Genomic DNA, 144,179 nt, shown 5'->3' with positions numbered 1-144,179 from the left:
CAGAGCACATGGTGACCTTTTGCAAAACCTCTATAATCACCATCACTGCAGTCCTCACCTGTATGGTTTATATTTATATATATATACTGTATATGGGACAAAAATATCACCCTCTACATAAAGTGAAAATGGAAGGGAAAATAGCGACATGAGATACACAAGGTTATTCCCGTATCAAATTAAACGCAGTCTACAAATATATATTTGTATTATTAGGCTAATGGTATACAGGTCAGTTGTTTTCTGCTAATAAATGCAAGGGTATATCCCTGCTTGCACCTGCCTTGGAGTGCCAGTGAAATTCTTTTTTTCTACTGTATTTTGGGAGGGTGCCGATCCCTCCTTCACCGTGCACCAGGCGTCTAAGATTGAAGGCCAGGGTGTGCGAGCGGTGCCTCGCTTAAAGTAAAACCCTTTCATGGATGATTTCTAAAAAATATTGATAGAATTGCTAGAAGAGTGTTACAAGATGGTAATCTCTACATCAATAGAACTAAAATAGAAAACTGTAAAACAGGTTAAGCTGACTTGGGTGATAACATATGCTTGAAAGATGGAAGTAGCTAGTAAAGAATTGTGGCTATCCCTACCCTAAGCACTTGGGAAATCTTCTTTTTGCTGTAAATGGCAAGTATACATCAGTATGGACCATGACATATGCAGAGATCACAGCACATTTCATGTTTTACATGCTATGCATTGGACTGCCAGGCCTCACCAACAACAGCAAAGCCAGATGAACAACTGGAGATTATGGTTGCTTCGATGGGATCTTAATGGTTGCTAATGAAACATTTTACAAAATGAAATTATCTGGGGTTTTTTTTCTATCTTTTGATGAATAGCATGGAACAACCTAAAAATAATTACTCTATTACATTTACATCATTATAATCATTACGCTTGTGTGTAATTACATTTACATGTGTGTAATAGCAATAATTCATGAGAAGAAAGAAACCTTTTCATAAGCCCAGATGCAACAAAGAACATGACTGAGCCTGCAGAGTGCTGGAAGGAAAGGTGTATGGGATTTGCCCTTAAAATGGCATTTTTTTTTAAGTAATATGAAATGGGGGTAATAGTAAGATAAAATTATGTGCGGTGTTGAATAACACTTCTGTACATTCATATTTCTTTTAAACATTTTAATAATGCAGGTTCCCAAAATCCTTTATTTTGATATTTTAATTTCCTTTATTTAATATATTTTGATACATTTGGGGGCACCATCTAAGTAAAATCCTTTGACTTCGAATATCGAAGTCGAAGGATTTTGCGCTATTCCTACGATCAAAGGAATAATCGTTCGATCGAACGATTCAAAGGATTTTAATCCATCGATCGAAGGATATTCCTTCGATCAGGAAATTGTTAGGAAGCCTATGGGGACCTTCCCCATAGGCTAACATTGGCCTCGGTAGGTTTTAGGTGGCCAACTAGGGGGTCGAAGAAATTTTTAAAGAGACAGTACTTCGACTATCGAATGGTTGAATAGTCGAACGATTTTTAGTTCGAATCGTTCGATTCCAATTTGAAGGTCGTAGTCGAGGGTCGAAGTAGCCCATTCGATGGTCGAAGTAGCCATATTCAACCATTCGAAATTCGAACTATTTTTCCTCTATTCCTTCACTCGAACTAACTCTATTCCTTCACTCGAACTAAAGTAATTTTTTGAATACTTCGACCTTTGAAAAGGATACTACGACTTCGAATTTACTTCGACTTCGATTCAAAGTAAAAATCGTTCGACTATTCGACCATTCGATAATCGAATTACTGACTCTTTAAAAAAGCTTAGACTTCAAAACTTGGCCAACTTAAACCTGCCAAAGTGCTATGTTAGCCTATGGGGACCTTCCAGAGCAATTTTCTAAGTTTTTTATATTCGAAGGAAAATCGTACGATAAAATCGTTTGAATCATACGATTCAAGTATGTTTGGAGTACGATCGTGCGATGAATAAAATCCTTCTATTCTATTAGAGGGTCGAATCTCGAAGTATTTTCCACTTCAAAATTCGACTCTTGATAAATCTGCCCCTAAATATGGTTACGTAGAAACGTACAAGGTTTGGTCATAACCCATAGCACTATACTGTAAATGTTTGTTTTCGTTATTCTGCACAGAAACATTTAACATAGACCTATATTTTTATATTTCATTTCCTTTTTGAAGCACATTGTATAATAATATCCTTTGAACTATATCCTTTAGAACTATAAAGAAATAGTATATATACTTTACGTATCTCAAGGAGAACACAGCACTCCAAAAATAAATAAATAAATAAATAAAAGTGGCAAAGGTTGTTAGAAGTCCATTAATCAAGTTCAACCAGTCAGCTGGTAGATTTTATTGGTCACTTGTTCCAAAGTCTAGTAACCCATAGCAACTAGCAGGTAGCATTTACTAGTTATTGGCATGAATTAACAGATCTGCTGCAAAGTTCATGACTTATATTCCATTATCCCGTTATTTTTAAAATTAAAACTGTGATTGATTACACATCCACAAATTATTTGCATTCCTTTTTAAAGCTGTAATAATTGCCTTTATTGGCTTAAGTTGCCCAGCCCTTGTTGCCTCAGGAAATATTACTATAACACTGTATGTTTGAGCTTTCTGCATATAAACTACATGGTGCGTGCTGTTTCCCTTCACATCACTGGAAGCAATAACAGAGACATTAAACTGCATCTTACTTGCCTCCAATTGCAATGCATTCTTACTCAGTAGTGAGCATTTATACATAGCACTTAATCCACATAATAACAAATGCTTTTAGCCAGAGCCCTTTCCTTCTTCTCTGTATTTTCAGACAATTGAACATAATGTCAAAAGAGCAAAATCAGCAGCAAATGCAGCCTGACATCTTTCTTTGTAAACTATTTTGAGATGTTTATCAACTTTTCGCTGGCATAAAAAGCCTTTTGGCACTGGGAAATCCTTTATTAAGATGTGAGTCTGAATCAGATGACTGCAGTCACTTGACATGTTGGCTATCTGATTAGTCACAAGGCTTTGGGTACACAGGGTAAGGCAGGCCACAAAAAGAATTCTGTCTGAAGATTGTGTGAACAGAGGGTGTGCCATTCATTTTACCAAGGATACATTCTGCATTCTTCTCATATTAAAAGTCTTGCTTCTTAAATATATTGAAATACAGCTATCTTTCACCTTGTAATAGTGGTCACAGGACAGGGGTGCAACTAGAGAGCAATCAAGGAGCTACAGGAATCATATAGGGTCATAGACCCCTTCATCAGTAAAGATATCATTACAGAGAAAGCAAATCCTGCAACTGCTGCCGGCCCAGAAGATAAAGAGGGGGCTAGTTATTGTCACTGATTGATTAATATACAGTATTTGTAGTGGGGCTCTATTTATGCTGCTTTTCGTCACAGGAAAAAAAGCATCTAATGTGAAGGGATCCACCATACAATACTACATTGAGATAGAGGATAGGGGATATTTGTGAAATGAAATAAATAACTGATGGTGGCTGGAGACATATTTGTTCAGTGAAACGAGGTTTTGAGCCCAGACCACATTTTGCATATGTAATTTCGGATCAACAAAAAAATCTTGAATAGTCCATTACATGAAAAAAGTGTAAATGTTGACATATCCATGCAGAGTTGCACAGCTGAGCTCAGGGGCGTCATCTTCATTATCTTTGGATTTCTCCCATAAGGGACCGCCGACACTGAGCTTTTTCGCACAGAAAGCTCCATATATTCCCGAAGGAAAAGAAGAGCATCCTTAAAAACGAATATAGCCATAATTTAAAGTGGGTAACTGTTTTTTATTTTTGTGTTCCTTCCATTTTGGAATGGAATAAATAGTAAGGGTACAGTAATTGCCAGGGAGAAGCTGGAGAGCTTGGCTACATAAATAAAATAGTAATTGGTATCTTCTTTATGTTTACAATAAAATGGGATTATGGTTGATCTGTCTGTGTGAGAGTGAGGAGAACTTTGGGTTTTGAGACGACTGGTGAATGAGGGAATAACAAGTGAAATAAGTTATTGTCATAAAAATTGCTATAAGCTCTGTTCCAGACAGTGAGAAGCCAGGACACAAATGACTATAATCAGGTTAATTAGTACACACACAGTAATGATATTAAAATAAGTAGATTTCTGAACATTCCAATTCATTCTGAAGATTCAGATAAATTCATTTCTATTTTCCATATAGAATTACGCTTCAACTGGTCTTCAAACAGTTTTTACCACTGTGTAACCCCATTAAAACATATACTGAAATTGTATTCATTATACTTTATGAAACTGTAACCTTATGAATGTGCATCCAATAACCCCATTATTCTGTATAAAATTATTCTTGCCTATTCTCACCTGTAATCTCCCAAATGTAATCATTTGTCCTCTCATATGTTCCCCAATGATGCTACAGAAATTAGTAGTAGAAACTATATAAAAAACTATATAAAACATGATTCCTAACATAAAATGTTACATAACCATTGCAGTCTCCAGCAAAAGCTGACGTTCTTGTTTTCTGTCACTGGGAACTTGCTTATCCCTGCATCTTAACCTTGTGGGCTATTGAGTAGCAAGGCAGGAGTTTATACAGGCTATGCTGATGTCATTAATATTGTAACCACCAGGCTCTAAGTAATATTCAAAGGACCTCAAAAGCAATGCACTAGTTATCCTCCCCCTACTTGGTTATCAGTTATTATCCCCGTAACTGATTTATTAGAGTTATATATTCATCACTGTTAGGGATTTTGCACAAATAGCAAAGTAGCTGTGTAAACACATTAGGCGTCCCCATAACTATCCAGTGGTTGGCTATGAAAGCAAGAGTTGCTATAAGAAAATAAGCAATACAATTCTGAGCCTAAAGGTGACCATACTGAAGCCAATAAAAGCCTCTCACAGGCTGAGTTTGTGCGGACCCTCCAACGGGCTTCCCAGACCAATATGTGGCTTATAATTGGCCAGATATCGATCAGACAAGTTTAAAAATCAGAGTGAGGATTGCATTGGCTCATTGATGCAGGCCTCAATTTGACCACCTATATTCCCATCACTGTGATCCAATTGTAGGCCCTAGGGCCCAATGATTGAATTAGTTCAAGGTCGATCAGCCTGAAGTGGGCCTATCGGAGATAAATCTACTCGTTGGACAACCTCACCAAACAAATGGATCTAAAAGAGTATGGCCAGCTTGAAAGAAACAGTGGCATGACAAACTGTACAGGGGGGCCCAGACTGCAGGATCTGCTATGTCATAGCCCCCCCTCTGCAGCCCATCACCTTTTTATATAACACTAGGTGCCACCCAGTAGTTGCGCCATGAACATGCCGGAAGGGGAGATGGGACTGTTCGCAATGGGCCCTCCTGCAAAAAAATCTTCTACTGGTGCCCAAGTTACGCCACTGGAAGAAAGTTTGGAAAATGGCTTGATTTCCTTTCAATTTGTGGAATCAGATATGTCTGTGAAAAAAATACATTTACATTTTTTCTGGAACTTCAGAACTGGAACTCAATGCTGATTGAAGCCGATTCTTGACTTGGCCCAAACTGCACATGCTCCTGTAGGCTTCATAAAAGAATACAAAGCAGTGGAAGATGGTGCCCTGAAGCTCCGCTGCTCTGCCCTGCATTTTAGGGTCAGATTTATTTAAGGGTTTTTTTTTTTCTAATGCACAGTGCAGGGAGGGAGGGGGGCAATGTCAGACAGTTAAAGGGGGCTTTTTTGGTACAGGGGTTTAGTTCTCTTTTAAATTGTTACAGACAATGTAAATAATAATTAAAGCTTTTCTAGATTTTTCCACTGCTTAAGAGTCCCCTTCCATATATAAGAATAGCATATGCAAGCATTCAAATGTATTTTGTCAACAAAAAAAACCCAAAACATGTAAGTGTAAAATTTGTAAAAATAGGCAAAAAATTTCAATGTGGGTTACAGAAATCAAATTTAAAAAAACATTTTGATACATTGAAATGTGAAAAACAAACAGGATAGAATTTTCAACTAAAAAAGATCTACTGTTTCATTTCAGGGCCATTCAAATGCTTTTATTCTTAGAAATGGCTCTCATTACCTTTCATGCTACAGACTGGATTTTTATTTCTTGCACTTTGCCTCCATTTATCCCCGATGGGATTCATATGAAATGAATAGGAAAGTCAAGGTGTCTGGAGCCCTGGCAGAACAAATCTCTGTTCATGGAAGAAACAGTGACATTTCGGCCAATGTATTGAAAATGTTCTCTCCTTGTTCCTGGCACAGCTGAAAGTATTGAAATCACAGTTGTTTTCTAGGGGAGGTAGGGGTGGGGCTCACCCAGTACTGGAACCTCTGTGCATTTTCCTAAATTAGAAAGAGTGCCAATGGGCAGAATCTTAAGAGCGAAAACATCCTGTAAGCAGTCACTTGGTGTTGCGTTTGCATCAGGAAAATCAATTTCTGCATGTTTTCTCTATTATTATATTATGTAGTATTATGACTTGATATATTTTTGTTTAGTATACAGAATGTATGGCCAACTATAATATTCATATTCAATTTAGCACCACTTGTGCTCTAGCACTTGCATCCAGGGTTGTAGTAAATTGCCTCTGTCTTGCTCACGCTCTATTGTTCTAATTTACTATTGCAAAGTTTTTGTTTTTTATTATATTTTAGTAAAGCTACAAGGTGAACCACATAGAAGTAAAATTATATGAAAGGAAATTAATTCTCAGTTTTGGAAGCTACAGTTCTAGTGCCCAGATACCACATCCATGACTTCAGATTCTAAGCATGTATTGTACATTGCATATAAGCAGACACAGCAAAAATTAAAACTGTGCTTCTAACTGCTGTCAGCACTGCATTAAATATTGGCTTCCTTTGCATTCTTTCTCCTATTAAGTAAATAAGTGTTTCATTCTAGTGTGCAATTATGAGCAGCTCCTCCATCCAGAACAATGCTCTGTTTCAGAATGGAATTAAACATGGGCAAGACCAGTATCTGTAAAACAATACCTATGTGCCACTTGCATTGAATCTTAAGGCATAGAGTGTGCTACTCTGGGCATAAGGGCATCTTTTGCTTAACAGGCAGGTTTCTGGATTCACAATGCACTTTGTATCTACTGATGCTCCTTCTTAAGTCTGAGAAATGGTGCACTGGTAAGGTAGGGAGGCAAGCATCTAGCTGCCCATGGTATGTGCCCCACTTGCAACTTCCGGGACTTCTGCCTTGCAATGTCAGGGTCCTGAGTTTGATTCCAGCTTGGAAACTGTCTTTAAAGAAGATGTTCTTCCCGTGTCTGCATGGGTTTTCTCTGGATGCTCTGGTTCCCTCCCACACTCCACACAAGCAGGTTAACTTGCCCAAGATATAACTGACCCTTCTGTGTGTCCTATGGAATGTGATCAGTGTCAGACTGGGACACCAGGGGCCCATCCAAAAACCATAGACCAGGGGCCCATTTTCAGTACTATTATCCTTCTTCTTACTCAACCTCTATTCTCCTAGTCTCTATTCTTTACATATAATACTATAATCTATTATTCCATCTATTTAGCCTCTTTGTTCTCAAAGAAATAGGGAATGACCATGAAATAGGCCAAATGTTTAACAGCACAAGGGCCCCCTGACACCTGGGCCCACCGGGAGTTTTCTTGGTATCCCTGTGGGCCAGTCCGACACTGAGTGTGATTAGGGACCTGTACGCTCCACTGTGGCAGGGGCTGAATGATAAATAATCTATGTTAAGTGTTGGAGAAACAGAAATCAATAATAAAAAATAATAATCACCCACACATGTGTATCATTGCTTTGGAATGGTATCCAGAGAGGTCACAGTTTGCCAGTTCAACAGAGCCCTATACTTGTATCAGATATAGAAAAAGCTACATTTGTTGAATATGCAAATATAGGAGCACAGTAACAGTGGCATAATTATAGAGGACGCAGAACACGCAGTTGCTGTATGTCTTTGGGATAGGCAGTGGCATAACTTGGGAGGGTCAGGCCCCCCCTCCAAAGGGGACCTTGCGAGAACAGTCCCTTCTCCCCTGACCCCCACTCCCGAAGCTCACACCATGCTGCTATTTTAAAGGTTGAAGATGTGTTGGGGAGGGGACTATGATACAACAGACCCCCTGTTACCCCCTGCGGGGACTGCTGTATAGGTAGTTACACCACTGGAACCAGGGGGCCTAGCTTCCTCTATAGCAGGGATCCCCAACCTTTACAACCCGTGAGCAACATTCATTAGTAAAAGGAGTTGGGGAGCAACACTAGCATGAAAAATGTTCCTGGAGTTCCAAATAAGGGCTGTGATTGGTCATTTAGTAGCCCCTATGTGGATTGTCAACCTACATTGAGGCTCTGTTTGGCAGTACACCTGGTTTTAATGCAATAAAACTTGCCTCCAAGCCTGGAATTCAAAAATAATCATCTGCTTTGAGGCCACTGGGAGCAACATCCAAGAGGTTGGAGAGCAACATGTTGCTCGCGAGCTACTGGTTGGGGATCACTGCTCTATAGCCACTCTACTCACTGAAAAATGATACGCCAGGCCCCTCTGAACATTTTTTTTTTTTGCAGGGGGGGGTGCCTCATTGTTACATCGTTATTCTATAACAATACTAGAGGGTTTTGTCATGAACAATAAAATTATCTGTTGCCTGATTCAAAAAAATGTAATGTCACATTTACCCAGCATTCTTTGCCTGTTAGACATCTGACAGTCAGCATTAATGAATGGTGTTGTATGGCACATTTATTCTCTTAATTGTTGTCTCTGAAATACGTATATATTTATTTTATTTTTTTTGCTTTGGATAACATTATCTAATCTTGTTTGCTGATTTTCAAATGCCATGTATAGAGTGATTTGTCTGATTCTAAAAGCTTTTAATGTAGCTGACTAAACCATCTCAGATTCCTTAGGGAAATATTATAGAGTTTTTCTGGCAGTGCTGCTTTGTTTTTCAAAACAGAGTCTTGGCTGCAGTCTTTGGCTCAGAGCCCCTAAAGGGGTGTGGAAGTAGCTTCTCTTTCTGGAAATCATACACTGCAGTGCATGAGCAAATAGGTTCTTTTTTAGCAACAAACAGTCCTTTGTGCTTACAATATAGGTGTCCAGAACGAAAGCTCTCAAGTCATCACTATTCCAAATCTTGCTCCACATTGTACCAGCACAAAGATGTTACAGTTACAGTTAATAATGTCCTTGTAAAATCATGAAAATAACATTAGGGCAGGAAATTGTAAATTATGTAATTTGTGGAGTATGTGGAATAAAGGACAATTTAAAGGGGTTGTTCACCTTTATATACATTTTTTAAGTATGTTATACAATGGCTAATTCTAAGCAGCTTTTCCCTTGGTCTTAATTTTTTCTTTTATCGTTTTTGAATTATTTGCCTTCTTCTGACTCTTTCCAGCTTTCAAACTGAACCCTTCTAAACAAAAAAAAAACAAGTGCTATGTAAGGCTAAACATTTATTGTTTTTGCTACTTTTTATTACTCATCTTTCTATGCTGGTCCTGTCCTATTCATATTCCTGTCTCTTATTCAAATCAGTGCATGGTTGCTAGGGTAATTTGCACCCAAGCAACAAGATAGCTTAAATTGCAAACTGCTGAATAAAAAGCTAGATAACTCAAAAACCACAAATAATAAAACATTAAAACCAATTGCAAATTCTCAGAATATTACTCTCTACATCATGCAAAAAGTTAATCTAAAGGGCAACAGACCTTTTAATAGTTGCCACCCCAAAGATTTGCACTTTTGTAACAGCTCTGATTCCTCTTAGTCCATTAAACGGCTGTCCTGTTATGTTACCAATGTCTGATGTATTGTTTACATTGTGATTTTCTGCAATGCAATAAACATTGCTGCAATTATTGCCTGCTACTGATCTCATGAAGCCATACAGAATCGCTCAGGGTGATCTTTCAATAAAGTATTTTGAAGTCAAAGTATATTCGTTTCCTATTTCTACAATCTGTCTCGGTTGTACAGGAACACAGTGTTCTGTTATAGAAATCCCAGACAGGTTAAATTAATATGATATGCTAAAAATGATATGTGATCTTTATATATTCAAATATAGATCAGAGATTCTTATAATAGAAATCTGTTCTGTGCAATGGAGCATGGTGTGGGAAAGGAAAATATTTTATCTTTGTATTAACTGCAATACATCAATAAAATGGCTCTCCAAACCCATATTATATTATTTTTGTATTTTTAAATAGTAATTTACAAACCAAAGTTTCTAAAATAGTCACAGCTATTTGCAGGTTTGGTTGTAACTAGTGATGTGCGGGCCGACCCGATACTTGCGGGACCCGTGGGTTGGTCGGGGTTGGGCCGACCTCACAACCCCTGTATGGATGGGGCGTGGGTGCCTGCCACCTTCAACTGCCGGCTTCCAACTTCCGACTACCAGCTTTATAGCCACGCGCCTACTTGCTCCACCCCTTTTGTGACATCATCGTGGGGCGGGGCGGCATGGGTCTATAAAGGGAAGTCGAGCTCGGGTGGGGACGGTGGAGGGAGGGTGGGTTTTTGCAGCTGGATTCTAATACCCAACTGAAAATAGTTGAGTTTGACTGTTCGATGAGTGATGAGTGAAATTGTTTCACAAGGTGTGGATTTTTAAAATGATGAATTTCACTATCATTGAAAATAACCACAGGAAAATGTTGCCACAAAGATTTTTGCCGCAAAAAACAAAACAAAAACTTGTTGCAACAAAATGGCCATTGACTCCAATGTATTTTATGTGAAACAGTCTCTACGAAAAAAAATGGCATTGACGTCAATATATTTTGGGTGGAAAAGCCCATTTATTCAAATGTATCTTGTGCTATAAAACTTGGCCACAGAAAAAAACAACTTTTAACTTCAATGGCTTTTGCTCATCACTAGCTCTTAGCAGTCAAATAATTCTGCTGAATGGTTGCATTTAAAAAACCCAGAAGAAATTTGCTAAATGTTCCTGTTTGTACTGAACGTTGGGAATATTTTCCTGACAGTCATAAGTCAAGTCAAGAATTTCCTACCCAATATCCTAAAAAAAATCCATCAAAGCCCAGGCAACATCTTGTGATATGTATTTTTTTTACATCTCTTGGGCCCCCCTCTGCCATGGGGGCCCTGACTGCAGTACCTTCTATACCCCCCTGATGGCAGCCCTGACTACAAGCTGCTACTGTCACATTTCTAATTTTGCTTATGCTTTGTTCTTCCTGTATCTGCCAGTGTGTATGTTTGATTTATACACGCTCCTGATATACAGGGCTGCAGAAATACTTGATGCTTTATAAATACTTATTCCCAAGTTTTCCCACTGCTCTCGGTTTGCACACAAGTCTTTATATTATTATAGTTCTTCTTTTTGTAATTATTCTCTTAACCTGTTTTGTTCTCCAGACCAATTTTGAGGTTCAGACTGGTGGCAAGTGAAATTGGCTGACTAAATTGGCTGAAACAAAATGAAAGTTGTTTGGTTGATGGAGCATGTCTCAATTAGGGATTTGGCTGGTCTAAAGGTGTGAAGAGGTCAGAAAATTAGCGGATATTGCCCTGATATACCCACCATGAGTAGGCTATTTTGGCCTGATCCAATTGTGGGCCCTAGGGCCCAATAATTGGATCACAATGCTGGGAATGCACCGACCACATCAACGAATCAATGTGGTCCTCGATCCAGCTGTATTGTTAAACCTGCCCGATCAGGTATAACAACCTGGATTTTGGCCTAGATATCAGCCAGGGAAGCCCATCGGAGGGCCCCATACACTGGCCAATAAGCTGCGGATTTGGTTTGTTTATCGGCCCGTGTATGGCCACCTTAAAGGAGAAAAAAAGGCACATTTAATTGGGGGTGCCAAAAGTTAGGTGATTATATATTGTATACTTACCTCACACCCCATGTCTCATGTCCTATCATGAGAAAACTTCACTTCTTCCAGCGAGCACCACAGAGCGATTGCTTCCCTTATCTTCTTTCTTCAAATTTCCCGGGGCAGGCGAAGCTGAAGGAAATAAGCAGTTTTTTCACTAAAGTTCCTTTGCGCACCAGCATGAAAAAAGAAGTCGTCGGAAGCCAAGCGCTATGTGGTTCTCGGGGGAAGAACCCCGGGCCGGTGCAGTTTTCTGCTGATAGAAGCACTGGTCCGGAGCGTTATAGTATATACAATGCCCTATGTTTTGGCACCCCCATATAAAGAGTGCCTTTCCTTCTCCTTTGAGAGTCTCAGAAAATATCAAAAATATAAAGCCTTTGTGTGAAAAAAGTTTATTAAACATCCACTACAATTTGGGTGCATTTATGTAGCTTTGGCAATTCAACTTTAAAGCTTATGTTGCAGAGAAGTTACTTCAAATTTTGTATTTTTTTCTAATGTGTTCTGTGTATAAACAGGCCCAGTACAGGAATTTTTTTTTTTCAATAATAAATCATGTGTTTTTTAAAGGGTCCTGAATTGCTGAAGGACAGAGGTAAAATTCTTTTGCTGAGGTGTGTGCCATAACTTGTACAGATCACAATCATCCTACTACAGCAATACACATCATTTAAGCTATGTAATTACTCGAAGTTAAACTGATGCTGTTTATATTAAGGCACCTATTTATTAAAGCTAAAATGTTTCTGGTTGAGCTATTAAAGGGGAAAACTCACATGTTTAGAGGAAAAAAAACTCACATTTTTAAAGATTTATTATACTCCAAAGCTTCTAAAAATGCAAATCTGAAAATACTCCATCTCAAACCTGTAGAGGTCATGTAGAAGTTAATGGCAGATGTCCCTGAAGATATTAACATTGTGATAAAATCTTTGTCAGCTAATGATTGTAATACAGGTTTGGGATCCGTTATCCGGAAACCCATTATCCAGAAAGTTCCAAATAACAGAAAGGCTCCATTTTATGCAAATAATCCAAAATTTAAGAAACTATTTCCTTTAATTATTCTCTGTAATAATAAAACAGTACCTTGTACTTGATACTAAGATATCATTAATCCTTACTGCCTATATTTAATGTTTAAATAATTTTATAGTAGGCTTAAGGTATAAAGATCCAAATTACGATCCATTATCTGGAAAACCCCAGGTCCCAAGCACTCTGGATAACAGGTCCTGCACCTGTAATACAGGTAGTATCACACATCAGACTATTGGGCCAAACAGTTGCCTCACATTTCCCCACAATTCCCAAGTGCCTAGGGAATAAACAATTAAAAAGCCTTACCACAGTACATATTTTCATTCATTTTGGCTAGTGATGGGCAAATTTGTCTCATTTCCCTTCACCGAAAAATTCGCAAATTTCCTGCAAAATGGCAAAAAATAGCAAAACTTTTTAGCGAATAATGACGCCCGCGGGAATTCTGCCGCTTGCGTCAATTTTGACTCTGGCGTTAAAGTCAATGGCCGACTGAATAATGTTGACGCGCAACGGTTTTTATGATAGCAACTTTTCTGACGAGCATCCAACATTTTTTGAGGCTGTGAAAAACACCAGTTTCACGAATTTATTCATCGCGAATTCGTGCCTGCCGAATTTATTTGCCCATCGCTAATTTTGGCAATTTATCATCCTGGTAAACAGCCAGGGACCAGTTTGCATGGAACTGGTTGTATAGTAATAAACATCCTTTTCCAGACAGATACAGAAAGGGGTGCAATGTGGTAATGGATGAGGCCCACCATTCTGCAACCATTTCCAGTTAAAATGTAATGTGTATCTTATCAAAGCAACCCCCTTAAGAATTAACAGTCAATAGATGATGCCACTTGTTGGACCAATGGACCAGGCAATGGACCAGGCAAGTACTAAGGGAAGGGAAAGGATATAAGATGTTGAAGAAGTTGGCAACTCAGAAGTGTTTTTTAGAACAAGAACCCTGCTTGTGTCCTGAATTACTGAAAAAACTGATATGCACACTTTGTTAGAAAATGTTACGAAAGCCTGTATGCTGAAACGTTAAATAATAACCTTGGGCAAAATTCTTTTTCAGTAACTTTTTACCTTTTACAGTTTTTGTGAATATATATTATCTTGCCTTCAGCACATTCTACACCGTGTTCAAAAGTTCATAAATGACGGTAAGGCGTTGGCCCTTCAAGCTGAAACAACAAACTGACCCATTTTTTCTAATAATATGGGGCACATTTATCAAGGGTCGAATTTCGAGGGTTAATAAACCCTCGAATTCGACTCTCGAATTGAAATCCTTCGAATTCGAAGGATTTAGTGCAAATCCTTCGATCGATCGATGAAAGTAAAAATCGTTCGATCAAAAGATTAGATTCTTCGAATCGAATGATTCGAACGATTTTAAGCGATCGATCGAAGGATTTTTCCTCGACCACAAAAAAACTTAGAAAAGTGCTGGGGAAGGTCCCCATAGGCTAACATTGAACCTCGGTAGGTTTAAAGTGGTGAAGTATGTAGTCAAAGTATTTTTTAAAGAGACAGTACTTCGACAGTATCGAATGGTTGAATAGTCGAAGATTTTTACTTTGAATCGTTCGAATCATTCGATTCGATCTAATTTGATCGAATTTGACCAATTCGATGGTCGAAGTACCCAAAAAAATACTTTGAAATTCGAATTTTTTATCATTCGAATCCTTCACTCGAGCTTAGTAAATGTGCCCCTATGTGTCACTGGATAATTCTAATATAATATATGCCAAATATGAGGGGCAGGCATACATGCTAGGCTACTTCAGTACATTTACAGGCAAGGGTGGGCTTTATTCCCACAATTCTTACTGTTACAGTAAGAACCTACATCTTTCCTATCTGGTGTTTAGAGGACACGCAAAACATCACAAAATAGTTGCTCAAGATACAATTATTTGATAACCTTCATTGGTAGATCACTTATCAGTATGCAGTATAAATCATGTGCTGTTAAATGTTCTTTCAGAAAATATAGTTGCCCTTTAAAGGGGTTGTTAACCTTTAACATAAGTATGATGTAGGTGTAGGGAAATAATTTGAGACAATTTGCAATTGGTTTTCCTTTTTAATTATTTGTGGTTTTCGAGTTATTTAGCTTTTTATTCAGCAGCTCTCCAGTTTGCAATTTCAACTCCAGGGACATATTGCCTACTGACAAAAAGCTTTCATTCTACCGTCAACTCTAGTAGCAATTTTTAAGTCCAATTGGAAAACACTTTCCCCATATGTAATATAAGGCACTAAGTTTGCCCAGGAGCAGTAACTCATAGCAACCAATAAGATGTTAACATTTGAACAGGTGACCAGTAAATACTACCTGCTGATTGGTTACTATGTGTTACTTCTCCTGGGAAAACTTAGTGGTTTTATTACATAACGCCATTGATCTCAAATGCCAAGCTGGGCCTATTTGTACTTAGTACTGTTTGCAATGTGATGTTCCTGTGGATAGAATAAGCTTTTAGTAGTAAAAGGAACCTGATGTGGGTGAAATATTGTTTCAGTACATGTCTTCAGTTTCTTCAGTTTTTTTCCTTTTTGGGTCCTTAAAGTATTCAGGATCATAGAAGATTACAAAAGGCAGTTCTTTATTTTAGTTTAACTCAATATAATAAGTAATAAAGAGTTATATTGCATTTGCTAATTAACATCTAAGGGGCAAATATACTTAAGGTCAAATATTGAGGGTTAATTAGATATTCGACTGTCAGAGTTAAATCCTTCGACTCCGAATATTGAAGTCAAAGGATTTAGCGCTATTCGATCAAACTATTAAATCCTTCGAATCGTTCGATTTGAAGGATTTTAATCCATCGATCAAACGATTTTTGTTCAACCAAAAAAACATTGCTAAGCCTATGGGGACCTTCCCCATAGGCTAACATTGACTTTGATAGCTTTTAGGTGGCGAACTAGGGGGTCGAAGTTTTTCTTAAAGAGACAGTACTTCGACTATCGAATGGTCGAATAGTCGAACGATTTTTAGTTCGAATCGGTCGATTCGAAGTCATAGTTGAAGGTCGAAGTAGCCAAAAAAGCCATTCGAAATTCAACGTTTTTTTTCCTCTATTCCTTCACTCGAGCTAAGTAAATGGGCCCCTCAATGTAATAATGGGTTTATTAGGTAACATTCTTAATTGAACTAAGAGGCGGACAAGGAAGAGAATATATTTTTTGTTGGCAAGGACAATCTTTGTCACCTAAAAGAGCTGCATTTTCCTTATTTGGGTCCTTAAAGTATTCCCAATCCCTATAATTAGACTAATATAATCCTTAGAATTAGACAAAATGCAGTTATCCTATTTTAGTTTAACTTAATATAGTAAGTAATAAAGAGTAATGTTGCATTTCCAAATAAAAATCTAAATGCAATTTACGAAGTTACATCCCTAATTCAACTAGAGAATATCAGCACTGAAAAGCAAGGTACTAGCTCTCCAGTTGTAGCCAATTTTCAGAGAATAGCCTCGGCAAAGTGGATATGCTCAGTTGCCCTCATCACAATACACTTTGTTCTGCTGTTTGTCAGTTGTCAGTGTCAGGCTTTCATTAGAAAATAAGCATTACATAGCTTATTTGTACTATTGTTCTACTGGGTGCCTTTGTAGATGCTTATGTCACAGCTCTTCTACTACCAGCTTTAATTTTATAAAAAATCTGTTTAAATGATTATGTTACAAGAAAGTAAAATAAATTACTGAAGTGGAAATAAAGCCTGCAGGAACTTGGGTTATTTTAATTATTTATTTGATAGGGCTTATGTGCGACTTCCCTTGGCTGCAGCCCTGTGTCACTCCAGTACATCTTAATTTCTGGGTTCCACCAGCCTAGCTCTCCTCCCTCTGTCTTTATGGGGCACAGGGTGCAGGTTCTGGAACACATGCTGGAAGTACCCTGCTCCCCAACAGAATTTCAATACGTGCACTTTCAGACCTGGACTTTTGTGTGATTATAGGCATTAAACAAAAAATGTGAGAAATAAAATAAAATCCAAAGGTTCTGCAGTTCACTCCCTTTGCCAGTAAAAGATCTGTTCTCCCTCAGATCAACCACAATGTAAAAACCTTTCCTTCATGCGAAGATATACCAGCGCTGAAAGCTTAGGGATAGACACCAAGAAAACACAAAAATAAAATATAGTGTAGTATTTTCAAATAGGATTTGCACCTCTTTGTGCGACTGCTATATGGTGTAGTTTGACCTCTTCCACCAAGGGATTCAACTACCCTTTACCCGTGACTTTTTAGTGATATACGTGGCCACCTCCTGTGTAAGGTAATGGGTACTTACAAACGTTTAGTTTTGCCACTAGCATATAATATAGTTCTTTGTCCCAATCCTGGTTGTCTTTCGGTCTCTAAAAAGATATGCTAAAATCGTGTAAAAACTTCTTTAATATAGTAAAAAGATAAAAATACAGGTTGCACTCACATATGTGTGCTTAGAATAAGCATAAATACAGTTCGTCTTGGGGTTCCCCAGTCCTGCGTTCCACTCTGGATGTTAATTGCCTGGCGTTGTTGGTAGGACACGCGCTCCTGGTCTCCCCCTGATGATGTCACTGCTCAGCCGACGCGTTAAACAAAAAATACAATATGGGACCATGAAAAAACTATGTTTTCACGAATACCGGCATTCTTAAAATAGGTTATTCAGCATTTATCTGCGTATCTGCATATTTTCTCTCCCGCCAAGCCCATCACCTCCACAATCCCAATAATTGCTCTCCTGCAGTGGCTAGAGAACTGCACAATTACAGGTACAGAGCATATTTGGACGTCATGACTATTTCTCATGTTGCATTGTAGTGATCAGTGACCAGGAGCATGTCAGCTTTGCCAGAACCACAGACCTTTTTCCCCGTGCACTTGCAGATGCAAAACGTTATGTTGGGAGCAGTTTGGGGTGATGCGTTTGGGCAGGAGGGGCTGGAACAAAAAGTTAAAGACTAATGTTTCCATTTAAAGAAGGTATTCGTTTTATTAGTTAACCAAATTCAATACTTTTAAATATAGGCAACATGTTTCCTCAGGAAGTTAAAGGAGCCTAGATCATGTGAAATAAACAAAGGTCCAGGATCTGAGGGTATGTTCTTTGTGAGCGGTAATGAATGTATATACTGTACCTCAGTGGTTTCCAGGCTACTACTCAATCTTCTTTGATTCTTTGAGGCCTGGCATGATACTAAGAGATGAACAAAATCCTTATGTTGTGCCAATATTCATAAAGTGAGGTGGGCATTAAGGATTAAAATATTGGACTATGTTTTGAATCATTATGACCTTGTGCCAATGATGTGCTCCATTAATGCTATATCAATATAAACATACAGGATCTCAATTTTTACTTTCTCATTACTTCAAATGTAAAAACATATATTGCATCTATCAGTGCTGGCACAATCTGTACAAATGACTTTCTGCAGGCAGTGCATATATTTCAACGCTGATCTCAGAGTTTATGATCACTTTACTTTGGCTTAATAGTCCTGAAGCTATTTCGGTAGTTTGCAAACAATCAATATTCTGACAATGATCCCTCAAATGCATTCTTATCTTCCCAGCTCGGAAAAAAAAAAGAAAGCTTGCTGTAGTTTGGTTAGACTAAATGCCCATTGCAGTTTTAGAGAGAACCATTAATGTATTATCTCTGCAGTGACATGTGACTCTTCCTTTGCAAGCTATGGGATCATTCGGATGCAGTATATTTATGGAAGGCCTTGAATCATTTGGGAATCATCCAGTGCGGTACCATTTGCTGTGGTAGAAACCAACAAGGAGGGTTTTAGCATATGCTTTAAGCCTCCCTTCACTTTCCTGCACAGCAGCATCATATTCTCATACTGAGGTCTAGCCAGCACCATGTCTGCTTCTGCTGTGTGTGTGTGTTCTTGATTCTCCAGCAAAGGACAACTCTCATCACTCTGTAGGAGAGCCAAAAGAATCCCTCAAGATGTGTGACTGCTTCCATCTGCTTCTGCCTAACTGGCAGGGATCTCCGGCCAGTGGTGGGAATCTTTTCATATACTACAAGAATGTCAATGTGTTTATTTAAATGTATTCACTGTAGTCAGCTAAGTCTTTTATATTTATCCCCCTGCTGCTTTTAGGGTGTGGCTTGCCTGTGTCAGTGCCAGCAAGCAACTAGTTTAATATTTGTATTCAACATTCAGAAATATTAGCCAAAACTGAGCAAATTCTATATTAAAGTATTAACTCTTCCCTTTCTATAGTATTTATTGGTTAAAAGTACTTTATGTGAGATTGTATATGGAAACTGGGTTTAAGTGTCTGCACAATCAATCTAAACTCTTTGTGTAGGTGCACAATTTTGTTTAGTAGTTTTGCTGCTTCTGAGTTAACCCCAATAAATATTCCAAGCTGAAAAGTGTCAGGCATCATAACTGGGAACATTTCTTGAAAGCATGTGACGGCTTCTCATTGTATTAGTAATGCTGGGAAAGCCCACGACTATTACTCGATAAGCCATGATGCTTGAAGTTTACCACTGGAGGGGCAGGGTGTGTTGTGCAGGTTATCTACATCCAGTTTTGATCAGATAAAACCAACTTTCAAATGTGTCACTGTCAATCTATTTGTCATACATATAATGATTTTTATCCTGCAGGAGCTACTTTTATTTGCAAGTAAGTCATAAACCCTTTGGCGCCTATGGATTTTATTATGAAAAGGATGAAGCCAACTTGTATTTAGCAAGGGACATAAAGTAATGTTTTATTTGGATTTTTGCACAATGATGCAGCTTTTGTACAAAACATGAAATTGTGCACACACATAATGCACTAGTGTCAGTGTTATGGGGGTTTTTGGAAGTGGATTATAACAGAGCCAAACTCATTCAGTATATGAAGGGGCACCTGAACAAAAGGGGTGCAAACTTTATTTATTATGATGTACAGATGTTAATTCACCGTGAAAAAGTATATTTTACAGCTTTATTGGTACAGAATTCATTTTATTTAGGGATGAATTCATTTTAGGCAGAGGGGGCATTTGCCCAAGCCCATAAGAATATTGTATTGTGCACAATGATATTGAAGAATATTCATCAGAAATGGGCAATTTGCAGCACTCCAGCTGTTGCTAAACTGCAGATCTCAGCAAACTTACAAACAGGCATCATAGTTTCGAGATCCCATCTTAAAATGTCAGTTTGAGGACAATCACAAGGGAGGTGTAATGTTTTTATACATATGGGTGATTTTGTTTCTTGGCATTAAATGCATAAAACTGGACACATCTAAAATTGATATTTCCCACTACTAATTCAAATTTAATTCAGATGCATGGTGTCGACTGTACTGGTTTCTGTGCGGGCATGCAGCAGGCATCTAAATTACTTGCTAATGTCATGCCGAAAAAGGGATTTTGAATATATTCTCCATATGTTATTTAAACACTGTGTTTTGCCACATTCAATAACCATAGCGGCCAATAAGAAGTTTTAATGACTAGGAGACCAGTAAATGCTTCATTCTGATTGGTTGCTAAAGATAATTTGAAAGCTGCAAACTTAGTACTTTTTATTACATTTCTTTAAGGGTGAGCTGACCACCCTGTTAGCTGTGCTCTGTTCAAGAGTTCTCAACACAGACAGATTCTCTGGACGAATCAAGGGCACATCTAATAAATGTACATAGCAACACTGCATTGACTGTATAAATAAAATGAAAATGGTACCGCCCTGCTAGCTGCTTTTTGTAGAGGTGCCCCTGATTTTTCAGATGATTTGATAACTTCACTTTGGGAGATAATTGAAAAACCTAATGAAAAGGTAAATGTTTGTGTTCCCAGTTTTTATCTTCCACAAGAGCGGTCACCCATGTGAAATCCCTGATAACAAATATTATAAATACCCATTATCATGTTTAAAAAGCAGCACTTTTTTTTTTTACATATTCCCCTCAGACCAGTATTAGAGGAGCTACTCCCACCAAGCACCATTTGCCAGAGAAGTGATTTTTTAAGTTGTTAAAGGGGTGGTTCACCTTTAAGTTAACTTTTAGTATGTTATAGAATGGCCAATTCTTATCAATTTTTCAATTGGTCTTTATTATTTATTTGTTATAGTTTTTTTTAATTTCTGGATCTTTTCAGCTTTCAAATGGGGGTTACTGACCCCATCTAAAAAAAAAACATGTTCTGTAAGGCTACAAATGTTTTGTTTTGCTACTTTCATTTTCTTTCTATTCAGGCCCTCTGTTATTCATATTCCAGTCTCTTATTCTAATCAAAACATGGCTGTTAGGGTAATTTGGACCCTAGCAACCACAGCTGAAATTGCAAACTGGAGAGCTGCTGAAGAAAAATAACTCAAAAACTAAAAATAATAAAACATGAAAACCAATTGTAAATTGTCTCAGAATATCACCTTTAACTCTCAGTACATCATACTGAATGTTAAAGGTGAAGGAAAGGTACCAAAGCAGTTTATTTCCAATAGCTTAGCCACAACAGTGCAAGCTATAAAACTATATTAATTCTGCAGAATGCTTTACCATACCTGAGTAAACAGCTCTAAAAGCTCTCTGTTTGTTTAGGACAGCAGCTGCCATATTAGCTTGGTGTGACATCACATCCGGCCTGAGTTTCCCTGCTCACTCATAGCTCTGGGCTCAGATTACAGCAGGGAGGGGAGGATGGAGGGGGAAGAAGAGCAAACTGAGCATGCTCAAGCCCTGCCCAGGAAGTCTGATACAGAGGCCCATGTGTACACAATAGAAGGAAAGAAATGCAGTTTCTTTTGACAGAGGACTCAAAGCAGCATTACTTTTACTGGTGTATTTATATAGACCTTTCTGATAAAGTTTACCGTACTTAATTTTAGCCTTTCCTTCTCCTTTAACACAAAGGTGAACAATCTGTTGGCATAGATGATGAATATTGCATCAAGTTCTTTATCAGTTTGTGGCTTCCATTTTATATGTATGTATGTGCTATTCTGCCTGGTTGCTTCCATGTAATGGTGACAGTTGTTAAGGGTCCAAAATAAGTGCTTGTTGGGTATTAGCCAGGCCACTAAAAATCTATTACATATAGATAATGTATATATTAGGGTTGCACCGAATCCAGGATTCGGTTCGGGATTCGACCTTTTTCAGCAAGATTCGGATTCGGCCGAATCCCTGTGCCAGGCCGAACCAAATCCGAATCCTAATTTGCATATGCAAATTGTGTGGAGAACGGGATTTCACGTAACTTTTTGTTACAAAACAAGGAAGTAAACCAATTTTTTTCCACTTTTTCGTTTCCCACCTCTAATTTGCATATGCAAATTAGGATTTGGTTCGGTATTCGGCAGAATCTTCCAAGATGGATTCGAGGATTCGACTGAATCCAAAATAGTGGATTCGGTGCATCCCTAGTATATATATACAGTATATATATATATATATGCAAGATCAATAGTATTCAAGATTCAATGGAGGATCAGCACTCACTGTGGTTTGTGAATAAATTTGTTTATTATTTCAGACAAATGTAAAAAGATGTAAAAATTTGTGTGAAATAATAAGCAAATTTATTCACAAACAACAGTGAGTGCTTATCCTCAATAAGTTATTGATATAAACAATTGCTATTGAAAGCAGCCAGCAAATACAGGTCTGTTAATCAGCTGCCTTGTCTTACATTGTATCAACAGTCTGAGCCACCAGAGCAGAGAATAGAAAGGGACAGACAGGTGCGCTCCACCAATGAGGCGACTTCTGGTAACTAAGAGCCGTATTTCCGGTTGTCGACCCGGAATTTCGGCTCTTCTAGTCCAGAGTGAGCAAATGCGCGCTCTGCACTAGCGATGTGGACCTCCCCCTACCCCGTTCCGGTCTGGAAAAGTGAGTGCCGTGGGGGACAGATTAGGGTAAAAAGCTCAGGAATAACCTTTTGTGTCAGAGGTCAAACAAAGAGGACCCAGTGCAAGTGACTCAGAAGATTCTGTAGAAGAATGGAGCACTTCCACGTGTTTAACCTGTGGTGCAAATTCCTATATAAACAAAAACATAAGCCATTGTAATAAGGGACTGAACCTTTATCAATGATGATACTTGTATTAATTGAAATAAATATATTAATATAAATATACAGGATCAATGATTAAACCTTTGGATATACTGCTTGTGAGCACTAATTTACACACACACACACACACACACACACACACACACACACACGTAAAGGTAGAATTTAAAAACATTTACTTAGCTTCATATGATGGTAATTACAAGAACAGCCGGTTCAGCATCAATCAATCAGCACAGTCGGGGAGCCCCACAACCTTTGGTTCATGACCCTCAGGTTCCCGACAATCAAGCGATGATCCAAAATCCTGGCACTCTTTCAGGAGTCCGAGGTGCAGCTAACCATGTAAAGTGAAGGTGTTCTTTATAATCAACAGCTAAAGAGACCTTTAACCCCGAATGCTGACCCAGGCAATATAGTTAGCTTAAGGAGGTCTTCAGCCCAAAATGCTGTCCAATGCATTTCTAAAAGATCAGCAAGAACTTTGTATCTCTTTCACCAAGACTCGGTTTGTTACTCAATCTGAGTCTTGTCTGTCTGCTGTCATTGCTGGGCAACAATGCCTATGTTTGCTATAGAACGTTTGCCCAGCAATATAACTACATCAGGGACATTGGACTCAAATAACTATCCCAAAATCTGCTGAGTTATACTTACTCAGACTTAAGATTTGATTTACTATAAATCAGATATATATTGTAAATCATTAAATCAAATATTCACGTGCTACAGCCATGAAAGACTAATATGCAAATAAATAAAAAGTGAAAGCTTCCATGGCTGCTGCAGCATACCTCCCAACTGTCCCTTTTTCTCAGGGACAGTCCCTCTTTTGACAGCTCAACCCGCAGTCCCTCATTTGTACTGGAAAGTCCCTCTTTTCTATGCACTGAACAGCCAGAAAAAGAAACAAAGTTTCTCACTTAATTGGCTTTTAGCAGAGAGCCCAGAACAGCTAACAGGTGCAAATAAGATACTTTGTAACAATTTTGAGACACAAAAACACAGTTTAGATGAGGACAAATATTTTCAAACTTTCATAACCTGCCAAATTTTGTAAAACAAACATGGTAATTAGGGGGTGTGGCCACAGAAAGGGGTGTGGTCACAAAAATTGCTGTGCTACATGCGGGAACATTTTTTTTGTCCCTCTTTTTACTTCCAAGATGTTGGGAGGTATGCTGCAGTGACATCCAGTGTCAATTGTGTCAGTAAGCCACAATGAACATTCTTTTGCTAGGGGTGTGCACCTCCCTTCCCTGATGAAGGACAAAGCAGACCCTACAAAACGTTGTTCATTGTGATTTACTGTTACAATAAATAATAAATGTGGCTGCAGCAGCTCTGATTGCTGCTGTTCTATTTTCCATGCATGTTGGTTAGTAAATAGGGCGCAGATAACATTAACAGGTTACTCTTTTCAGTTAGCTCTTCTGACTGCCTGACTATAGAGTAGAAATCAGCTCTCCAGCACTCCAGTTACAATACCTTGCAGGCAGTGTCGGACTGGCCCGGCGGGATACCGGGAAAATACCCGGTGGGCCCCGACCCTAGTGGGCCCCCGCCGGGCCAGTCCCCCTCTCCCAAACAGTTTTAAAAAAAAAAAAAAAAAATTCGGCGCAGCGCAGTTTGCGCATGCGCGCCGAGCGCCGTTTCCGTTTGCGCATGCGCGCCGTGGGCGCCGAGCAGGGATTCGCCTAACAAGTAGGTAGCGGGGGCCAGAGGGGGGCCCTGGACATCAGTCCCGGTGAGCCCCGGACCCCCAGTCCGACCCTGCTTGCAGGCTTGTGCCATTCTTTAGATTTGTTGTACACAGTACATACAAAGCAGTGTGAGAAATTAAATCTTGGCTGCAATACAATGTTTTCATGGCACAAATTTTCGGGATGAAAATATAAAGGAGGATTAGATATATCTGGGATTTAAGCAGAGTGGAGTAATTGGTGAAATAGCCAAGGGTTAGTAGAGTTGGGGGTGTCCTCAATCAAACATGTAAATTGTGAATATGACAGAACTGGGACTTAAACCCAAGACTTCTATTCTTGGACAATACAATATGACAAAAATACCAGCTATAATGCTAAAAAGGCAATATTTATTCACAACCATGCCATGAGTATACAAATTAAAACCATATAAAAAACAAGCAGCACTGCATCTAGAGAGAGGGGTCCCTCTCCTGAGGATAATTGGCCTCGCCACCTGATTCTAACAGAAAATGCTTTGATAAATAGTAGGCATGTAGGACCCCCCCTATCCCTTACCCATCCCCTAACTTGCATGTCATTCAAGTGCTCAAGTTAGTGAGCGCTGGTGGACACTGTTCACAACAGGACCCTGTACATACCACAAGCAGGGAGGACACGGCTGCACTCTGATGTGTGATCTGCAACTTGACTATGCACAAGATGAAGAGTGCAGCTTTTTTGCCCCATAGCGCTCATGCACATAGGGGTCATAGTAAATGACTTCTATACTGCAGTTAAAACGATTAGAGTTAATAAATGCAACTGAAGAAAATACACAGGCATATTCGGTGACACTATTGCAGTGGAGCCAAGGGCTTTTCCACAGAGAGCATGTTGCTTTCGTGGCTAATAGCCCTTGTTAAACAGGACATTTGGATCATAACAATTGTGTAGTGTTTCTACAGAATGGAAAAAGTATTGCCGATGCCCATACTGGCACAGTGGTGACAATTGACAGAGATGCCCCTAAAATACATACCAAGGAGTCTGGCCCTGTCTATGAAGTGCTATTCTGAAAGGTTTCTTTTGCTGGAAGATAGCAAAACGGTGACTAATAGTAATTTAAGCAAGTTAAGTAGCAATTTCTAACCCGGGGGGGGGGGCAGGTGTGACCCCTTTTGTCTGCCACATACAATGCTGTTTTGGCACCTTTCTCTGGAAAGTTTAATTATACCTCGTAGCTCCAATCCTGCTAATACAATCGACACTTACCTTTAGGGCTCTTACACATGAGCGTTTTTACCTGCACTCCCCTGCGTTCCGTTTTTCGGCGTTCAGCCGCAGGGGAGCGCAGGAATAGACGCATTTAATTTTTTCAAATGGGGCTGTACTCACACAGGCGCATGTAGGCGCCGAACGCAGGAAAAATGCAGCATGTTGCGTCTCAACCTGCGTTCGGCGCCTACATGCGCCTGTGTGAGTACAGCCCCATTTGAAATAATTAAATGCGTCTATTCCTGCGCTCCCCTGCGGCTGAAAGCCGAAAAACGGAACGCAGGGGAGCGCAGGTAAAAACGCTCATGTGTAAGAGCCCTTATGAGGTCTCTGACCCCATACTAAACAGATTATGCTGATTGGAGCAAGATTCCAGGGTATTTAAGTCCAGAAAGATTTTTGTCATTCTGAATTGAGTAAGCAAAATGTCTTCAAGAGCAACAACATATTGATGAACAGTATTTTTGTGTTTAATCGAAAATTGTAATCCTTCACTATACCAGTCTTATTGGCACACCCCATACATTTATGTCCGCTATGTGCAGTTGGACTGAAATCTGTTGTGGGAAAACTCCCGTTCATTAAGGGGCAGATTTATCAAAGGTCGAAGTGAAAATTCTAATTTAAAAAATTTGAATTTGCGAGGTAATTTTTGTGTACTTTGACTAGGGAATAGTCCAAATTCGAATTTGGAAAAAAATTGAAAAGATTCAAAAATGTTGTTTTAGCCTATGGAGGACCTCCTAGAACCTATTTGGAGTCAATTAGTGGACTCTGAAAAATCAAAGGTTTTTTGGGGGAAAACTTCAAATTGTACAAAAACGGAAATATTCGGCCAAAAAACAACTTTGTTTTAATTTCAGTTGGTATTTTTGAATTCAAATTTCGAAGTTTTTCAAATTCGAAATTCGAACCTTGATGCCCCTAAATGTACTTAATCTAAAGGCACTTTAACATAGTTGTGATTGGCGCCACTTGTCCCATCAGGCCCCTTTTATGAATCATGCTCAGTGCACCTATTGATGCAAGGGAACCTGGACCTACCACCACCTTTGGAGATGGAGGTAGCTCCAGGATGTCCAGAGCAGCCTGGTCAATAGATGTAAGGAACCTGCAACTATAGGATCATGCACAGAAGTCATTTTGACAGCAATGACATGATCCAAACAAGAGTTGAGCTGGGGGGGGGGTCCAGGGCCCAATGGGGCTGTGCCTCAAGGGCCTGCACCCCCCCATTCCCCAGCTGCAACCCCCCTCTGCTTCTGGGCCCCTGCCCCAACCACAACCCCCGTCTGCCCCAGTTTTATCTTGTTGCAGCCTCGATTGAGAAGGTAAGGGTGCAGCATCCAGGGCGGGGAGCAGATCTGAGTTGGAGGGGTCCACAAGGGCCAGGGCCCACTGGATTTTTCCCAGTATCCCGCCAGCCCAGTATGACCCTTATGCCAACAATGAACATTTTCAGTGCAACTTCAGCCAGTTTGTGCAAACACAAAGTTTTTGAATTTTAATACATCAGCCAGACAGCCACAACAGCATCTAGTGATCACTATTTAATTATAGGTGAAAAATGCTAAATCATGGGTAAAAAACATGGCAACATTTTACTTTGTACACTGAACTCTGCACTTTCCACTTGGGAGAAACAGTACAAATACTGAAGCTGTTCTATTCAATGAGAAGTCCTGGTCAAAGAAACTAAAACATGTAAGAAAATAATGGACCTTATTTATAACATTTATACAGAAGCACCAGTGTTTTCACATGGAGTTCCATGTTTCTTGGACAAACCCCCTGTTTAGTCCAGGTTTTGTTTATAATGGGCAGCTGTAGTTTCTCATTTGGCATACAAAAGGACTGAATAGCGCAGGACCATGAAGTCACTGAAGGGGGGTGACAAAGCCTCATGGAAGTCTTGCTGAAGAAGCTCAGGGCTGATGTCTTCCCTGTCATTAAGATGCTCAATATCTGGGCCAACCCAGCAGCCCTATGAATAAATAGTTTATGGTTTTCTAGCTTTCCATTGAAGGAACACTGCACCGTGTCTATTATTTTGTGTTCATCTTTTATCCAGACAGTGTTTAACAAAACAAACGTTTTTCTTTTTATGAAATAAAAGTATAATCTTTTGATGAAATAACAATTTAGAGTACATTTTTAAGTGCAGAGGAAATCATTTTTATATGCAGAGGAAATAGAACAAAAGATTAGGACTCACAATGTGTTCTGTTCGAGTTGGCAGGGACTAATTAGCTCTATTAATGTGCCAATTTTACCAGCCACCGGGAAAGCAAACTATATATACACTTAATTTAAAAATATGAAGACTGTATTGAACAGGCACATGCAGGCTACATGCAGCTTCTTCCCCTGCTTTTGTAACTGCCACCCCAGGACACACATAAAGGGGTGGCTAACCTTTAAATTAAATTAAAAATTTGTATGATGTAAAGACTATTTGCAATTGGTTTTCATATTTTATTATTTGTATTTTTTTTTATTTATTCAGCACGTGCTGAAAATGTGCGGCCACTGCAAATCTGCACCCAAGCGGGAGGTACAAAGCCTCCTCCTCTGATTTTAAACCTTGAGCTTAAGGTCATTCTTGAGTTTGAAACTTGGAATTACTTGCTCGGCTGCTTGAAGTACATACAAGAGCACCTTTGTGTAATGCACCTTACAGGCATATTAAGTTGCCCACAAATGTGCTAACGGGCCACTGCCTTCGTGAGTAGAATTTGAGATTTCAACTAATGTTTTTCTAATTATGTGCCCAAAGGTAGCAGGTGATTGGTCCTGTCAACTTGGGATCTGGAGGTGGTGGAAGGTTGACTTTCATTGGTTTCTCAAAGCAGGTGTGTGTGGTCCATTTTCAGTCTGCGCTTTTGACAACTTTGACAAACAATCTTTACAGCAATATATAAGCTTATCCAAGGTCACAAGATTGGAATTTGGTTCCAAAGTGGAAATACTGGTGGACCGACCTTGCGACTTCAAACGAATGCAGCTGATTATCATTTACCAAAAAAAGTCTGTGTTGTCCACAAATGTTTCTCAAGAATATCTAATCTGTATATACAACACTTTTCATTTACACAAAGCTTCATCAGCAATATGAATTGAACCGGATCCATTAATTCTGGCCAACAGAGGGTGAGATTTGCGATGCAACGGCTTTCTCTTTCCATATTTAAAAAATAAATACAGCAAAAAATGTTTAACTGATTGGTGGGATTGTTCATATTATGCCCCAGACTTACTAACTGAATGTGGTAATGTACCTGCCTCTATATGAAAAATAAAACCAGATTAGTATCAGAGGAAATAATCACACATGGCGGTTCCCTTAAGTTTTGTTTGTCTTTATTATTTTGCAAGATGTGCAGCTATCAAATAATCTATATTTAAAGCAGTGGGGCTCTGCAATGTTTTTCCAATCACACCCAAGAGCTTTTATGCATATGAGTCATTGAGTAATGTAGGGGTGTTAGACCTGGGTGTCTGTCGCCTGAGGATTTTCATAACAAAAGCTTTCAGTAATACACCTAAGTATGCTGACATTTTCTTGCAATGGCTTTTAAAGGTCTAAAGACACAGTAGGGGCCGGCAACAGTTGTGCTACTCATGGCCTGGATGCTAGAGCTCCTTGTCACAGCTCTGTTTACAATATACTTCTTATTTTAAACTACAAATCTTCTGTGTTTTATAGCGTCTCATGGCATGGGCCATTAATAAGTCTCAATAGAGATGAGCTAACTTATTTGACAAAGTTTGTGATCTGAAAAACTTGCAGTGGTTTGCAGTAAACGGGTGCATTTTGAAGAGCAACTGAAGAATTGTGAACAGTTAAAAGCATTTTTTTTCCGTGTGATGTTTTTCAGCAAATGAAGCTTTAAATGTCTTTTTTTCTATGCCAGCCCCAGCAGCAATCATGTGATTTCAGATTACCTCTCTGATAAGAAGCTTCCAGTGCAGAGAATCCTCCCTTTCACTAGATTCAGTGCACTGAACTGGGAAATAGAGGGATGGAACAACGTCCTTGAGAAAAAAGTGCAGTTTCTTGACAGATGCTCAATTCTCAATCTTCTGCCTGTTCCCTGTCTTCTTAGGGTAAGGGCACACGGGCAGATTCGTGGAGACTAGTCGCCCCGGCGACTAGAGGGGGGCGGGCCCTGGTGCGTGATACGCAGATGGGCCCCGCCCCCTCCGTACAGCGAGTTGCCGGGTTGATTTCAGTGGCATGCGGCGCTGCCGGGGGCCCCTAAGGGGGTGCGGGCCCTGGCCCGCTCGCACCCCCTGCTCCCCTGGTAGTTCCGCCACTGGGTAGAATTCAAAATTGCCGGCGGGATGGCACTTGCTGCGATACATTTACCAAAGTCGCCCGAAGTTTACTCGTGAGGCAACTTCGGGTGACATCAGAAAATGAAGCACCACAAGTGCCATCCTGCTGGAGATTTTTCCATTCTAGCCGGTAGGAAGGTAGGGCAGTTTGGGGTATTGTCGCTCCGAAGAAGAGGAGATTTGACCCTGGGTTGGCTAATCTCCCCGAATTTGCCTGTGTGTCCTTACCCTTAAGGTCCACTTACTCTACAAGAGGTGCAATGCAACACAGCAACTAGGTTTTCTGCATTTAAAAGCTAAAACAAAAAATATAAAAAGTGTAAAAAAGTGCACTGATAACCCCCCAAAAAGAGTAGTGTTCCCCAGTTTCCCTTTTTGACAACACCCCAACTGCTGGCTTTTGAAGATGTGGTATTACATATATTTAGCTTACAGTTGTAGTTCACCTTTAAATATAAACTTTTAAATATATGATGTAGGCAATGATTTTGCAAGGTAATATACAATTGATTTTCACTTTTTTAGGTGCTCCTATCAGCAGACAACTGCACTGGCCCGGGGTTATTCCAGCGAGCACCACGGAACGCTACTCTTCCGGCTTCTTCTTTCTTCTCGCAGCTGCACGTGCGCAATTGGAGTGAAAAGCTGAACTTTAACTAAAAAGTCGTCTTTTTCTTTCTACTGCACATGCGTCTGCCCCAGGAAATTTGAAGAAAGAAGAAGTCGGAAGAGAAGCGTTCCGTGGTGCTCGATTGAATAATCCTGGGCCGGTGCAGTTTTCTGCTGATAGGAGCACCGGCCCGGGGTTTCAGGTAAGTAAATAAACATTCACTTGGAGGTGCCTAACATTTGGCACCCCCAAGTGTGAAACAGCTTTGCTTCTCCTATAAGTGCTGGGGTCTCAAGCATCATTAGCCCCCTCCCTGTACTGGGTGATAGGGAAACTATAAGGAGATACTTGGCACAATTTTCCCCTGCACCTTTCTTACCCTTTCTTGCATTTACAAACAGACACAAGGTCAGTAACATTGTAACAATACATACAATATAATTATCTTCTCTTCGGTGTTCTCTTCTGTGTTTACAATGATACAGTAGATTATGCTTGTGACACATCCAACCCTAGGGCCAGACTGGTACAGAAATATTTGCTTTACACTCCCTCCTTTTCCCTGGGACTTCTCCAGGCTCAGATTCTCCACCCCCAGTTGTGTATTGGTGCTTGTGGAGCAGTACAGACCAGCCTGCATTTGGGAAGGGGATAAAAGAGAAAGTGAAGTGACACATGCGTTTGTTAGAAGTTCTAACTAGGCACCCAGTGCTGGGACGTAACCCGATGTGCAAGAGGGATTTGCATTGTGAGTAGGTGCCAGCTGATGGGATCAGTGTGTGACGCTGGGGATTCTGAAAAGCCCACTGCAAAGGCAAAATGAAGTATCCCATCCAGTTCATCCTTTATTGATCTATTGAACTACTTTGCATGCAGTTAATTTGGTAAGTGTCATTTCTTATTTTCCAGAACTATTATAATAATGTTTTAATTAGTTATTAATGCACATAACTGGCTGTTATTCTAAGAAGCACAAAACATGATACAATAGGTTGGATATTTGCGTGCAGTGAGTCCTGTGCTGAAGGAAAATGTGTCCAACATGAATGCAGCTGAAGGGACCACAGGTTGGTCATTCCCAGGGAAAACTGTCCATAAAATAGTCCCTGGGTTTATACGGCAGCCAGTGGATTTCTTGGTCTAATATACTGTGTGTTTTCATTTTTTTTTTTTTTTTCAAAAAAATGATCATATTGCAGATGTATGCTTACAATGTTTAAAGTAAGAATGCAGTATGTAGTTTGGATTTCTGCCATGAATGAAATGCTGGAAATTTGCTGTAGGTAGTTCAAGATGAGACATGGATTGGTGGCCTCTGGTTACACCCCCCCCCCCACACTAACTTGATTATCCCAAATACATGGATGGTAGTAATTTTGTCCCCTGCTTAATAGGCACTGAAAAATCATGCTTGACGTTTAGATTGCAAGCTTATGTGAGCAAGGCTTTTCATTCTTCTGTATCAGTACATTATTTCTGTGCATTTATATTTATGAAACTGTTTTTCATGATTACTGTACATCTGCGTGGGATATAATACAGCTTTTAAGTAGTACAAAAATTAAATGTTTGGAACTATAACTCTCTGGATTTCACCGACTGATTTCCATGTCTAAAGTCCATAAAATTCTTGTACATAGCATAACATACCTCCCAACATTTTGGAAATAAAAAGAGGGACAAAAAAGTTGCTGAATTTTTTTGACCACTCCCATTGTTGTGGCCACACAACCTAATTACCATGTTCATTTTACAAAATTTGGCGGGTTATGAAAGTTTGAACATTCCAGTGTTTTTTTCAGTTATTACAGTTCTGCTAATGAAGGTGCCATTTAAGCTGTGCATCTAACTTCTCCCAAGGGACCTGTTATCTTATATTTTTCTTACAATTACTTATTTGCTTATCTCAAAATTGTTACAAAAGTATCTTATCTGCTGCTGTGTCTGTTCTGGGCTCTCTGCCAAAAGCCAATTAAGTTAGAAACTTTGTTTCTTTTTCTGGCTGTTCAGTGCAGAGAAAAATGGGACTTTCCAGTACAAACGAGGGACTGCAGGTTGAGTTGTCAAAAGAGGGACAGTCCCTCTAAAACAGTTGGGAGGAATGGCATAAGGTTACCAGATAGTCAAAGCAAAACCCTGGGAAATTCAGTCTGGAATGTGCAAGGTGATATGAACATTTTTATTTGACCACGCCTACTTTTTGACAGAACGTAAATATGTATAAATGTTATATTTATATAGGGTTTCCACCTCACCCCTTTAAAACTGAACACATATGGAATCCACAGCCTGCATGGCTAATTAGAAATTCATTTAGATGCATGCTACAGACTGAACTGATTTATGTGCAGCCATGCATCATGCATCTAAATAAATGGCTAATAAGCCATGCAGGCTGTGGAGTCCATATGTGTTCGGTTTTAAAGGGGTGAGGTGGCAACTGTATATTTATAGCTGTTGGCACACTGCTGTTGTGTTGTGGGACATTCTTGAGCCAATAGCTGAAGGTGTAGACATTTTTCCCTGAGGGCCAACATCCTGAAATGGGCATGTCACCCTGAAACAGTGATGGGCAATCTAGCCTAGTACTTATTCCCCAATTGAACCTATTACTGTGAATGAGACTGAAGGGGCGCAGCGTGTCAAGGGAGTCCTATACTTTATCAGGCATGAACTACCTAAACATCTATGCAGGGCCGCCATTAGAAATCACTGGGCCCCGTACAACAACATTTTTGGGGCCCCCAGATCCCGCCCACTTCACACCACAGTTAAAAGACCACACAGACATCAGTGCTAAAAACAGGAAACTCCCCCCACACACACACACACACACAAGTTATAAATATCTATTGATGGTCAAGGCCCCTTATAAGTTAAGAAAAAAACTGTGGCGCCAGGGCCCCCCATAAAAATGTTTTTTAAAAAAACTGGTAGTCAGGGCCCCCTACAAGTTAAAAAAAAAACATTGGTGCCAGGGCCCCCCTTACAAGTTGAAAAAAATTGGGACCCCAGAATGTATTTTTAAAAAAACATTGGTATGAAATAATACATTGGTGGCCAGGGGTTTAAAAAAACTTAAAAACACACACATTGGTTCGGCTCCTTTTGTGACTTCAGGTCTTTTCGCTGCTTCAGGACTTCAATTTTGGCTGTTTTCGTGACTTTGGGTTTTTCGCAGCTTCGGGACCTTGGCTGTTCGCCACTTCAGCTTTCTGGGACTTCAGACTCTTTCCAGCTTTCAAATGGGGGTCACTGACCCCATATAAAAAAGCAAATGCTCTGCAAGGATACACATTTATTGTTATTGCTACTTTTTATTTCTATACTTTCTATTCAGGCCTCTCCTATTCATTTTCCAGTCTCTTATTCAAATCAATGTATGGTTGCTAGGGTAATTTGGACCATAGCAACCAGATTGCTGAAACTGCAAACTGGAGAGGTGCTGAATAAAAAGCTAAATAGGTCAAAAACCACAGTTAATAGAAAATTAAGACCAATTGCAAATTGTCTCAGACTACCACTCTCTACCTCATACTAAAAGTTAATTTAAAGGTGAACAACCCCTTTAAGTGTACTAAATGGCTCCCCCTTTTCTTTAATTTCATAAATGCTCTGTCTCTCTGTAGGTCACTTTTTCCTACACAGAACAGCAACAATGCACCCCTACAAAAGTGTAGATGCCACTGAGACCCTCTTCCTCTCTGATATACTTTGCAAGTTCATGCTCAGGTTCCATGCTGATTATAGCATCAATACTGCTCCCAGCTAAGTCTAAAGGGCAAATTCACTAAAGGGCGAAATGTCGCCAGTGACCGATTCGCACACCTTGCACCACTTCACCAGGCGCAAATTCGCAACCACTACGATAATTCCCTCATTAGCAAAGTTATGTCCTGGGTGCCGAATGCTGGTGACTTGACGCTAGCGTTACTTCGTCAGTGCGAGCAATTCATAGTGAAGATGTGCTAGCGTTCGCTTGGGCCTAACGAAAACTCGCTAGTGATCTTACGCCTAGGTCAATTTGAATAGGACGGGTACATGAATGTTGAGCCAAAAAAGTTAGGACTTTTGCAGGCAATCCCGCTTGAAAAAACAAAAAGTCTCCAGAGTTTTGTAAACTTCTCTGCACACAGGATATGATGTAAGTGACAGAAGATTGAGGAAGATCTAGCTTCATTTTAGCAGTTCGTCTGGTCTGAGGTGGCAAAGTCAACTCTGGCGAAAGTGAAATCCACACTTTACTGAATTTGCGGATCGACGACCATTCACTTGATCGAAAAGTCACCTGGTGATAGAGTGCGAATGAGCGCTAGCGGCGGTCCCGTTCATTAGCAAATTGTCCTCTGCACCTGTGAGTGAATTGGCAATGTCCCTCTGGATGTGATTTCTGGATATAAGTCGCTAGCATTAGCCACTTCCAGGGGCGATCCTGGCCCCTCCGCCGCCTGAGGCAGCAGCAGTTGGTGCCGCCCCCCTCCCCCATGTGCTTACCTTTATGCACCTGAGGGGGTCCAGAGAGGTCCAGGAGAGCGGCAGAGAGGGCCAGTATGCTAGAACAGAGAGCCTAACTGCGCTGTCTCTTCTGGCTCTTAAAGTACCAGGAGCTGCATTTTTGCCACCCCTGGTACCTAGTGAAGCGCTGCCACCTGAGGCGACAGCCTCAACTCGCCTCACTAGAGAAGCGCCACTGGCCTCTTTGCCTGTTAGTGACTGAATCTGCCCCTAAGTATTGCCTAACTTTCAAACTCCACCCTCCCCAGAGGGAATAGCAATGGCATGTTTAGTATTCCTCTACTCTCTGTGCATCATGTCAAAAACCCACATAGCCACTGACTAGGCCAGCAGAACACAAGGAAAAAACATAACTGGCCTCTGCCAACCCAGACCTGCTCCCCTTCCAAAAATGAATGACGCTCCTCACTCACCTTCCCCGTATTGCAGGCTGTAGTGGAGAAGTACAGTATGCGCAAGGAGAGGGGTGGTGTGTTGTGGAATCAGCTCACTTCTGAGGCAGGGGGCCCATGATGGGGTGTGAGAGTCCCTACAGTGGCAGCTCTAGTATATATGCAAATCCATCTAGTTTTGCGCCAAATGTCTCCTTTACTCCACCACTATCACCATTCATTCAGGAAAACAAAGCATAGCTTAGCTCCTCTTTAACAAATGCACTGCATACTACTCAGTGTTCATATTTGAGACTTTGTCCATTTACAAAATAATTTTTGCCACTTCCTAGACCAGACATTTTCAGAACTTGTTCAAACTGGGGTCACTTAATTAATGGCCAAAATGTTCCAGGACCCATCAGGACTGGAGGCCCATCAGCAGCCCTTTCATCAACCTGAAGCATTATAAAACTTTGTAAGTTCTACAATAAAACCCTTTAATTACTATTTTATTTGTTTGTTTTGTTCTTTTCTTTTTCCACATTTCACATTTTCTTTTGGAACAAATAGTTCTTTTATTATCAAATGTTCTCATCATTAGAAGATGTATTTTTTTTGATTGTCCCAAGTAGGGGATGGGTTGTGGGACTGTCTTGCAGCACTGAGCAGAAGAAGGTTTGTGGGATGCTTTCTCTTCTTACAATTATTTCATTTTATTCAAAATACACACTGTACTTCCCATTCTTGTCAGTCTAAATCACCTTGTGGTAGGTACAGATAGATGTAATCAAACCTCTCCATATGCCATTGCCCCTTGTGGTCAGGAATATATTTTAGGAAGCAAATTTATAATAACCAAAAGTTATTTCCCAAGAAAACACTGTGAATTAAAGGGTAAATCACCAATATATCGGAGGGCTCAGATGTGTTGCCCTGAGCCTACAGCATTGGGAGGTGGATAGACTGTAAGGAATATAGCAGGAACTCCAAATGGAACCATCTAAATGGGCTTTTAAAAATCACAAAGTATTTTTATTGAAACAAAGGCATAAGCTTTGACTACATTTTACAAGACACATATATTCATTTCCATATATTGTTTTTTCACTTCCCCTGCATACGGTTTTAAATTACGATGCTTGTAAATTTTAGGCTAAATCTGTATTTTTTTTACATTCCCCTGTGAGACAACTAGGAGAAGGCCTATTATGTAATTATCCATTGCCATCTCCACAGTCAAGGAAAAGTTTTATGACAAGTAAAGCATATCAGCTATTCCAGTAATTGCAAAAATACAAAATCAGAAGTTGAAATTTTGATTTACTTTGTCATTTATTCGCCACCTACTCACTTTAAGGATTATTTGAAATTATTCCTAAATCCTTATTTCCGATATATATATAAATATATACTGGACTGGGTTTGGAGAAGTTGCTGCCCTTTCCTGTGTCTTCTGATTGGACAAACAGGGAATTAACCTTTGAGCATCTGCCCTGTATGACTCTTAATTGCACAGGGGAAGGGGTATTACATTCTTTTATGTACCAGAAAAACAAGAATTACAAGAGTGCTTAGTAAAGCATTGCAACATCTACTTTACTTTCATTATATCCTGGTTTAGAGCTCTGACTAAATACTGTACCACATAATGGCTCAAAACAATACTGATACTTTACCCATCAAAACGAGCAAAGCTTCATTTTAATTTTATAAATCCTCTTGTAAATATGTGTAGGTTATTGCTTTGTTGTACAGTAGCTTAGAGCAAAACAAGGAGTTTCCTATAATAATATATTTCAATTGTGTCTTTAGTTTTGTTGTCATACAGAGAGAAATGAAATGAGTCACAAAGTTTTGTATTTTTGACCCTAGTTTAATTTGTTATTTACCATAGAGGCAATCAGTACATAACTGCAGCCAAATTTATGGTCCCACATACAGTACATTAAAGATATATTAATTCAAACTTGAATGGAACTTGGTGTAGAATAGCTTGGTCCCTAATTTCAAGGGTGGCTGGGAAGGATTGCTTCGATGATCACTTTTTATTAATGGTTACAGTGAACAATCCTTTAGTGAGCAGAGATTGTGTTACTTTACAGGGAGAAATCCAGTTTCAAGTTCTAAATGGGGTGACTATGACGAATGTTATAACCGCCTCTCAGGTTGGTCAGAGTTGAAGTCGAAGGGTTATAGTCGTCTAACATGGAGATGAGCTTGAGGTTTTAACTTCTTATGAACAGCAGTATGTGTAAATTACCTGTTATACTACACAATTGCACATTGTCACTTTATTGGTTATCTTTTGCGCATAGCTCAATAATTGGCTACAAAGTATAATTTGGATTGTTAATAAAATTTGATACATATAACTGATTTAGATATTTACACTAATTCACTTTAACATTGCGGATACTTTGTTTTTTGGAATTCTTTATGTGGGTTTTGATATTTTATTAGCAAAAAAGGTTGTATTAATTGATAAATATGCACATTGCACTGTATTTATTATGATTAATTAGTGGTATTAAGTATGTGGCACTTGTGGGTGGGATATCTGAGGGTGGGGGAATTTAAACTAATTGCACTGATGATGGTCCCTAGGGGATAGAAATTCGCTAATGTCTAAATTTGTTATAATGCAGTAAAGCATTGTATTTGCTAAAATCATATTTTTGCTGTGAGTGCTTTTGCTTTTTTACTTTTACTTTTAATTTGTGGATTTATGAAATGTTTTATGTGTGCATACGACTGAGCTTTCTTTTCTGTGGTGTGATTGAGTATCTAAGGCCACTAACATTCCAAATGCTTTTTTTTATCATTATGTTTTGGTTGTTAATGCAATAAAACATACAAATTTTGAAACGGTATGGTAGATTAGTTGCATTGTTAGTACTTCCTGTCCAAGTAAAGATGATTAATGCTATGAATAATCTGTGAGCATATGAGTTCCGTACACAGATAATGTAATGGATACAGTGTAGCTGTAACCCTGTATAAAAGTGAGTGTCAGACAAGAGCTGGTTCTCTTGGCTGTGGTGAATATATTGCCCAGAGGTGTTGCAGGGAGCTCAGGTTCTCTCTGGAGCTTGCACTCCTCTTTAGAAAGTGATCGGGCGATCCATTGTACGGCGCTCGGTTTCTCCTCCATGCCTTCCTTATGGAGAAATTGAGCACCACTTAATGGATCGTTGCCATGTCACCTTTTCTGAAGAGGAATGGAAGCGGAGTTTTGGTGAGTTACTATGAGTTTATTTAGTTAATTAAGACTTTGCAATTTTAAAGTTTCATTTGTCTTGGTGGTTTTTTAGATGTATACTAACGAATTTTTTAAAATGTTTTTTTTTGATGTTACTGGTTCTTTAAAGGCAGGGGCACACAAAGCTACTAGGGGAGATTAGTCACCCAGCGACAAATTGCTTCTTCTTCGGCGGGCAACTAATCTCCCCAAACTGCCTCCCTCTGGCTAGAATCTAAATCGCCGGCGGGATGGGACTCGGAGCCCTTCGTTTTCCGAAATCGACCAAGTTGCCTCATGGAAACCAAAGTGCTCCGAGTGCCATCCCGCCGGCGATTTACAGTAGATTCTAGCCGTCGGGGAGATTAGTCCCCTGAAGAAGAAGCGATTTGACGTCGGGCGACTAATCTCACCCAGTACCTTTGTGTGCCCCTGCCCTAAAGAAGCCGTACAATTATAATTTAAACAAGCAGCATCCCCTCTTGTCCTCCTTTTGTTATAACTGTTTTGTTAGCAGTAGATAAATTAATTAACTACATCACAGGGACCAAACATGGAGCAGCTTCAGTTTCAATGTTGATTAAATATGCATTTATATATATATATATATATATATATATATATATATATATATATATATATATATATATATTTGCACCCAAAAATCCCATAGAAATCAACAGGTAGCAGCGGAGTTTCACTCTGGTGAACTCTAATTATAATCTTTGCCCATTTTTCCTCTGGAACAATGTGAACTAAATTGCAACATATGGAAACATTTATTTACAGACAGGCTCAAAGGTGCATCGAATAGATTTCCAGCAAAAGAGCAAATACAGTAAAATATTAAATTCTGCATGAGATGGATATAGTTAGCAGTTACATATAATATGAACACAACAAACTGACTCTGTAAAGTTTTTTTCAAACAGATTTCCTTTTATTTTCCAGATTTCCTTTACTTAGAAATCAGGGTCAGTGCACTGAATGCTGCTTGGAGCTAATACTCTCTGCAACATTTTGTGCTGCTACTTGTCTTGGAGTCTGTAGCATATTTGCTGGTATCTGTCATCATCTGCCTTTTGAAACCATTTCTAAAATTACATTTGGCTTGTTTAGAAAGACAGAGAAGCAGTTTGATATGAGAGGCAATGGTATGATTTTACTTCTGTGTCCCCTTTTTTTTTGAAGTATGGTGTACTTAATTTTCAGTAAAATACATTTTTATACATATACAAACCATGTACCAAATTTCTGAAATAACCCTACTGCTCCTGGGCAAAATTAGTTCCTTTTATTAAATAACCCAATTGGACAAGATAAAGCAAGCCATACAAAAACAAATATTCCCTACACTGTGCAAATAAAAGAAACTAGAGTTTATTATCCCACTGAGCCTTGTGTATCAGACGTACACCATATACTTTTATACAGACAATAGAACTCTAATATTACTTTTTTTAATATTTCAGGTACAGTAAGGGACATGTCACAGTCCATGCAATATTATAAAAATGCATTGAACAGTAACAAGTTGATACATCACATATTTTTGTTAAACACATAAAAGTAGAGGGGTTTCCTTACATAGTACTGTTGTGTATAAAGGAATAGAAGATCCATATTAGGTGTAGATTACAAAAAAGGAGACAGAAAAGCAAATTGCAAAAAGCAATTATGAATTTGTGTTTTAGTTGCATTGGCAAAGTGTCATTGTAAGGTTGGGTAGGTTCCTTTTGTAAAGTTTCCTCTATCTATTCCAGTAGAAATGCATTTAACAGCTTAAATGGAGGCAGTAACGTAACTGGAGGGGGGCGGGTCCTGGTGCGGGTGGGACCCCGGGTGGGACCCCGCACCCCCTATGTACCAGATGTTTTTTACATCCTTTTGCAAACCTTGATTGTCATTGAGTGTATAAGTTAAATATTGTCCACTCAGGAGACAGCAACACATAATTAACTAGGGTAGTTGTGGCCCAATCTCTTACGTATCTAGAAGACTTTTATGCATGGACAATTCCATAGGCAGTGGAACAAGGGGGAGGGGGTCTGTGTTTTCTCTATGAAGAGTAATAGGTTATAAATAAAGGGCAACAATTCAGTTTCTATTTTCCCAACTTTAGTAATGGATCCAGTGCTAGATTAAATAGAATTGGGGGAAAGGGGCAGCCTTGATAAACCCCCCCCCCCTCTGTAGACAAATTGAAGGTTGATTAAGTCCATTTATGGACAAGACATTGTGTAGGGTGGTGTAAATATTCTTGATGAAGTTTGTGAAATGAAAGTCAAAATGAGTTCCTGTAGGTACTGTCAAATAATGCTGTCAAAGGCCGTTACAGCATCTAAATTTAAGTTATGGACTTGGAGAGTCTTGCATTATACAAAGAGGTAATGGCAATGGCTGTTCAAATGCCTTTAGCGAAATGTTGGTTATGGGTGAACCTTAATTGGTGTGGGGTCAAGAGTGACTGAAGAACTGCTTGTAACTGTGCCACTATTATAGATGTTAAGAGTTTGAAATTAAAAAGTGAAATTGGTCAATATACATCTAAGGTTTAAGGGCCTTTGCCGGGTTTCCTCTATATTTAAAATTGAAATTGGATATGCATCTAAGATTTGAGGGCATTTGCCAGTTTTCATTGTGGCATCTGGCACCAAATTTTAGTGTATGGTAAGGATTGGTGTTCTTTGAGCTTTTTATAGTAGGCCCCTGTAAATCCACCCAGACCTAGTGCTTTATTTGGATTTAGTTTTTTTTATTGCTAGATTGAGTTCTTTTGCTGTGGTGGGCTCATTCAGTATGTCCCATTTTGTGTTGTGAGGGTTTGGCCTGGTGTAATATATTATTCATAGCCGTGATACTGAACCATGGGTCTTTGTAAAAGTTTTCAACGTATGGGGAGAATTGTTTGGTTGTCTCTTCTGCAGTAGTTAGTAGAAGGCCAGTTTCAAGGTGTTTTATTTGTGTATAATAGGCTTTGATTTTGGTGTTTCACAGATTCTTTTACATAATCCGGAAAGTGCCCATGGTAAGTAGTACTATATGGGTTAGTCAGTCCCAGCACAATCTAGACTGGGGTGGTATCAGATAGTAGAATTCAGTGAATTTTTGTATTGTCTACTTTGGAGTAAAATGTAAAATCTTGTTTTTCTTGGTTTTGTCACTGAGTCACTTGACACAAATCACTATGCACAGATTGTAGTTGACGACATCAGTGAGCACCGTTTATAAGGAATATTTTACAGGTTATTCATGGCTTTTGTGTATTATGCATGGTAATACATACTAGCAAAGGTGCTGTTTCAATCACACCTGCCAACCAGTCCAGTTTCCTATGAGCATGGCAGAGTTTAATTGTTTCATCAATATTTACTTTAGTCAAATATAGTAAAATATATTGTCTATTAGTAAAGTATAATCCACCAATGAAATTTCCTTCACAGTATATAAGTGATTGATTGAAAGACACCCCATATTTTAGGATTTGTTCATTTTGGCTACATTTAAAGCTATAAAACTTGTATCTTTTAATACTTCCTGTAACACTGTACTATGTCAAAGTAATGTATCTGTAGTCTGATGACTTTATATAAATAGATAACCCTCTGTGCAACTCCTAATTGGGGTTTTGTTGACTCTTTTGTGAATTCTAGATTAAGAATATTATTTTACCATCCATTTTTCTTTAGTTTCTAATAAACCTCTGAAGACAGAAGAGCCAGACGGAGAAGATGAAGAAGACGACACTGTAAGTAATACAATAATATCAATATGTATTATACTTCTTATCAGGAATTTTCATGTTTTAACTCTCCAATCTTTTTTTTCATGAACATATATTATCCTGAATCAACAGCTACTGTATGCCATCTTATTTGGCCAATTACTGACCATTATGCCTGAGTTTGTTCTTGTTTACTCTGCCCTTTCTGTTGAAAGTGAGTTACAAGTATCTAATATCTAATAAGACATGACAGCACCAATCCAAGAAAATTTAAACCAGCTTTTTCATTGCAGAGTTTTGTTCAGGTTTCCATGATCACTCACATGGAACTGACTGATCAACAGGGGCGGATTAACGCATAGGCTACCATAGGCTATAGCCTAGGGGCCCATTAATGGTCAGGGGCCCATGGGTTTTTATTGGAATTTTTTAAAAAAAAAATAAAGTCCCCTCTCCCCCCCCCCCTTGCTGTCTGGGACTGGGGGAGACAATTTAGGCAAGTCAGGTCTATGCGCGTCACAGTGCACATGCGTCATCTAAGTGCAATCTCTCTCTCTAGCCGGGCTGGCTGTCTTTGACTCTTCGTTGGAATTAGCGTTCACCAGTGATGACCAGCGGCTTGAGAGAGTTGAGCGTGCTTTTGCACACATGCGGTACGACACTGCACAGAACAGACACGCAGTGGCCAGTGGCTGTGCTCCACTGGGATCAGCATTGAGGTCTCACTCCCAGCCAGGCGTGGCGCACCAAAAAAAAGTCCTAACCTAGAAGGGGGCTCTGTGGAAAGTGTGGCCTAGGGGCCTCACATGTCCTTAATCCACCACTGCTGATCAACCCATGGGTAGATCAGTAAAACAACTCCCAATAATTAGGTTGTGAGTGAAGTTCTGATTTAACACCAATTTTAATACAGCTTTTATTTTTGGTGTTAAATATACCCTTTAGCACACAACCCATATTTGAGGAAACTGGATAAAAAGCATCAATGCAACAAATTAGCATTAGTAAGAAAGTAATGGTGGAGTGACTGGAGTCAATTTTTTTTCTTCCTAGTTGCCTTGTTATAAGCAGAATATTTTAATAATGTTTGTTGTGATGTAATATTATAGTGTGTAAATCATGCATTTTTAATTGCCCATTAAGAGTTTACTAAAAGGAGTTTAAATTGCTATGTGGATTGTGTGCTTAAGAAGGTGTGCTAGCGACCAGAAGCTTTGCAATATCATATTCCATGTTTTAGTTTTATGTTGTAGATTATAACAATGAAAGGTGCTATATTATCTCATGTTGTCATTTCTCTTTCTTGCAGACCATTGATGTGGAGCTAGAAAATGTTAGGCCAAGACCACAAGGCTCCTCTCCGGTTTATGAATATGCGATAAATGAATACTACATTAATACGGAGGTAAAATATGACCTGTCCATTTTTAAACTAATGAGATGACTATCTGTCATCTATTCATTGTTCTGCCTGTTTATATATATTTTAGAATAAATGGGCAAAAAAAAGTGCAAAGCCTGCACCAACATCAGATATTTATTTATTTTCAAACACCTCATCATTAAATGTTACCTGATTGGTTGCTATGAATGAATAGACCTAGTGCAGACTTTACAATGTTATTACATTATCCATACAGTATCCACGTTGAGCCACAGTGCTCACAGACACAATGGATGCCGGTACTTAGCACCTTCCCTGTACTTCTTTGCTTTTGTGCATCAACAGTGCAAAAATTGTGCAAAATATATATTATATGAATGAAAGTAATATGAAGAATAAAAATAATAATTGAATAATATAATCTAATCTACAATGTAAATTAAGGTTGTTATAACCTGAATTGTTGCCTCCTAACATAGGACAGTTCAATATATGCCAACTCTGAGTTTTCAAGCAGAATAAGGAAAACATCATTTATACGTACCTCCCATCCATTCTCAAAAATGAGTGATTCAGAGGTGAGTTTTGTTCTGCTGTATAATGTTGTTTTGTTTCTAGGAAGAAGAGATGAATTAGGCAATAGTATCACTGTGGTGTCCCACAAGGTTTGTGGGTGGCCTGTCCTTACAATATAACTTTCTTTCTTCTAGCATACCCATGTATTATAAGTAGTATCTTATCTTATTCTTGGATTTTTCTTTACTGGTACTGCAAATGTCTTTTAACAGAAATTCAAAAAAAATTAATTTGCCTGATTATGTATATTACATTAATGGCCTATTAGCCATGCGAACATGGTATGATGTAATGTAATGTATGTATATTTATGTAGACACCCCTTCACTTACCACTGATGTTCAGACCCAGATCACAAACTGCCTTATAGCTATCTCCTTCTGGATGAACCAATGCCATCTGAAGCTCAATCGAGATGGCATTTTTTAGGCCTTCAAAATGTCTAGAGGTTGACTTGTTTTACTAATATGCATAGAATTTGTTTATGAATTAGGTCCTCACAGGGCCCCTATACCTCCTGGGCCCCCCTGCAGTTGGGTTTTGGATTCTTGGATTCTGCCAAATACAGACCAGGTTGTAAATGGTTCGGATTTGGCTGAATGCTGGATTTGGTTCATCTCTACACAAAAATCATCTATGCATCTTTGTCTAACTCTAGAAAATTAATTTTTACAGGAACCAATGGAAGTAACCTTAAGCACTGAAGCTGAAACAGGTGCCAGTGGCTTTACTATAACTGGTGGAAGAGAGCAAGGAATAATTGTGTCCCAAGTACTAAAGGAATCTCCACATTCCGATATATTCTGCATTAAAGAAGGTATGGTTTTTCTGTAGAAACCAAAAACAATCCAGTAGAAATGATAACCATTTAAGTTGTTACCTTTTCCAAGGAAGAATTCAAACTGATGAGGGTGCTAGTGTATTGTTAAAGACAAAGGCACATTTAAGATTGTTTTGCATCAAACAAAAACTATTCTACTTTCCCTGAGTAAATGTGCATGTGTTGCCGTGTACACGACTACTGTACAATGGTACAAACTACATGGTAGCTTTACTGCTTCCAAATTATAATCACAGCATTATTGTGGGTAAAAATATGGTAAGATTGCACTTTGCACACTGCACATTGAAACTTAAAATCACTTGTAAAAAGCCTTATAACTTTTCCTGTTGTATATGGAGTTTTAAGTGGGATCCCCAAATCTGACAATGGTTTAAAATGGTAAACTGGTCTATTGTTAACAAATGAGATGGTGGAAAAGGTTATGACCATTGCTTCCAATTTTCTTAAAATAGTACCTATAATTTCAAACGAAAATCAAAATGATTTAAAATGACTTATTTAATCAATTTAATCCCATCTACTTAATTAGTCTATATTTTAAGTTTTCTGTGAATAAATATATTCTGCTGACTAGGTTATGCTTTAGAAATATTATTAGCTACTTGTTTTGTTGTAGGTGTTAGATGTAATAAATAAATTATTCTACTTAATGTCACCCTTTTGTAGGAGACCAACTTTTAAGTGCGACAATATATTTTGATAATATCACCTATGAGGATGCACTGAAGATTTTACAGCAGTCTGAACCATACAAAGTGCAATTTAACTTGAAACGCAAGCTTGGAAAAGAAGACATAGAGAAAATGCATTCTGTCATACAAATCAAGAAAGAGAAACATATACAGGTAGAGTCTCCTCATAGAGATAAGCCATACAATACATAAACACATATGTACATGATTGTAATGATGCAATTTATTTTACCTTATAATAGCCATGCAGAAAATACAACCAGGTACATATAAACTGGCTGGGTTCTGTTGCCTGATATCATTTGTCTGTCTGTATGCTTACTGTTCTAATCTAATAAATATATCATATGTGTGTCTAGTAGAAGTAAATCTAGAGTAATCATTGAAGATGCTTTACTACTCATCTGAGCACCTTCCTTAGTTCAACTGACTGACCACCTAAAGAAGTTGCTTGGATGAGTAGTGAAAAGAATTCAATGATTACTAAGCAAGTCCAGTTGCTCTAGATTTACTTCTACTAGATATACCATATCATATGCGTTTCTATTTTAATCAAATATATAAAATAGAGTTAGCACATGCTTAGAAACATAGCATATATAAACATACATATACACATAAATATACAGACCTTTCTTATATTTAGTACTGATTTGTCATTGCAGGAGAACGATGATCTCATTTGCAGTTTTAAAACAACAGAGAGTGATAAAACTGTACGAAAGAGGGAGCATAAAAAGAAGCGTTCAAAAAAAGACAGACTGTCTTGGCCAAAATTTCAATCAATTACAACTACTGGGTTTCTTGGGCACATAAGGTCTAGAAGCACATCAGAAACCAATGATGAAGAAACTCAAGATACTTCTAGAGTAAGTGAGATTCATTCTGAGCAAGAAGATATTTCTATCAAACAGGATGAAATAGAGTCATCTGGAATGCAAATTCAGTGCAACAAGACAAGTGGGGAGCAGATAGTGGAACTGGAAAAGAGAAAGCAGGCCAAACCACAGCAAAGACTAAAAGAAAAAAGGAGCTTAGACAGTAGTATCAGTGTGCAAAGAGATCATCGGCCTGTTCCTAAAACTCAGCTTAGAAAAGGTGAGTCATTACATTCTTATATTTTTGCTGATAAATCAAAAGACAAAGAAGACAATACACAGAATGTTATCTGGAGAGAGACCTTTCCTGAAGTTGTTATAGTAAAAGAAAAAACATTGCCATCACCATGCAAGGTATCGCCAATACAAAGAAGGGATCAAACAACATTACAAAGTTCTGCAGAAGCAAGAATTAAAGAGTCACCGCAACAAACTGATTTAGGTCAACAGGTATTTGATCATCTTAAAAGTCCAAAAGATGAAACAAAGATGTCAAAACAAAGAAAGAAAAAATCAAAGAAGACAATATCAGGAACCACCAACATTCAAGTTGATGATATTAGTGAAGCACACTCTTCTAGTTCTCATATGAATGTACACTTTCAGTCTTTCTCGGGTAATAATACAGAAGAAAACAATATTCCTGAAGATGAAAAAATAAGTACAAGCTGTGTAGCTTTAAATGTTGATACATTGAATGAATTTCAAACGGAATCAACAAAACAGTATAGGTCATCTGAAATAAATAACACAGGTGATACTGCAGAGTTACAACAAAACAATGTAGCTGAATTTGAAAAACATGGATTCCAGATGCCGTTACTTGGTATTTCTCAAGAGGAGGAATCCAGTGGTACAGAGCTAACTTCAGAGAAAAAGCTTCCAGACCGACAACAAATTCTATCGGGATGGAAGCTGCAAATGCCAATAATAAAAATGCCTAAGCTACCAAAACTACAAAGAAAGTCTTTTAGATCTGAAATGGTTGAACAATCTGATATAAATACTAATAATATAGGAACAGTGGCCAAAGACTCTATAATCACAGAGAAAGAAATCCATACATTATCTGAGGGTGAAGTAACAGTGGATAAAGGAAATATACAAATGCTTTATAATTCTGTACAATTAAATTTACAAGATGAGGGTCCTGACAAGTTATCCACCAAAAAAATTAAGTTAAATACAGATATGATATCAGAGATTCCAGTTCCAGAGCTGGATACACCAGTTACTGATTTTCTTTCACAGGGACAGATCTTACCTGAGGAAGCTATTATACAAGATAATGAAAATTATGAAAGAGAGACATTATTGAAAATGCCCAAATTAAAAATGCCTTCTTTTGACACATTCACACAAAAAGTAAAAGACAGTGGTGAGAGAGAACATAAAACCTTTGTAGATCTTAACAAAAATGACAAAGAGAGTAGTGCAAAAACAACAAAAGTTAAGTTACCAAAAGTTGAGTTATCACTTCCCAAATTCAAGGGACATAAAGGTCATTACAAAGTACATACAAATACAGACAGTCAAAGCAGTGATAATACAAACGTCGTTGACAATAATTGGATATTTTCAGAAGACCTTAAACATGATAGCCCATTTAGTTCATATTCAAAACATGAAATTAAAATTCATGAAGATGACGTTTTTCATAATGTTGCAGACATCAATATACCAGCATATACTAAATTAAATACACATGAAGTTAGTGAAAATAAAGTGAATGAAATATCAAAAGAAATTGATGCAAATGAAGAAGTAGCTTTTGCAGAAGACATAAACATTGTTTTCCCTCACATGCAAATCCAAAAATATGGTGAATATATTCCTGGCAGTAATGAAGAAGAAACAGAACAAATAAATAGATTGGCCACTAGAACAGAGTTTGAACTGAAAAACGATATTAGCACATATGTAAGTGAAGAAAGTACAATAAGACATAAAATAAATAAGGAAGAACAAGAAAGCACCATCACATTGAAAGGTTCTACAGCAGGCAGTTTAAGTCAAGAACTTGATGAAAGAAATATTGATATCAGTGAACCTCAAGAAAGAAAATACACACCCGCATCAAAGACTTTACAAGACACAAAGGCCGACACAGAAATCAAGAATAACACATCTGAACATAACAACACAGAATTAAATTGTAAGTCTAAATCTAAAAATAAATCAATTCAAAAGAAGATTCCACAAGAAGCTGACATTACCCAATGGGATGGTAAAAGTGCAAATGAAAAAAATAAAAATATGAAAAGTCAGTTTCCAAAATTGAAACTGCCCAAACTAGAGCTCTCTAAACATTTTAAACAGAATAAATATTCGAAAGTCAAAACATCAGACCTCTCCAATGTAGAGCATCAAGAAATGATTTCAAAATCATTAACTGAGGATATCACAAAAGAAATAAATCATGACACATTGGAAGAAAATGAGCCCGTGAATTCAAACATCACATTTCCCCAAACAGTTGCTACCCTAACTTCTCCATTGAGTGGTATTGAAACAATTTCAAATGAAAAGAAAGAAAGTGGAAAAAAGGAGTTATTAATGATTCACTCATTTGAAATTAAGACAGAGGCAGAAGGAAATAAAACTGAAGTATTAAAGAAAAAATTGGTCACTCATGTGGAAACCCCTGACCAAGAACTTTGGGAGATAGAGGAGGGTAAAAGAACGCAACACAGAATAAAAATGACAAAAGTTCCAAAAACAATTAAATCTACAGAAAGTCCAAAGATTTATAAAACTTCTGAAATGCAACAATGTAATATATCCTCAAAAATTAAAAGAGATTTTGGAGTTGAAAATATCAGAGATTCATTCTCATCAACTACAAAACAGATGGCAGAAGAAGGAAGAAGGAAGGATGAGATTGTAGACACTGGGAGAGGGAAAACAGATGTTTTCATGAAGATGTCTGAAGAGACAGCTAAAAAAAACCAAGAAATACAAACTACAGAACCCAAAACACAAATTCTAATGACACTTGCAGAGTCATCTATTTGCAAAACCAAGCTTCCAATGTTTTCAACATTACAATTTGGTCTGTCTGATCAAAGGGCAATAGTGAATAGTTCTGTTGCTGTGCCACAGCAGCTGAAAGAAGACACTGATCTTGAATTCAAAGAAAAAGAGGCAGAAACTAGGAATGAATGTATCAGCACCACAGAAAAAGAAACAAGTTCTTGGGGTAGGGGCATACAGCTACCAACATTCAATATACCACTGTTTGGCAAATCTGACAAACCAGCTAATATAACAGAATCTGAAGATGCCTCGAAACCCAAAGAAGAATTAAATGACAAGACTGAAATTACAGAGAGGGAGACAGGTATACAGTCTGTAAGCCTCTCACTTGAAACTGAGCAAACAACAGTTCCCAAAGAAGAAGTGAAAGTGGAGCTTCAACAAGAGGAAGAAAAGCCTAAACCTGACACTGACACCGTCAAGTCATTTGAAACACAGAAAGAAGTAAAAGAATCTGAAATAGTACAGAAGGAGCTAAGCATTCAAGTGGAACCCTCTGTGCAAGAACACTGGGAGGTGCAGGGTAAAGGGAAAAGACGCAGGAAAAAGGTTACAAAAGTTGAAAAAACTGTCATAACTACCGAAAGCCAAGAACAAGGGGCGACTTCTCCTTTTGAAAAATATGATGTCACCTCAAAAACAAATGTTGAATTTGAAGATATTGATGATACTTTGTCTCCAACTGAAGAACTCCAACCTCAAAAAGAGATTGCAGAGATTGAAACTATAAAGACTGAGAAACCTGAAACAAAAGTTTTCTTGACGATGTCAGAAGGCAGAGTAGATACGACTGTAACAACTCAAGAGACTAAAATTGTACAACCCACAAAACAAATTCTGCAGATGATTACTGAATCATCAATAGGGGAAACACAACTATCAACATCCACAATGCTAACATTTGCTACAACTGAGCAAACACAAATAGCAGTTGCCACAAAGGACATTCCACTGCAGGAAGAAGACATTCAAGTTGACTCAGAGGAGAAAGAGAGAGAAACAACTCAAGAGCCTCGAATTACAGAACCCAAAACACAAATTCTAGAGGTGTCTGAAGAAAGAGTAGATACAGTCATAACAACTCAAGAGAATCAAATTACAGAACCAAAAGTACAAATTCTAGAGACAGTTAGAGAAGCATTTATTGGCGAAACACAGCTTCAGGCAATGTCAACGTTAGCATTTGCTCAGCCTGATCAAACGGCTATCGCAGATAGCTCTGTTGATATGCCTCAGCTGTCAGAAGACATTAAACTTGAGTTAGAAGAAAAAGAGGCAGAAACTAGTAGCGAATGTATCAGCAATGTAGAAAAAGATACAAGTTCTTGGGGTTGGGGTATACAGCTCCCTGTATTCAAAATACCACTGTTTGGCAAATCTGAGAAACCAGCTGATCTCACAGAGTCTGAAGATTCTTCAAAACCCAAAAAAGAATTGAAGGATGACACTGAAATTACACAGGGGAAAACAGTTGTAGAGTCTGTTAGCCTCTCAGTTGAGACGGAGCCAACAACAGTTCCCAAAGAAGAAGTGAAAGTGGAGCTTCAACAAGAGAAAGAAAAGCCTAAACCTGACACTGACACCGTCAAGTTATTTGAAAAACAGAAAGAAGTAAAAGAATCTGAAATAGTACAGAAGGAGCTAAGCATTCAAGTGGAACCCTCTGTGCAAGAACACTGGGAGGTGCAGGGTAAAGGGAAAAGACGCAGGAAAAAGGTTACTAAAGTTGGGAAAACTGTCATAACCTCCAAAAGCCAAGAGGTAGGGGCGACTTCTCCTTTTGAAGAATATGATGTCACCTCACAAACAAAAGTTGAATTTGAAGATATTGATGATACTTTGTCTCCAACTGAAGAACTCCAACCTCAAAAAGAGATTGCAGAGATGGAAACTATAAAGACTGAGACACCTGAAACAAAAGTTTTCTTAACAATGTCGGAAGGCAGAGTAGATACGGCTGCAGCAACTCAAGATACTCAAATTACACAACCCACAACACAAATTCTAGAGGTGTCTGAAGAAAGAGTGGATACAGTCATAACAACTCAAGAGAATCAAATTACAGAACCAAAAGTACAAATTCTAGAGACAGTTAGAGAAGCATTTATTGGCGAAAAACAGCTTCAGACGATTTCAACTTTAGCATTTGCTCAGCCTCATAAAACGGCTATCGCAGATAGCTCTTCTGCTATGTCTCAGCTGTCAGAAGACATAAAACTTGAGTTAGAAGAAAAAGAGGCAGAAACTAGTAGTGAATATATCAGCACCGTAGAAAAAGATACAAGTTCTTGGGGTTGGGGTATACAGTTCCCTGTTTTCAAAATACCACTGTTTGGCAAATCTGATGAACCAGCTGATCTTACAGAGTCTGAAGATTCTTCAAAACCCAAAGAAGAATTGAAGGATGAGACAGAAATTACAGCGGGGAAAACATTTGTAGAGTTTGTTAGCCTCTCAGATGAGATGGAGCCAACAACAGTTACCAAAGAAGATCTGAAAGTGGAGCTTCAACAAGAGGAAGAAAAGCCTAAACCTGACACTGACACCGTCAAGTCATTCGAAACACAGAAAGAAGTAAAAGAATCTGAAATAGTACAGAAGGAGCTAAGCATTGAAGTGGAACCTTCTGTCCAAGAACACTGGGAGGTGCAGGGTAAAGGGAAAAGACGCAGTAAAAAAGTTACAAAAGTTGAGAAAACTGTCATAACTACCGAAAGCAAAGAGGTAGGGGTGACTTCTTCTTCGGAAAAATACAATGTCACGTCACAAACAAATGTTGAATTTGAAGACATTGATGATACTTTAATGTCTCCAACTGAAGAACTCCAACCTCAAAAAGAGATTGCAGAGATTGAAACTATAAAGACTGAGACACCTGAAACAAAAGTTTTCTTGAAAATGTCGGAAGGCAGAGTAGATACGTCTGTAACAACTCAAGAGACTCAAATTACACAACCCACAACACAAATTCTGCATATGGTTACAGAATCATCAATTGGGGAAACACAACTATCAACATCCACAATGCTAACATTAGCTACAACTGAGCAAACACAAATAGCAGTTGCCACAAAGGACATTTCACTGCAGGAAGAAGACATTCAAGTTGACTCAGAGGAAAAAGAGAGAACAACTCAAGAGCCTCAAATTACAGAACCCAAAACACAAATTCTAGAGGTGTCTGAAGAAAGAGTGGATACAGTCATAACAACTCAAGAGAATCAAATTACAGAACCAAAAGTACAAATTCTAGAGACAGTTAGAGAAGCATTTATTGGCGAAACACAGCTTCAGACAATTTCAACGTTAGCATTTGCTCAGCATGATCAAACGGCTATCGCAGATAGCTCTGTTGCTATGCCTCAGCTGTCAGAAGACATTAAACTTGAGTTAGTAGAAAAAAAGGCAGAAACTAGTAGCGAATTTATCAGCACTGTAGAAAAAGATACAAGTTCTTGGGGTTGGGGTATACAGCTCCCTGTATTCAAAATACCACTGTTTGGCATATCTGAGAAACCAGCTGATCTCACAGAGTCTGAAGATTCTTCAAAACACAAAGAAGAATTGAAGGATGAGACTGAAATTAAAGAGGGGAAAACAGTTGTAGAGTCTGTTAGCCTCTCAGTGGAGATAGAGCCAACAAAAATTCCCAAAGAAGAAGTGAAAGTGGAGTTTCAACAAGAGGAAGAAAAGCCTAAACCTGACACTGACACCGTCAAGTCATTTGAAACACAGAAAGAAGTAAAAGAATCTGAAATAGTACAGAAGGAGCTAAGCATTCAAGTGGAACCCTCTGTGCAAGAACACTGGGAGATGCAGGGTAAAGGGAAAAGACGCAGGAAAAAGGTTACAAAAGTTGAAAAAACTGTCATAACTACCGAAAGCCAAGAACAAGGGGCGACTTCTCCTTTTGAAAAATATGATGTCACCTCACAAACAAAAGTTGAATTTGAAGATATTGATGATACTTTGTCTCCAACTGAAGAACTCCAACCTCAAAAAGAGATTGCAGAGATTGAAACTATAAAGACTGAGACACCTGAAACAAAAGTTTTCTTGAAAATGTCGGAAGGCAGAGTAGATACGTCTGTAACAACTCAAGAGACTCAAATTACACAACCCACAACACAAATTCTGCATATGGTTACAGAATCATCAATTGGGGAAACACAACTATCAACATCCACAATGCTAACATTAGCTACAACTGAGCAAACACAAATAGCAGTTGCCACAAAGGACATTCCACTGCAGGAAGAAGACATTCAAGTTGACTCAGAGGAAAAAGAGAGAACAACTCAAGAGCCTCAAATTACAGAACCCAAAACACAAATTCTAGAGGTGTCTGAAGAAAGAGTGGATACAGTCATAACAACTCAAGAGAATCAAATTACAGAACCAAAAGTACAAATTCTAGAGACAGTTAGAGAAGCATTTATTGGCGAAACACAGCTTCAGACAATTTCAACGTTAGCATTTGCTCAGCATGATCAAACGGCTATCGCAGATAGCTCTGTTGCTATGCCTCAGCTGTCAGAAGACATTAAACTTGAGTTAGTAGAAAAAAAGGCAGAAACTAGTAGTGAATTTATCAGCACTGTAGAAAAAGATACAAGTTCTTGGGGTTGGGGTATACAGCTCCCTGTATTCAAAATACCACTGTTTGGCATATCTGAGAAACCAGCTGATCTCACAGAGTCTGAAGATTCTTCAAAACACAAAGAAGAATTGAAGGATGAGACTGAAATTAAAGAGGGGAAAACATTTGTAGAGACTGTTAGCCTCTCAGTGGAGATAGAGCCAACAACAATTCCCAAAGAAGAAGTGAAAGTGGAGCTTCAACAAGAGGAAGAAAAGCCTAAACCTGACACTGACACCGTCAAGTCATTTGAAACACAGAAAGAAGTAAAAGAATCTGAAATAGTACAGAAGGAGCTAAGCATTCAAGTGGAACCCTCTGTGCAAGAACACTGGGAGATGCAGGGTAAAGGGAAAAGACGCAGGAAAAAGGTTACAAAAGTTGAAAAAACTGTCATAACTACCGAAAGCCAAGAACAAGGGGCGACTTCTCCTTTTGAAAAATATGATGTCACCTCACAAACAAAAGTTGAATTTGAAGATATTGATGATACTTTGTCTCCAACTGAAGAACTCCAACCTCAAAAAGAGATTGCAGAGATTGAAACTATAAAGACTGAGACACCTGAAACAAAAGTTTTCTTGAAAATGTCGGAAGGCAGAGTAGATACGTCTGTAACAACTCAAGAGACTCAAATTACACAACCCACAACACAAATTCTGCATATGGTTACAGAATCATCAATTGGGGAAACACAACTATCAACATCCACAATGCTAACATTAGCTACAACTGAGCAAACACAAATAGCAGTTGCCACAAAGGACATTCCACTGCAGGAAGAAGACATTCAAGTTGACTCAGAGGAGAAAGACAGAACAACTCAAGAGCCTCAAATTACAGAACCCAAAACACAAATTCTAGAGGTGTCTGAAGAAAGAGTGGATACAGTCATAACAACTCAAGAGAATCAAATTACAGAACCAAAAGTACAAATTCTAGAGACAGTTAGAGAAGCATTTTTTGGTGAAACACAGCTTCAGACAATTTCAACGTTAGCATTTGCTCAGCCTGATCAAACGGCTATCGCAGATAGCTCTGTTGCTATGCCTCAGCTGTCAGAAGACATTAAACTTGAGATAGAAGAAAAAGAGGCAGAAACTAGTAGCGAATTTATCAGCACTGTAGAAAAAGATACAAGTTCTTGGGGTTGGGGTATACAGCTCCCTGTTTTCAAAATACCACTGTTTGGCAAATCTGAGAAACCAGCTGATCTCACAGAGTCTGAAGATTCTTCAAAACACAAAGAAGAATTGAAGGATGAGACTGAAATTAAAGAGGGGAAAACATTTGTAGAGACTGTTAGCCTCTCAGTGGAGATAGAGCCAACAACAATTCCCAAAGAAGAAGTGAAAGTGGAGCTTCAACAAGAGGAAGAAAAGCCTAAACCTGACACTGACACCGTCAAGTCATTTGAAACACAGAAAGAAGTAAAAGAATCTGAAATAGTACAGAAGGAGCTAAGCATTCAAGTGGAACCCTCTGTGCAAGAACACTGGGAGATGCAGGGTAAAGGGAAAAGACGCAGGAAAAAGGTTACAAAAGTTGAAAAAACTGTCATAACTACCGAAAGCCAAGAACAAGGGGCGACTTCTCCTTTTGAAAAATATGATGTCACCTCACAAACAAAAGTTGAATTTGAAGATATTGATGATACTTTGTCTCCAACTGAAGAACTCCAACCTCAAAAAGAGATTGCAGAGATTGAAACTATAAAGACTGAGACACCTGAAACAAAAGTTTTCTTGAAAATGTCGGAAGGCAGAGTAGATACGTCTGTAACAACTCAAGAGACTCAAATTACACAACCCACAACACAAATTCTGCATATGGTTACAGAATCATCAATTGGGGAAACACAACTATCAACATCCACAATGCTAACATTAGCTACAACTGAGCAAACACAAATAGCAGTTGCCACAAAGGACATTCCACTGCAGGAAGAAGACATTCAAGTTGACTCAGAGGAGAAAGACAGAACAACTCAAGAGCCTCAAATTACAGAACCCAAAACACAAATTCTAGAGGTGTCTGAAGAAAGAGTGGATACAGTCATAACAACTCAAGAGAATCAAATTACAGAACCAAAAGTACAAATTCTAGAGACAGTTAGAGAAGCATTTTTTGGTGAAACACAGCTTCAGACAATTTCAACGTTAGCATTTGCTCAGCCTGATCAAACGGCTATCGCAGATAGCTCTGTTGCTATGCCTCAGCTGTCAGAAGACATTAAACTTGAGATAGAAGAAAAAGAGGCAGAAACTAGTAGCGAATTTATCAGCACTGTAGAAAAAGATACAAGTTCTTGGGGTTGGGGTATACAGCTCCCTGTTTTCAAAATACCACTGTTTGGCAAATCTGAGAAACCAGCTGATCTCACAGAGTCTGAAGATTCTTCAAAACACAAAGAAGAATTGAAGGATGAGACTGAAATTAAAGAGGGGAAAACATTTGTAGAGACTGTTAGCCTCTCAGTGGAGATAGAGCCAACAACAATTCCCAAAGAAGAAGTGAAAGTGGAGCTTCAACAAGAGGAAGAAAAGCCTAAACCTGACACTGACACCGTCAAGTCATTTGAAGCACAGAAAGTAGTAAAAGAATCTGAAATAGTACAGAAGGAGCTAAGCATTCAAGTGGAACCCTCTGTGCAAGAACACTGGGAGGTGCAGGGTAAAGGGAAAAGACACAGGAAAAAGGTTACAAAAGTTGGGAAAACTGTCATAACCTCCAAAAGCCAAGAGGTAGGGGCGACTTCTCCTTTTGAAGAATATGATGTCACCTCACAAACAAAAGTTGAATTTGAAGATATTGATGATACTTTGTCTCCAACTGAAGAACTCCAACCTCAAAAAAAAATTGCAGAGATTGAAACTATAAAGACTGAGACATCTGAAACAAAAGTTTTCTTAACAATGTCGGAAGGCAGAGTAGATACGGCTGTAACACCTCAAGAGACTCAAATTACACAACCCACAACACAAATTCTGCAGATGATTACTGAATCATCAATTGGGGAAACACAACTATCAACATCCACAATGCTAACATTAGCTACAACTGAGCAAACACAAATAGCAGTTGCCACAAAGGACATTCCACTGCAGGAAGAAGACATTCAAGTTGACTCAGAGGAGAAAGACAGAACAACTCAAGAGCCTCAAATTACAGAACCCAAAACACAAATTCTAGAGGTGTCTGAAGAAAGAGTGGATACAGTCATAACAACTCAAGAGAATCAAATTACCGAACCAAAAGTACAAATTCTAGAGACAGTTAGAGAAGCATTTATTGGCGAAACACAGCTTCAGACAATTTCAACGTTAGCATTTGCTCAGCCTGATCAAACGGCTATCACAGATAGCTCTGTTGCTATGCCTCAGCTGTCAGAAGACATTAAACTTGAGTTAGAAGAAAAAAAGGCAGAAACTAGTAGTGAATTTATCAGCACTGTAGAAAAAGATACAAATTCTTGGGGTTGGGGTATACAGCTCCCTGTTTTCAAAATACCACTGTTTGGCAAATCTGAGAAACCAGCTGATCTCACAGAGTCTGAAGATTCTTCAAAACACAAAGAAGAATTGAAGGATGAGACAGAAATCAAAGAGGGGAAAACATTTGTAGAGACTGTTAGCCTCTCAGTGGAGATAGAGCCAACAACAATTCCCAAAGAAGAAGTGAAAGTGGAGCTTCAACAAGAGGAAGAAAAGCCTAAACCTGACACTGACACCGTCAAGTTATTTGAAAAACAGAAAAAAGTAAAAGAATCTGAAATAGTACAGAAGGAGCTAAGCATTCAAGTGGAACCCTCTGTGCAAGAACACTGGGAGGTGCAGGGTAAAGGGAAAAGACGCAGGAAAAAGGTTACTAAAGTTGGGAAAACTGTCATAACCTCCAAAAGCCAAGAGGTAGGGGCGACTTCTCCTTTTGAAGAATATGATGTCACCTCACAAACAAAAGTTGAATTTGAAGATATTGATGATACTTTGTCTCCAACTGAAGAACTCCAACCTCAAAAAGAGATTGCAGAGATGGAAACTATAAAGACTGAGACACCTGAAACAAAAGTTTTCTTAACAATGTCGGAAGGCAGAGTAGATACGGCTGCAGCAACTCAAGAGACTCAAATTACACAACCCACAACACAAATTCTGCAGATGATTACTGAATCATCAATTGGGGAAACACAACTATCAACATCCACAATGCTAATATTAACTACAACTGAGCAAACACAAATAGCAGTTGCCACAAAGGACATTCCACTGCAGGAAGAAGACATTCAAGTTGACTCAGAGGAGAAAGAGAGAACAACTCAAGAGCCTCAAATTACAGAACCCAAAACACAAATTCTAGAGATGTCTGAAGAAAGAGTGGATACAGTCATAACAACTCAAGAGAATCAAATTACAGAACCAAAAGCACAAATTCTAGAGACAATTAGAGAAGCATTTATTGGTGAAACACAGCTTCAGACAATTTCAACGTTAGCATTTGCTCAGCCTGATCAAATGGCTATCACAGATAGCTCTGTTGCTATGCCTACGCTGTCAGAAGACATTAAACTTGTGTTAGTAGAAAAAAAGGCAGAAACTAGTAGCGAATTTATCAGCACTGTAGAAAAAGATACAAGTTCTTGGGGTTGGGGTATACAGCTCCCTGTATTCAAAATACCACTGTTTGGCATATCTGAGAAACCAGCTAATCTCACAGAGTCTGAAGATTCTTCAAAACACAAAGAAGAATTGAAGGATGAGACTGAAATTAAAGAGGGGAAAACAGTTGTAGAGACTGTTAGCCTCTCAGTGGAGATAGAGCCAACAACAATTCCCAAAGAAGAAGTGAAAGTGGAGCTTCAACAAGAGGAAGAAAAGCCTAAACCTGACACTGACACCGTCAAGTCATTTGAAACACAGAAAGAAGTAAAAGAATCTGAAATAGTACAGAAGGAGCTAAGCATTCAAGTGGAACCCTCTGTGCAAGAACACTGGGAGGTGCAGGGTAAAGGGAAAAAACGCAGGAAAAAGGTTACAAAAGTTGGGAAAACAGTCATAACCTCCAAAAGCCAAGAGATAGGGGCGACTTCTCCTTTTGAAGAATATGATGTCACCTCACAAAAAAAAGTTGAATTTGAAGATATTGATGATACTTTTTCTCCAACTGAAGAACTCCAACCTCAAAAAGAGATTGCAGAGATTGAAACTATAAAGACTGAGACACCTGAAACAAAAGTTTTCTTGACAATGTCGGAAGGCAGAGTAGATACGGCTGTAACAACTCAAGAGACTCAAATTACACAACCCACAACACAAATTCTGCAGATGATTACCGAATCATCAATTGGGGAAACACAGCTATCAACATCCACAATGCTAACATTAGCTACAACTGAGCAAACACAAATAGCAGTTGCCACAAAGCACATTCCACTGCAGGAAGTAGACATTCAAATTGACTCAGAGGAGAAAGAGAGAACAACTCAAGAGCCTCAAATTACAGAACCCAAAACACAAATTCTAGAGGTGTCTGAAGAAAGAGTGGATACAGTCATAACAACTCAAGAGAATCAAATCACAGAACCAAAAGTACAAATTCTAGAGACAGTTAGAGAAGCATTTATTGGCGAAAAACAGCTTCAGACGATTTCAACTTTAGCATTTGCTCAGCCTCATAAAACGGCTATCGCAGATAGCTCTTCTGCTATGTCTCAGCTGTCAGAAGACATAAAACTTGAGTTAGAAGAAAAAGAGGCAGAAACTAGTAGTGAATATATCAGCACCGTAGAAAAAGATACAAGTTCTTGGGGTTGGGGTATACAGTTCCCTGTTTTCAAAATACCACTGTTTGGCAAATCTGATGAACCAGCTGATCTTACAGAGTCTGAAGATTCTTCAAAACCCAAAGAAGAATTGAAGGATGAGACAGAAATTACAGCGGGGAAAACATTTGTAGAGTTTGTTAGCCTCTCAGATGAGATGGAGCCAACAACAGTTACCAAAGAAGATCTGAAAGTGGAGCTTCAACAAGAGGAAGAAAAGCCTAAACCTGACACTGACACCGTCAAGTCATTCGAAACACAGAAAGAAGTAAAAGAATCTGAAATAGTACAGAAGGAGCTAAGCATTGAAGTGGAACCTTCTGTCCAAGAACACTGGGAGGTGCAGGGTAAAGGGAAAAGACGCAGTAAAAAAGTTACAAAAGTTGAGAAAACTGTCATAACTACCGATAGCAAAGAGGTAGGGGTGACTTCTTCTTCGGAAAAATACAATGTCACGTCACAAACAAATGTTGAATTTGAAGACATTGATGATACTTTAATGTCTCCAACTGAAGAACTCCAACCTCAAAAAGAGATTGCAGAGATTGAAACTATAAAGACTGAGACACCTGAAACAAAAGTTTTCTTAACAATGTCGGAAGGCAGAGTACATACGGCTGTAGCAACTCAAGAGACTCAAATTACACAACCCACAACACAAATTCTGCAGATGATTACTGAATCATCAATTGGGGAAACACAGCTATCAACATCCACAATGCTAACATTAGCTACAACTGAGCAAACACAAATAGCAGTTGCCACAAAGGACATTCCACTGCAGGAAGAAGACATTCAAGTTGACTCAGAGGAAAAAGAGAGAACAACTCAAGAGCCTCAAATTACAGAACCCAAAACACAAATTCTAGAGGTGTCTGAAGAAAGAGTGGATACAGTCATAACAACTCAAGAGAATCAAATTACAGAACCAAAAGTACAAATTCTAGAGACAGTTAGAGAAGCAATTTTTGGCGAAACACAGCTTCAGACAATTTCAACGTTAGCATTTGCTCAGCCTGATCAAACGGCTATCGCAGATAGCTCTGTTGCTATGCCTCAGCTGTCAGAAGACATTAAACTTGAGTTAGTAGAAAAAAAGGCAGAAACTAGTAGCGAATTTATCAGCACTGTAGAAAAAGATACAAGTTCTTGGGGTTGGGGTATACAGCTCCCTGTATTCAAAATACCACTGTTTGGCATATCTGAGAAACCAGCTGATCTCACAGAGTCTGAAGATTCTTCAAAACACAAAGAAGAATTGAAGGATGAGACTGAAATTAAAGAGGGGAAAACAGTTGTAGAGTCTGTTAGCCTCTCAGTGGAGATAGAGCCAACAACAATTCCCAAAGAAGAAGTGAAAGTGGAGTTTCAACAAGAGGAAGAAAAGCCTAAACCTGACACTGACACCGTCAAGTCATTTGAAACACAGAAAGAAGTAAAAGAATCTGAAATAGTACAGAAGGAGCTAAGCATTCAAGTGGAACCCTCTGTGCAAGAACACTGGGAGATGCAGGGTAAAGGGAAAAGACGCAGGAAAAAGGTTACAAAAGTTGAAAAAACTGTCATAACTACCGAAAGCCAAGAACAAGGGGCGACTTCTCCTTTTGAAAAATATGATGTCACCTCACAAACAAAAGTTGAATTTGAAGATATTGATGATACTTTGTCTCCAACTGAAGAACTCCAACCTCAAAAAAAAATTGCAGAGATTGAAACTATAAAGACTGAGACATCTGAAACAAAAGTTTTCTTAACAATGTCGGAAGGCAGAGTAGATACGGCTGTAACACCTCAAGAGACTCAAATTACACAACCCACAACACAAATTCTGCAGATGATTACTGAATCATCAATTGGGGAAACACAACTATCAACATCCACAATGCTAACATTAGCTACAACTGAGCAAACACAAATAGCAGTTGCCACAAAGGACATTCCACTGCAGGAAGAAGACATTCAAGTTGACTCAGAGGAGAAAGACAGAACAACTCAAGAGCCTCAAATTACAGAACCCAAAACACAAATTCTAGAGGTGTCTGAAGAAAGAGTGGATACAGTCATAACAACTCAAGAGAATCAAATTACAGAACCAAAAGTACAAATTCTAGAGACAGTTAGAGAAGCATTTATTGGCGAAACACAGCTTCAGACAATTTCAACGTTAGCATTTGCTCAGCCTGATCAAACGGCTATCGCAGATAGCTCTGTTGCTATGCCTCAGCTGTCAGAAGACATTAAACTTGAGTTAGTAGAAAAAAAGGCAGAAACTAGTAGTGAATTTATCAGCACTGTAGAAAAAGATACAAGTTCTTGGGGTTGGGGTATACAGCTCCCTGTTTTCAAAATACCACTGTTTGGCAAATCTGAGAAACCAGCTGATCTCACAGAGTCTGAAGATTCTTCAAAACACAAAGAAGAATTGAAGGATGAGACTGAAATTAAAGAGGGGAAAACATTTGTAGAGACTGTTAGCCTCTCAGTGGAGATAGAGCCAACAACAATTCCCAAAGAAGAAATGAAAGTGGAGCTTCAACAAGAGGAAGAAAAGCCTAAACCTGACACTGACACCGTCAAGTCATTTGAAGCACATAAAGTAGTAAAAGAATCTGAAATAGTACAGAAGGAGCTAAGCATTCAAGTGGAACCCTCTGTGCAAGAACACTGGGAGGTGCAGGGTAAAGGGAAAAGACACAGGAAAAAGGTTACAAAAGTTGGGAAAACTGTCATAACCTCCAAAAGCCAAGAGGTAGGGTCGACTTCTCCTTTTGAAGAATATGATGTCACCTCACAAACAAAAGTTGAATTTGAAGATATTGATGATACTTTGTCTCCAACTGAAGAACTCCAACCTCAAAAAAAAATTGCAGAGATTGAAACTATAAAGACTGAGACATCTGAAACAAAAGTTTTCTTAACAATGTCGGAAGGCAGAGTAGATACGGCTGTAACACCTCAAGAGACTCAAATTACACAACCCACAACACAAATTCTGCAGATGATTACTGAATCATCAATTGGGGAAACACAACTATCAACATCCACAATGCTAACATTAGCTACAACTGAGCAAACACAAATAGCAGTTGCCACAAAGGACATTCCACTGCAGCAAGAAGACATTCAAGTTGACTCAGAGGAGAAAGACAGAACAACTCAAGAGCCTCAAATTACAGAACCCAAAACACAAATTCTAGAGGTGTCTGAAGAAAGAGTGGATACAGTCATAACAACTCAAGAGAATCAAATTACAGAACCAAAAGTACAAATTCTAGAGACAGTTAGAGAAGCATTTATTGGCGAAACACAGCTTCAGACAATTTCAACGTTAGCATTTGCTCAGCCTGATCAAACGGCTATCGCAGATAGCTCTGTTGCTATGCCTCAGCTGTCAGAAGACATTAAACTTGAGTTAGTAGAAAAAAAGGCAGAAACTAGTAGTGAATTTATCAGCACTGTAGAAAAAGATACAAGTTCTTGGGGTTGGGGTATACAGCTCCCTGTTTTCAAAATACCACTGTTTGGCAAATCTGAGAAACCAGCTGATCTCACAGAGTCTGAAGATTCTTCAAAACACAAAGAAGAATTGAAGGATGAGACTGAAATTAAAGAGGGGAAAACAGTTGTAGAGTCTGTTAGCCTCTCAGTGGAGATAGAGCCAACAACAATTCCCAAAGAAGAAGTGAAAGTGGAGCTTCAACAAGAGGAAGAAAAGCCTAAACCTGACACTGACACCGTCAAGTCATTTGAAGCACAGAAAGAAGTAAAAGAATCTGAAATAGTACAGAAGGAGCTAAGCATTCAAGTAGAACCCTCTGTGCAAGAACACTGGGAGATGCAGGGTAAAGGGAGAAGACGCAGGAAAAAGGTTACAAAAGTTGAAAAAACTGTCATAACTACCGAAAGCCAAGAGGTAGGGGCGACTTCTCCTTTTGATGAATATGATGTCACCTCACAAACAAAAGTTGAATTTGAAGATATTGATGATACTTTTTCTCCAACTGAAGAATTCCAACCTCAAAAAGAGATTGCAGAGATTGAAACTATAAAGACTGAGACATCTGAAACAAAAGTTTTCTTGAAAATGTCGGAAGGCAGAGTAGATACGGCTGTAACAACTCAAGAGACTCAAATTACACAACCCACAACACAAATTCTGCATATGGTTACAGAATCATCAATTGGGGAAACACAACTATCAACATCCACAATGCTAACATTTGCTACAACTGAGCAAACACAAATAGCAGTTGCCACAAAGGACATTCCACTGCAGGAAGAAGACATTCAAGTTGACTCAGAGGAGAAAGACAGAACAACTCAAGAGCCTCAAATTACAGAACCCAAAACACAAATTCAAGAGCTGTCTGAAGAAAGAGTGGATACAGTCATAACAACTCAAGAGAATCAAATTACAGAACCAAAAGTACAAAGTCCTGAGACAGTTAGAGAAGCATTTATTGGCGAAACACAGCTTCAGACAATTTCAACGTTAGCATTTGCTCAGCCTGATCAAACGGCTATAGCAGATAGCTCTGTTGCTATGCCTCAGCTGTCAGAAGACATTAAACATGAGTTAGAAGAAAAAGAGGCAGAAACTAGTAGAGAATTTATCAGCACTGTAGAAAAAGATGCAAGTTCTTGGGGTTGGGGTATACAGCTCCCTGTATTCAAAATACCACTGTTTGAGATATCTGAGAAACCAGCTGATCTCACAGAGTCTGAAGATTCTTCAAAACACAAAGAAGAATTGAAGGATGAGACTGAAATTAAAGAGGGCAAAACAGTTGTAGAGACTGTTAGCCTCTCAGTGGAGATGGAGCCAACAACAGTTCCCAAAGAAGAAGTAAAAGTCGAACTTCAACAAGAGGAAGAAAAGCCTAAACTTGACACTGACACCGTCAAGTCATTTGAAACACAGAAAGAAGTAAAAGAATCTGAAATAGTACAGAAGGAGCTAAGCATTCAAGTGGAACCCTCTGTGCAAGAACACTGGGAGATGCAGGGCAAAGGGAAAAGACGCAGGAAAAAGGTTACAAAAGTTGAAAAAACTGTCATAACTATCGAAAGCCAAGAACAAGGGGCGACTTCTCCTTTTGAAAAATATGATGTCACCTCACAAACAAAAGTTGAATTTGAAGATATTGATGATACTTTGTCTCCAACTGAAGAACTCCAACCTCAAAAAGAGATTGCAGAGATGGAAACTATAAAGACTGAGACACCTGAAACAAAAGTTTTCTTAACAATGTCGGAAGGCAGAGTAGATACGACTGCAGCAACTCAAGAGACTCAAATTACACAACCCACAACACAAATTCTGCAGATGATTACTGAATCATCAATTGGGGAAACACAACTATCAAAATCCACAATGCTAACACTAGCTACAACTGAGCAAACACAAATCGCAGTTGCCACAAAGGACATTCCACTGCAGGAAGAAAAAATTCAAGTTGACTCAGAGGAGAAAGACAGAACAACTCAAGAGCCTCAAATTACAGAACCCAAAACACAAATTCTAGAGGTGTCTGACGAAAGAGTGGATACAGTCATAACAACTCAAGAGAATCAAATTACAGAACCAAAAGTACAAATTCTAGAGACAGTTAGAGAAGCATTTATTGGCGAAACACAGCTTCAGGCAATTTCAACGTTAGCATTTGCTCAGCCTGATCAAACGGCTATCGCAGATAGCTCTGTTGATATGCCTCAGCTGTCAGAAGACATTAAACTTGAGTTAGAAGAAAAAGTGGCAGAAACTTGTAGCGAATGTATCAGCAATGTAGAAAAAGATACAAGTTCTTGGGGTTGGGGTATACAGCTCCCTGTATTCAAAATACCACTGTTTGGCAAATCTGAGAAACCAGCTGATCTTACAGAGTCTGAAGATTCTTCAAAACCCAATGAAGAATTGAAGGATGAGACAGAAATTACAGCGGGGAAAACATTTGTAGAGTTTGTTAGCCTCTCAGTTGAGATGGAGCCAACAACAGTTACCAAAGAAGATGTGAAAGTGCAGCTTCAACAAGAGGATGAAAAGCCTAAACCTGACACTGACACCGTCAAGTCATTTGAAACACAGAAAGAAGTAAAAGAATCTGAAATAGTACAGAAGGAGCTAAGCATTCAAGTGGAACCTTCAGTCCAAGAACACTGGGAGGTGCAGGGTAAAGGGAAAATACACAGGAAAAAGGTTACAAAAGTTGAGAAAACTGTCATAATGACCGAAAGCCAAGAGGTTGGGGCGACTTCTTCTTTGGAAAAATACGATGTCACGTCACAAACAAATATTGAATTTGAAGACATTGATGATACTTTGTCTCCAACTGAAGAACTCCAACCTCAAAAAGAGATTGCAGAGATTAAAACTATAAAGTCTGAGACACCTGAAACAAAAGTTTTCTTGACGATGTCAGAAGGCAGAGTAGATACGTCTTTAGCAACTCAAGAGACTCAAATTACACAACCCACAACACAAATTCTGCAGATGATTACAGAATCATCAATTGGGGAAACACAACTATCAACATCCACAATGCTAACATTTGCTACAACTGAGCAAACACAAATAGCAGTTGCCACAAAGGACATTCCACTGCAGGAAGAAGACATTCAAGTTGACTCAGAGGAGAAAGAGAGAGAAACAACTCAAGAGCCTCAAATTACAGAACCCAAAACACAAATTCTAGGGGTGTCCGAAGAAAAAGTGGATACAGCCATAACAACTCAAGAGAATCAAATTACAGAACCAAACGTACAAATTCTAGAGACAGTTAGAGAAGCATTTATTGGCGAAACACAGCTTCAGACAATTTCAACATTAGCATTTGCTCAGCCTGATCAAACGGCTATCGCAGATATCTCTGTTGCTATGCCTCAGCTGTCAGAAGACATTAAACTTGAGCTTCAACAAGAGGAAGAAAAGCCTAAACCTGACACTGTCCAGTTATTTAAAACACAGACAAAAGTAAAAGACTCTGAAATAGTACAGAGGAAGCTAAGCATTCATGTGGAACCCTCAGTGCAAGAACACTGGGAAGTGCAAGATAACGGGAAAACACACACAAAAAAGTTTATACAAATAGAGAAAACTGACAATGCTACGAAAAGCCAGGAAGCAGTTTTGACTTCTCCTTCTGAAGTATATGTTTTCAACTCACAAACAAAAACAGAATTTGATACAGATGACATTAAAGTGCTAAAGCCGGATTATAAATCTACACATAAACAGATTGACATTAACTTGAATTCTTTGGGAACAGCCAACACAAAGGAGTTTGTATCAACTTCATCAGATATCACATCTTGTGCTTCTAATATCTGGGAAACAAAAAGTAAGGGGGTTATGGTAACTGTAAAAAACCAAAGCGAAGAAGAACAATTAATATTAAATCAAGCATTAGAAGGTGGTATAAACATAAAAGGAAACCAATCAGAAATAAAAATTGTTGAAATCTGTCCTGATACAGAAACCCTTGGAGTTGATATATCTCCAATAGAATCCTGCACTTTATCGTTCTGTGATTTTAAAAATGACACATTAGAAAAGTGTACAACAAAGTCTAAATCTCTGTCACTATTATCCACCAATTCTGATCAAAATGATGTCAAAGAAGCAGTCAAACTTCAAGTAGTAGAAGAACATCAAATGACATTTAAGACTGAATCCAAGTTACTTAAAAATATCCAGGATGAATGTACCTTTCCTTTAAAAGACAACTATGATGAAGCTAACATGCATACCACATTTCTGGAAACAGAATCATATTTACCATATATTTCTAAACCAATGATTGGTGTTACTCTTATTGAAGAGAGCATTAATATCAGCGGTGGGAACATTAGAGGAAAAGAACAAAAAGAGTCTGAGGAAAATGTCAAAAGTAAAGCAGAAGCTAATTTATATATTCAGGAAGGATCTGCCATAAATGTTGATGTTGAAGTTTTAAGAAAAACCTGTGATCCAGTCAGTGATAACAATGAGTATGAGATATCAACCCCAAAAGTTCAGCAGCTATCAGAATCCTCATGTGCTGAGGAAATAAGTGGAGTCACTATTCCAGTTTCTCCATCATTTAGTGTCAAAGTTCTTGAAGAACGTATTTATACTCCAGATGAAGACTTCAAAGTGAACCAACTAAGTTTTTTTTCCTTGGATGAGGTTAACACAACCGAGGATCGACAAGAGACTAAAAGAGAGCTACAATATCTTAAAATGTTAGAAAAATCGAAATCTGTACTAAAGTATAAGTCAATTCCATTTGAAGAAACTTTGCTAGAAAATGACACTTCCGTAATAACATGTGATTCAACAGAGCACTTGCCTAATTATTGTATAACTGATGCTGCCAAGCAAGTGGGATTTGAAAAAGAAGAGCAAAGCTTTAGGACAGTAGCTGTAGATTTGAAAGAAAAAAAGAAAGACTGTGATTTGCCAGATATGGATGACACAATACCTATATATCTTGCTGACCGTGGAATACGTTTCCACCAGCTTTCTTTGCCAAAATTTAGTGTTTCCGTTATAGAAGAAAATATTTACATTGAAGATGAAGGTAACAGTGGAAATTATCTGGATTTAGAAAGAAGTATTGATACACTTAAGTCTACAGTGGGGATTTCATCCAAAACCATAGGGAGTGAAACTGACTCAATGAATATCATGCAGACAAAAGATAGTAAATCTGATAGTGACACTGTTGCTTTTGAAGAAGATGTTTTATCTGCTCAAGATGTTGTAGAAGAAAAGAGTGATAATGCCTTGCAGCAGCATACATCTGTAGGAAAGAGCAGAAGTTTTTTCAAACTGCCATCATTTAAACTTCCATCGCTTGGTTTTAGGAGGAAGAAAGAGCATGCTAATGATCAGCTGGATGAAGATCTTGATGCTGATTTACCACATAAAGATTTTGCTACAGACTTATTTAATGAAAGCGAGAAACTGAAAACACAACTGGAAATTGAGGCAGACAAAGAGAAAGCATCTTTGTATAGCAAGAAAGTTGAGCATCCTAAATTCCCGCTCCCTAAGTTGGAATTATCAAAACTTTCCACAGGGGGGATAACTGAACACACTAGCACTGGCATAGACACATCAGAGGTGATTGTTACCAAAGATAATATGACTAAAAATATTGATACACAGAAAGAAAAAGCTCAAACCAATAAGGATTTGTCACCCGTGAGTTTGTCAAGTGAGTTACAAGCGAACACAATTTCTGTTGATTCTCATTTTGAGGAAGACATCAAGATTGAGTTTCCTCATTTCAAGGCATCCCAAATTTCTTTTGTAGATCCTAATGATGTCCAAAGTGACAACAGCCATTTCTATAAGCCAGTAGAAAAAATGGAGCCTGGCAATAGTCAGTCTACAAGTGAAGAACTACAAACATCTTTTGTTAAAAAGAAAAAAGTAAAGAGAAATGGACATGTAGAAGAAATAACAGGTGACCAATTTTTGACTGAGGAGAAAAAAGACTCAGTCTCGGTTTGTCTTACAAGTGTCAATTTAAGTGAGAAAAAAATGAAACCCAAAAGGTCTGGTTTTAAATTATCTTTTTCAAAAGTCAAGAAGTCAAATTCATCTTCAGAGTCACAATGTGAATCCTTCGGTATAGCTGCTAACCATGAAAAGGTTGACATAGACCTTCCTGAATATGATTTAGCATGTGAGGATGAACTGCAAACTGTAGATATCAGTTGTGTTGCCAATCAGTCTACTCTAGAGTTAAACATACCTCAGTCAGATGTCAAAGCTGCAGACACTGGCCTAGATAAAGCATCCCTAAATGAGATGGAAAAAGCAATGAAAAAGGAGATCAACATAGCACCAATCAATGTCAAAAGCATTACATTTGATGAGAAAAGCTCAGTGACTGCAGAACCATTTGATACTGACCATGGGGTTCCCCATCTTGTATCACATGTCTCTACTGAATTGCCAGTATCATCTGAAAACAGAGAAATAACTGTTAAAAAAGGTTCTACTAACAAGCTTGTAGATGTGTATTCAACCACTGTCTGGGAAACAAAACAAAACACTGAAACGGAATATAAGTCTAATGGGACAACTCAAACAAAACAAGATTTGACTGAAAATGATAAATTGTCTACCAAAATTGTAAAAGAGTATGAGATCAGTTCAGCAGAAACTGAAAACCCTTCTTTTGGGTTTTCACTCATGAAGATAAAGTTGCCAGAGTCACGTTGTAATGTTAACAGGGAAGAGTCTGAAATGTCAGTGGAGGAAAATACTAATATTGAAGATAACCAGATGGTTTCTGAAAATACCCAGTCATTGGAAGTTGAATTAGAAAATATCACAGCAGAGAATAAATCAAACAGACTGATTTTATCTTCTAAAGTACACATACCAAAAGTGAAGACTTTAAAACTTTCAGTTAAATCTTATGACCAGCCTGAGAGTTCTAATATACCTGCTCATACAGATGATGGAACGGCAAAAAATGAAATGTCAGCAACTGCAGCTACCAGTCACGATGAAAACAGTCTGAAAAAAAAAGAAGACACAAGTAATCAGTCACTGAAGTTCAGGTTTCGCCTCCCTAGTATTGGCTTTACTTCCTCTGCAAATGAAACTGACAGTCAGCATTCTATTCAAAAACTGCAGGGCACTGCAAAACTAGAAAAAGAGGAAACAGGGACTTCAGAGAAAAAATCATGGTTTAAATTTCCCAAATTAGGGTTTTCCTCTACCACAGAGAAACATGAAATTGACAAGACAGAAAAAGACGATTCAGAACTTGTTGAAACAACAGAAGACAATTTCTCAAAAGAATCAAAAGAGAAAGACAAAAGGGAAGATTCATCATAAAGTACTTAGATTTAAGGCAAAATCAACTCAAATGATTAAAGGGACATTATACTCACCAGTTATGAATGTAGGTTATAATAGAATTGTAGGTTTTGTTCTGCAGGGTAAACAATGGCAAATTCTGACAAATTCTGTGATGAAAAGTTATAGTCTGGCAGTTCCATTGTTTAAAACATTTTAACCACTGGGAGATATTGCTTCACTTTTTTAATGGAATAACTTCCATTAGTGCAATCATGGCTGCTGCCAAAGATATGGGGGAAAAAATTCACATATGGCAAAAATGGAGATAACCCTATGTTGGTATCTGCTTTCAGTTATAATAAAATGAAGTAAATGTGTACTGTAGAATTTCTTAAAACACAGATTTATGAGCTGTTGCTTTTTTGAGAGCGGTGCTAATGGTTACAGCTCAGTGAATTTTCATATTTCCTTTCCATCCACAGCCTTAAACTGTGTTAAAAAAATCAATATTTGCTCTTCTACACACAGTTCAGGAATGCTGGAAGTGTCACATTGCATATGAACAACTTAATATTGCAGTTGATTCAGTTATGATGAATTAGCACATTTATCAAAGCAGGACATTTGGATTCCAAACTGGCCGATTTGCTGTACCTGGTTAAAAAAGCAGAGAAGCACCGTAGGATTCATAGGTGCCAACTCAAGTTGGTCCTCTTCTTCGAACCTAGAGCATGTAGGCTGAAGGCAGGTTCAGATCACCTTTGACTGTACATGACACTGTGGTGAGATTACATATACAAGCTCCTGAAGCCTCACAAGATGGCACCAAGCAACCCTGTTGAATTAATCTGCTTTTTTTTAACCAGCTACAGCAAACAGACCAGAGTGGGTGCATTTTAGTGGTGGTGTGGGGGGAGGGGGTCTTTGGAGGGGTCTAGGGTTGTAACCACACTTTTGTTCTCCTTTAAGTACCACTAGCAGTAAGTAGAATTTTTGTCTAAATCCTGAAAGTTTTCAACATTTTTGCTCATCTTATAATTAAATACATATATTTTCAGCAGCAACAGGCATTAATAGTAGGCATAAAGCTAAATATCTATGAAACAATATGAAAAACGACTTGTGACTGAAAACATATATATATATATATATATATATATATATATATATATATATATATATATATATACATACAAATACAAGAGGTCCTCTGCACTCTATACAGTATACAATATCTACAGTATATATCCTAATGAGCCCCCTATTGTGAAATATAATTATCTTGACCTGTAAATAGCACATTCCCTGTGAACTTGTGTCTTTTTATGGGCATGGAACTCCTTGGTGACTTCCAAGATCCTATTACACTATAAGGCCAAAAATATCTGATTGGTGAAACTGGCAATTTATGCCAGATCAATTTATGACATTTAAATTTTATAACATTTACATTTAAGCTTGTATTTCTGAGTTAAGTAGCTTTCATTGTGAAAGAAGCAACGACAATTGAGTTTGTGGGCAATGCAAACTTAAATAAAGGGAACAGTGAGTGCTGAAAAAACACACGTTTAATTTGTAGCTCAATGCCAACTTCTAAACTGTCTATGGAAGCAACGCCAGAAAAAGGACTACTGGTTGGGTGCTTAACACGATGGATTCCTATGGGCAAACAGCTGTACACAAGCCAAACATTGCCAAGAAAAATGCCAAGTGTTGATGGACTGGTGAATTGCCATTAGCCAGAGGAAATGCTTTTGATGAATCACGCTTCACTAACTGGCCATTTGATGGACAATCCTGTGCTTTTCCAATGCCAGAACGCTATGTGACTGAATATGTAATAATGCTCTGGCGCCATTTTTCACAGTCCCAACTAAGTCGCTGGCGCCAATGGAAATTAACTTGTAAAATACAATGACATTCTTTGAAAATTCCTTTTCCTACTTTGTGGCAACAGTTTACACAAGGATTTTTCTTTTAAGCACATAATGCTCCATGCACAAAGCAAGGTCCTTCTTAGTTTGCAGAGACATGTGCAAGAACTAGCCCACCAGAACTCTGACTTTTATTCAGCTGAACACCTGTGGAATCAATTGGAATTTCGACTGCAAGACAGGACTTTTTCCCAACATCAGTGCCCAACCTTGTTAATGCTCTTGTCATTGAATGAAAGCCAGTACTACTAACAATGTAGAGAAAAGCCTTCCCAGAAGAGTAGAGGTTGCTATAGATGTAAACATAAAACTAATATTAATGCCCGTGGTTTCAAAATGAGATTTTGGCCATATAGTGTATTTTACAATTGGGGGTACATTATAACATAATTGTAATAATGTTATTATTATAATATTATAACCCCCAGTTGCAAATTGAGGATATTAGAAGTCACCACGGAGTTCCATGACCTTCGGCCTTGCGCTTTTATATAGTCATGGAACTCCTTGGTAAATTACAATTACTTATATTTTATAATAGGGGGTACTATAAATATATATATATATATATATATATATATATATATATATATATATATATATATATATATAGACTTTCGACAATATCCCAGTAACTAGTTCATCAAATTACAAATCTCAGTCAGTGCTCTCCATTCAAAGAATATAAAACAAGTATAACTTGAATCAGCCCTTTGACATGTCACTGCTTCTAACTACAGTGAATCTCAATTTATTATGAATTATTATTATGAATGAGTTTGTGACATGCATTTGTTTGCACAGAATAATTCGTTTTACATATTTGTCTTATAAGCCATATTGATTGGGTAATACTGAGCCTTTTAGGAATATGCTGTAAATTTAATTCAAATATATATAATCAACTGCTGTCAATATAGACTGGAACAAGAACTTAAGAAACATTAGACTGGCACGTTACGCATTCTTAAAATTACTGATGGCTACATATTTTCGTGTGTTGTATAAATCCATGGTACTGATGTTTCCAATAGCTGAATGTGAACTAATGTTATAACAATTGTCAAGTTTTATCCAGTTCTTGTTACTCCAGAAAATGGGTTGGTAGATCTTATGGACCAGCTGTTTGAATACATCTGGTTGGTTGCTATGTGTTACTATACTTTGCACCTGTTATTACATATTACCCCATGTATTTTAAGTTCTTCCTTGAGAAAATTTCCTATAGAGATTTCCTTTGAATTATGACAGCTGATTGCAGATAAAAAGTTTTATAGGATAAGATGGGCTTGTATATTTTATTGAATGTAAATGTGACCTTAACCAAATAAGGTCTATTTTGTTCTTTGACTTCCAAGAGTTACCAAAAATCCAGTCCTGGTAACTTTAAGAGATGAAAAAGACACAAGGACCCCTAGGACTCCGCTGATTATTATGCTGTAGGTGCAATTAAAGTTCATAGATATCCTTACCAATAAAAATGTAAACAAGGCAAAATCTGTTTACCTATAATGCTTTGCTATCTGCCAGCCAATCCAAGCCTTTGCTAGACTGTGAACGCATTTATGACTGTTTGGTTTAAAAAATGTGTGGATAGCAAATAGGATAGCAATATGTAAACTATTAATGCTGTTTTGTTTCATAAAGTGATATTTGAAAACTAAATATGCATATTTGGGGTTAATCTGGAACTAATTTAAATTACATCATATTCTATTTCAATAAAAATTGTAACTGGATTATAAAAATGTTATATATATATATCCACACAACTACTTTGTATAAGGAGCAAAGGAGAAAAAACTGATGACCTTCTGTTCAATGTGATAATATATGCTGTAATATCAATATATAATAAAGATACAATAAAGAATATAGGATTTATATATTGTATCATCAATAAAAATGTATCCTTTTTAATAACAGTCTTCTTTTTTTCAATGGGAATATTTTGCTTGGGAGAGGACAGACCGTGACAGCTATTGACATTATTGGACTCCAGTATACTGGCCTGCTTTATACATTAGGTTTTCGGGGGACTAAGGGGAAAAAGTTAAATAATCGCTTTAATGCTTCTATTAATGGGGTTATAGTGTTAGGCTTTGTTTTTAGACAGTAATTAGCTGGGAGCTAGTTAAGTCTTTTCAGCACAGCATATGTCTGATTTACATTACATTTGAGGTAACAGCAACAAATCACTATCTGGGTCAGTGATGCATTGTCCAACTGTCACACCAGTTAGTTATAACCAGGATGTTGTGCTACACAGGTGCCTTATGTGTAGAATGGGTTTTCTTATTTGTATTGTTCTGTGATAAAGTTTGCCCAGAAATGGTGCTGTGACTTAAAAGGAGGTGAACAAACTGGTTGCCTAAAGGAGAATTCAACAGTTTTTTTTAAAAAAATCTTACGCCCACCCCACGTGGGGGGTGCATCTATGTGTGTGGAAGGAGAGAATACATTAGAGATGGCCAGATTTTACTAATGTGGGCTTTACTTTAAGCAAAATTAATAAATCACAGGCTGCCACCTCAAGTGTTACTCATTTTTGCCAATGAAAATGTAACTTTATTTCTTTACAATGAAAGTAAACAGCTCATTTGCATTCATCTAAATCTCTCAGCTAATACATTAAAATCCATTGGTCGATAAACTTTTGAGCATCAGACATATATTTACTGATGTTGGCAGAGAATACATTTCACACAGAGGAACTTGCTTGTGTCAGTCAAGTAATATTTATAGGGGCAAATTCACTAAGTGCCAAAAATACGCTAGAGACGCCTTCACTGCACTTCTCCAGGGCGCCGCTAAGTCATTAAAATCCAAAGTTGCGTTCAGGGAGGCGAAAGGTAGCGAAGTTGCACAAGCGTTAATTCGTCACGCAAAGCGAAGTTACGCTAGTGATGCCTAATTTGCATACGGCCCCAAGTTAAAGTACAATGGACGTATATGTAGCAGCAAATACATTACACTACACAAGCCTGGGAAATCTTAATAAAAATAGAGTTGTTATTTTGCCTTATACATGTGCCCACTGTATAGTTTAGGTGCCATATGTTAGGAAATGTAGGGGGGAAGGAGGGTGCCCCCAAAAAAATCTTTTTCAGCCTATCACCCTAAAAAAAGTAAAAGACGCCAGCGTTTTTTGGGACTTAGAAGCAAGTCCTATCTATTCTATTGCACTTCGCCTGGTCTGAGGTGGCGAAGGCAAATATGGCGCAAGAGGTAACGTTTAGTAAAATCCGCAAATTAGTGAATTAGCGTAGTTACGTCCCTTCGCCATAGCAAAACTCGCCTGGCGTAAGGGTGTGAAGTAGCGCTAGAGTAGGTCCACTTTGCTAGCGAGTTTACGCCAGCACCCGTTAGTAAATCGGCGAACTAATGAAATGATGTCACGCTGGCGAATTTGCGCTAGCCACTTCACGCTTTAGTGAAGTTTAGTGCCTTTGCACTGATGGTCCATCTGTTTGTTGCCGTGCAGTCAGATGCGCACCATGTTGCATATTACTAATGCTTAGCACTAAATCATCGGTTTATAAACTTGCCAAAAGCAATTTGCCCTTACCAAGCTAGTGCAGGTATGGGACATGTTATCCAGAATGCTTGGGACCTAGGGGTTTTCCAGAAGAGGGATCTTTACGTTATTAGAATTGTTTTGCTGCCTATGGATTCACACAGCTTAGTTACCATCAAGTACAAGGCTATGTTTTAGTATTAAAGAGAAAAAGGAAATTCATTGATTAAAATGGAGTCTACGGGAGACTACCTTCCCAAAATGGAAACTTTTTGGACACTGAGTTTAGGGAGAAAAGTTCCCATCCCTGTATCTGTGTTGCTACAGAAACAACAAAAGCTTTATTGCCATTTTTTCAGGTTTTTTATTTTGACCATGTCTTTAGTCTTGGTAATGGACTCCAGTGTTTGGTCTGTTCACTTGACTGCCTATGAGAAAACAGTGATCCAAGGCCTTATTTCCTCTGCCCCCACTTCATTGCTTCTTCGGGCTGCCATTCTTCTAAATCTCGTTCTGCTTTTGCCAAATTAAATCAGGAAGTTGCCTCAGCTACTGTTCTAGTTCACTTTAGCCAATATAGTATTAAGTTGCTGCCTCTGTGTGGGAGTCATCCTGTCTTAACAGGCTGTATTACAAGTTGCCATCAACATTCTGCTTAAATGTTTGTCTTGTAGAAGTTACAATTATCATTCTGAGAGCCCTGCTGATTTCATCACAATTCTTCAGGACAGGAGTGGCAAGTCTATAAAATCAAAAAAAATAATTGATATAAACTAAGTTCTTCTCTGAGTATTTTTTGCAATTTACATTCATTTTCTTTTTAAAGCAGTTTCTGTGATATTAGATGTGAAAATAGTGTGCAAAGTATATCGACTAATCAGCAGGTGGTCACCTGTTGGTTACTATGGTTTACTGCACCTGGGCATTCTTTGTGCCTTTAATTGAATATGGGAGGGTGTTATATTGCCAATACCAAGGTTTAAGGTCAACAGCTCTTTCTGGCAGCAGCTCCAGGGTTCACTATTCAGGAAATACCTGGTATACGCAGTCTGAAAGTATAGTAACAAAACACATTAAAATAGAAAAGTAATTCATGTTACAAAAGTAACCAGAGGAGCACTTGATGAGGAACACTCATCAATACATTTTTGGGGCTTTAGATCCCCTTCAAAGGAGAAACAAACCCTTAAAAAAAACCCTACCCTAAATAGACCCCCCCTCTCTCCCCGGCCTAACTGCTACCCCAGGCAAATGCCCCTAACTCTTTACTTACCCCTCCGTGCAGATTCTGTCCAGCAGAGTTGACAGACGCCATCTGCAGCCGCTTCGGTAATCTTTGGAATAAGACCAGTGCTCTGGCAATTTTTGCGAGTTTCGGCGCATGTGCCATTCCACCGGTCTCATTCCGAAGATTAGTGAAGAGAAGAAGATGGCTGCTGTGAACTCTGCTGGACAGAATCTGCACGGAGGGGTAAGTAAAGAGTTAGGGGCATTTGCCCAGGGTAGCAGCTAGGCTGGGGGGGGAGGGATTGGGGTCTATGTAGGGTAGGGGGGTAGGGTTTATTTTTATTAAGGGTTGGTTTCCCCTTTACGTTTTGCCTGTCCATCAATATGAGATATGGATTTTAACAATTGCTGCCTGCCCCTGGATGTAAACTTGTTCTTTATACTCCGACTGTTTCCCTGTCTCCAAATTACTAATTACTATCTCTGCTACCTTCATCTTCTGGTTGTCTTGGGGAATCTGTATAGGAATTCCTGTAGAATGTCTGGGGCCACTTATGGTAAATACTGGCTTCTGAGAAGCTATCTGGAAGAAGACTTTTGTAATAACTTTTATGAAAATGCTTTTTCAATCTGTATCATTCATGAGTCCTTTGGCTGTACATAAACACACAATGCTGCATGAAAAAAAGAATGATTTATTACAATATATTATGGAAAATTAGATAAAATAGTAATCTATTTTGTCTCAAAAACATCCACTTCAGAACATGTACAGATGCAATTAAATAAATTACCAACCAAAAAAAAAAAAAAAAGTGGAATAATCATGACTTTTTTTGTCATTAGAATGTACATTTTAGTGATCGGGGAAATTCATTTGTTTATTCAAGTTTTACAAAGAAATTCTGTTTACTGTCACACAGTCAAGTTGCATTTGTAATGCATGCAACTGGAATGATCCAGTAAATAGTTACCAATGGAGTATTCAGCAGCAAGACAACAAAAAATAGACTCTTCAAGACCAGTTGATTCTACAAGTCCCTGGAACTTGAAGAATATTCATAGGCACAATTCAGCACAGGATACATCGAACGTTAACAGTATCTTAAAATCGTTTTGCCATTTTTTTTTTTCTACAATAATATCTGAACAACATATGTAACATTTTGTAAAATGTGTCATATATACTGTATATATATATATATATATATATCAGTGTCCAGTAAGCATTAGCAGATATATTGGCATGCACTTTGAACATAAAAATAAATAATAAAATAAAATTCAAACTAATCCATTACAGTGCAATCACCACATTTTGATACAAGATTTGGATGGAGATTCTGTTGGTCACTGTTCAGTTTGCTTTTATCCCATTTTCTGGTCTTCAAGTATAAAGTTCTTAACTTGTAAACATGGGTCTTAGCACTGAGTAAAGATAAAATGGTATTGAATGTACTGCAGATCCAAAGTAAGACGCTAAAATGATAATAGCTTCCAAAAATATTCCGGAAGCTATTTACTAATTTGTTATGAGAATAAGAGAAAGGAATAACTGTAGGAAGATTATACCTATATACACCTTTGTTGATCATGAGCACACTAAACAGGGTGATATACCACCTCTTTAAAATTAGAAATGCTATATTAATTTAAAATAAAACTAAAACAATTACCTAAACATAATTAGAAGAAAATCCATGCAGCCATTTGTATTCTACATTTTTTTTTATCAGTCAGGACTTCATTGCATGCGAGGATGATTGGGTAAGAAAATCCAAACCTGCAATTGTGGCACATTTAAATAATGTCGGAGACTTGATTGATGAACGTGCATGCCAAGGCCATTTGGGATTAAGACATTTTTAACATGGATTACGATGTATTATCAGTGCGTCCATCAGTGTCAGGTGGTTTTATAAAGGCTACACAGTCTGCCTGTTTCATGACTAGGAGCCAGCCATGTTAATATCTCTCTCTGCTCTTTGGCTCAGCTATACTGGTTAAACTCACAACATCATAATCACACTTACAAGTGATCTTCAGATTATGAATTTGACCAAATAGATACACAAACATAGATTATTTACAGTTACTCGACAGATTAACCGCATGAATCAAGTTTTTCAACATTTCCAAGTTTGTAAAGCCCGTTAACCTAAGCGGTGTTCAAGGGTTGAGAAGCTAACCAATATTCTACTATATACTTTATTATATCACAATCATAAAGTAAAACATGTTCTATGAAGAACTGTTTGTGGATTCTATCCTCCCCTGGATAGATACTATAAAATGGAAGGCAAATTATTAAAACATTTGTTGAGGATACATTCTAAGAAAGGCAAACCTGCTGTAGGATAAGATTTGGCACTACATAAGAAAATACTGCTTAATATATACTTCCAAAAGTTTTTATAATTTGTCCCCAAAGTCTTTAAATATATCTGGGATATAGCTTTGATTTAATTCCTCCTAAGATAAATAAAAGGCAATTTACTAAGGGATAGAAAAAAAAAATAGATATACATTCCTGTGTTCTCTTTCATTGGTCCATTTGCACTTGGATCAAGTTTCTGTAGTGGAAGGGTTTGAATATGTTGGTACAAAGGGCAAAGCGCTTATCTATTGAATTTTATTAAAGGTGCTGGATCAACAGCCTGTTGTGGCCCTCACCTATTATGATCTGTTTATTACCTGAGGGGCTAAACCTCTGGATCAAACCGATTGGGCTCACTACCTGGGTGGCCAAAACCAGGCAAAGGCCCATTAATTTGACAGCCCTGCCAAACTTATTTCTTCATCTTTAGGTTCTACACCATCTTCAGACAGTCACTCACAATATCTAAATAGGGGAACACAGAAAAAAGGCCACATAGAGTGAAATACACACTACAGATTACAGAATGCCAAACACAAATTGCTTTGGATTTTTAAAAAAAAAAAACAAAAAAAAACATTGTTGCATTTATACATGGCTACAAAGGCCACCAACATTATAATTTCTCCACTGAGGCAATGTCAGTGACAACGGTGCATCCATTGTCATACATTAAATCATCTCTAATATAATGGGTAAGCGCATTTCAAATATCAGTACTGAATGCAAGTGAAGAAATTACAGCTTTACTGGCCTTTACTGTTGTTTCTAAATTATCCCCACGGTTATAATATACAAATGTCATTATTGGGTTTCATTCTCTAAATTAAGTGTGATATCATTCCTTTAACAGCCAGAAGAACACTAGGATATAAGCTGCTTCAAAAGACTGAGGGCAGAGACACACAGGAAGATTGGGGGAGATTTAGTCGCGAGCAATTTATCGCCTCTTCTTCGGATGACTAATCTCACCAAAAAGCCTTCCCCATGGCTAGAATCTAAATGGCCGACGGGATGGCACTCTGAGCGCCTTGTTTTGCGACAAAATTATCCCCGAATCTTAGCGTGTGCCCTTACCCTTAAAGTGGTACAACACAACAGGCACTTCTCATACATTCCTCTTTTTATGCCTAAAACGGAGGGTTAATTATTTTACACTTACAGAAATTTGTTCTCTTAGCTTTAGTATTTTACTGGATGGGAATTACAAATGAAGGTTGATGCTAATTTTATGAATAGAGAAGGTTACTTTTAAAGGTTTATTTTAATGGATTCCCAAAGTTTTAGGAGAGATATGAGCATATTTGATACAGTAGTAGCTGCAAGTTATAAATGAAACGTCACATACTAACCACAAACTTTCAGTATGTATGATTGACTCTGTTAATTTGCCTAGATAAGTATCTGGTAAAGAAACAACTGTATTATGATTAAAGGAGAAGGAAAGCTACGGAGGCATTTTATTGCCAATAGATTAGGTGCAATAGTGCAAGCTAGAATGCTATATTTATTCTGTAGAATGTTTTACCATATCTGAGTAAAAAGCTCTAGAAACTCTCTGTTTGTTTAGGATAGGAGCTGCAGTATTAATGTGGTGTGACATCACTTCCTGCCTGAGTCTCTCCCTGCTCTGGGCTCAGATTACAGTAGAGAAGGGAGGGGTGGGGGGAGAGGAGCAAACTGAGCATGCTCTTGCCCAGGGCAATGAGGTTTAAAGGAGAAGGAAACCCCCAGGGCGCTAAACCCCTCCCCCCCTCCCCTGTGCTGCCCCCCCTCCCTCCTCCCCCCTGGCCTACCTGTCCCCCTGGGCAAATGCCCCTAACTTTTTACTCACCCCTCTGCGCAGGTCCTGTCCACGGAGTACGCAGTCGCCATCTTCTCCCACGCGCGTCTTCTTCCTGCTCTGATCGGCGTTTTCTGGCGCATGCGCAGTAGGAACAGGTACCGGTACGGCTCTACTGCGCATGCGCCGAATGTCACGAAGTTTTCCGATTTCACTTTGTGACATTCGGCGCATGCGCAGTAGAGCCGTACCGGTACCTGTTCCTACTGCGCATGCGCCAGAAAACGCCGATCAGAGCAGGAAGAAGACGCGCGTGGGAGAAGATGGCGACTGCGTACTCCGTGGACAGGACCTGCGCAGAGGGGTGAGTAAAAAGTTAGGGGCATTTGCCCAGGGGGACAGGTAGGCCAGGGGGGAGGAGGGAGGGGGGCAGCACAGGGGAGGGGGGGAGGGGTTTAGCGCCCTGGGGGTTTCCTTCTCCTTTAAGCTGAAGGCAGGAAGTCTGATACAGAAGCCCATGTGTACACAATAGAAGGAAAGAAATGCAGTATTTCTTTTGACAGAGGACTCAGAGCAACATTACTTTGGGGGTTTACTGGTATATTTAAATGGACCTTTCTGATAAGGCTTACTTAGTTTTAACCTTTCCTTCTCCTTTAATAGATCTCAGACAAGAAAACAATAACTCTGTCTCATTATTAAAATTGCAACAATACTTTAACTGGCCAAATCCAAACAAAATAGGTTTTAAAAGATGATGGTGTCTAAATAAAGAATTATATTTTTGTGATGTGGATGCACCAGCTACACTATTCACTATTACATACAGAGTGCCTTAACGAAGAGCTCTAATAAACAAATATTTACACAAATCTCCTTTCTCTAAAGCAGGGGCAATTGATACATTCCAAATACAGTAGACAGGGTTTACAGGAGACAGTTGCATAATCTCAAAAGTGACATTTCATTTACAAAAAAGCCTCAAAATACAGTTTAAGAGAAAGCCTGGAGCTCAAAGTAAGCTTTTTAGAAGTTATGTACATTCTATTTAAAATACATCCATTTGATAAAGAAATGCATAAATACATAGCATTAAAGTGGTGCCCTGTGAATTAGCAGAAACCATGCTTGTAATGCAGGCATTTTATTTTTGTATTTAGTAATGTAGTTATTAAAGATTGTATGGTTTAAAGATGAGAATTCTGCAGGTTGCAGTGGCTGCATGTTTTACAATTTAATATTTCCACATTAGAGGGTATGGTCAACACGTTAAATAAACAGATGGTATAAAGCATTTTTTTTTTTTTTTTGCATACACAATAATGGAAAAATTAGTACAATTAGTGTTCACACCCCACAAGAAAATAAGTTATTCATGGACTTAAGCTTGATAAACAATGACCATCATGATTGGAAAAAAAAAGCCATTTCTGAACAAACCAATAGCGTATTATTTTGTGTATGATCAGATTTGTAAAAATTAAATACTCAGAATGAAATGGAATTACAATGGCTTCATCTTCTCTCTGATATTCTGCAATCTGCTAAATTATGGCCATTATTGCCACAGCCCTCAGCCAGAAACTGTTCATTGAAATACTCCGTCTATAAGGAAACGCTGCTCAGAAAAGCAGACTTGTCTTTTACTGTCCTGAGCACAGAGCAAAATCTAAGACAACATTTGGGGATTAAAGAATACTATGGAGGCTGCTTTCATGTAAAGGCTAGTCAAAAGCTTAAGTTTTTTTGGGGTTTGTTCTATTGGGCTGTATTAGAGCATTAGCCTAAAACTGTGATATCACAATACCATATGTACAGGCTGCACAACCTTCTTTAGGTTTTTCTTATTTTCCTTTTGCAAGAATGTTTACATGACTGTTAAAGACCTCTGTAATCTAAGCAGGAAAATGTATTTCTACTAGAGAACAATTCCAACACTGCATTCAGCAATTACTGAAATACAGCTCATGTTTATATTGCTAACAGCTAGGGATATTGAGGACGCTGGCCTCCGGGTGCCCTGGGGAGAAATCCGCACCTGTGGATCTGGTTTAAACATGTGTATTCTCTGAATTCCTTTTTCCTGCAACTACAACCCGAGCTGCTAGTTATATTTAATACCTATCTTAACCTGTAGGGATGTAGGGCAACAATTTGGATTTGGAAGTCTTAGCAGGTCGAAAGGATCAATGATAGTGGTCATGATTACGACATTAAGAAACATTTAAAAAAAAAAAGGCCCACATTTCTTGATTTGAGGATTTTAGCTTGGTACACTCCAAGAACAGCATAAAAGAATAACCATCATTTGTCTGAGGTTTAACTGAGGTGGCATGGTCAGCTATCTCAAGTACAGGGGTTCAAGTAATGTTCCTAAGCCAATACTGCTTCAAATGTAAAACATGACCCGATTTGTGATTTGGTTCTGCAAAACACATTCTTTGGAAAGCATAGGTATCTCACCTAACATACATCAGCTAACAGGTTCCTGCATACATAATCAAGAACCGACAATCTTGGAGAGGTCAGTGAACAGCTATGTAGAAAGCAAAAAATATTACCCATGAGTATGAATACTAATTTAACTATTTAGATCTCCTTAATAACCAGTAGAACGACACGTAGTATCACAATGGCAAGCACAAGAGTACGTAACTATACGGAAGCCTGAGCAAGATGAATTAAAGCGTCCTTTAGTAATAAATGTCTTTGAAATGGTTTGAAATTTTAAGCCCCTAGTGCAATGGTCCTAAATTTTAAGGACCCAATTATATGTTTGTTAACCAGCAGCTTGGCGATTTTCAATGTACCGGGTATGTAAATAGCACATGTGCTTAAAGAATAAACCACATACATACGCTGGCAGAGTGAGCCAGTGACCGTTTTTCCCCATCAGAACACATTTATTGCTCTGAAATCCGATGACAACCTATTCAGAGAAGACAAATATCTCAAAAGACACTAAACACTGAACTTTTATACACAAACGACAACCAATATGTCAGTGGAAACAGCAATAAATAAACTTTTCTTTCAATATAAGGACAGAAAATGCTTCTAATGTACAGTCACTATGAATGCCTCTATACAACAGTGACACGTGGCTTAATGCCTTTATAAATGTACAGAAAAGGGTTGATTCTATTTTGGCAAGAAACAGATCACAATCCTTAGTTAGTAACTCTTCCACACACCCGACAACAGTCTTAAATTAAAATATGACAGATCAGTGCAATTAAGCTACAAGAGATACAGAACATCAGTGACAGACACAGTAACATCAGATAATTCCAGCACTTCAGGTATAACGTTATGGCACATATCGATGAGAAAATAATAAAATTCTGTGCTTTAAAAAATCAACAAAAAAAGAAAGTTCAAGTAAATTTACCTCTATGCTGAACATGTGCTGGTCCACAGTGCTAGTGTTCTTTGACAAACATTCAGTCGCACAGCATAGATTATGTGCAATGCGATAAGAAATTTGCAGATGCTGCTTTTTACCCAGAAAACCACAAGCACTCAAATACTATACCAAAGCTATATTACATACAAAGTGAAGCAAAAAGAAACCATCAAACAATATAGGTTTCTTCGTCATCTCTACTGAAGCTGGATCCCGGGGATCTCGAGGAGCTGGAACTGGATTTATGGATGTAATTTCTCAAATGGCCAGGAGTCTGAGACTCTGTTCTGGCTGCTGAGTTGTAAGTAGTCCTGGGTAAAGGATTTGAAGTCAGGAGAGTGGAAGATGTCTTTTTATTACTTGTCGTAACCTCTAGATGTCCAGAGCGGTCGATGATCGCATTTATAACTGGTAAGACAAAGGGAAAATAAAATAAAAGATACAAGACAATCAGCTTCAAAAGCTGTGAACAAGTGTTTAAGAGTAAAATACTATAAAATAAAATGTTTTCTGTACAAAAACAATTCAAAAGTTAAACTAATTATAACATTTAAAATAAGGGATTCCGTGAAAAGTATACTCTTTTAAAGGGGATGTTCACCTTTGTAAAATTTAAATGAAATTATTAGATTTGCCCATTTAAATACGATCTGCAATTTGCCTTCGTTAAAAAAATACTTCATTTTCAATATAGCTACCTGGAAAGGTAGCAGTGCAGAGTTCTCTCTCTCCACTCACTGGCAAAGGCAGGAGGGTCGCAGACCACCTGGCTGTCACAGATTCTAGACAATAGGATCGATAACCAGTGCAGGAATCATAAAGAAAGGGGAGAGCTGAAGTTGTCTATTCCTCCTATGTTTGATTACTTGGCAGGCCAGAGAGGAGCTAAAGATCTCTTCATTGCTTCCTTTCCAGGTGGATAGATTCAGATCGCTGAATTAATTGTAAATTGGCAAGTCTATTTATTTTTAAACTTTTTACAAAGGTGAACATGCCCATTAAACAGAATCTAAAAGTAATGAGCGGCACACTTCTTTGCCAATGGAAGGCTCTATGACAATATCTCAATGGGTAGCTATTGGGGCCTCTTTGGAGACACAGATCTTTACTGCTAAAGGACTGTGGTTGCCTTGGGCTGGTACAGAAACCCAAAACATAACGTACAACATTTCTAGCCTACATCTTTAGTTAAGCTTTAGTTCTGCTTTAAGGATCTGATTAAGATAAACAAGTAAAAGTCAGCAAAGGCCATCTTCATTAAACTTAAAAAAAGAACCCTTTCGGTGTGACCCTGCCAGATCAATATGACATTATAAAGTATTTATATGATAGTGCCAATTTATATAAAATATAAAAATATAAAAATGGTTCTTCAAAATTACCACTGGCAGGACTACTGGTGCCTATGGAATTGTAATATTTAGCATTGCAGGTTACTTGACCTCTCATAATAATTATTAGTAAGATGTTACATGCCCTTACAAGGCAACGCTACATAAAAAACAAGTGTAAGCATTATGTATCAATTACATCTCTCAAATACTTCAGCCTTTTTTGAGGAACATTTTTAGGTTCATGCCACACTGGACCATTTGTCCATCAGATGGCAGCAAAAATATGCCACACCTCCAGTACGTCGTCCTATTTATTTAAATAGAAACTGCAGCACCAATACTGCGGGTACTCAGCTCACGTGTTTAGGCCAAGGACCACTAGTGGTTCCAATTTAATTCAATAGAAACGTTTCTCCACCTCTGTCCAACAAAAGCACTGTACTTATGCCATATTGCAACTGTTCCTGCGTTTCCTTTGCTTATACAATTGTACAGACCAACCATGTTTGCAGTGAAAATATTTAGTTTCAGTATTTCAAGCAACTTATAACCAAAAATAAAAAATATATACCAACCTTCCAATTGTTTCTGAACCCTTCTCAACTCCTTTAGGATAGAGCTGATTTCCTTTAAAAAAACAAAAATGAATAAAGTTATCCAATAAACAACCTACAAACCAGAGATCTGAACGATTAGATTGGAGGGTTATAATAAAAACATATTAATATGAATCATAGGGCATTTTGATCACTATTCTCTAAACACAGAGGTTCACAAAATGCACTTGCTACAATGAGAAGCACAAGTAGCAGTTTGTCTGTGACTCCCAACCAACCCCCTGCTTTGGAACGACTGCCACAACAAGCAATTACTGGCATTTTTATGGCCATTACTCAATAGCACATGCTGTCATTTTTTATCCATTTGATGTAAATTTGATAAAAAGGGCATCATGTCACATAAGGGTAGAGGAAGTTTTCCCATCAGCACAGAAGGGTCTCTGTGATAAAAGTGTAGTTAAAGGGGACCCATCACCCAAAAAAATTATTAAAAATCCTATTTTATCACATTAGTTAAGCAAAATTAACTTAAATTACACTATATAAATGATTTGAATCTTGTTTCCTTCAGTCTGGGAATTCAAAATGATAACAAACAGGCAGCAGCCATTTTGTGGACACTGTTATTAAGGCAAGCCTTGTATCATCTCAGAATCTTGTTTGTGCACCAGAATAGGAGACCCGATGTCCATTCCCATGCCCTGGCTACACAATTAAATGGTAAAGAGAATGGGGGAATGTGTGGAGAGCAGTGACATGTAGGAAGTGCTGAATGGAAAGTGAAAGTAATTGTCTGCCCCTCCTCTATGCCCAGGGCATAGAGGAGGGGCAGACAATATTTGATTGACAGCTGAGATTTTTAAATGAGTTTACAAAAGCTACGAATGCTTTAATAAAAAATAGCAATTGGATTTCATGTTTAATTTGAAAAGGACTTTTATTATACAGATTTTTGTGTCTGGGTGACAGGTCCACTTTAAATTATGGAATCACCAGCAGAGGAAGTTGCGGGATAAACTGAATCAGATATTTACCTTATTAGATGTTTTAAGAATTGGCACTTCATTTTCAGAGTTAATTTTTGCTTCAATTTCTTCCCAGTTCTTCTCTTTATTCTGAAATAACATTCTGAAACAAAGGATTTTAATTATAGAAATATGTTTTATTAAAGGGGCAGTTTACCTTTGAGATACATTTTAGTATGATGTAGAGAGTGATATTCTGAAAGAATTTGCAATTGGTTTTAATTTTGTATTATTTCAGGTTTTTGAGTTATTTAGCTTTTTAATCAGCAGCTCTTCAATTTGCGTGAAAATTCCCCTAGCAACCAGGCATTGATTTGAATAAGAGACTGGAATATGAATAGGAGAGGGGCTGAATCAAAGATGAGGAATACCAAGTAGCAATAACAATATATTTGTAGCCTTACAGAGCATTTGTTTTTTAGAAGTGGTCAGCAATGCCCATTTGAAAGCTTCAAAGAGTCAGAAGAAAAAGGCAAATAACAATAAAAAATGTCACACCCAGCATTTTCTCTGGCAGCAACCCTATGCCTGCAGGAAATTCGCATTAGTGCCCAATGTTGCCCATGCAGGCTGCCAAAGAAATGTAATTGCAAGCTTGTTGTTGTGCACAAAGGAAGTGGGGTGGGTTGGTGTGCTAAGGCATTTTGGGGCCAAAATAAGCCTCTTGTGCACAGTGACAAGCAGTTGCCATTAAAGTAAATGTCAGCATGCATGGGCACGATCAGTAGTATTGAGTGTATTCCTGCTGGGAAGAAATGTGCGTGGGATGTTACCCTCGAGCAGTATTTGTTTAAATTTTTTTTTTTTTTTTTTTTTTTTTTTTTACAAAAATGTGGTTTTACTTGCTTTTTCAAGTCCCTGTTCTTTCAGCCAGGTGCTCCCATTCCCATGTCAACCCTACCATGTTTTTAAATTATAGATGTATTCGAGAAATGTACAAAGAAAGCACACAGGTATATTATTTAGGAAGCTATACAGGCAACCCACTGTATAGTGCACACATTTGCACAGATTTTGTGGTGACCAAAAGTCTGAGAGACTGAGGAAAGCCAGTATCTATGTGATCCTGGATAGATGCAGCATGTTCTGCCATCTAGTGGCACAAATGCAAAATTATTCATATTAATAAAACAGGCATAACAGTAAAATTGCAAGAGGTTCCATTTCAACAATATTACAAACAACAGGTAAAGCTAAAACTTGAATGTAACTTAAAACTTAATGGTGACCTACTTCATTTTTTCTGTAAGGACCTCAGTGTTTGCGCATATTGTGTGTGATAACTGAGACACAGGATTCAGCATAAGATTGTCAAAGATCACCTGAAATAGAAAATGAGCCCATCAGTTAATCCACTTAAAACATTCGACAATTACTATTCTAAACAGCAGAATTCCACTTAAAAATCCACTAACCATGTGTTATGTTCATTTAAATGTCAGATTATCTGTCCAGCACCTGCAAAGAACCTGTTTCTGGCAGCAATGCTTACTTTACTAACTGTACATTGAATGTAAATGCAGCCAGCACTCATGTTGTGTTACCCATTTTTTTGGAACAGTGAATAGAGACTTCTTAGCTGAAGAATCACATACAGTGATAAGCTGGTAATATAGTGCATCCTCTGACTGGACTAAGGTTCAAGCACTGTCATCGGGGTTTTGTACTATATGTGCAGGATCATCATAGGTGGTTGTTGATATAATGGTGAAATAAGACTGACTAAATAGGCCAACAACAGATGTAGGGGTTTCTCCACCCAAAAATCAGGCAGTCGCTTCTGTGCCATTCCCACAGACCCATGTCTGGGGCAGCAGCTTTAGTGGGCGGCCTATGGTGCCTTTACATTAAAAATAAAAAAAATTAAAAATAAAATAGCCTGCCACCAAACCAACAGTGGAGTGGATTCAGTGGAGTGGATTCAGTGGAGTGGATTCAGTGGAGTGGATTCAGTGGAGTGGATTGGGAAGAGGGGAGGTAATACAACTATGGAGGTTTAGTACACTGAATACACATTAATATTTTGTATCCCTTTAATATTTGCTACCAAGATGCTTTACGGATTCAAATCAAATCTAAATTTAGAGTACTCTATACTGGCCAATTATGGACTTAATGCTTTTTTAATGAGTAAAATTTAGATGTTCCAACACCTGAGAGATGCTTTCTTCTACCAATTATAGTGCATAACATTGGCCGGTATATGAGGGTGGTACAAAAGAACCACATGAAAGTATGTCTGAAGCTTGAAAAAAGGACAGTGAATTAGAAGTGATACTATATAAAGTGTTAGGCTAGAAAGCTGTATTCTTGTCTCATCTGGCAACAAATTTAAAGCAATATATGTGGCACAAATTGTACACCCTAGACAGCTAGATTTCTTGGAAATAGACCTATGTAAACCAATAATGGCATGCTGGGGTCCTCTAGTGACCAAACAGAGGTATAACCTTTTACTGCCAAAATGATCCCACATGCATGCTTGTACGATAAAAAATATTGTTTTATTATATAATTATAAAATATCAAAAACTCCCCATCTCATACTATGCCGCATGGATTGGGCATATTGGTAAAACAACCAAAAACTGGATGGTTCAAAATACCTATAAAATACAGCAAAAAAAAGTTTGATGTGAAGCCAACTGTGAATCTGTGGCATTACTGGCAACTAATGAATACATTTAGAAGACATCTGATAGTTTGAATTGATCATGGTTCTAAATACATTTGCACAGCACTGCACATATTGTGTAGACAAGAATCATGAATATACTGTAAAGTATATCCACGTAAATGGTATCATCAGTTATAATCGGTGACTGTGATGTAATTTCTGTCACATGACTCACTGACACGTGTGTATTATAGTAAGTATCCCCTGTTGTAAAATGGGAGGATATTGGAAGTCACCTCTGAGTTGACCTGTATAAATGCATTTGCTTGTTCCTTTATATGGTCATAGAACATCATAGTAACTTATCCGTATATTTTACAAAATGGAGTACTTTATTCACTATGTATTATATGCAAAACACAAAAAACACTTGCCAATTTGTGGCAGACTTCTGCATCATGTCTGGAGTAGGCAACAGAAGCAGCTGCCTAGGGGGTGGGGTTGGCATGATGGCCGGACTTTGATGCCAATAAAACTTGGCCTGGAACTGTTTGGCATTGAAGAAATTCAGAGTCTAATATTACAATACATCCACATGCCAACTGCATACAAAAAAGGGTAGATACCTCTTCTATGTTTCTAGCTCGTCTCTTTGATGGATCTTCTCTGCTGTCATTCATATTTTGATCAAAGTCTTCAAGGCCTGTTGAACCCGGTGGAATCTTCTGGTAGTTCAGACTTGCTTCTGGTATATGATGGACCAACTTTAAGCAGAAAAGAAGTGTAAGCTACTAGATAAAACAACATGTAAAAGGTGTCAACCAGGGTTTGCATTTTAGAAAGGCTCTTCTACTACAAAAGTACATGAAATAATTCTGAAAGTATGTTATTCGTTAAACACTGGTTTATTCGACCTTTCCCTAATTTAGCCATCTTATGATCTAGTCAGGATTCATTTTATGAACAGCAAAGAATTTTACAAAAAAAAAAAAAAAAAAAATACTTGTGCATTAAAAAAGTTGACTAAAGGGAAACGGTCACAAAAGATAACCTCACAAAAGATACTTAAGTGTGATAAAGGTGGGCAGTTCTGAATTAATTGCCCAGTCACCAGGATCTTCCACAGATAACCCCCCCATCATGTGATACTTTCTTTAATATAAGGGCCGAACAAGATTAGTAAAGAGGGACAACTACAGAGCCATGGTACTTCGCCATCATAGGGCTTCAATACCATCTGTTCTGTTACAGTAAACACTATCCATTAGGAACATCATTTCTAACCCTATATAAAATGTAAGCCTTTGAAATAGAAGCATAGAGTCAACACAATATGGTGGCATTTCTACAATTATTTCCAGTTTATGAGCGGTTTTGGATGGAGGGTATCTATCAAGTAAGCGATACACAATATTCAATTGCTGTTTGCAAGACTATCACTAACAGTGCAGATCTGTAAATATGCAGTAAATATAGCAACCAATCAGCTTTCAAGGGCCTAATCCATTATAAATAATAAGAAATGCCAGATATTGAACATTGGCTTTGTAAATATTGCTAAGTGTGCGTATGATCACCTGTTCAGCAAAAATAAAGCATGTGTATACATAGGTTCTTGATTTGGCAAATGCAGAAAACCTTATAATTGAACTTCTACTTACTACTTCTACCTTATACATTTGTATGTAGGTCAGTCTTATGATTGCATTCTACTTATACAGTGCTAAGATAGAGGATAATAAATACATTTGAATTTCAATTACTGAGCTCACAGTATGAAGGTAAACGGGGATAGAAATGGTGCAGCCTAACTCAAAGCTTTAGCATATTTGGGCTCAGAATCAGGTTTAACTGCGGATAACAAGGTTAACACAGTTCAGATGTCTCTCGCGCTGTTGCTTCAGAAGCATGATTTTTCAGCCTATTAAATGTACGTATTGGCAGCATTAAACTATTATTTCTGCTTTAGAAGGCATATTTCACTTAATTGGCACTTTTGAGTGAAACAGAAAGCAGGCGGCCAGGGATAGAAGGGGGAATTGTGCTTCACCATTTAGCAGAGTTTCAATAGGAGAGGAGAATGCATCATGGTTTTCTTGTGCCCTCTGATGAAACTTTAATTGGCAAACACCATTGCTACAATGCTGCTACTTCCATCAGTATGACCGCCACTTTCCAATATGGCCTTTCCAATGTGACATCCATAATTTACCAGGTGCCATGTCAAACTAGCACTTAGGTGTTAAATAGTTTCTAACAATTTACAAGGTTAACATATACAGGTATAGGATCTATTTTCCAGAATGTGTGGGACCTGGGGTTTTCTAGATAACGGTTCTTCTTAAAGGCTGCCATACACAGGGAGATTTCTCCCCGATCAACGTAAAGATGCGATTTTTTTAACCTGCCCGATCGGCATCTGGCCGCTTATTGATTGGGGACGCCCATCGGATGGCCCCACACATGGGCCAATAAGCTCGGTCTGTCAGTTTTGCAACAAATATGGATTCATACAGCTTAGTTACCATCAAGCACAAGGTACTGTTTTATTATACAGAGAGAAAAGTCAAAATATTAGAATTATTTTTTAAAATCGGCTCTTATGAGATGGCCTTCCTGTAATTCAGAGTATTCTGGATAACTGGCCTCCAGATAAGGGATCCTATACCTGCATAATGTAGAGACAGCACAAGGTTTGAGCATTTAACAGTTATTGCACCTGTGGGCAATCTGTCAGCTGTCTAAAGGAGTTCCTACCGTATATACTTTTTATATATTTCTTTTGCCATTCCATTATACTCTTTGTTCTTATATACTATTAATTATTAAAATCTATGCATTAAATGGTTTATCTGCAATAAAAGAAAATTGAAATGCAAATGCACATTCTCCCATCACACATCACAATGCAGAAAGGAAGAAATATGTATATTCTAAAGGAAAAAAAAAATAAAAAGATGCACCTGTGAGGAGCACGTTCGTTGTACGGACCGTTTAATTATCTGTGTTAAAGAAAAAAGATGGAGAAATGAACAAATGGAAACCCAAAGCAAAAAGGCAAATTTATCACTACTACAAAAGATGCGATTTTAAGAAATAAACTCACTCAAATATAAGGTTTGAGCATAAATAAAACAAACATGAAAATGAACTGTATACTTATTATTTATCTAAATGCAAATTCTGACATTTTTTTCCTTTTCATTTTATTCTATGGGGCGCGTAGACTGTGTTCAAGCACCAAAAGGTACAACTTCCTATGGGAAGTTCCCACAGGAATATCTGCAGGGATCTGAAAAAAGTAATGGGCCTTAGAAAAATGAAAAGTTCTAAAATGTCCTGCATTCAAGTCAATTTCACGAGAGCAATTTCAGTCTAGTACTATTTAAGAATTAAAGTGATATTATCACATGACAGATCTTCCTGGAACGAACATTTTAAAATGAAATCCTGTCGTCGTCCCCCCAAAGGCCCTTTTTACCTGTGTTGGACTCCTGAAACTTATCAGTCATGGCTAGTTACTAGGGTTTGAAACTTGTCCACCCAAATGATAAATTTTAGTTTGAAATGTTTACTTAATATATATTGTAAACTGTTAAAACTATTTATATTATTTCATTAGGCTAAATAAAAGGATCAGGGGTTGTTCACCTTTAAGTTATCTTTTAGTATTTTATAGAATGGCCAATTCTTAGCAACTTTTCAAATGGTCTTCATCTAAAAAACACAAATGCTCTGTGACGCAAATTTAGTGTTATTGCTACTTTTTTTTTTAATTTTAGCACTATTAAGAAGCTATACATATCATACAGGAGTCCATTTTTAAGTGATCTTGTGAACATGTAATAAAATTGGAATAGAAAACAGGTCGCGTTCTGCTAAACAATGAGGCCTAGGCTGCATGCAAATCTATGGGGCAAGTTTCTAGCTATTGTGAATCATAGTTTCCTTGGTGCAAATAAATATCCTCTTACAATTAATCAAGGTGTGAAAAAGGTTTGAAAGAAATACAGGGGGTTGAGAGAAATACGGATTTGCCTTATGTTTATTTCTGGGTCAGTTGTGTCCTAAATAGTAGTAGCCAATTGCTGTTATAGAGTAAAGCAACTACTCCTGCTCTGGGCTTAAATACAAGTCGCTTGCCACTAGTCATTATATCAGTTGAGGAGCTTGTGCTTTAAATTGCAGCACAATCCACATATTGCACATCATTTTAGGAGATTAAGGTAAACATTGCTCCACTCTTCTACTCCTTATGTCACTTTGGTCCTTGGAAATAAATTGGGTTTACCAAGCCTGAAAAATTCTCTGGAAGGTCAAATATAAAAAATACACTTTCCCTGTCAAACCTGGAGGGTGGCTGCAACCCTTTCCTGTCAGCCACATACAATGCCATTCTTTCACAACCATTAAAGTAACGTTCTATTTATAATACATGGTAAGAAAAACATGTTTCCTTAATAGACAAAGGCTGCATTATCCTGCTCTGGTAGATGAGACACTGCCAAAAATGGATGGTTCCGGACCTGTGTTTGTGGTCAAAACTGTGGCACAAACCATGTATTATGCATTTAGGGTGTTGCCAAAACTTATGATTTTGGTAATCTATAGATTACACACCACAAGTTTCAATGTACAGTGAGTCATGTTTTAATTTACGGTAAATGTTTATTTTTGTTTAATGCTGAAAAATCAAAATGTCCCCATTACTGCAAAGCAGGAGCTTATTTGGACGGCACCCTTACTGATCTATAATAATGATGATTATACTGACAAAGACATGAAGCCACAAAAGTAAAATCTCAAAACCCTGCTCTGTTTCACTGGAGAATGAAACAGATATTAAGCCAGTAGTAAATAATAAATTGTTTTTCCATAGAGGGAAAAAGCAGATTGCACAATATATGTACCTGGTACATAGTTGGTCATATACTTTTTCACAACTGCTTTCTGTTAGCATTAATAATAATAATAATAAAAAAAATGTATTTAGGGCTTTAGCACATGGGCAGATTCGGGGAAATTTAGTCGCCTGGCGACTAATCGCCTCTTCTTCGGGGCGACAATCTCCCCAAACTGTCTTCCCCCTGCTAAAACAAAAATTGTCTGCGGCTATGCACTCAGGGCACTTCGATTTCCAAATTTGCCTTACGAGGAAACTTCAGGCGACTTCAGAAATCGAAGCGCCGCAAGTCGACTAAATCTCCTCGAATATGCCCGTGTGCTAAAGCCCTTAATGTGTACACTTTAGATATGAATCAAATGCACTTAGGGCACAATAAAACACACACACACACTTTTAACCTTTGTCATTTATCAAGTGTTTAACTGTGGACGTGCTGAAAGTGGAAACAAGCCACAAATAACAAACAAACTCTACCACCCACTTATTGAAGATGAAGCTAACTAATAGAAAAAACTGTGGGCTTCAACCAGAAAAAATCTGTGGCCTTCAACACACAATTATGCCAGGGGGCAATGTACTGTATAGGAAGAGAAATTAGAATATTCCCAAAATGCCTTACCTCTTCCCTTGCTGAAATGGTCGAGGCTGGGGTGTTTGGCACAGAACTGATTGAGGTGCTCTGTCCTGTTCCTGAGGAGCTCTGAGAATCTCCATCTCCTGCTACATCGTGAATCTCTCTTGCCAAACTGGCAACATCTTTCACCAAGGTTTGACTCAATCTGTTGCAGACAACAGTGTTACAAATGTTTTTGATGTAAAAATGTATATTGTACACTTGGAGATTTGAGACTGGTTTCTGGCAGCCTACTAAAATAGGATTCTTTATTTGCTATAGCAAACCGGATGGGAAGCATTGTTTGCTCCCCCTAGAAATTAAAAAACAAAAGCTACTGAATTTCGCCAACTACAACTGTCCAGTGGTACAACATTAAACATTGTATCAATAGCAAGGTTTAAAAGTCATAGAAACGTTGAATATTCGCACAAATATACCCTCACGTTAAGGTACATTCATTTTCCCTTATGACACTTAAAGGAGAACTAAAGCCCTTTGCTAATAAAAACCCCTACCCTCCATAGTCCCCCCTCCCAGGTGTTCACACAAGTAAATGCCCCTAATCCTGTTTTAACCCTTCATTGCAGAGTCAGTGCAGCGGAGCTCATGGGCGCCATCTTGTGGCGCTTCTGTAATCTCCGGGTCCCTTCATAAATTTCCGTGGTTTTTGGCGCATGTGCAGTTGTTCAGTACAGGAATAGTGTTACAATTGTGCATGCACCGATACTTTCTGAAGATTCCCAAACCACTGAAGATGGCCCCCGTGAGCTCAGCTGCGCTAACTCTGCAATGAGGGGTAATTACCAGCTTAGGGGCATTTACTTGTGTCAACAACTGTGTGTGGGGGGGAGCAGCGAGGGGGGACAATGGAGGATAGGGGGCAGGGGTTTTTATTAGCAAGGGGGTTTAGTTCTCCTTTAAGAGAAAGCTAATTACATAACATAACTTCATGCATTCAGTAGCTCTGCCTTTAACTTTCTGTATTTGCTCATTAAAGGGGTGCTTCAACTTAAAGGGATACTATCATGGGAGAAAAAAAAATTTCAAACTGAATCAGTTAATAGTGCTGCTCCAGCAGAATTCTGCACTGAAATCCATTTCTCAAAAGAACAGATTTTTTTAAATTCAATTTTGAAATCTGACATGGGGCTGGACATATTGTCAATTCCCCAGCTGCCCCAAGTCATGTGACTTGTGCTCTGATAAACTTCAATCACTCTTTACTGCTGTACTGCAAGTTGGAGTGATATCACCCCCTCCCTCCCCCCCCCAGCAGCCAAACAAAACAACAATGGGAAGGTAACCAGATAACAGCTCCCTAACACAGCTGCCTGGTAGATCTAGGAACAACACTCAATAGTAAAAACGCATGTCCCACTGTGACTCCTTCAGTTACATGGAGAAGGAAAAACAGCAGCCTGCCAGAAAGCATTTCTCTCCTAAAGTGCAGGCACAAGTCACATGACCAGGGGCAGCTGGGAAATTGACAAAATGTCTAGCCCCATGTCAGATTTCAAAATTGAATATAAAAAAATCTGTTTGCTCTTTTGAGAAATGGATTTCAGTGCAGAATTCTGCTGGAGTAGCACTATTAACTGATTTGCGTTTTGAAAAAAACATGTTTTCCGATGACAGGATCCCTTTAAAGTAAACATTTAGTATGTTATAGAATAGCCAGTTCTAAGCAACTTTTCAATTGGTTTTCATTATTTACTTTTTAGAGTTTTTTTTTTTAATTATTTGCCTTCCTCTTCTAACATTTAACAGCTTTCAAATGGGGAAACAAGAAGGAGAAAGTACCCCGCTTCACCTATTCTACTGTAGCTTCACAAGTTATACTCCTCTATTCATGCCTAATAATTGTGAAATAATTGGTTGCAGAATATCAAAAAAGAGTCAAGGCGAATCATTCACCTTGATAAAGCTATTCTAGCGAAACGCATTGGCGTTGTGGTGCTCTATTTGGTTTTAAAACGGCATTATACATTATTGGTTTTTTAACGCGTAATTTCTGTCCTGTGATGGATACGTAAGGGTGGCATTTAGGTGCCGCTTGCTCAGTTCTACTTCATTCTTTCTCTCATTACAACTTTTTCTATTTGTTCCAAGGGGCCGTTGCTTTGTGTTTTTTTAGCCTAAGATAGCTCTTTACAGCTTAGGACTAGTTTAAAACTCGAGACCACATCCACGATTACCCTGCCTTCTCCAGCTTTGTGGTGTCCCAGGTTAGAAATCAGCAGGAAGTCGTTTTTGGGACAAATCCACAATTCTTCATTTCATTTTCTCTTCTTTTAATCTGAAGTGGTTGTTAAAAAAAAATCTGGATTCGACTGAATAAATTAAACTCCTTTTTAAAATCAATTATTGGTATTAATTTGGGAATCTAATTCATTCAATATTTATAGCACAGCACTTTAGTTTTCTATCACTATTTCATTATCTAAATCATGAATCGGTAATGAATTTGTGCTTCAATTGATCTAAGATATGAATTTTTAAATTGTATCTCTGATTAGTCACTTTGAAGGAATTAATTAATATCCTTGCACTGCACTTTACTTACTTAAAATTATCAATAAGCACTTGCACTTTGTACACCTAGGTGATGGATCAATTTGTGATATTCTGCAACCAATTATTTCCCAATGATTAGACACGAATAGAGGAGAATAACTTGCGAAGCGACAGTAGAATCGGTTAAGAGGGGTACTTTCTCCTTCTTGTTTTCTCAAATTATTATTTTACTGACCTAGGTCAGACCTCTGCTTTGATTTATTGGATTAATTTAATTTTAGGTAACCAGGGTGTCAATTGTAAACTACTATAGCTTTCAAATGGGGGTCACTGACCCCATCTAAAAATAAATGTTCTGTAAGGTTACGAATGTATTGTTATTACTACATTACATTTTTATTTTGGTCCTGTTTTATTCATATTCCAATCTCTTATTCATATCAATGCATGGTTGCTAGGCTAATTTGGGCCCTAGCAAACAGACTGCTGAAATTGCAAACTGGAGAGTTTCAGAATGAAAAGCTAATTAACACAAAAAACACAAATAATAAAAATTGAAAACCAATTGCAAATTGAATTAAAATACCAATCTCTACATTCTACTAAAAGTTGACTCAAAGGTGAACAACCGCATTAAGCACCTTGTGCATGCACATTCAGAATAACATCTATGCCAGATTAAAATCTGGAAGGAAAGTGGAGGATGCTTGGGTGCCTTATTTTACATGGCATAGGACTGCAGGCCATGGGGGAAAAAAAAGACAGCAGCCCAATGCCATAAGAGGATTTCAAATAACACAATGTTGTTACAGGCTTTACACACTACACGGTCATACCATATTTTATGGTGTCTGTGCTGGGGTTAGAGAGACAAAACATTGCAGCCGGTAACAGCTGAAGCACATGATGTTGACCCAAGTGCATGATTTGGATGAGAGTTGATCTGATGCTGTGCTTCATACTCACCTGGCTATTTCTGCAATTTCCACAGATTGGGCCATGAAGTTGTTATAAACTTCCTGCTCATCCTCATCCTTATTCTGCCGACTGCTGGACTTGTGATGTCGCGACACACTGCTTGACCTTGAAGTCTGAGTGGCTGTTGAAGCACGGGAGTGTTTGTGTTTAGGAGTGCTGTGATTTGAGCCACACTCCTCCTCAGATGTAGAAACATAATCTGATCCCTGCTGCCTCCTTCGTGAAGCTTATAAAATGAATTGGTTTTAGAGAAAGAGAACGTTATATGATCAATAAAAGGCTTGATTGTGCCCCAGTAACCAATAAAAGACTTGATTGTGCCCCAGTAACCAAGACAGAGTGGCGGAATTCTGTGCTTGTGATATTATTTGTGTAATATATTATGTTTAATGGATAAATTATATGGGAACCAAGGCAAAAATGAAAAGTAAACATAGGTTTCATCTCATGCAAATAAGAACATTACGAAATATAATCAATAAAAAAAATCTGGTATGGTTTCTGCAATAATTTTGGATATCCACCTCTCAGCAACGTGCCTCTACATACTGTATAAGAGTCAGATATAGATTGATATTGATTAGGTCAATTACATTGGCTTGGGCTCCTTTTGCCTATGTATTAAGCTAACTGTGTCAACACAACTGACTCAGACACAAAGCTGTATATATAGAGAGATGGATTGCTGTGAGGGGGGGATAGTAAATATTAACATCATTATTTTAGAAATAGTACATATTGTTTAACTGTGTACATTTAGAAAGTTCCTTATTTCCTTGAGATGAATCTTGCATTACATTTTCCATTTACACCATAATTCCCCTATAAGCTGTGCCTGTGTGCATATATATATATATATATATATATATATATATATTTGAATTTCAATGAATTTAAAAGAAAGCACAGAATGCCTTAAAAAGGAAGAAGTGATCAAAGAATTATTTTACAGTAGATTTTTAAGAAAGAAAGCACACATGAAAGTAGTCAGGCTTAAAGAAAATAGTTAAACTACGAATGAGTGATTAAGGGCTGGGACACACTGGGCGATTTGGGGAGATTTAGTCGCCTGGCGACTAATCGCCGCAACTTTTCTCCCCGAATGCCTCCCCTCGCTGTGCGCCTGGATAAAATGAAAAGTCGTCGGTGCTAATCACGTGGCAATTAGGTTTCCGAAGTCGCCCGAAGTTGCCTCACAAGGAAACTTCGGGCGACTTCGGAAAACGAATCGCCACATGTGATTAGCGCAGGCGATTGACTACTTTCATTCGGGGAAGATTGGTCACAGAAAGTCGCGGCCATTAGTCGCCAGGCGACTAAATCTCCCCAAATCGTCCAGTGTGTCCCAGCCCTAAGTCTGATTTCTTAAATGCTTAGCTTATCTAATGAATATTTTACATTTCTGGGTTACTCTTTGATCTATGTGTTGTCTGGCATCCCTCCGCATGGCAAGATTAAAGATCCCCGGCAGGCAAGGGGTTAAACTATCTGGCTAGACAAAAAGCAGCAGGAGACAGTGTTTCTCGTGACTCCTATCATTCCCAGCACGATCTTATTTATAACAATTTTGATAGACGATTGTATATATAAACATAACTCTAAATGCCATGGGGTATATTTATTGAAGGTTGTAAATAAAGCTCATCACAGTTCTCAAGACAGCAATGTCACTTCTCTCTCCCTCTCCAATAGTATAGGTTTTTATAGGCATATCAATGGGTAAAATTGTCACCCCTAAAAATCTGATGCAAGTTAATACAGATCTGGTGAGTTCCCATATGGAGAAATTTATTGAGCTCTATTTTCACTACAAAAATGTAGGCCTTAAGTTGTAACCTATTCAGCTATCTACCTCATCTGGATCAACCATTTAAAATTATCCCCATGCTGCAGGAGTGAACTGGATTGGTGCTAATTTAAAAATACCTGGTTTGGCAGAAATGGGTTTGCCAGACCATGCCTTTAAAGCACATACTGTATGTCATGCTAGTCATTTGTATTTTAGTAACCGACACTGGGAATTACTGTAATTAAATAGTACACCTTAAACTTTTTTATTTTTAGTGATCCTTTAAGCCAAACTTGTTTTTCTATGGATACTTCCTTTTAAGTTGATTTCATTCATTACATGGATTATTCTCAGAAACAGTTTTTGTTTCTTTTGCTGTTGATTAAGGAGATGGTGCAAAAAAATTTTTTTTATTGTTTATTGTTTTTTAATCTATTATTAAGTTGCAAGATTTTCAACAAAAGAAACACATTTTAACAGAAAGAAGAGACTTAAAATAGTAATATAATCTCAAAAAGAAGAACCGCATTAGTTAGGAAGTTAGAGACAGTGAAAAAATGTGTTCTGTAATAAAAGAATGTTAATAAACTACAATAAATCTGACTAAAAACCAATTCATTTGAAAAACTCAAGTTTAAAAATGCACATTATAACTCTTTTTAAAAGGTCCCCCCCATTTTTTTTTTTTTTTTTTTTAAATCAGTTCTAGAATAAGGGTTGTGCTCATAATTCTTCTTGCAAATCAGAGCAACTTACGTATACACATAGCAGTAAACTAGCCAGAGTACGTGAACATTTTAATTTTAATAAAATATGATTGATTTAATTAACTACACAGCTTTTTTTAGTCTCCATTCACCCCAAAATATTTTAAACAAAGACTCCTCATTTTTAAACACTGTAAATTTCAAGGCCATTGCCTTAACAGGGAATTGCATAAAGATACTAACATTGTTGTGATTATTTTTTAAAATGTGTAGTGATGAAAACACCAGGGGGCCGATTCATCAAGCTCGAGTGAAGGATTCGAAGTAAAAAAACTTGTTTTTTGGGCTACTTCGACCATCGAATGGGCTACTTCGACCTTCGACTACGAATCGAACGATTCGAACTAAAAATCGTTCGACTATTCGACCATTCGATAGTCGAAGTACTGCCTCTTTAAAAAAAAACTTCGACCCCCTACTTCGGCAGCTAAAAGCTACCGAAGTCAATGTTAGCCTATGGGGAAGGTCCCCATAGGCTTGCCTAAGTTTTTTTGATCGAAGGATATTCCTTCGATCGTTGGATTAAAATCCTTCGAATCGTTCGATTCGAAGGCTTTAATCGTTCGATCGAAGGAATAATCCTTCGATCGTTCGATCGCAGCATTTGCGCTAAATCCTTCGACTTCGATATTCGAAGTCAAAGGATTTTAGTTCCTAGTCGAATATCGAGGGTTAATTAACCCTCGATATTCGACCCTTGATGAATCGGCCCCCAGGTGTGTAGTAAGTAATCCTCGAAACCTATAGTAACAAAAGATATCTGAAATTGTCAAGCCTCATATTGTCATATATCTCAGTAGCACTTAGAAGCCTTAACAGAAGGGAGTGTAATGTTCGGAGAGGTAAGAAATTTTAATCAAAACAGAATAGTCAATTAAATAAAGAAAATATGAATACTATTGAGGCAATGTAATAAATAGGCATAACATTTGAATCAGGTTGAATAATCTATAGCCACCAATCAAATCCTTGCTTTTAAACAACTGACCAGTAAATGCTGATAAATGGTCACTATGAGTTACTATACAAACATCTTTACTAAATTTTGCCGTTATCATTACACTGCATACATCTAATCAGTGTCAGAAACCAATATTTAGAAGGGACATTGTTGTTAGAATACACAGTACCTACAAACAGCAGGTGATATTTTGAAAAGTAGTGTAAAAGTAGTGTAGTTTTGTGAAAAGTTTTGCTGCTGAAAATGTTACTATGTATCATGCTTGCATAAAATCCATTAATATTTACTGCAAACAGACTTACAAAGCCAAAGGATTTAAGATGTTGTACCAAATGTAAAGTTTGGTGAAACCTTTTATTGGCTAACTGATTAAGTAACAATTGCAAGCTTTCGGAGTACACAGGCCCCTTTGTCAGGCAAAATACAAATGAAAGCTGAAAATGCACATTATATATACGGTTACATCACTGGGCAATACATTTGTGCTCTGATAAACTTCAGTACTGCAAGTTGGAGTGATATCACCCCCTTCCACCCCCCCCCCAGCAGCCTAACAACAGAACAATGGGAAGGTAACCAGATAACAGCTCCCTAACACAAGATAACAGCTGCCTGGTAGAACTAAGAACAACACTCAATAGTAAAAGCTAAGTCCCACTGAGACTCAGTTACATTGAGTAGGAGAGATAACAGCCTGCCAGAAAATAGTTCCATCCTAAAGTGCAGGCACAAGTCACATGACTGGGGGCAGCTGGGAAATTGACAATATGTCTAGCCCCATGCCAGATTTCAAAATTGAATATAAAAAAATCTGTTTGCTCTTTTGAGAAACCGATTTCAGTGCACAATACTGCTGGAGCAGCACAATTGATGCATTTTTTTCATGACAGTATCCCTTTAAGTTGACTGTTGACTTCATCTCACAATAAGGTGCTGACTGTACTAGAGTTTGCTTCATTGGCTAATGCTAAAGTGCTCACCCTGGGGGCTTATCAATATCTGGACTGAAATATTGTCTTATCTTTACAGGTCACAATTCCTATTTGTAGTTTCTTTGTTACAGTCTGGTATAGACGTGTGAAGCAGATAGGTTCTGGTTCCATATGTTATACCACCCAGAGAACCCTTACCTGTATCTTCACTTTTTTCTTGTCCAATTCCTAATTGTGCATGGTTGTGTTAACCTTACCCTATTCTGTCTTGTCTAGTTCAAACTATGGGGCCTGACTGAATCCAGACCCCTGGACTATTTACAACCCACCCAATTACTTTAATTATCTCTACAAGTTATATCTGTTTATCTGTAACTTTCTAATTTATTGCCCATAAATTCTTTTTCAGTGATCCAACAGTATATATGATGTGCCTTTTCAGCTTTCATTTGTATTTTGCCTGACAAAGGGGCCTGTGCGCTCCGAAAGCTTGCAATTGTTACTTATTCAGTTTGCCAATAAAAGGTATCAACAAACTTTACATTTTCTGCAAAGCCAAAGGAATCAGTCTCTTTATAATGTACATTTTCTGTGATTGTATAGCCAAGCAGTTAGCTGGTTTTTGCACCATACTGAATTGTCCATACTATAACAGCTGTTTAATGTATGTTACCATTAATATCTGTTGTGCTCCTCATAAAGCAAAGAATAATGTATGCAGTAGAATGAAAGCAAGCTGTTTATTAATTCTAGTATTAAATATAGCAACAACTTACTGGAAGATGAGGAATACTTGACACTGCTTGAGCGTGCTCTTGATGGAGTTTGCTTCTGTGGAAGTGCTACAGGTTTCTTAAGAGGTTGTTTGCTTTCTGCCACAGCTGGCTTTCTATTTGTGTAACTTTGGTCTACGCTACGTCCTGAAAACATTGCTCGCACTGAAGAAGAGGTTTCAGAGTCACTTGGAACATTAAATGAGCCTGTTCGTTTTCTTGGCATTGCAAGGATATCTAGACGAGATGGCTTTTTAGGTTCTGTAGAACTTTTAGCAGAAGAGGAGTTGGCAGAAGACGTTCCTGGACTTATATTTGATCTTTCTACATCAGCACATTCATTGTCAGATGACTCCCCTAGACGAGCACGACGCAGTTTTGAGGCTCGTGTAGGCCTCGGAGTTGATAAACTGTTAGACCGTGTAAGAGCCTGATGAACTTTTTGTGCATTTGATGATCTACTGGATTCATCTTTGCAAGTCTGAGCAAATGGTTTTCTCCTTGAAATATGCCTTGAAGAAGAATTCTCATAGTCAGATGAAACAGTTTCTGAAACTGGCATATAAGGAAGACTAGAACATCTTTCTTCGTCTGTAAAGTCTAACGAACCACGTGCTCCAGTGCTACGTGTCATCCCTTGCCGCTTAGTTATGTTTCTGGTTCCAGCATCAGCAGGAACTGTCCTTCGTTTCTCAGAAAGTCGTGCTCGAGCACTTGGCTGACAATACGGTTCTTGTATAGAAGATGTGGAGGAGGACTTTTCCTTCTGAAGGTTTACAACTCGGTTTTTCTGCGAATGACTTGGTGCATTTTTATCACTGACTAGACTAACTGTGCTGGCAGTGTCCACATCAGATTCTCCTGACAAGGAGTCATCACGTAAACAAGGAGTATTTTCTAATTCATCAAGGTGAGACTGTGTAAACAGCTTCGCTTCTAAAGCAGCCAATGCCGTTTCTGTCTCTTTGAGTATTAGACGTGTCTCCTGACTGTAATCATGACTTGGTTTTGTAACACTTAAATCTTTAAGCAATGGATGAGTTGAAATATGGGGAAGCTTATTTGATGAAACATTGCTACTGGACTTCTCTTTGGTAAAGCTTTCCTGCCTTACAAATGAAAGAGGTTCTTTTGCAGAGCCATTATCTTTCTTATGAAACTGATTAACTATCCTTCCTGAACTTGGAGTTTCAACACTTGAATGTAAATTAGGTTTCAGGTTAATGTGGCTTTCTTGGTTCTTAATTAGATCTTTAGAGGACAGTCCAGAGGTTGTTTGTTTTACACTTCCAACATCATCATTTCCAACATAAAAACAAGTTGATTTCTTTTCACTAGAAGGTACTGAAGTCCTTTGAACAGATGGTTCCCTACTATGAAACTCCTCTCCATTCCATCCATTTCTATAAGTGTTAGAAGCCTTGACAGACTTCCTAACTGATATGACACCATCATCAGACTTGCTTGTATCACTAAGGCTGTCTGGATCCAGTTCCTCCTGAACTAATAATAAACTGCTGTTTTCTGCAGAGATTCCTTTTTCTGGTTCTTCCACAGACTTCCTCTGAGATTCACTTGATAAAGACTCTTGGCAAACAAAAATTGCTGGCATTAAATTTTCAGGAGGAAGTTGTGGAAGGAGTCGCCTTGTTCTTGATGGCACAGTGGGATCTGCTTCTCCTTGGACCTCTATACGCTCAATGACGTCTTCTGTAATGCAAGGTTCTGATTAATTCTAATTTCATTATGACTGTTAAATACACCAAACAGAACCATCTGCAAATTCTCACATTATGATGATCTACCTTTATTATTTGACATCCAACAAATACATTAAACATTGCCATGTACAGTATATAGAACCATTGTAATAATAGGTCTTTAAACACTGGGAATGAGCTAATAATTTAAAATTATGCAATATTAAAGCCACTTGCATAATTTTTTTTTGCTTTGATCCAATTCACATAATAAAAAGAAAATTTGTCGCACAAAATATGTATGGTGTTTTGTTGATCTAATTTAGAATGGAAGCAATACATTTGATTAACTGATATTAATGGTTCAGATTCAGTTCAGCCATATTAAAATCCTGTAAAAAATGGTGGAATTTGGTCAAATCCTTAACCAAACTCAGTATTTGATGCATCCCCCGATTTAAATATTTTGTGATTTGGGGCAATTATTTTCATTTCTATAACTGTAGCTAACTAAAGGGAATCCTTAAAATCCATCCAAACCTGTGGTACAACTACTCTAAAATTCCACCAGCAGAAACTGAAAATTACATCAAATTTGAACTATTGTATTTACCATCATCTGCAATTAAACCCTGCTTCTGATTGTCCAAAGGAGATGTTGGAGATGCATCGGGGTAACTGTCAGCGAGACTTGCCCAACGGGAAACCCATTTCTGACCTGATTTGGAGTTGGACCCAGATCTTTCAATCTGCAGATATTATAGTGCAAAACAATTAACGTTCAGTTATTTACATTTGGCAAAAGCATAGCTAATTAAAATGCATGTAAGTGCATTCAGTAACACTGAAACATACCAAAGTTTCAGCCTGAAGTCCATTACTTAGTTTTATCGGTGGAGTTGACAACGACATTATCGGCTTGTGGAGCGCACTTGGTTCACTGGCAAAAGGTTCCTCTTTTCCCAATTTAATGACTGGCCTATAAACTGTGGATGAAATCTTGGAATACTCATCAGGTTCAAAAACGCCAAAGACCTAAATACAAATGTAAGTGTTAAGATATATGTAGCCTGCTACTTAAATGGTTTCAGTAACCAAGTACAGAAAACTGAGCTTTATAGCAAAACAGTGGGCAAACACATACACACCACTTAGAAAATATGATTACGTGATTGTGCTATACAATACATAAGTGTGCAACTGGAGGCTTGGGAGCCAGATGTAGCACTGACAGTGCTACAAAGCTCTTTGTGTATAACATCATTTTAACACAATCTTGATTCAGAATACATGGCACATGAAATAATCAGTCTACAACAATATTATAACTTTTTTTTGTAAATTGGTTTTGTAAAATGTACTTTATTATTTACGTTTGTAAATTATATTATTTACGTTTGTCTTCTACATCCTTAAAGTGGACCCGTCACCCAAAAAAAGTATTTCAAATCCTATTTAATCATGTCAGTCAAGCAAAATGAACTTTAATTACACTGTATATATTATATAAAACTTTCCATCAGTGTGGGAACTCATAATTATAGCAAGCAGGCAGGAGCCATTTTGTTGACACTGTTATTAAGAAAAGTCTTGCATCATCTCAGAATCTTGTTTGTGCACCAGAATGGGGGACCTGATGTCCAGCCCCATGCCCTGGCTAATCAATTAAATGGTTAAGAGAACTGGGGGAATGTGAGGAGAGCAGAGACATCTAGGAAGTGCTGAATGGAAAGTGAATGTAATTGCCTGCCCCGCCTCTATGCCTAGGCATAGAGGAGGGGCAGGCAATATTTGATTGACAGCTGAGATTTTTAAACGCGTTTACAAAAGCTATGAATGCTTTAATAAAAAAAAGAATTTGGATTTCATGTTTAATTTGAAAAGGACTTTTATTATACAGCTTTTTATGTCTGGGTGACAGGTCCACTTTAATTAGGCTACTAACAATTCTAACATTTTAGTCAATAAACAGTGGGTCCAATATTTGATGAGGGCTCACTCATAATATAATATAGCGAGAGTCCCTATGGTTTTTCTTAGCATTATACCCAGTCCATAACATATTTCTCTCACTGTTACCCTTTAGTTCAGTATTTCAGTTCACTTTACCTGGTCTATCATTTTCCTTGCTTGTTCAACTTCTCTATCCTGTGTCTCTGTTTCTATTGTATATGTTCCAGCATCACTCAGGTTGTCCTCTTCTTCATTTTTCATTTTTCCTGGTCTTACATCAGATGTCAGCTGCATTGTTTGTGCTTGGCTTGACATTTGCACTTGTGGGGCTGGTTGCTGCAATATTGATGTAGACAAAGGCAAGGTCATGGGTTTTTCTGCTGCCTGTTTAAATACCTCTGCTTGTTCATGCATATATTCAGCAGCAAATTCTTGGGCAAGCTTTGATTTCTTCCCAACACTTCCATAGTTCTTCCCTGGTAACCTTGCTGTTGTAGGTGCAGAAGAGATGCGGTCTTCTGTTTTTTCTCGCCTAAAAGAATTTGATCTTTGTGGAAATGAAGGGCTTGACAGTGATTTTGATGCTGGTGCAGATGAGCCTGTTCCATTAGTCGATACTTTTTCAACTTGTAATGTACCCTTTCGTTTGTCAGCTTTTGCTTTAAGGACTGGGTCTGTATCATTCTGAGGGGAGTCTGCATTGTGTGTAAAAGACTGGGATCGTTTCTTCCTAGGGGCATCATCATCAAAGAACTCTATGACAAACGCCTGCTGACTGTGCAGCAATTCTTCAGGTTCACGCTTGATCTGTCGCTGGAGCTGTGGATGATCAGTTGTTCCAATTTCGATTTCAGGTTTGGCCACCAAGGGGTCTTCTGAATCACTCTGTGTTCCGTCTTCATGCCTGTTACCTTAAATAGATTAAAAATAGTCTCAAGTAAAATGTTATGTAATGCATATTGTGTTGCAACTAGTAGTTGCTCCTTGATGGGGTATTTTGTATTGCTCCCAACAAGACACCAAAGTTAATGTCATGGCTGTTCAGACTGTTCATGCCAACTGACTCTAAAAAAGGCTTTGGACTCAACATTGCTGATGATACCTCCATCCACATACACAATATTAAAGAAGGAGATCATTATATAAAGATGTGAGTAAGCATGGAATCCTTTAACAGGGTCAATAAATATGTGCACTAAAAACAGCAAAAAAAACAAAACACAAATGACACCGAGCTAATACAGAGGAATTGTATTCCAGTGTTTGCTCTTTATCTGAATCAGATACAAATGGTAAAGTAACTGGAAAACACAAAAATCTATCTTGATAAATTGCATAGTTACCAGTAGGAGAATTAAAATTTTATGTGGGGTTTTTAAGAGAGAAAAATCAGGAATGTTAAAAGATAGCAAAAAATGTGTATTTTTGGAGATAGTTCACTCTAGTAAGATCAGTGGTGAGAAGCAACTCACTGGGAGTTGGACAATTGTTAAAATGAAAGCTGCAAGAGGAAATAAAGTTGGATTGAAGGGAGCTGTATCAGTAATGGGTGTGTCTTTTGACATTTGATTTTATGTATCACTTCTTACCTTTAAGAGTTCTGTTATGAATGGGAAGATCACTCTTGGTACTGTAGACATCTTCTCCTGGAGACGGCCTTCTAATCAAACTTGGGTCATTTTGAACCAGCCAGTCAGCCACCTTACTTTCTGCTGACACCATATCTGTTGGACCAGGTTCCTTTCCAGCGGTTTTCCTCTGCCTCATTGAAAATTTGGTCACATGATCTTTAATTTTTATTTTTCCAGGTTGACAATCATCAAACTCAATTGTAAAAGAGGCATGGCTCTGCATGACTGGGGGCGTTACAGGGGGCACTACATCTGTGTCCTTAGTAGGGATTTCATAGACCTGGGTTTCTGGGGGCTTTACAGGCTGCTGGAAATCTTTAGTTGGAATTTCAAAGTAACTTGGTTCTCTTCTGAATGGATACACGCACTGATCCGGAGCATCCCTGTAGCTCATATTGCCACTTACTTCTTCCTCATGTTGAGTCATATCTTTTGGCCTTTCTACTTAAAAAAAAAAAAATCAAAGATGAGAAATTATAGTGTGCAAATAGCCTTCCAATGTTCTTTTCGATCATCTTGGAAATATGAATCTATTTTCCCACCACTCTTTCATTGTACAGGTATAGGATCCCTTATCCGGAAACCCGATATCCAGAAAGCTCCTAATTACGGAATGGCTGTCTCCCATAGACTCCATTTTATCCAAATAATCCAAATTTTTAAAAAATTATTATCTTTTTCTCTGAAATAATAAAACAGAAGCTTGTACTTGATCCCAGCTAAGATATAATTAATCCTTATTGGAAGCAAAACCAGCCTATTGGGTTTATTTAATGTTTAAATGAATTTCTAGTAGACTTAAGGCTTGAAGACCCAAATTACGGAAAGATCCGTTATCCGGAAAAACCTCATCCGAGCATTCTGGATAACAGGTCCCATACCTGTACTGTATAATATAAACTGCACTCCAGCTTTTTACCCTTTTTCTACTTGTTTTATCACCTTATTTCCACCAAGAATCATAGCAATGCAAAGTAATTTTGTAAACATTATTTTAGCCTTATTAAACCATGCTGGGTTTTTGGCTAAAGAAGAAACTTGTTGGGGAACAGAATAGTATTGGGGAAAAATATGCACAATCCAAACAATGCAAAAGATTGTACATTTTGCTGTTTGGAGCAGCACATTACAAAAATAAAAATGTTTTTTTTGCCAAATATATTAATCTAAAAACATGTAATAACTTATTTTTATCTCTTATGACAATCCCTCGTTTTTTCAGTTTATATGCTTTTATGAATATTCTGCATATTCCCACCCTACTCCTAAATATTGCAGTAGGGTAAATCTACATGAATAGCTAAAAAGTCTACCCTGTAGCACAAACATTCTACAACCACACCTCTCTGGATGTCACTTGCAATATACACAGCGTTTATTCTGGTTTTCCGTTACCAGTTCCAGATATATCTTCCTATTTTAATGTTCTTTATGTAGTCTTTTTCACTTGCCATCACTAGTATTAGATGCAATATTTCTTGTGCCAGTCGTATGTTTAATATAAGTAAATTAAGCAGAACAAACTGATCCAGCAAAGAGATCCACCTGTAATTTTCTATTTTAGGGACTTATGTTGTAGTCGGTGTCTATTAGCCCAGTACATACAGTATACTAGCAACATGCATTTATGGAATAACTCTCAGACAGGGTCAACTACTCCAAGGATAAATAACAAAGGACTTTTGAAAACAAAAATTACAATGTTTTATGCAGATATCCATGACTGTACAGACTATACAGTATGGCCCTACTGGATTCTATTCCACCATCTGATTTCTGTGGGAGTCTTAAAGGTGAAGTAAAGCTCAACAAAGAGGTTAGAAATGCTACATTTAAGTTTTAGGCGTCAGTACCAGCCCAAGTCCCCCCCTATTAACTCCCATTGTTTTTTTGTATTATTTGCTATTGTCAAGTATCTGAGCTCAGAGACCAACTCACAATATGCAGTATACAATAAAAACTAAATAATAGAAGGGTGACATTACATGGTAACAAAGAAACCAGTTAATTCTGCATCAGAATTTATTAATAACCCCCGAAACATCAGCTTCTACAAGAGAGAACTACATTAATGTTTTTTATGATATCATAACCTCTCAACAGCTACTTAAAGCACACTTAGAGAAAATTATGCCATTCACAGACATTAAAAAGATGGCCTAACAAAATCAAAGCTGCTGTGAACAACTCTGAGGGAATGGATTTCCGTTATAGGGCTGCTGAACCTCCGGGCTGAGACAGTATTATAAAAAAAGCACATTTGTTCTATTTATTTATTTTTAGGCTTTATTTCTCCTTTAATAACAACTTGTCTATTAGCTTCAAAAATGAACTTATCCTAGGTATGAGTCAAGGCTATAATATAACATGTCATAGTAAAGGGTGTTCCTGAATCTCAGACTAGCACGCACTTATCTTGCATAAAAGTTCAGACAGTACCAACCTATAATTAACCTACAAGTTGCTGGGAGGTTGCAGGATGGATTGACAGCAGTGCACTTGGAAGTCACAATTTTAGAATGACTTTATAATTATTATTATAGTGAATGGAGAAGTCCCTTAAAACTAGCTAAGCAAGCTCACCTGAGTAGTGTTCATCTTGTCTTCTGCCTTCCTTTTCAAGCTTGTGATCATCATCCTCTCCCCACCAAGATGGCTGACCGTACAAAGGTGTACGGTATGCAGGAACATCTACAAATTAAAATATATTTATGGATTTCCTGTAAGACCGTAGACATGCAATTAAACTAGAAATAAATGGCACTACCTACATAATGACCAAATATCATACAGTAAGTATTGCCAGAATTTTTGTGGGAAAGATGCAGCAAGTTCTCAACTAAAACTTGCTCAAATGTTGTGCAGCTTACATAGCAGTTTTTAAAAAGGTAACTACAGATCTAAATTAAAAAAAAAAAATTATAGCCTCAATTCCTCTTTTCATCACATAAACCTATTGTCCGGAAAAGATGGCAAATCTGGCTCTGGGTGGATTCACAAGAGACAAAACAAATAAAAATCAGCCAATCTGGAAAACAACAAAAGTTAGCGATGAGTTTCCTACATCTGCTTGAGGTCTGAATATCCTGACCAAAAGGTGGCCATAGTAAGATTTTTAAAAGATCTTTTCGACCTGCTTGGCCCTGGACAATGGATAAATTTCACTGTGAACGATGAAAATCTTCTAACCCGACGAATCGATTTTCTTACCGATGTAAGTGAAAACTAGTTCAATGGACAATCATTTGGTGCCCACAAGTTGGTCATTAGGTAGATAAAAATCTTAATGTATATGGCCACCTTAAAGGAGAAACAACCCCTTAATTTAAAAAAAACCCTAGCCTGCTACCCTACATAAACCTCTCTCCCTCCTTCCCCCCAATCTAGCTGCCCCCCCTGCACCGGGCAAATGCCCCTAACTCTTTACTTATCCCTCCGTGCAGATTCTGTCCGGCGAAGTTCACAGGCAACATCTTCAGCCACTTCGGTAATCTTCGGAATGTGACCGGTGCTTCTGCATTTTTCGGGAGTTTTGGCGCATGCACAGTTGTCGCGAAACAGAAAATTGCTCCAACTGCGCCACTCTACCGGTCCATTACGAAGATTACAGAAGAGAAGAAGATCGCTGCAATGAACTCCGCTGGACAGAATCTGTCTGGGTAAGTATTCCATTTAACAAGAAACATGTAGGGATTAGTACACAGTTGCTGTAACATCAAGCCCTCTCATTTAACATGCAACCAATAATACCAATGTATGTGCAACACAAATTTGTAGTTGCTCTGTGTTATTAGCCAATAGTTGACATAGTGACAAGCAAGTCACTTTATCTTGTGTAGGAAAATAGAAAAAAAGGTGAATGCTCAGGCTTTTGGTACCTGAAATGTTGGAAAGGGTTGCACTCAAATTTGTTAACACATAGGATATGATCATATATGTTTAGAACAATTACTTACCTTGAATTGATTAAGGAAGAGCATACTATTGTGCAGAAATATTTGAAGCTATCCTATGTGTCTAGAGAAACTAAATACATTTGTGAACAACCGTTTGCAACATTTCAGGAATCATCACTTCTGGCTGATTTATTATTAAAGGAGAAGGAAAGGCTAAAATTAAGTAAGCTTTATCAGAAAGGTCTATATAAATACAAGTAAACCCTCAAAGTAATGCTGCTCTGAGTCCTCTGTCAAAAGAAACACAGCATTTCTTTCCTTTTATTGTGTACACACGGGCTTCTGTATCAGACTTCCTGTTTTCAGCATAAATCTCCAGGGCAGGGCTTGAGCATGCTCAGTTTGCGACTCTCCCCCTCCCTCCTCCCATCCCTGCTGTAATCTAATCAGAGCTGTAAGTGAGCAGGGAGACACTCAGGCAGGAAGTGATGTCACACCAAGCTTATATGGCCGCTTCTATCCTAAACAAACAGAGACAGTATCTAGTGCGGTTAACTTAGGTATGGTAAAGCATTTTGAAGAATAAATATAGTGTTCTAGCTTGCACTATTGTGGCTAATCTGTTGGCAATAAACTGTCTTGGAGCTTTCCTTCTCCTTTAAACTGCAAACAAACAGCATAGGAAAAGTCAAATACCCTGACTGTATCTGAGCACTAATAAAGACATCAACCTCAACAGCAACAGATCACAACTATTTTTCACATCAGACTGCTCTTTCAGTGGAGTAGAATTAGGAAAAAAAACGTATTCTACATGGCTGAACAGCAGAGTTGGCTTCCATAACCAATATAGACTGTCTGGCAATAAACAACCCAAATTAAAAGTAACAAACAATGCACTTTTTTTTTGGCATAGACAGAATACAATACTGCTCAAATGACAAAAATAGTTGATAATTACCACTAGTGGATTTCTTGTCAGCCTGTTTTGCTTGGGAGGAGTCCACGTGGGCACCTTGCTCTTTAAACTGGTCTTCTCTAACGGCAGATGTTTTCAAACACATTTGAAGGTGGCTGGTGTATTTTTCATGCTAAAAAGTATGTGTATCGTAAATTTAATATAATGGATCCAAAAGTTAATGAACATTTTAAATACTCAACGTCTTCAGAGACACAAGAGGTAAAACAAAATGACAGATTAAGACAATTGTTTATGTATACAGTAGTCAAAGGCCAAATCTAATGGTGCATTTTTAAATTCCCACGTGTTAGCCCTCTGTCTACAAACTGATGTCACCATATTCCATGGATGCAGCGGTTTTACCAATCCTTCATTCATTAACTTACCTTGTATCTTTATGAGGGACTCCACTTCCTATAGAGTACTGGTTGTGAAAGAATTACTTGGTAATGCAAAAATATCCCAGCAGAGTTATCTAGGATAGCCACACTCACACACTGCAGATCTAGCACACTAATAAGGTGTCAGACAAATGCCTAATAATATCACATAGAGTAAAAGCAAAAGGTAGGAAGTGACTGCTGAATTAAAGGTACATGAGCAATAAGTCATACTGATTGTTCAATAAAAACAAATTTAAAGCCAGGATTTCCATTGCATTTATTCAGCAATGGATCTGTTTCAACAGTAGATGTCAGCCATGAACTTAGGACAAATTTTGGAATGCAGTGCTAGAAAAACAAAATAGCTAATCAGTTTAAAGCCAAGCAACCACATATGTTGTACCAAACAAAACACACATTCAACACAAACCATTGGGACAAGTCCTGGAGTTAAATGCTTGTAACTATCTGAAGCAGAGGAACCTACAGCAAAACTGACAAATAATGAGCTCTTTTAAGAAACGCTGGGCCGGGTCAATATATTTTGAACACTCACTTTTTTTTTGTTTTTTCCAATCTGGATAAAAGTTATATGTGCTAAAAGGGAAATGCTAATTAGGACATAAGTGCTGTTAGCAAACTTTCCAATGTGGTAATAGCTGATTTGCCTTTTAATACTGCGGAAATAAAAAGCTGTAGCACGTAAAATGATTCTGGATTTTCACCTCTTCATTCCCAGTCTGTTGGAAAAAAGTCACTAATGCAAAACACAAGTCTTTTGTTTTTATACCTGTATTTTTTAAATATATAATGCAAATTTAAAGGGATACTGTCATGGGAAAACATGTTTTTTTCAAAACGCATCAGTTAATAGTGCTGCTCCAGCAGAATCCTGCACTGAAATTCATTTTTTCAAAAGAGCAAACAGATTTTGTTATATTCAAATTTGAAATCTGACATGGGGCTAGACATATTGTCAATTTCCCAGCTGCCCCCAGTCATGTGACTTGCTCTGATAAACTTCAATCACTCTTTACTGCTGTACTGCAAGTTGGAGTGATATCACCCCCCCTCCCCCCAGCAGCCAAACAACAGAACAATGGATAGCTAACGAGATAGCAGCTTCCTAACACAAGATTTTTTGCTCTTTTGAGAAATGGATTTCAGTGCAGAATTCTGCTGGAGCAGCACTATTAACTGATGAGTTTTGGTTTTCCCGTGACAGTATCCCTTTAAGTATGAACTAGCAATGGCTAAGTATGCTTCCAACATTTATACTCAGGTACTTTCCATTCCAGTCTTTCCAGTAACTTGATTAAAAGAAAACATACAGTGGTGTGTAAGGCAGTGTTTAGCACACGCCCAGAACCATTGAGCAAACCAAAAATAATATTCAATGCAGGAGTTTGGTTACATATCAATAAACTTTAAGAATGGCATAAAGAATAAGGTTTTAGAGTCAAGGGTAAAAGAAATCTATTAAAATGCTAGAACACTAAAATTAGAGCCAATGCCACTCTACACATTAACAGGGACACGTCCGTAAGTGTTCTGGGGTAAGACCATGATTTTCTAATACACACATATTGATTCTTCACTGTCCATATTGTATACTACAACTACTAATATTAAAGGGGTTGGTCACCTTTGAGTAAACTTTCAGGATGATGTAGAGAGTGATATTATGAGACAATTTGCAATTGATTTAATGTTCTATTATTTGTGTTTTTTGAGTTATTTCAGCAGCCCTCCAGTTTGTAATTTCAGCAATCTGGTTTGCTAGAGTCCAGATTACCCTAGCAACATTGATTTAACTAAGAGACTGGAATATGAATAGGAGAGGACCTAAATAGAAAGAGGAGTCATAGAAAGTAGCAATAATAATGAATTTGTAGCCTTACACAGCATTTGTTTTTTTAGATGGGGTCAGTGACCCCCATTTGAAAGCTGGAAAGAGTCAGAAGAAGGAAGCATATAATTAAAAAAAACTATAAAAAAAAAACAATTTAACAGCTGCTTAGAATTGGCCATTCTATTGCCATCCTAAAAGTTAACCTAAAGATGAACTACCCCTTTAAAAAACTTTTCCTGTACCAACCTTGTAAGAAGATGCAGGGATTTGTTCAAAAGTAAAAACTGGAGGGCCACAGTACTGATGAATGTAGCACAACAAAAGGGCATTATTTTGAGCAGAGCTTAAAACTTTGCATTTTGCAAGTTCAAGGTTGAACTTGATGGACGCGTGTCTTTTTCAACTTAACACGTTACTATGAATACATTTTCCCTTTGTGTATATTTAATGTATTACATTCCCCCCTAATTAGTTTAATAAAACATTGAGGGTTTTTGTAAAAGCAACTTTTTGTGTTTATGTTTCATTTCATGTAACCAATGTCGTTTTGCGTATTTTATTTTTAGACAATATATAAATACATATAAAAGCTATATAATATAAAAATAAATAAATCCTCTACTTATTTAATTTACAGAAAATGCGTTGTTGCATGTCTGAAGATGTTAATCAAATGTATGTTAAGAATGTATGTTTTGGACGTTATAGTGCATCAGGCTTACTGCCAAGGTATCATTGCAGGCACGGAGGTGCTACAGAGGCAGCTTCAATAATGTAGATCACTGTAGACATCTATCCATCTGGCTTGGAGCCAATTAATCAGGTAACATAACCATCAGTTTATATATAGCCTGCACCTGCTGGTATATACAGAGATGTTTGTAGGGGGTTGTGCTTGCTGGGCCATTTCATCAGGAAAATTGGCAATGGTCCTCACAAGTGGTTTCCATGTGAATGTTGCTTTCATTAGCAGATGTACAAAATCAGTGGCCAAAGTGAGATAGGGCTAACATATACATAGGGAATTCTGGGATGAGACCATACAAAAAGGAAAAAAAAAATAGGTTCACATGTTATATATAAACTTTGTTAAACCATTCTAACTAACCTTCAGTGCCTCTTCTGGTACCTGGTGCTGGATCTGCTCCAGGACATATAAATTGATATGTAAACATGTGGTCAAGGAGGAATAACATCAGAGTGAAGCGGAGAGTATCACTAAAATGATTTAATACATTTAGTTTACATTGCACTCAAATGAAGTCTTGCGCTACTCCAGTTACAACACAGAATTACACTTACAGTATAAATATCTACTTGGCAGAATGCTATGTAGGATGAATGTGGTACCTACTGCAGAGATCTTGCACCACTTTTGCTGCCGGTATCACACATTTAACCTGCGCTATCATGCTATAAAGTCAATATTTTTATTATCCCTATGGCATTTTGCTACTATACTTATAAAGTTAAAGGAACATGTATGCATTGCTCATATACTGTATTATGTCCCTAGCTAAACCTGTAAATATGACAGATGGTGCCCATACAAGCTGATGGGATTCCCATACTCACAACATCTGATTCTGTGGACATTTTATTTAAAGGGAACCAGAAAAAAATATTCCAAATCCTATTTTATCACTTTGTCAAGCAAAATAAATGTTTATTACACTATATAAATTATTTGAATCTTGTTTTCTTCGGTTTGGGTACTCATAATTATAGCAAGCAGGCAGGAGCCATTTTGTGGACACTTTTATTAAGGCAAGCTTTGTATCATCTCAAAATCTTGTTTGTGCACCAGAACGGGGGACCTGATGTCCATCTCCATGCCCTGGTTACACAATTAAATGGTAAAGAGAGGGGAAGAGAAGTAACATCTAGGAAATGCTGAATGAAAAGTGAAAGTAATTCACAGGCAATATTTGATTGACGGCTGAGATTTTGAAATGAGCTATGAATGCTTTAATAAATAAATTGAATTTCATGTTTAATTTGAAAAGGACTTTTATTATACAGTTTTTTATGTCTGGATGACAGGTTCGTTTTAAGGGCTTTTCTATTGTCTTGCCATTTTTATTTATCATAATTAATTTGTCCTGTACCTGCTCTCTATTTCCCATAAAGCGAAGAGCAGGTGTGGAGCAGGCTTGTCCTGTCTACCATGTTAGAAGTAAATGAACCAGAATTTCTGTGCCTATCTGGCAGTTGTAATATCAATTAACCTGCTGCTTTCCAAGCAGTTTATTACACCTGTAGTATAAATTCCACCAGACTGAACAATCCACTACTGATAGCACTAAAACAGGATATGCAAGAAGAAACAATACCCAAAACAGACAGCTCATCAAATAGCATGTTTTGCAATACCACCCTTAAATAAAGAAAGGATATCGTAGCCAAAACGTATGTTGTCGCTTAGCTTCAGAGTAATGTACTTCTGGTCAGGAATCCTTACATCATTTATAAAAGTCTGTAGAGAAAAAGAAGCTGTGTCAGAAGAGAGATCATTTGTTCAAAGGTCGTTGTGCTCTAATGACAGCACAGCACTTGAGTTTCCCAATACAGAAGTTACACAGCTTTATATCCAACATATTTTTACAGAAATACACACGTTTTACAGCATATTGTTAGCTGCAATAGCTTCCTAAAATGTATCGTAATCACTGATAAAGTGATAAAGAATAAAAAGAATAAAAAAAAGAACATCTTGTGATTATTATTAAATAACCTGGCACCTTTTTCTATTTATAAAGACTCATTTACCAAGACTGAGAAAATCCGCAACTGTTTGGTAACCAATCAGTGATTACCTGTACCCTGCTTTTATCTGCATGAGGAGTAATGAAAACAAATTCTTGCATACAGGTTAATGCAATTTTGCACATTAGTAGTAAATGAGCATACTCTATTCTGATCCTGCCTATTTGAACAATTCATTAAACTATGACCTAAGAAGAGTCTTTATGGGTAAATACATTTTTCCCGCTGTCTCTATAAAATACAGAACAAATCTATAAGCAAGTCTTTAATCGTCAATCTAGTAGTTAACTAGGGCTGTTTAAACAGTTATATGAATATGCCATTAAACTATTAACTGTGAAATAAAAAAAGCATTGTATTTTATTATTCTCCTAAAAAAGAGATAGCTACTCTATGCTATTATAAAGAAAATATAATTGCTTGTTCTTTACAGCTGCCCACTCGTGAGTTTGGGAAGACATGGTAGCTAGAAACAAAGCTTTTTCCAACATGTTGCTCAATAAAATGACTGGCTTGCAGTCTAACTGAATATTGAAGGATGCTGGGAGTTGTAGTCTGGGAACTGGAGGGAATTACTAGTTCAGATACAGTATAAGGTTATAGAACTTCCACTGCACTGGAAAGGCTAGTTCTGCCTCTCCTTGCTTACAACCCTTTGTTCTTGCAGCATGTTACCTATTAACATGAGAATTGTTAGCATATTCAGTAAAAGTGATAAAGGAATAGCAACAAGATCATGCACATTGCCTTAAAGGAAGAGTGATTAGTTAGCTCCATGTAATGCAGATGCCAGCAGATAGTCCAAACTGGGGAAAATGACTCTGTCCCTGGAGACATCTCTCAATCTGGGCCAATATAAACCATTCGGTATAATGTCGACAAGATTTGCAATCAGCTACAAATGAATTAGGCAGAGCCAAAACTTTGCACCAGCTAAGGAGCACGTATTTTGCATTTGACGGAAAAGAAACAAGTCAATTCTTTTGTCCAATTTTTAAAGATAATGAAATGAAAAAATCTCACTTTCGGGACAGGAAGTTGGGTCTGCTAAGAAATAGTGGTGAATGCAAGGGAATTAGTTTTAGTTAAATGAATATGTTACAGTGAGTGATGTAATTTACATGAGTGCATGAATGAGAGATATTTTACACACTGCTTCCTATCACAATAACCTGCATGTGAACAGTGCCTGTAAGCCTCTGAATGGCATGAGTCACAAGGACTTCAGTACAGAAGGTTCTAGTTCTGCACATGGCCAGTGCTTTTAAAGCAATATATAGTTAATTGCAGGATTAGGAGATCATTGCAAGATCTTTCAGAGACTTCTAGAGGTCATATGGTAAACAGTTACAGTCAGAGATTATTCCATGGTCTAACAAATAAAAGCTGTAATCTTAGAAAATACATATATTTGGAGATCACTTCTATTTAGTGCCCCCCACACAATTATTCACTGATGATTTATGATTTATGGGCAGTTTGCATTTCTTTGCATCTTTTTAAAATTTATTTTAAACATATGATTGATTATTATGATACCATAATACGCTCATGGTATGGGTGGTTAAATCAAGGTGGAGATTCGTCCAGACCCTGCTCTGATTCCTGTCACTGACTATAATAGAAATCTTCCTGTACTTTCAGTATCAATACGAATTACTTTATATGCAACACCAGGTGGTAAGGCTTGGTTCAGGCATTTAAAGGAGAACTAAAACCTAACTAAACAAATAGGTCAGATATTTACGTACGCTATGTTTTGGGCTTCTATACCAGTCCAAGGCAACCACAGCCCTTTAACAGTAAAATCTGTCCCTAGGGTTGCTACTTGGCCGGTATTTTACCGGCCTGGCCGGTAAAAATGATGGCTGATCCCAATATTATTAATAGGGAAAAAAGATAAATATATAGGAAGGGCGGTATTTTTTTCCAGAAAAGGTGGCAACCCTATCTATCCCTCCAAATATGCCCCTGTAGCTCTCCATATTCTTTTCTGCTGATTCACTGCACATGCTCTGTGCTGCTGTCACTAACTGAGCTTAGGGACTGACATGCAAGATACTGAATACATATCATATAAATGTCACAATATATGGTGATTAGTAAACATGGAAGCTTAGACATTAGCATAATTCGCTCAGAGTTTAATAATCAACCCTGTAGCATCAGATTATGTTACAGGCCAACCTCATTTTCTGCTTGATAATTTGCGACGACACTTAGCTTACCTTCTCAACAGCTGCTCAGAGCCCACTGAGCATGCAAGTGTCGCAGACACTTTCCAAGATGGTGATTCCCTACGACTAGTTTGAAGCCCTGGATCATTGCTGCTATTGAGAACCTGAAACTACAGACTGAATCCAATATGGGAAACTTTGAAGGCTTGGATCTTTCTTACTATAGAGATGATCAACCATTAGGCTGGTTCAGTAAGTTCAATATTTAAAATATGGCATTTCTAGCCATTCATTTTTAGGGTTTAGTTCTCCTTTAAATGTTGTGTGTGCTATAAGCCTTAGCCCTTTAAGTGACTGCAGTCATTTTTTTCCCCCAACACTTGAAAGATTTATAGAATTGTTCTGCGGAGTATAAGCTGCAGTGAGTTAAAGCTGACTCACAAAACATTCCTAGTTTTGGATCTGTTACAGTGTGTACAAGCACTTACACAACACTGTGTCATCGTGTGAAGAATCCCTCCCAGACTATAAAATACATGAAGGCAATGTAATAAACTTGCATAATATAAATACACACAGATGCTAAACCAAGACCTGCAAAGGTGAGGTTGCAAAGTTTGTTGCAGTTGTTGTGCAAATTGACAAGTTAAACTCGGTGCCATTGGATCTGTTCCAACAACTCTTGCCAAAGTGCAAAGTGTGCCTATTGATGCAGAGGAATTGTGAAGCTACTGGCACCTTGAGGGCGGCGACAGCTCCAGGGTTCCCACAGCAGCCCATTATAATTGATACACTAGCACCAAAAGAATAGGGTGCAGATGACATTTTCATGGCAAATGCCAGAAACATCTTTTTAATACTAATGATTTTCAGCACAATTGGGTACATTCATGTTGAAGAGCACATTAATCTTTGTGCATTTAAGCACATCAGCCTCAGGGCCATCTCTGCTTTGCAGCCACAATTACACTGGCATTGCAGAAAAAGCTGTGTGAATACAAGGTGACACGCTAAAAATTGCACCCAAATGTGCAATTTAATAAAATTTATTTGATTAGATATAACCATTAATATGGTAATAAATATACACACACACACAATCATCACATTGTTGTCACCCTGGCAATCATACCTTGCTTTGTGTAAGTGGCAAAAGAAAAACATGGTCTCAACTCAATCTGCTCTCCAGGTGCTAGGTCAGTAGGCCCGGCAACCAGGTTGCATTTTGCATTTCAGATTGGAGTGTAGAATGGAAATATATAACCAATAACAGACATAAATTAAAAATAACAAAGCTGCATATTGGCATGTACAATAAAATAAATGTTAATATGGGTTTCATATCGTTTCTCTGCTGTGCCTAATGTAAAGGGCTGGTGGCTCTATTAATAGTTGAACTGTGAATATACTAGAGCTGTGATTGGTCTCAAGCTGTTTAAAGGAACAGTAACAACAAAAACTTAAGATGCTTTAAACTTATGAAAATATCATGTACGGTTGCCCTGCACTGGCAAAACTGATCGGTTTGCTTCAGAAACACTACTACAGCTCATATAAACAAGCTGCTGTGAAGCAATGGTGGAAATTGAAAAAAAAACTATATGGCACAGGTTAAATAGTGAATAACAGATAACACCATTTAGTTCTACAGAGCTTAATTGCTATCTGTTGTGTAACCTGAGCCTTTTCTCCTACGAATGGCTGCCCCCATTGCTACACAGCAGCTTTTTTATATAAACAAAAGTAATGTTTCTGAAGCAAACACGGCAGTTTTACCAGTGAAGGGCAACACTGCATTATATTTGTATTACTTTAAAACACTTTCATTTCTTGATGTTACTGTTCGTTTAAGCATCGAGAACTGACTAATGCTCTGACTGGTTGCCGGTTGGTGCTGTGCCCAAGCTAGGTCAGACTGGCTGCAATTTAGTTCTTTGTAACTAGGTTTTGGGATACATGGCAATAACATAAGCAAGCAGTCAAGATAAACACTACTCCTGTGCCTCCCAGAGATAGAATGTTTCCCGAGCAGGGCCCCCTGACCATTTGTTCCAGTCTGCTTCACACTACTCCTTGCATCCTTATTGTTCCTTTTTTATTATACAGAGCTGCAAAAAAGTCTTGGCACATTATAAAGGGATGAAATATACAAGTGTTTTGCAGGGCTAATATCGAAATGCCTTCTAGCTTAGTCCTCTTTGTGAACTCTCATAACTAATCCTTTTAACCTTCCCCTAAACACTTGTATCCTGTCCACCCACTGCATTACTTCTATGCTCCCACTCGTCTTGAAACTTGACCCACCCTGCATCCAGCTCTCTGGGTCCTGGCAGAATAAGACAATACACATCCCATCATATCTCTTATGTCCAGGGTGATATGCAATTTAGTGATTTAGGCATTTATTCCCCTTCTACTGATCGTTCCATTTGGATCTCTCATGAGCACAATCTCAAACAGTGAAATGCATTCCTTCTGTTTACACAGAGCTCAGTTATTGCTCCCATTGTACCTTCTTTTCCAACAGTCACATTGGTCTTTATCTCTGTAAATTCTCATTTCTGGAGATTACCCAGGGTGCCTATAGCAATAGGGAGTTTTCTTCTCTACACTTCAAATTAAAGCAATACTGGAGGGAAAACAATGAAAATGCAAATTCATTTAGTACAAGAGCTGTAAAAAAGCTTCACTATTTACCAACCATGTGAAGCAGGTAACGAATATAGAACATTAGCTTGTTTTAACCTTTGCTTAAATAATAAGCAATTTCAATATTCCAATTTCCTATCCACCCCCTAAAACTCCAGTTGTGTTGTCAGCAATAGAGTGTGAAGGGTTATAATATGAGTAATAATGAGCTAAAGAAAGTTGTCTGTATGGAAAGAGGAATGAGTTGGGAGCAGACTGTTTAACAGACACCAGAATCCCATCCCACATCATAAGGGGGAATTTCTGCAGATTTCAATGGTTCACCCCAACTGTTTCAGAACAGCAGCTTCCAGCACCTATTTAATGGTTTAATGGATGTCGTTTTGCAATAGTTGGAATTGAATGAACATTAGTCACATAGTTTTAAGTTTACTACAGCAACTAGCTACTAAGATATGCATTATTTGAAATCATTTAAATGAAACAAAGAATATGACTGAGGATTTGCATTCATCCAGGTCATGGTATATCTAGTTTAGGTAATTATAAAACAACTGGACTTGCTGAGTAATAATTGAAGACATTTCACTACTCATCCGAGCAGCTTCTTCACACCAGTTGAACTGAAGAAGCTGCTCGGATGAGTAGTGAAACCTCTTCAATGATTACTCAGCATGTCCAGTTGTTTTAGATTTACCTATACTAGAGAAACAAAGAATAATTTTGGTTGTCGATAAAAATTAGGTTAGGTTCTTACCCCATTTAAACTCCCAAGGTCCTTGACACGATGCTCATCTTTATCACTGTCGTAGTTGATTACAGCATGCTGCTTATCCACACTGCGGGACTAAAAGAACACACAGATCTATAATTCAATGGCTACAGTAAGCAGCACACAAAGGAGACACACATCTGTTTCATCTACCCCATATTCATCCATTCAATTTCCCTGTGAATCACCTGCTTCATTTTTTATGCAGGAAAATTCAGTTTATCTACAGTATATCTTATGTGTGATAAAGATAAATATGAATCTTCTTTTTTTTTTAAAAAAAAACAAAAAAACTAATTGAAATAAACAACTGGAAATTTGCTTTAATTACCACATGTAGAACAAATAAGGTGAAAATCTCCTTTGATTTTAACCTCGGCCTTACAGCAGTATCAAATTTGTAGCTGTATCCTTCCTAAAGTTAAAGAACCACTATTCACATTGAGGGTGACTCCGGTTTTGTTTTTTGTTTTTTTTTTCTTCTTTTCTTACACAATGAAAGAAAATATAATTCTGCGAGTGGGAGAAATGATCACGTTACCGGGTAGAGACCAAGTCTTAGCAAGCCGGGATGTTTGCTTTCTCTTACGGTATTACTGGCAAACTTGGGAACATATTACATTAGACTGGTACCAATATTATTAATCATATCTCCATCCTAAATTATATCTACACAATAAGGAACAAAGAGATATCGATTTGAATGTATAAAATGAAAACAGGAGGTTTGGAGTGCTGAGTGGATGATCTGAGAAAGCTAGCGAGGCTTATTTATAAACACTGTGCAAATGTGCATCTGTGCAGTAACCCATAACAACCTATCAAATGTCTGCTTTCATTGTTCAACCTGCAGCTGCCTGAAGGCAGTTACGGATTGGTTGTTATTTGCCCAGTGTTTATAAATGAACCCTAAGTGATTTATAAAATGGAGCAAGCTGCAGCCCTCCAGGGTGCTAGTCAACTACACACCAGCATCTTCATCTGTGATCAGGACTCTAGGAGTTGTAGTTCACCATCATCTGGAAGGCTACAGGTTCAAAGCCTAAATTTGAGTTTATTGCAACTATTTCGCTCTTAACAAATTAAGCGTCTTATTACCCAAACAACATCACCCCTGACTAATATCCGCTTGGAGAAGCTGTAAAATCCTGTCAAGCAAGAACAACATCAGGCAGTAGATGTGACCCCCTCCCGATGGACTCTTGTGTGATTCAATCATTTTTAGCATGGTTTCACCAAAGATCAAGCAAACATCCTCTCATTTAGTGACCTTGCCATATAAGAAGAATATGTATAATTTGATGGGTCTCCGATTCTTTATCTACGTATTTCTGATAAGATGTTACTTAAAGCTATACTGAATGTATATTGAATTCTTTACAACTCACTGTTTATAAGTTGTTTTAGAAACAAAGCAAAAAAACAATTCCAGAATTCAATTCAATTGTGTCAACCTCAGATGGCAGATGCAAAATTCTGTTCCAGGTACTGGAGTTACTCAGATTACTGCAATTATATTGGCAAAAATTGCCCCAGCTAGAGAAGAATTGGCATATGAACAAAACAAGTAACATAACTCTGTGTATACACCCCTCCATCGCAAACATTTCAACTGGTGTAACATCAGGAACCTATAGGTGCAACATGCTCATAGGACTCAATCAAATAGTATATTAGCCTTATGAGCTCGATCATGCAGATGGTGTTGGCAGTCAGGCCCAAACAGCCCCCACCAGCCCACTAAATACTGACTTTCTATGGCACCTTATAGCAGCCCCTCTGGCATTTGCCAGAACCCACAGATTGCCAGTCCAGGCCTGTTGGCAGTAGACAAGTATTGCTTTGGAATACAAAGGTCAGTTTTATCCCACCTACCAGCAAAATCATTTGCCATAACCAGTGCATTTTCTATCCCAGTGAAAGGGGCTTAGCTGTAGATATGCGTGTTTTTATTGCTGAAGTTCATCCACAGAGGACTAAGGCGACCACAAATACATGTACCATGAGCCTAGGAGACTAAATAGTACTGTTTACAGCTATCATTGTTCGGGGATTTTCCATTATGTTTTGCCTACAAATCCTCAAGGGATCTAAACTTATCTATAAAAAGAGCAGGTATAGAGTGTGTGCTCCCTCTAAAAGCCACTAAAAGTTTAAGCATACAGTGGAAGTGCAGGATGCCAGTTCTACACATTACATTGTGATAGTATGAATACAGGTACCTGCGTCAACCACATCATGCTTGATCTTTGTCTGTCTGACATGCTTCCATCAGTCAAACGTTTCATGCACTGTACAGGGTTTCTGTCTGCTGGACTCAACACAAAGCACCTTCTGTACACGCCCTAAACCATTTGTAGTTGCAGCATATCGGAGCACACCTTGTTACATTAATAAACTCTATGAAATTAGCATTCTATCTCTGTATGCCTGTGTTCTTTGTGTGTGTGATATTGTTGCTTCCTAATGGGACCTGTTATCCAGAATGCTTGTGACCTGGGGTTTTCCGGATACGGGATCTGTCTGTAATTTAGTCTCCAAACCTTAAAAGGAGAAGGAAAGTAATTTATACTTGGGGGTGCCACACCCAAGTGGTTTTATTTACTTACCAGACACTCAGCAGAAAACTGCACTGACCCTAGATTCTTCCAGCGAGTACCACAGAGAGATCGTCTTCTTTGCTCCTTCGATTTTCAAATTTCCCAGGGCAGACACATCCGCAGTAGAACGTAATACCCAGCTTTCTTCACTCTTTTTTACTGTGTATGTGCAGCTGTGAGCTGATGGAAGAAGCATGCAGACGATCGATCCATGGTGCTCGCTTGGAGAACTACAGGCCGGGGCAGTTTTCTGCTGAAAGGAGCACCGACCCGGAGTCAGGTAAGTAAATACAATTCACTGGGGGTGCATAACTTTGGCACTCCCAAGCATAAAAGCACTTTCCTTCTTTAAGTCTACTAAAATAGTTAAACTTAATAAAATAGCTTTGCCTTAAAAAATTATTGATTATATTTGGGATCAAGTAAAAGGTACTGTTTTATTATTACAGAGAAAAGGGAAATCATTTTTAAAATTTTGAATTATTTGATTATAATGGAGTCTATGGAAGATGGCCTTCCCGTAATTCAGAGCTTTCAAGATAATGGATCCCATACCTGTAGTATATAAAGCTGCCCAAGGGAATAGGCAGTGCACATAAGAAAAGTTAATGACAGAGAAATACTGACAAATTAAACACGTCCAGCAGAGCTTTTGTTAAACTTCACAAACCTCTGAAAAAAAGTTTCCATGCATTACATTTTTCCTACACACTTGATGAGTTGGCTTCTGCACAGAATGGGAAGGGGGGAGGGAAGCAGAGCTGCAAGTTCAAATATTTGTTAAGTACTGCTTAAACGTATATATTGTTACATGGCTGTACAACTACAGTAACTATTTTAGTTTTCAATACCACTGGAATCCTTCTGTTAATATTTTTGAGGTTTAAGTGTGCAAATATACATTAATAATAATGCACTTTTAAAAGACACACTCATGAATTTTGGAATGATATATCACATTCTTTAAGCCCTACTCTTGGGTTACTTGGCAGTCATCCTTTAGTACACTGTAAAGTTCTTAGTCACCAAACACACTCCATATGCCACCACCCTGATGCAAAACTCTGAATCTGTGATTAATTCTAAAAATCTGCCACCACTCCTGTATTTCTGCAAAGATTTCTTATTTTCAATTCTATTCCATAATTGCAGATTTCAAATTTCCTCAAACATCCATCTTTGTATAGTCACAGAGGCAGATTTACATAGGGATGAATATAGAGGGTTAATTAACCCTCGATATTCGATTGTCGAAGTTAAATCATTCGACTTCGAATATCGAAGTCAAAGGATTTACCGCAATTCGTTGTGTTGTTCGAATGTAAAATCGAACGATTCGAAGGATTTTAATCCACCGATCAAACGATTTTTCTACGACCAAAAAAAGCTTAGAAGGCCTATGCCCTATGGGGACCTCCCCCATAGGCTAACATTGAGGTTCGGTAGGTTTTAGGTGGCGAAGTAGGGGGTCGAAGTTTTTTTTTTAAAGAGACAGTACTTCGACTATTGAATAGTCGAATGATTTTTAGTTTGAATCGTTCGATTCTAAGTCGTAGTCGAAGGTCGAAGTAGCCAATTTGATGGTCGAAGTAGCCAAAAAAACATTCGAAATTCGAAGTTTTTTTTATTCTATTCCTTCACTCGAGCTAAGTAAATGTGCCCCCTAGTGTTTCTGAAAATGATTCCCCTATCCTAATAGAATAGAAAGGATAAAAGCAAAATCGTTTTCCTAAACAGCCACACCCCAACACACACAATATATTGAATAAGTTAGAGTACCTGACCAGTCAGTCTTTAAACACCAGACTTATGCACTGGGGGTATATGCTGGTGATTTAAGATGAAGGTGCAAATCCTAGCAATGCCATATTAGAATGATCCTATCAAGTTAAAGCATACTATATAAAATTTGGCTAAACAGGTTGCAAATTATTATTCAAACTTAAAACTTCTTAGTGACCCAAACACCCTGGGGCCCTATTTACTTCCATTAATCTATTCTAAGAATTACAAGCCACGTGTGACAAGAAGAGAAGAATAACCTTGACATTGAATAATCTAAAGAATTAAGCAGGGATTTACCTGAAGCATAAGCTCACAATCCTCCCGTCCAACAAAGATCATTTCCCGTGGCAGCCGATGGCGTGTGCCAGAGCTGCTGACGAGGAACCATGATGTGACACTCATCTTGTTCTTTGGTTGAGAAACTACTGATAAAACATCCTATAAACGAAAGAAAAATAACAACATTAAGACAGTCGTTAAACAAATGATAATATATTCCACAGAAAGTTTCTTTACAAGAAAAGTAAAAATATAGTAACATCAAATTCCTACAGCGCCTCATTCGACTATGTACTGTTGATATCACATCTCCATTCTACATGGAGTTGTCTACTGGAAATTTTATTTTTACTTGATGCCAGTATCAATAATAGGAAAGAAGAAGAAATATAATAATGACAATATTTTTTCCAGAAAGGGTGGCAATTATAATCACATACATTTTTTATTGTTAAAACTCTATAGTCATATAACAGCTTTACTGTAGCTGGATGAAATATTCTGGCAGAGAAAATTACCATGTGCCATAACCCTAAACCATCAAGAATAACTAAATTCCACCTCACTGCCAATAATATGTGTTTCTACTGTTTTAACGGTTAACTTTCTAACTTTTTAAAGGGGTTGCTCACTTTTAAATTAACTTTTAGTATGATGTAATGAGAGTAAATATTCTGAGACAATTTGCAATTGGTTTTAATTTTTTATTATTAGAGCTTGCAATAACAGCCATTTGGTTGCTAGGGTGCAAATTCCCCTAGCAACCAAACATTGATTTGAATAAGAGACTGGAATATGGATAGGAGAGGCCTGAATAGAAAGAGGAGTAATACAAATTAGCAATAACGATGCATTTGTTTTAATAGATGGGTCAGTGCCTAGAACTGGCAAATCTATAACATACTAAAAGTTAACTTAAAGGTGAACCACCCCATAAAATAAAACTCTAACTCAAAAAAATTAAGTTGACAGAACCAAAAATAAAATTACATTTTATTCAACATATTTATTGAGAAGATTACAGTGGAAAGCACATTTACTTGTGTGTTCCAATGTCACTGCCTATAGCCCAAGCTGTAAGAATATAGAGTTTTAAATAATGTAGCCCCATAGGGCTGTTTGTGGAGGAGGTGGTTTTGTCTTTGTACCTTAACGTTTTGTATGACTGAACTGCAACATCAGAAGAAAGAAAGTAAATGCAGTTTAGCCAAACATTGGCTACTTTCAAATTTGAGCATTTGACTGCTCATTATCCAAGGCAAAACTTCATTCTGTATAAATGCCATATGATTTGCCTATGGGCCAGCAATGCTTTCTATGATGGATGAGCTGGGAGAAAATACATGCATGTATTATGCAAAAAAAACAAAAAACAAAGTGAGAGTCAGAGAGTAAGTCTGCTGCCATTACATCTGCTAGAAAAGGGAGTACAACTAAAAACATATATTGGATCTAAATTAAAAATCCGACACCCAACTCCTGCATGAAAAGAGTATGAAGAGAGACAAATGCTGACAAAGGATATACTGAAAGATACTTAATTATTTCAGAAACAGGTAAGAATTATTTCAGAAACAGGAAATTATTTCTGAAACAGGTAAGAATGAAGCTTATTTTAAATTTAAATTTTTGCAATCATTCCCTTTAATTAAAAGAGATTTCTATAGAAAAGTGTGTTTGGTACTCAAAAACAGATGTTTGATAAATGATGCAAAAACGGTTTTATGTGTCAACGATGTCAAAACAAGACAAGACGGGTGTCAAGAAACGAGTGGCACAATGAATAAAGGTACTGAGCATTGAATAAAGAAAGTTTTTTTTGAACATAGAAACAAGAAACAAACGGTTTCTTGTAATTCCGCTTAAACCAAAAGGATACAAATGAGTTTTAATAAGGAAGGTAAATGTGCTACCAAATAAGCACAAGCAGCACAAATTAATATCTTCCACAAGGCATGTGACAGAATTCAAAAGGTAACAAGGCCAAGAAAATTAATAGGGGTCATTTTCTTGCCATCATTCATCATGTGTGATGTGCACCTTTGCTGCAACTTGACTGCAGAGAGTAAGTGAATATAGTCACTCTTAAATATTAACATCAATATAATCAATTACAACATAAATCCTTATAAAATCCAACCCAAACCCAACATATACCGAACCATTGATCTAAAAACAGAACAGAGATAGAGATACATTCAAATCTTTGAGCTTAACATCTTATTTAAATTAGAAACCAAATAACATTTCTACTGCAGAATTATATTGTATCTCTCCTTATCACAAACATTTTAAAGGAGAATTCAACCCTAAAGTAAAAATACCCCTACCCTACATAGAGCCCCCTCCCTCCTCCCCTCCAGCCTAGCTGCTACCCCGTGCAAATGCCCCTCTTTACTTACACCTTGTTGCAGATTCTGTCCAGCGGAGTTCACGGCAGCCATCTTCCGGCTCTTCGGTAATCTTCATAATGAGAGCGGCTCTTTGGCAATTTCCATGACTTTCGGCGCATGCGCAGTTATCAGAAACAGAAAATTGCTCCAACTGTACATGCGCCGATACGGCACTTACTTTACAAAGATAACCGAAGAGAAGAAGATGGCTGCCATGAACTCCTCTGGACAGAATCCACGCCGAGAGGTAAGTAAAAGTGAGCACGAACCAAATAGCTTGGTGTTGGCGGTCCCTTACAGAAAAAGACCAAAGATGCGGAAGATGATGCCCATGAGTTCCGCTGTGCTACTCTGCATGGATACATGAGCATAATATTCAGGAACACTCTTTGGAAGAATGTGTTCTGCTTGGAGGAAGCAGGGAGGGGGGGGACTATCTAGGTTTGTGGATGGGGCTTTTCTTATTGGGGGGGGGTTAGTTCTCATTAATAATTTGGCACTGAAACCCATCTTTTCAAAAGAGCAACCAGATTTTGTTTATATTTCATTTTGAAATCTGACATGGGGATATAAATGTTGGCAGTTTTCCAAGTGCCCCCAGTCATGTGATTTGTGCTATGATAATCTTCAGTCACTCTTTACAGTTGCACTGCAAGTTGGAGTGATATCACCCCCCCCCACAACAGCCTTATATCAAAACAAGATAACAGCGTCCTGACACAAGAGAACAGCTCCCTGGTAGAGAAAAGCACTCAATAGTAAAAATCCAAGTCCCACTGTAACTCCTCCAGTTACATTGTGTAGGAAAAACAATAGCCTGTCTGAAAGCAGTTCCATCATGAAGTTCTGGCTCTTTCAGAAAGCACAAGATTACATTACAACTAAAATAATATATACTTGTTGGTTCAAGAACAACATTTTATATGGTAGAGTGGATTATTTGCAGTGTAAACAACTTAATTAAGAAATAAAAACGACACCATAAAAATTGTGACAGAATCCCTTTAACTTCACAAAACATTTATCTTTGTAAATAAAAGAACATTCTCCAGAATGCACTGATTCTAATATGGTGTCTGTTTTGGATTATGTGATTGCAGCAGCTAACCCTATTAACGTCTCCCATGAACTAAGCCTGCTGTCTCTATCTACCAATCCAACCTGATAGGTACAAAGCTATCTACAAATGTATAAAGCAGACATTGTCACAAACTAGAAAACTGCAATGTAAAAGTGGCCATAAATTATGAGGTTTGCTCCTTTGACAAGTTTGCCAAACAAGAGGATCTGCTCCCCTATATGCCCACCAAATAGGGTTTGTTGGGACGAGGACTGAATTAACGAGCCTATGTCGTCCTCGATCCAACATTAAAATCACATCTAGCCAATCCATATCTGGTGGAATTTTGGCCACATATCTGTTCGTTTGTCCCCTTGGAGGGCCCCATACACTGTAAGATAAGCTGCCGACTCAGAGTAGCCATACACGGGTAGATTAAAGTTGGCGATAACGGTCCTTTAGACCGATTCGGCAGGTTATCTGCCCATGTGTGGGGGATTCCGATGGTTCCTCCCGATCGATATCAGCCCAAAAATCGGCCACATATATCGATCAAGTTTAATTTTTTTATACGATCCAGGAGCACATCGGCTAGTTGACGTTCGGATTCATCCGATATTGCCCAGCCGTTAGTGGGCACATCGGGTTAAGATCCGCTCGTTTGGTGACCTTGTCAAATGAGCGGATCTTATAGTGTATGGCCACCTTCAGACTAAAGGGCTCGGATCTGCCCATGTACGACCACTTTACGTAAATAGACTATTACTAGTGCACACATGAAATGAGGACATATTGTTATTTTACCACACTGTAGCAAGAAGGGTTTTAATGTGCGCAAATACTTGTGGTGGGTGGGCACTGCTGAATATTTTTTTTATTGCCAATGCACCTTTATCTCCCATTATTTCTACAGACAAATGCAATGAAGAAGAACTATAAATGCATTTTACTTGCTAGATGCTTGCAAACTGAAAACAGAAGAGAAAAGTCTCAAATGCAGGACAAAAGCCCAACTTGCTGTAATATAAAGAAGTTACAATGACTTATTTACTTTTCCCCATGGTGTAAAAGTGTGGCCATTAGTGCATATCTAATAAGCATGTGTGTCCTGGGGATTAATGCACTCTGCACCTAGGGCAGGCAGTAATAAAGGAGCTCCATTACGGCCTGCTTCTTTTACTGCTCCCCGATTGGTACATCTGAACGAGGAGCAAATTAGACAGGAAGGGAGAGACAGCCAGTACTTTATTCTGCAAACAAGTGTAAAAACCTACAGCAATTTGTAAAGACTAGAAGTTGGTATGCAAAGGGCGAAAAATGGCAAATAGCTGTCTTTTTTGGACTTTGGACACTTCCTTCTATTATATAAATAACCCCTAGAGCAGTGATCCCAACCAGTAGGCCGTAAACAAAAACATGCTGTGCGACCTCTTGGATGTTTCCCCCAGTGGCCTTAAAACAGGTGCTTCTTTTTGAAATCATGGCTTGAAGCTAACTAGCTTTAGTTGCACAAAAAAATGTGTACTGCCAAACAGAGCCTCCTGCAGGCTGCAAGTCCAAATAGGGGCTCAGAATAACCAATCACTTTTGGCACCCCCAGAAACTTTTAGCAAGCTTATGTTGCTCTCCAGCTTTTTTTTTACATTTGACTGTGGCTCAAAGGTTGGGGACCCTTGCCCTAGAGTCTCTGCAAAGCTTATAATGATAAAGTGTTTATCGGCTACACAATGACCTTGAAAATGAAAAGGCTATCCTTTCAATTACTACCTTTGGGAAACATGAGTAATTTAACTAAATGTCATATACTAGTCAAGTTTCTGGTGTTGACTGAAATATACTAAATGTATACTAAATGTCAACTTTATCAAACAAAACCCAATGGAGCTATGAGTCTGGGGTTGCACATGCACACACATTATGCCCACCATGAAGCTCCTCTTAGGCTACTAAACAAAGGTCCTGACTTTGAAAGTCTTCCCTTATGAACTGATACATTCTTTTTAGTTTAAATATCTCTGAACATTTACATATCAGTGTAACACCTCTTGTTTCTTTAAATCCAACGGGACAACACATGCTGTGCATTCTTTACCACAATGATTGCTATAAAGGTGTTATTTAATCAGTACAGTGACTTAATGCTGAAAGTAAGGTGTCTCGGACATTCTTTTTGCTATGAGCTTATCATGATGCCATTGTTACCAAACCACAAAAGGGTGGAGAACAACAGAGAAGAAACTGGTATTCCCAAGGGAAAACTAAAGCATTGTATGTATGTTTACCCATAATGTACAGTAGTAGGTGGTGCCTGACAGATGAATCACTGCTCCCATACTTAGGTACAAGGACACTTTGAAATAACTTTTAGACCATTTTCAAATACCAATCATTTCCAATCCCTTTGTGTTTTCATAAGCGTTACAAATTAATTTGTTTCATTTCCCTCTCTCATGTATCAGAGTAGCAGATCACCATCACAATTTGATACATTAATTGATACACTGCTCACCGGTTGTGGCTTCAGTTAGCCCATTCTGAGCCTGCTCCTCTAGCAGGTCCCTAAGCGGTCAGTACTGCTCTTTTGTAAGAATATGGTCATAGGCTTACCAGTCACATTATAAGAGCTATAAGCTAATTTCATGAAAAACATTGTGGGAAAAGTTTATGAGTGAATTTGCCATGTCCATTGCAACATAGGGAGACAGATGTCACAATTTGGGAAAGTCAAGTCAACTACTATAATGCGACACCCTAAAACATAAATACATTTTTTTTTAAAAATGATGTGTGTGTGTTGAGGTGACTTGCAGCTTTGGATAATATGCTGCCCAAACTGATCCTGATCTAGCAGTAAGGATTCCTGCATAGCCATCAGTATGCCACACATAGGGCTACCCATCAGAAAGCTGGCCATCAATACTTACACAAGCACAAATGGCAGATAACACTTCAGACAGAAAAAAATGGGAATTTGTTTGCTCAATCAGAGCAAATTTGCCACAGTACAGTGAATCCTGACATAAAAACTTGCGTGCATAAGGTATTGTCTGTTTAGATTCACTCATTTGGGCCATTCCACAATATTCCTCTGTTTAGCACATGTATGGCCGCCCTTACTTTTATCACTCTTATTTTAATGAACTGATACCAGCTAATTTCTGACTGGCTGCACTGAATTACTGCACTGCTGAAAACTGGATCTAGCAAACTGTCCCATACGAGTCTCCCAGGAACTTCCAGCAATGACATTACAGAAGTTCTTCTCTTATAAGCTGTAATGACTTATCAGTCAAAAATTGAACCTTCATTCAAAAAGGGATCAGCCTACAAAATAGCAAGGCCATAATGTGTAATTGTTTTCATCTCAACTAGATAAACACTAGTCTGCCCCACAAAAGGGCATTTCTCTAGTACAATCCCACCACACAAGCTAAAGTCGGATTAGCCAATATATTTCACCCTCAAAAAAATGGGTTCTTTCTTTAAAACCTGACAGCATGGAACAGTATTCAGTAAATTCTTGAAAAGTCAATGAGCCTATATGTACCAAGTCACTCATGTAGCACAAACCTTTGCTGTCTGATAGGGACAATTATCCTGCATTATGTAATAAGTCACATCACTTTATAATGCACATGTGCACAAGGCCTTATAAAGCAAGACTAGTCTGACCTTGCAGATATCACAAATGTTTCCTGTGTCATAAATATAGTTATATACAGTATGTAGCTGTCCAGCAAGGTGTGGGTCTTGTAGCAATAACTTCCTGCAATGTATTATAAGGAAAGGGGGAATGCAAATCAGCACATGCATATTCATATAACACTGTCATTAAGTCATGTCAAAAAAAATAAAAATAAATAGATTATATATAAGGGTTTTTTAGTGGATGAAAGAAGTTGTTATTGCATGTATAACCGTTATAAATGCAATAACAACTTCTTTCATTCACTAAAAAACCCTCGTGTTGCTGGTCTTTTTTATGCATATGTAATTTGTTTTTTACCCAGGTAAAGACTTGAAACGTTGTGCTGTCCAACTCTACACGAATATAGAGTTATATAAACTGTAAAACTAGGAACTGCACTATGCACTTTATAAAACAGTTTATTTCAGACCCTGTATTTAGTTCCAAATATAACATGCCATCCCTTCCAATCTGCTGCTAAGAAGCCGGGAATAAACACTAGATAGTTTCCTAACAACCGAAAAGAACAAAACTTGTCTAAGGTTTCCCTCTGTGTAGTGTTCCTGTCGATGACTGCATAGATGCAGTTATATTGTAAATATAAATAAAGCAAAGTTTTCCAGGGCCCAAAGTACACTGATGCCACTATAGCAATAACAAATATACTTGAATACTTGATATATTTATTCAGTAGTCCCAACATCTGTCTAAACCAGGTTGGAGCTACCAGACACTGCTGCACTACACCTCTCAGCACCCCCTGAGTATCAGATTCTGGGAGTTGTAGTTTAATACAGTAGAAGGCTGGCATGTTGCTAATCCCTGTACCCCAGCTCTGCTTGTTTTTAGGATTTCACAGGGGGGGGGACAAGAATTAAATGGAAATCCAGACAGAGGCTTATTTAGGTTTGAGTCTTGTTACCCCAAAGTTCAGAAAGCAGCAAAAGTCTCTGGCCAGTGTTTTATTTCAGGTAAAGCCTGGCAATTTAAGTTTAAAAATGAACAGAATAACAAAGAGTCCGAATTAGACCAACTGCAACATATCATCATGCTCAGATGACATTTCCCTTTACAGCAGGGGTGTCAAATCAGCGTCCTGCCAGCTGTTTAACCACCACTACCAGCATCTCCATTCAGATGGGCGTAGCAGACTACCCTAAGCTTCTACCAGGAGCTAGCTACAGTATATTTCCACTAGCCAAGGCTACCCAGTAGCAACAACAAATACATGAGCTCTACTGGTCTTTTAGGGGTTTGAAAGCCCCTTTATTTAGATGTAGGGGGCATATTGAGATGGCCTGTATCCTTGCTTCACCAGGTCCATTTGCAACGAGACACCAGCAAAATGTTGGAGTGATGATGCATCGGGAGGCCCACTTGCTCATCCAGACATTTGCTTTTTCCATTGTCATATTCTCATTATGTATAAGAGAGAATTAAGCAATGGAGGGAGAGACGCACGTAGAGGGAAATAAGCGTATTAAAGGGGTTGTTTATCTACACTTTTTTCAGGTCAGTTTTCGTTTTCCAAAAATAAAGACTTTTTTTCAATTTCTTTCCATTTTTTTTTATTATTTACTGTTTTTTTCAAAATCTAAGTTTGAAGTTGAATGTTCCTATGGTCGGTGTTTCAGTCTGGCAGCTCCGTAATTCAGATGAACACTCTAAACTGTTACAATTTTAGTTGATACATTTTTCAGTAGCATCTCTGGAGCATTAGTAAATATTGTATCAATTCTAAGGGCAAGGCCAGACATGGTGTTTTTGCAGCGTTTTTATGTTGCGCTTTAAAAAAAAAAAAAAAAACAGCCAGGCGTAAATATGCTACTGAAACCACATGCGACCATCAACATGCGTTTTTCAGCACATAGGATTCTTTTGCCAACATGCACTTCTCATTGTTCTCATTGAGAATGTGGACGCCATATTTAAAATATGCTGCGTATTTATGCAAGGTGTGGTTTCAAACGTGCAGATCCCATAGATCTGGTAGTTTACTGACGTATTGGCGTTTCTGCTAAAAAACACCAATACTGGCGTCCTGTGGCGGATTTCAGCTTGCAAGCGCCCTGTGTGAATTGCCATAGTGCGTTTTCCATTCGTTTCAGTGGTAGTGCATGTTATGCGTATTTATGCCTGGCTTTTTTTAAAAACGCAGCAAAAACACTACGTCTGGCCTTGCCCTTACAGCTGCCTGTAATGAAATTCAGGGATTCTGCTCAGCAGAGACAAAGATAAGAAATGTATCAAATAAATGTATCAATTTAGAACAGTTTACAGGGTCGGCGACCCCCCTCCCCAGAGCTGCTTTAGAAGGTGAGAAATTGAACTTTAAACTTCAATAATAGAAAAACAGTAACACGTAGACAATATAAAGTATTTGAAAAAAGTCTATTTCTGGTGAACTATCTGAAACCAACTGAACTGAAAAAAGTGTTAGCAGGTAGAACAACCTCTTTAAAGGAATAAGGGCTAAAGACACTGAGAAGTAGAAGTGGAAAAGGAAATAATAGCAAGAAAACAGTGGTTATGGGTCCTGACTGCCCAGTGTAACACTGCTGGAGGGCCAAAGACAGGTCATCCCTGCTGTAAAGGGAAGATAAACATCCCCAACCTGGGGTTTCATACTGGAAACACAAGCTTTGCAGTCTCAAGGCAATTATGTTTATAGGATCCAACCTTCTAGTTATGACAGGAAGTAGAAGTGCAAAAGAAATGTACTCCCACCAGTCCAGTGAAAGGCACAGCAAGATTAGAGGCAGGAAACAGTGTGTGTGGATCAGCTAGTTCCAGTATAGGAGGGGGAAGAGCTGTAGGCAAGGGGATGAGGGCTCGGCAAAGAGAAACACTGGGTTTGGCAGCAGATTAGAGGCCTGTGTGGCAGTGGGTGGAGGAGGATACAAGACAGAGCTTGGGAGAAGCAATAATATGTTCCTGCCCAGACAAATCACAGCTGATCAGCCCCAGTCTGAAGGGAAAGCACAGGGCCTGCAGCACTAGCCGCTCATGTATAATTGAATGCGCCAGACAGAATGTGTGCCACAGCATGTAACCCCCATGTACAACAGACAGGAGACATGTAACCCCCATGTACAACAGACAGGAGACATGTAACCCCCATGTACAACAGACAGGAGACATGTAACCCCCATGTACAACAGACAGGAGACATGTAACCCCCATGTACAACAGACAGGAGACATGTAACCCCCATGTACAACAGACAGGAGACATGTAACCCCCATGTACAACAGGCAGGAGACATGTAACCCCCATGTACAACAGGCAGGAGACATGTAACCCCCATGTACAACAGACAGGAGAGGGAATCTCCAGCTACACAGCCACCTCTGCATGCGACAACCCGAATAGCATTCAGCCAATGTGTAATCATTAATCCCTATCCAGCGCAATCGAGGGGGAGGGAGGGAGGAATCCAACCCAACTGCAGCCGCTCCGGTAGGGAAGGGTTAATCACGTGTAACTCTCCCATTTAACCCTCGCTGTGTGTCCCCTGCGCATCACTAGACCCCGGGGTACAGAAGAAGCCCATCCCGGACAAGCAGAAACGTTACCGGATCATCAGAGGGAGAGCCGGATCCTTCCCTGTGACATCAGTACGGGCAGGTGTTGGGTGGAGGCCGCAAAGCAATGGATGATCAGCTGCCCCCCCTGCTTCTGGGTAACACCATCCCCATCTCTTCCCTCCTACCTAACTGCGGTCCCCCCCGGCCTGGAGGCGGTCGGAACGGATCCGGTGGAAGCGTTTCCCCTTGTACAGATGTGAAGGTTTCCGGCCCAGGTGATCCTGTGCACAAGCTACACACCCTCTCCTGTCTCGCTCTCCCCTCTCCGGCTGCACTTGCACCACAGGTTCATGACATCACCGTCTTAACCCCGCCCCCTCCAGTACAAAATCCAGCCTAGGTGACATTCCTGCTCTGCAATGGGGAATGAGGAGCGAACGCGCGCCACCTGCTGGTCATCTGCTTCACTCCGGTCATTTTACCTGAGCCAATACTGGTACAATATAAACTGTGCTTCTAGGAAAGTTTACATGGGGTGCGTTACCTTTTACTATAATGTAGAGCGTGACATTCTGAGACAATTTGTAATTGCTTTTCGTATTTTGGGGCTTTTTATTCAGCAGCTCTCCAGTTTGCAATTTCAGCAGTCTGGTTGCTAGGGTGCAAATTACCCTAGCAACCATGCACTGATTTGAATAAGAGACTGGAATATGAATAGGAGAGGCCAGGAATAGAAAAGATGAGTAAAAAAAAAAAAAAAAGTAGCAATAACAATACATGTATAGCCTTACAGAGCATTTGCTTTTTAGACAGGGTCAGTGACCCCCATATAAAACATGGAAAGAGTCAGAGATAAAGACCAAGTGAAAGTTTGCTTAGAATTGGCCATTCTATATCATACTAAAAGTTTACTTAAAGGAGAAACAACCCCTTAATAAAAAAAAACCCTACCCCCTACCCTACATAGACCCTCCTCCCCCACAGCCTAGCTAGCTGCCCGTCCCCCGGGCAAATGCCCCTAACTCTTTACTTACCCCTCCGTGCAGGTTCTGTCCAGCGGAGTTCACGGGCGCATCTTCAGCCACTTCGGTAATGTTCGGAATGAGACCTGTACTTAGGCAATTTTTGTGAGTTTCAAAGCATTTGTCGCAAACAGAAAATTGCTCCAACTGCACATGCGCCGCTTCGCCAATCTCATTCCGAAGATTGATGAAGAAAAGAAAATATCGCTAGACAGAATCTGCACGGAGGGGTAAGTAAAGAGTTAGGGGCATTTGCCCGGGGGGGAGGGGGGTCTATGTAGGGTAGGGTTATATTTTATTAAGGGTTTGTTTCTCCTTTAAGGGCAGAGACACGCTGGCAGATTCGGGGATATTAGTTGCCTGGTGACAAATCTCCTCTTTTTCAGGGCAACTAATCTTCCCGAACTGCCTTCCCCTACCTTCCCGCCAGCTAGAATGAAAATCGCCGTCAGGAAGGCACTCAGAGCACTTCGTTTTCTAAAGTCACCTGAAGTTTCCTCGTGAGGCAACTTCGGAAAATGAAGCGTGCACAGTACGAGGCATTTACCAGTAAGGATCTTCTGCGCATGTGTCCTGAAAGTCACAAAGTTTCCAAAAAAGAGATCGGAAACTTCGTGACTTTCAGGCGCATGCGCAGTTGGAGGTATTTGCCGTGGTATTTTTATTTGGAAACTTTGTGACTATCAGCATATGCACAGAAGATCCTTACCAGTAAATGCCTTGTACTGCGCATGCGTAAAAAAACGATGGACAAAGCAAGATGAGGAGCGCTCGGGAGAAGATGGCGCCCGTGAACTCCGCAGCAGAAGACCTGCGCCGAGGGGTGAGTAACAAGTTAGGGGCATTTGCCCGGGGGGGCAGGTAGGACGGGGGGAGGAGGGAGCGGGGCCTACACAGGGGAGGGGGGAGGCATTTTTCCCCGTACAGGTTGACTTCTCTTTTAAGGTGAACAACCCCTTTAACTTCACATTGCTGTGATATAGGACCAGTTACTCCAAAAGTCGAAAGGAGTTTGTATGCCTTTATATATTAGGTACCATTTCCCTGCACTGGCAAAAAGTGAGTGTTGGGTTCATAATCTCTAGTCCATTTTATAAAGCAAAGCTGCTGTGTAGCCAATGGGGGAGGCATTCAATTTGAATTTGGGCTAAAGAGAACACATTTACATATCAGATAACAGATAAGATGTTTAGAATACAATGGGTTTAGCGCATAAACAGGAATCCAATGCCATTTGTGGCTCTTTACAGGACAGATTGAAACCTCATATAAAATCTCATATATCACATAGAAAATAGGACACGTGCTGCAAATAAAGCATGTATTCATTTGAGAACAGATACAAGTATTTAATTTAAAACATATGCTGTATCTATAATCTCTTTTATGTATGGCATATATAGACTTATTTTTAGGGATTTTGCATATGTGCATAAAACTTTAATAATTGTGGTAAAATAATTCAGAATACGAGAAAAATATTACATAAATGTCGCTCAAAGAATAACTGGAAAACAGTTGTAGGTATAGAAACCCCCACCTAAACAAATGGGGAAAAAAACAGTTTAAAACCAGTATCAGATGTTGGTTTTGTAAATGCTAAAGAAAGAGGAAGCCCTCAATGAGCAGAAAGA

At 38.3% G+C, this 144,179-nt stretch overlaps 1 protein-coding gene and 1 long non-coding RNA gene across 6 annotated transcripts; both read right to left on the bottom strand.

Moving 5' to 3' along the window:
• Positions 1 to 77,230: 77,230 nt before the first annotated feature.
• Positions 77,231 to 78,149, bottom strand: LOC108698806. The gene is made up of 2 exons (XR_001932719.2): positions 77,805 to 78,149; positions 77,231 to 77,628 (listed from the first exon to the last, which is right to left on the bottom strand). It is a non-coding gene; the product is annotated as an uncharacterized LOC108698806 (long non-coding RNA).
• A 5,387-nt stretch (positions 78,150 to 83,536) lies between these two features.
• Positions 83,537 to 141,926, bottom strand: cep170b.L (centrosomal protein 170B L homeolog). 5 transcript variants are annotated; one of them, XM_018230619.2, is made up of 20 exons: positions 141,572 to 141,925; positions 130,874 to 131,014; positions 126,177 to 126,266; positions 120,225 to 120,303; positions 118,936 to 118,994; positions 115,593 to 115,722; positions 113,319 to 113,426; positions 110,694 to 111,179; positions 109,261 to 110,015; positions 108,007 to 108,186; positions 107,765 to 107,900; positions 105,455 to 107,161; positions 100,218 to 100,455; positions 96,741 to 96,900; positions 94,179 to 94,217; positions 91,842 to 91,979; positions 89,832 to 89,920; positions 88,608 to 88,701; positions 87,589 to 87,640; positions 83,537 to 86,087 (listed from the first exon to the last, which is right to left on the bottom strand). In XM_018230619.2, the coding sequence occupies exons 2-20, from the start codon at positions 130,976 to 130,978 to the stop codon at positions 85,849 to 85,851; spliced, it is 4,884 nt and encodes a 1,627-aa protein (XP_018086108.1). In that variant the 5' UTR covers positions 130,979 to 131,014; positions 141,572 to 141,925; the 3' UTR covers positions 83,537 to 85,848. The 5 variants fall into 5 exon arrangements, with proteins under 5 accessions (XP_018086108.1, XP_018086109.1, XP_018086110.1 ...); XM_018230620.2 differs by having other exon boundaries at positions 141,709 to 141,925; XM_018230621.2 differs by having other exon boundaries at positions 110,694 to 111,176; positions 141,572 to 141,924.
• Between the last annotated feature and the right edge of the window lie 2,253 nt (positions 141,927 to 144,179).

Source organism: Xenopus laevis, chromosome 8L (genome assembly GCF_017654675.1).
Source record: "Xenopus laevis strain J_2021 chromosome 8L, Xenopus_laevis_v10.1, whole genome shotgun sequence".
In the NCBI taxonomy this organism is placed as follows: Eukaryota; Metazoa; Chordata; class Amphibia; order Anura; family Pipidae; genus Xenopus; species Xenopus laevis.
Note: the sequence above shows the minus strand (reverse complement) of the source record. Positions and strands in the feature narration are given on the sequence as shown.

Excerpts from the sequence above, each read along its gene's own strand:
- cep170b.L (XM_018230619.2), bottom strand. The coding sequence starts at position 130,978 with ATGAGTGTCACATCATGGTTCCTCGTCAGCAGCTCTGGCACACGCCAT. Across the intron at positions 100,456-105,454 it reads CAAGTATTCCTCATCTTCCA|CTTCACGAAGGAGGCAGCAG; the intron begins GTAAGTTGTTGC and ends TCATTTTATAAG. Across the intron at positions 96,901-100,217 it reads GAAATTGCAGAAATAGCCAG|ATTGAGTCAAACCTTGGTGA; the intron begins GTGAGTATGAAG and ends TGTCTGCAACAG.